The sequence below is a fragment of the Mesoplodon mirus genome (assembly GCF_964341445.2).
Source record: "Mesoplodon mirus genome assembly, chromosome: 16".
Classification (NCBI taxonomy): Eukaryota; Metazoa; Chordata; class Mammalia; order Artiodactyla; family Ziphiidae; genus Mesoplodon; species Mesoplodon mirus.
Window position 1 is genome coordinate 62,380,579 of NC_138992.1, and position 144,179 is coordinate 62,524,757.

General features: G+C 40.4%; 1 protein-coding gene across 2 annotated transcripts; it reads left to right on the top strand.

The window, feature by feature from the left end:
• Positions 1 to 65,787: 65,787 nt before the first annotated feature.
• MSC (musculin) lies at positions 65,788 to 68,454 on the top strand. Of its 2 annotated transcripts, XR_014291587.1 has the most exons (3): positions 65,788 to 66,402; positions 67,349 to 67,966; positions 68,178 to 68,454. XR_014291587.1 is itself a non-coding variant. In XM_082601164.1 (2 exons), the coding sequence occupies exons 1-2, from the start codon at positions 65,893 to 65,895 to the stop codon at positions 67,433 to 67,435; spliced, it is 597 nt and encodes a 198-aa protein (XP_082457290.1). In that variant the 5' UTR covers positions 65,788 to 65,892; the 3' UTR covers positions 67,436 to 68,454. The 2 variants fall into 2 exon arrangements, 1 of the variants encoding a protein (XP_082457290.1); XM_082601164.1 differs by having other exon boundaries at positions 67,349 to 68,454.
• The last annotated feature ends 75,725 nt before the right edge of the window (positions 68,455 to 144,179 follow it).

Below are 144,179 nucleotides of genomic sequence, written 5' to 3' on the forward strand. Positions count from 1 at the left end.
AAAATTACAACCAAGATTACTCTACCCAGCAAGGATCTCATTCAGATTCAATGGAGAAATTAAAACCTTTACAGACAAGCAAAAGCTAAGAGGATTCAGCACCATCAAACCAGCTTTACAACAAATGCTAAAGGAACTTCTCTAGGCAGGAAACACAAGAGAAGGAAGAGACCTACAATAACAAACCCAAAACAATTAAGAAAATGGTAATAGGAACATACATATTGATAATTACCTTAAATGTACATGGATTAAATGGTCCAACCAAAAAACATAGACTGGCTAAATGGATACAAAAACAAGAACCCGTATATATGTTGTCTACAAGAGACCCAATTCAGACCTAGGGACGCATACAGACTGAAAGTGAAGGGATGGAAAAAGATATTCCATGCAAATGGAAATCAAAAGGAAGCTGGAGTAGCAATTCTCATATGAGACAAAATAGACTTTAAAATAAAGACTGTTACAAGAAACAAAGAAGGACACTACATAATGATCAAAGGATCAATCCAAGAAGAAGATATAACAATTGTAAATATTTATGTACCCAACATAGGAGCATCTCAATACATAAGGCAAATTCTAACAGCCATAAAAGGGGAAATCGACAGTAACACTATCATAGTAGGGGACTCTAACACCCCACTTTCACCAATGATCAGATCATCCAAAATGAAAATAAATATGGAAACACAAGCTTTAAATGATACATTAAACAAGATAGACTTAATTGACATTTATAGGACAGTCCATGCAAAAACAACAGAATACACTTTATTCTCAAGTGCTCATGGAACATTCTCCAGGATAGATCATATCTTGGGTCACAAATCAAGCCTTGGTAACTTTAAGAAAATTGAAATCGTATCAAGTAACTTTTCCGACCACAACGCTATAAGACTAGATATCAATTACAGGAAAAAAACAGTAAAAAATACAAACAAATGGAGGCTAAACAATACACTACTAAATAACCAAGAAATCACTGAAGAAATCAAAGAGGAAGTCAAAAAATACCTAGAAACAAATGACAATGAAAACATGACGATCCAAAACTATGGGATGCAGCAAAAGCAGTTCTAAGAAGGAAGTTTATAGCAATACAATCCTACCTCAAGAAACAAGAATCAGCTCAAATAAACAACCTAACCTTACACCTAAAGCAATTAGAGAAAGAAGAACAAAAAACCCCCAAATTTAGCAGAAGGAAGGAAATCATAAAGATCAGATCAGAAATAAATGAAAAAGAAATGAAGGAAACAAGAGGAAATATCAATAGAACTAAAGGCTGGTTCTTTGAGAAGATAAACAAAATTGATAAACCATTAGCCAGACTCATCAAGAAAAAAAGGGAGAAGACTCAAATTAATAGAATTAGAAATGAAAAAGGAGAAGTAACAACTGACACTGCAGAAATACAAAGGATCATGAGAGATTACTACAAGCAACTCTATGCCAATAAAATGGACAACCTGGAAAAAATGGACAAATTCTTAGAAAAGCACAACCTTCCGAGACTGAACCAGGAAGAAATAGAAAATATGAACAGACCAATTACAAGCACTGAAATTGAAACTGCGATTAAAAATCTTCCAACAAACAAGCCCAGGACCAGATGGCTTCACAGGCGAATTCTATCAAACATTTAGAGAAGAGCTAACACCTATCCTTCTCAAACTCTTCCAAAATATAGCAGAAGGAGGAACACTCTGAAACTCATTCTATGAGGCCACCATCACCCTGATACCAAAAGCAGACAAAGATGTCACAAAAAAAGAAAACTACAGGCCAATATCACTGATGAACATAGATGCAAAAATCCTCAACAAAATACTAGCAAACAAAATCCAACAGCACATTAAAAGGATCATAGGGCTTCCCTGGTGGCTCAGTGGTTGAGAATCTGCCTGCCAATGCAGGGGACACGGGTTCGAGCCCTGGACAGGGAAGATCCCACATGCCGTGGAGCAAATGGGCCCGTGAGCCACAATTATTGAGCCTGCACGTCTGGAGCCTGTGCTCCACAACAAGAGAGGCCGCGATAGTGAGAGGCCCATGCACTGCGATGAAGAATGGCTCCCGCTTGCCACAACTAGAGAAAGCCCTCGCACAGAAACGAAGGCCCAACACAGCCATAAATAAATAAATAAATAAATAAATATTTAAAAAAGGATCCTACACCACGACAAGTGGGGTTTATTCCAGGAATGCAAGGATTCTTCAACATACATGCAAATCAATGTGATACACCATATTAACAAACTGAAGGATAAAAACCATATGATCATCTCAATAGATGCAGAAAAAGCTCTCAACAAAATTCAACACCGATTTATGATAAAAACCCTCCAGAAAGTAGGTTTAGAGGGAACTTTCCTCAACATAATAAAGGCCATATATGACAAACCCACAGCCAACATTGTTCTCAATGGTGAAACACTGAAACCATTTCCACTAAAATCAGGAACAAGACAAGGTTGCCCACTCTCACCACTATTACTCAACATAGTTTTGGAATTTTTAGCCACAGCAATCAGAGAAGAAAAAGAAATGAAAGGAATCCAAATAGGAAAAGAAGAAGTAAAGCTGTCACTGTTTGCAGACGACATGGTACTATACATAGAGAATCGTAAAGATGCTACCAGAAAAGTACTAGAGCTAATCAATGAATTTGGTGAAGTAGCAGGATACAAAATTAATGCACAGAAGTCTCTTGCATTCCTGTATACCAATGATGAAAATTCTGAAAGAGAAATTAAGGAAACATTCCTATTTACAATTGCAACAAAAAGAATAAAATACCTATGAATAAACCTACCTAAGGAGACAAAAGACCTGTATGCAGAAAACTATAAGACACTGATGAAAGAAATAAAGATGGAGAGAGATAAACAAACAGATGGAGAGAGATAACATGTTCTTGGATTGGAAGAATCAACATTGTGAAAATGACTCTACTACCCAAAGCAATCTACAGATTCAATGCAATCCCTATCAAACTACCAATGGCATTTTCCAGAGAACTAGAACAAAAAATTTCACAATTCGTATAGAAACACAAAAGACCCTGAATAGCCAAAGCAATCTTGAGAAAGAAAAATGGAGCTGGAGGAATCAGGCTCCCTGACTTCAGATTATGCTACATAGCTACAGTAATCAAGATAGTATGGTACTGGCACAAAAACAGAAATATAGATCAATGGAACAAGATAGAAAGCCCAGAGATAAACCCATGCACATATGGTCACCTTATCTTTGATAAAGGAGGCAAGAATATACAATGGACAAAAGACAGCCTCTTCAATAAGTGGTGCTGGGAAATCTGGACAGCTTCATGTAAAAGAATGAAATTAGAACACTACCTAACACCATACACAAAAATAAACTCAAAATGGATTAAAGACCTACATGTAAGGTCTGACACTATAAAATTCTTAGAGGAAAACATAGGCAGAACACTCTATGACATAAATCACAACAAGATCCTTTCTGACCCACCTCTTAGAAAAATGGAAATAAAAACAAAAATAAACAAATGGGACCTGATGAAACGTAAAAGCTTTTGCACAGCAAAGAAAACCATAAACTAGATGAAAAGACAGCCCTCAGAATGGGAGAAAATATTTGCAAATGAAGCAACTGATAAAGGATTAATCTCCAAAATTTACAAGCAGCTCATGCAGCTCAATATCAAAAAAACAAACATCGCAATCCAAAAATGGGCAGAAGACCTAAATAGACATTTCTCCAAGGAAGATATATAGATTGCCAACAAACATATGAAAGGACGCTCAACATCACTAATCATTAGAGAAATGCAAATCAAAACTACAATGAGGCATCACCTCACACCAGTCAGAATGGCCATCCTCAAAAAATCTACAAAGAATAAATGCTGGAGAGGGTGTAGAGAAAAATGAACCCTCTTGCACTGTTGGTGGGAATGTAAATTGATACAGCCACTATGGAGAACAGTATGGAGGTTCCTTAAAAAATTAAAATAGAACTACCATACGACCCAGCAATCCCCCTACTGGGCATATACCTGGAGAAAACCATAATTCAAAAAGAGTCATGTACCACAATGTTCACTGCAGCTCTATTTACAATAGCCAGGACATGGAAGCAACCTAAGTGTCCATCGACAGATGAATGGATAAAGAAGATGTGGCACATATATACAATGGAATATTACTCAGCCATAAAAAGAAACGAAATTGAGTTATTTGTAGTGAGGTGGTTGGACCTAGAGAGTGTCATGCAGAGTGAAGTAAGTCAGAAAGAGAAAAACAAAAACGTATGCTAACACATATATATGGAATCTAAAAAAAACACAAAATGGTTCCGAAGAACCTAGGGGCAGGACAGGAATAAAGATGCAGACATAGAGAATGGACTTGAGGACATAGGAAGGGGGAAGGGTAAGCTGGGACGAAGTGAGGGAGTGTCATGGAGTTATATATACTACTAAATGTAAAATAGATAGCTAGTGGGAAGCAGCTGCATAGTACAGGGAGATCACCCCACCTAGAGGGGTGGGATAGGGAGGGTGGGAGGGAGATGCAAGAGGGAGGAGATATAAGGATATATGTATATGTATAGCTGATTCACTTTGTTATGCAGCAGAAACTAACACACCATTGTAAAGCAATTATACTCCAATAAAGATGTTTAAAAAAAAAGAAATTATTTAGAATCCAAAAAATTTGAAAAAAGATAATAAAAAAATAAAAAGCATTATAGGTACATTAATTTGCTATTTCTTATCTTTGTATCTTCCATGGCTTTTAAAAACCATAAAGTAAATATGACATTATTTTCTTATAACTTTTTTTTTTTTTTTTTTTTTTGCGGTACGCGGGCCTCTCACTGTTGTGGCCTCTCCCATTGCGGAGCACAGGCTCTGGACGCGCAGGCTCAGCAGCCATGGCTCACGGGCCTAGCTGCTCCGCGGCACGTGGGATCTTCCCGGACTGGGGCACGAACCCGTGTCCCCTGCATCGGCAGGCGGACTCTCAACCACTGCGCCACCAGGGAAGCCCTCCTATAACTTTTTAATTTATAAAAATTTCATCTACCAAGATAAATGAGTTTATTGCTTTCACTGTTGCATTAACTAAATGCACTTATTTACAAATGTATTTGTATGCGAAAAGCTTCCTTTTTAGGGGAAGGATGGGAAAACTTTCATTTTTCAAAAATGGAGAGGTTGATTTTTCTCTGTTATAATTTTGAATCCATTACTTTTTTAAACTTGGCAAAGATATAGTCCAAGAGGAATTTGCTGGGACAACCCAAGCAAGTGATGATGGAGTTGGAGTGAATGTTTGGACTTCCAGTCCTATATATAACCATGACCAGTGTTTTTAAACCAACCTCAGCAGCACCGAGCGACACCTGCGATGCGTGTCCCTTTGGATGAAAGTTGTGGCTAACTTGTTTACTCGACTGAGTTTCCTGATCTGTATTTTAACATGAGCCTTGAAGGGAAAAAATGTTCCTTGCAAAAACATTTTATTGGAAATGCTGGGGAAAATTCTAAAGGCTGGTTTGACTCTTTCGTAACACTATAACTAGCTTTTAGCACTGAAACTTAGCACTTCCTCAAAAAATCTATGAAGAAGGCCAGAGACGTACACTTATCACAAGTAAAATCTTTTGTGACAAAACAGATCTTTGACTTTGGGAAGAATTCAGATGGTAAGAACTTCCTGTCCGTGATTCTATATTTTTATTTTGAGACCATGTGGAAAGCATGCACGGACCTTTCCAAAACAATAGCTACCTATCATTAGCCGTCAAGACTGCATAACGAGCCATGTTACAATCACACTCTGGGAATCATGGGAGCTAAAAAGAATATGACTTCCAAAGCTGTCATACCCCATTGCCTGCTTTTTAGGCTTTGGGCTCGGTATGTCTGATCCAGGATCCTTCTTAGATGGGTGATGAGAAATAGCTCAAGACAATAGCTCTTGGGCTAGCCTGGGTGAAAGGGATCTGGTGTAAAGAAATGCCTCTCTCCTTGTTCTCTTAGCCCTCAAATGTTTTAATTTTTATTTAAAAATTTTTTAATGTGCATCTAGTTTTATTTTGAATTAAATGCACAAATTTTGAGTGGACATTTGATAAGTTTTGTCAAATGTGTGTATTTGTGTAATGCAAACCTCTATCAAGAGACAAAATACCGTCACCACACAGAAAACTCTCTCACGCCCCCAATCGTTAATATCCACTCTCCCCACCCCCAGGTAACAGTGTTCAGATTTATTTTCTCCATAGAATAGTTTAGATTGTTCTAAAACTTTCCCAAGTGTTTTATATTAAGTGATACAGAAGTCTAGAATTCAACATCTGAAATATGTTCTCATTTAATCAGTAATTCACTGATCTACAAAAATGTTCTGCACAAAAGCATTTTTCTTTGACATCTTGGGAACAATTCAAGAGGTCCATTCAGTCATTTTCTAGGTTACTTGTGCATACCTCTGACACAATATTGATCTGACACAATTGTTTTTGTTTTTTCTATCTCTAGAATCCCACCAATTTCCCAGCAAATAATAGGTTCTTAGTAAATGTTTGATGAGCACATGCACAAATGAATAACATACAGTCCTCAGTGGTAAGAGGGGTTAGAGTACTGGACAGAGTTATAAGCTGATAATATCTAATAGAGTGGATCTGCTGAAGAAGACAAACCCAGTTCTCAGGAGGGAGCTACCTCACGGCATCACATGGACTGCAAAGCTCCAACTGTGCACAGCATCCTCCAGGCCAACTTGATTCCAATTTCCAAGGCTTCAGAACCACTACCGAAAACCAGCTCTGCACTCAGTTGGACCAGCCTGAAGGCTGCAGTGCATCCCGGCCAGCTCCACGGCCTACTCTGAAGCTTTATGGCTTTGGGCAACTCGTCTTTACTCACTCTGAGTTTTAAAATATTTACTAAATGTCTAATATTAAATGTGTAGTATGTGCCAGGTATTGAGTTTGCAACATAATTACTTAATTCATTTATGTCCATAAAACAAAGATAAGAATATCATGAAAGATTATTATAAAGTTAAATGAATTACAGTATGTAAACCCCCTAACATTTTATCTGGTGTACAGAAGTTCAGAAAATGATAGCTATTAATATTGAATATAATGAAATGGAATTTCATCTTAGTCAAAAACAAAACATGATTTGGGGACATTACAGTAGTTAAAAGCCAAACACTGAATATTTTAAAATTTGCAGTTTGAATATTTTCTGATCCTCTCTTTATAATAAAGTCCATTATAAAGATAATGGATTTTGTATTTGACCCAACTTCATACTTGCATAATCACATCGACAATTTGACTTCTATGGTATTCTGTGTTTTATAGACTGAATATATATCTAGAGACTGTTTATCATCGTTTTTCCTGCAAATATAACATCAATGAGCTGATAAGGACTTGTTAGATTAGAAATAACTATATCTTCAAATTGCAGATAGTTTATTAACTCATAGAAGAGAAGATCAATAGAAGTGAAAACCCTAAAATTCGCCACCACATCTTCCTCCTCTCAAAATCCTGACTTTAGGGCTTCCCTGGTGGCGCAGTGGTTGAGAGTCCGCCTGCCGATGCAGGGGACACGGGTTCGTGCTCCGGTCTGGGAGGATCCCACGTGCTGCGGAGCGGCTGGGCCCGTGAGCCATGGTCGCTGGGCCTGCGCGTCCGGAGCCTGTGTTCCGTGACAGGAGAGGCCACAACAGTGAGAGGCCCGCGTACCGCAAAAAAAAAAAAAAAAAAAAAAATCCTGTCTTTAGGGTAGGCCACTGGTGTTTCCCTGGGCAGTTCTGAGCCCCATCAAAGGTAGCATGAGCCGTCTCAACATGGTCATGACCCCTGGCCTACATGACACAGGTCAAGAAACCTGAAAAACAGTAAAACCGAGCACCTAAGAATCTAGCTCTTTACCTTCTTCCCGGCCACCCCTGATTCTAAAACCACCCCCTCTGAGCCAAATGCCAAATAGTCCTCAGAGAAGGCAAAATAAGAGTCCATCTTTAGGATAACAGAGGTGAGAGTCACTGGCGTTTGGTGGAACTACTCTCCCACCCTGCTCTCCACGACACACAATGCCCCCTCTGCCTCGCTCTCAGCCAGCTTCGCGGAGCTAAGTTAGTTACACTCAGTGAGTCTCTTACACAGGGTGTCAGTGACAGGTCAAAATCCCTAGCAAACAGGATATTTTCCAGTTTTCTAGGTAAGGAAGCCAAGGTTAGTTCTTCCCTTCTACACCTAGCTGGAATTGGAGCAATGTTTCTGGAAAGGGTATTGTATGTGAGTATATCATCTTCCAGGCATGTTGCCTAATCCAAGATCTACACACAAAAAGGTCTGTATCGACTCTAAATTAGGAAGTAGCTAAATTTAAAAATGAGATATGACTGGAGGACATACTGAAATGGCAAGATAGCTAAGAAGCTGTGGTGGGTTTTTTTTTTTTTTTAACTAGGATATGTTTAAAAAACTCTTTAAAAACATAGACAAAGTACCGAATGATTCAGCCATTGGCCACACGTCACCATTCCAAGAGCTCACAGAGGTGGCCTCTGATAAGCCTCTGCCAGTTTTCTTAACTACCAAACCAGGGTAACAATATGAGTTCCCCCTCAGAGTTCTCAGGAGACATAACTAATAACATCCCTGGGAAGCACTGTACAGACATAAAAGCCACATGAATGGAGCAAGGATACTAGAGAGTTTCAGAAAATCATTGCACGGACGTGAAAAAATATTATGTTTGAAATGTGAAGAGTTCTGATTTATTTGACTTTCAGGGAAAAAGACCAGAAATAATATAGCTTTATAAGACACTTCCAGTCAGCTTTAACTTTCAAACCTTATTCATGCTCAGCCCCTGCATCACGGCCCTTCACAATACCCCACAGAAAGGAGAACTCAGTTGCTAAGCCACTGCCAAATGTGACACAGGAGAGAACCACTACAGTTAAGCTGAGCTGAAAAACCTTTGCAGATTTCAGGCCTTCATGTGAAAGGCACCTGTCTCATTTTGTTTTCATCACACTTAGTAACATGTAAATTCAATGGATACCGCCCCTTTTCTAAAGGTTCAGATCATCCAACTTTATATCCCACACTTCTGCTTGAAAATAGACCCACAGGGGCTTCCCTGGTGGCGCAGTGGTTGGGAGTCTGCCTGCCGATGCAGGGGACACGGGTTCGTGCCCCGGTCTGGGAGGATCCCACATGCCGCGGAGCAGCTGGGCCTGTGGGCCATGGCCGCTGGGCCTGCGCGTCCGGAGCCTGTGCTCCGCAGCTGGAGAGGCCACCACAGTGAGAGGCCCGCGTACCGCAAAAAAAAAAAAAAAAAAAGAACAGAAAATAGACCCACAAAGCCCATAAGATTAGACATACTTTAGAATGTTTCTTATACTTTTTGAATAAGGGCAGGGGTGGGATGGAAGACAGGAGACGCACATTTCAGAAGAAAAGTTTCCCTTGGGGTAATTAAATTTTGGGCTTTGACCCTAAAATAAACCAAGAATAACAGAGATGCAATTGTTGTTTTGAAATTAATAATGCTATCTCATTTAAAACATTCCAGAAATATTAAGAGAACACATAATAAATAGAGCATATTCTTTGACCCCTGTTCCAACCATCCCACCACTGTTTCCCTCTCCTTCATATGGACTTTGTTCTCTATGTTCTTCTCTAAACCAAATGTCCCCCACTGACCTCATCTTAAAGGACCTGCCAGCTTCAATAGTACCAGGGGCACAGACTGTACCCAAACTGTAGGAATGGAAATAACCTTATAGTGGATGAATTATTATCAAATAACAATTCAAATTTTTTTTTTAATTTTATTTTATTTTATTTTTTTGCTTTATAACAAATTTAATCAGTTATACATATACATATGTTTCCATATCCCCTCCCTTTTGCGTCTCCCTCCCACCCTCCCTATCCCACCCCTCCAGGCGGTCACAAAGTACCGAGCTGATCTCCCTGTGCTATGCGGCTGCTTCCCACTAGCTATCTACCTCACGTTTGGTAGTGTATATATGTCCATGCCGCTCTTTCACTTTGTCACAGCTTACCCTTCCCCCTCCCCATATCCTCAAGTCCATTCTCTAGTAGGTCTGTGTCTTTATTCCTGTCTTACCCCTATGTTCTTCATGACATTTTTTTTTCTTAAATTCCATATATATGTGTTAGCATACAGTATTTGTCTTTCTCTTTCTGACTTACTTCACTCTGTATGACAGACTCTAGGTCTATCCACCTCATTACAAATAGCTCAATTTCATTTCTTTTTATGGCTGAGTAATATTCCATTGTATATATGTGCCACATCTTCTTTATCCATTCATCCGATGATGGACACTTAGGTTGTTTCCATCTCCGGGCTATTGTAAATAGGGCTGCTATGAACATTTTGGTACATGACTCTTTTTGAATTATGGTTTTCTCAGGGTATATGCCCAGTAGTGGGATTGCTGGGTCATATGGTAGTTCTATTTGTAGTTTTTTAAGGAACCTCCATACCGTTCTCCATAGCGGCTGTACCAATTCACATTCCCACCAGCAGTGCAAGAGTGTTCCCTTTTTTCCACACCCTCTCCAGCATTTATTGTTTCTAGAGTTTTTGATGATGGCCATTCTGACTGGTGTGAGATGATATCTCATTGTAGTTTTGATTTGCATTTCTCTAATGAGTAAAGATGTTGAGCATCCTTTCATGTGTTTGTTGGCAGTCTGTATATCTTCTGTGGAGAAATGTCTATTTAGGTCTTCTGCCCATTTTTGGATTGGGTTGTTTGTTTTTTTGTTATTGAGCTGCATGAGCTGCTTATAAATTTTGGAGATTAATCCTTTGTCAGTTGCTTCATTTGCAAATATTTTCTCCCATTCTGAGGGTTGTCTTTTGGTCTTGTTTATGGTTTCCTTTGCTGTGCAAAAGCTTTGAAGTTTCATTAGGTCCCATGTGTTTATTTTTGTCTTTATTTCCATTTCTCTAGGAGGTGGGTCAAAAAGGTTCTTGCTGTGATTTATGTCATAGAGTGTTCTGCCTATGTTTTCCTCTAAGAGTTTGATAGTGTCTGGCCTTACATTTAGGTCTTTAATCCATTTTGAGCTTATTTTTGTGTATGGTGTTAGGGAGTGATCTAATCTCATACTTTTACATGTCCCTATCCAGTTTTCCCAGCACCACTTATTGAAGAGACTGTCCTTTCTCCACTGTACATTCCTGCCTCCTTTATCAAAGATAAGGTGACCATATGTCCGTGGGTTTAACTCTGGGCTTTCTATCCTGTTCCATTGATCTATCTTTCTGTTTTTGTGCCAGTACCATACTGTCTTGATTACTGTAGCTTTGTAGTATAGTCTGAAGTCAGGGAGCCTGATTCCTCCAGCTCCATTTTTCGTTCTCAAGATTGCTTTGGCTATTCGGGGTCTTTTGTGTTTCCATACAAATTGTGAAATTTTTTGTTCTAGTTCTGTGAAAAATGCCAGTGGTAGTTTGATAGGGATTGCATTGAACCTGTAGATTGCTTTGGGTAGTAGAGTCATTTTCACAATGTTGATTCTTGCAATCCAAGAACATGGTACATCTCTCCATCTATTTGTATCATCTTTAATTTCTTTCATCAGTGTCTTATAATTTTCTGCATACAGGTCTTTTGTCTCCTTAGGTAGGTTTATTCCTAGATATTTTATTCTTTTTGTTGCAATGGTAAATGGGAGTGTTTCCTTGATTTCACTTTCAGATTTTTCATCATCAGTATATAGGAATGCCAGAGATTTCTGTGCATTAATTTTGTATCCTGCTACTTTACCAAATTCGTTGATTAACTCTAGTAGTTTTCTGGTAGCATCTTTAGGATTCTCTATGTATAGTATCATGTCATCTGCAAACAGTGACAGCTTTACTTCTTCTTTTCCAATTTGGATTCCTTTTATTTCCTTTTCTTCTCTGATTGCTGTGGCTAAAACTTCCAAAACTAGGTTGAATAAGAGTGGTGAAAGTGGGCAACCTTGTCTAGTTCCTGATCTTAGTTGAAATGGTTTCAGTTTTTCACCATTGAGGACGATGCTGGCTGTGGGTTTGTCATATATGGCCTTTATTATGTTGAGGAAAGTTCCCTCTATGCCTACTTTCTGCAGGGTTTTTATCATAAATGGGTGTTGAATTTTGTCAAAAGCTTTCTCTGCATCTATTGAGATGATCATATGGTTTTTCTCCTTCAACTTGTTAATATGGTGTATCACATTGATTGATTTGCGTATATTGAAGAATCCTTGCATTCCTGGAATAAACCCCACTTGATCATGGTGTATGATCCTTTTAATGTGCTGTTGGATTCTGTTTGCTAGTATTTTGTTGAGGATTTTTGCATCTATGTTCATCAGTGATATTGGCCTGTAGTTTTCTTTCTTTGTGACATCCTTGCCTGGTTTTGGTATCAAGGTGATGGTGGCCTCGTAGAATGAGTTTGGGAGTGTTCCTCCCTCTGCTATATTTTGGAAGAGTTTCAGAAGGATAGGTGTTAGCTCTTCTCTAAATGCTTGATAGAATTCGCCTGTGAAGCCATCTGGTCCTGGGCTTTTGTTTGTTGGAAGATTTTTTATCACAGTTTCAATTTCAGTGCTTGTGATTGGTCTGTTCATATTTTCTATTTCTTCCTGATTCAGTCTTGGCAGGTTGTGCATTTCTAAGAATTTGTCCATTTCTTCCAGGTTGTCCATTTTATTGGCATAGAGTTGCTTATAGTAATCTCTCATGATCTTTTGTATTTCTGTAGTGTCAGTTGTTACTTCTCCTTTTTCATTTCTAATTCTATTGATTTGAGTCTTCTCCCTTTTTTTCTTGATGAGTCTGGCTAATGGTTTATCAATTTTGTTTATCTTCTCAAAGAACCAGCTTTTAGTTTTATTGATCTTTGCTATCGTTTCCTTCATTTCTTTTTCATTTATTTCTGATCTGATTTTTATGATTTCTTTCCTTCTGCTAACTTTGGGATGTTTTTGTTCTTCTTTCTCTAATTGCTTTAGGTGCAAGGTTAGGTTGTTTATTCGAGATGTTTCCTGTTTCTTAAGGTGGGATTGTATTGCTATAAACTTCCCTCTTAGAACTGCTTTTGCTGCATCCCATAGGTTTTGGGTCGTCGTGTCTCCACTGTCATTTGTTTCTAGGTATTTTTTAATTTCCTCTTTGATTTCTTCAGTGATCACTTCATTATTAAGTAGTGTATTGTTTAGCCTCCATGTGTTTGTATTTTTTACAGATCTTTTCCTGTAATTGATATCTAGTCTCATAGCATTGTGGTCGGAAAAGATACTTGATACAATTTCAATTTTCTTAAATTTACCAAGGCTTGATTTGTGACCCAAGATATGATCTATCCTGGAGAATGTTCCATGAACACTTGAGAAAAATGTGTATTCTGTTGTTTTTGGATGGAATGTCCTATAAATATCAATTAAGTCCATCTTGTTTAATGTATCATTTAAAGCTTGTGTTTCCTTATTTATTTTCATTTTGGATGATCTGTCCATTGGTGAAAGTGGGGTGTTAAAGTCCCCTACTATGAGTGTGTTACTGTCGATTTCTCCTTTTATGGCTGTTAGTATTTGCCTTATGTATTGAGGTGCTCCTATGTTTGGTGCATAAATATTTACAATTGTTATATCTTCTTCCTGGATCGATCCCTTGATCATTATGTAGTGTCCTTCTTTGTCTCTTCTAGTAGTCCTTATTTTAAAGTCTATTTTGTCTGATATGAGAATTGCTACTCCAGCTTTCTTTTGGTTTCCATTTGCATGGAATATCTTTTTCCATCCCCTTACTTTCAGTCTGTATGTGTCTCTAGGTCTGAAGTGGGTCTCTTGTAGACAGCATATAGATGGGTCTTGTTTTTGTATCCATTCAGCCACTCTGTGTCTTTTGGTGGGAGCATTTAGTCCATTTACATTTAAGGTAATTATCGATATGTATGTTCCTATTCCCATTTTCTTAATTGTTTTGGGTTCATTATTGTAGGTCTTTTCCTTCTGTTGTGTTTCTTGCCTAGAGAAGTTCCTTTAGCATTTGTTGTAAAGCTGGTTTGGTGGTGCTGAACTCTCTCAGCTTTTGCTTGTCTGTAAACGTTTTAATTTCTCCATCAAATCTGAATGAGATCCTTGCTGGGTAGAGTAATCTTGGTTGCAGGTTTTTCTCCTTCATCACTTTAAGTATGTCCTGCCACTCCCTTCTGGCTTGTAGAGTTTCTGCTGAGAGATCAGCTGTTATCCTGATGGGGATTCCCTTGTGTGTTATTTGTTGTTTTTGCCTTGCTGCTTTTAATATGATTTCTTTGTGTTTAATTTTTGACAGTTTGATTAATATGTGTCTTGGCGTATTTCTCCTTGGATTTATTCTGTATGGGACTCTCTGTGCCTCCTGGACTTGATTAACTATTTCCTTTCCCATATTAGGGAAGTTTTCAACTATAATCTCTTCAAATATTTTCTCAGTCCCTTTCTTTTTCTCTTCTTCTTCTGGAACCCCTATAATTCGAATGTTGGTGCGTTTAATGTTGTCCCAGAGGTCTCTGAGACTGTCCTCTGTTCTTTTCATTCTTTTTTCTTTATTTTGCTCTGCAGCAGTTATTTCCACTATTTTATCTTCCACTTCACTTATCCGTTCTTCTGCCTCAGTTATTCTGCTATTGATCCCATCTAGAGTATTTTTTATTTCATGTATTGTGTTTTTAATCGATGCTTGATTCATCTTTAGTTCTTCTAGGTCCTTGTTAACTGTTTCTTGCATTTTGTCTATTCTATTTCCAAGATTTTGGATCTGGGAAATAGAATCTTGGATCATCTTTACCATCATTATTCTGAATTCTTTTTCAGGTAGAGTGCCTATTACCTCTTCATTTGTTAGGTCTGGTGGGTTTTTATCTTGCTCCTTCTCCTGCTGTGTGTTTTTCTGTCTTCTCATTTTGCTTATGTTACTGTGTTTGGGGTCTCCTTTTTGCAGGCTGCAGGTTCGTAGTTCCTGTTGTTTTTGGTGTCTGTCCCCAGTGGCTAAGGTTGGTTTAGTGGGTTGTGTAGGCTTCCTGGTGGAGGGGACTAGTGCCTGTGTTCTGGTGGATGAGGCTGGATCTTGTCTTTCTGGTGGGCAGGTCCACGTCTGGTGGTGTGTTTTGGGGTGTCTGTGGACTTTTTATGATTTTAGGCCACCTCTCTGCTAATGGGTGGCGTTGTGTTCCTGTCTTGCTAGTTGTTTGGCTTAGGGTGTCCAGCACTGTAGCCTGCTGGTCGTTGAGTGAAGCTGGGTGCTGGTGTTGAGATGGAGATCTCTGGAAGATTTTCGCCGTTTGATATTATGTGGAGCTGGGAGGTCTCTTGTGGACCAGTGTCCTGAAGTTGGCTCTCCCACCTCAGAGGCACAGCACTGACTCCGGGCTCCTCAATTTGGGATGATGTGTTGTCTATTCATGTATTCCACAGATGCAGGGTACATCAAGTTGATTGTGGAGCTTTAATCCACTGCTTCTGAGGCTGCTGGGAGAGGTTTCCCTTTCTCTTCTTTGTTCTCACAGCTCCTGGGTCTCAGCTTTGGATTTGGCCCCGCCTCTGCGTGTAGGTCGCCGGAGGGCGTCTGTTCTTCGCTCAGATAGGACAGGGTTAAAGGAGCAGCCTCTTCGGGGACTCTGGCTCACTCAGGCCGGGAGGGAGGGAGGGGCACGGAGTGCGGGGCGAGCCTGCAGCGGCAGAGGTCGGCGTGACGTTGCACCAGCCCGAGGCGCGCCGTGTGTTCTCCCAGGGAAGCCGCCCCTGGATCCCGGGACCCCGGCAGTGGCGGGCTGCACAGGCTCCCGGAAGGGCGGTGTGGGCAGTGACCTGCGCTCGCACACAGGCTTCTTGGCGGCGGCAGCAGCAGCCCCAGCGTCCCACGCCTGTCACTGGGCTCCGCGCTTTCAGTCGCGACTCGCGCCCGTCCGTAGAGCCCCTTTAAGCAGCGCTCTTAATCCCCTCTCCTCGCGCACCAGGAAACCAAGAGGGAAAAAAAAGTCTCTTGCCTCTTCGGCAGCTCCAGAGTTTTCCCGGACTCCCTCCCGGCTAGCTGTGGCACATTAGCCCCCTTCAGGCTGAGTTCTCGCCGCCAGCCCCAGTCCTCTCCCTGCGCTCTGACCGAAGCCCGAGCCTCAGCTTCCAGCGCTGCGCGCCCCGGCGGGCGAGCAGACAAGCCTCTCGGGCTGGTGAGTGCCGCTCGGCACCGATCCTCTGTGTGCGGATCTCTCCGCTTCGCCCTACCCAGGTATGTGGGGAGTTTCTTGCCTTTTGGGAGGTCTGGGGTCTTCTGCCAGCGTTCAGTAGGTGTTCTGTAGGAGTTGTTCCACGTGTAGCTGTATTTCTGGTGTATCCGTGGGGAGGAAGGTGATCTCCGCGTCTTACTCTTCCGCCATCTTACCCGGAAGTCCCAACAATTCAAATTTTTGATATTATTTGATAATAATTTATCAAATTATTGGAAAAATAATTCAGAAAAAATTGACAGTGAGCAAGTAAGTTCACTACTGGAGAATGTGCCATTACATCTGTAGCTCATCCATGCAAGTGATGTCTTATTAATTCTTCCAGGTGGTGTCACAGAATGTTGTCAGGAAGCTCTGCTGCCTTCCCTAGCTGACCCAGAAATCTCTGCAACACAGGACTACAACATTGACTGCATAGTTATACGAGAAGTTTTAACTGAGAGAAAACTCAGACGATATACATGTCATATAGTAAGGAACATTTCAAGAAGTAAGTATCAAAAAAGTTTTACTGTGGCCTCAACACACAGGGGTTGATTTCTCTCGTATCACAAGAATTCTGCAGGCAGGCAAGTGCTGGTGTTAGTTCAGCAGCTCGTGTCAGAGACTGTGATTCTGAAATCCTTTCTCTCCTTTATAAGATAGTTGCCCCCAGCTTCTGGCAACACATCCCCACTTAAAGACAGAAAGAAGGGAAGAAAGGGGAAGGAGCAAAGAAGCCAGACCTGTCTTTTTTATTAGGAAAGCAGAAGTTTTTCCAGAATCCCACCCCCCACTCCCCACCACATTCCCCACCCCGACTCCTTACCCCACAGCAGTTTTCTGCTTCTGCCTCACATCTGCCCCAGGCTGCAGGGGACACTGTGAAAATAAGCATTTAGCTCTCCCAGATGCTATAGCAGAAGCAGGCAATTGGGCATGGACGTTGGGTTAACCAACTCATGGTCTGTCCATGCATGAACTTTAAGTGAGAAGACAATTGTGGTTTGCATTACCCTTTCACCTTGGCTGTCCTCACTGGGGCTTATTACTTTTCCCCACTAGGCAGGTGAGATCTTGAGGGCACTGGGTCCTGTGTTCAGCTCTCCCAGTTGCTAAGACCTCACTCTGTGCACTGAATCTTGAGAGCAAACAAGAATTCTTGGAATTCCTTGCATCCTCAGCATCTGACACCCAGTCCTTGGTTGATCACTTCCCATCTTCTCTCGAGATGCACACCCCTAAGCAGCTAAACTTTATTTAATCTTTCCTTAACTGGAGGCACATGTGCCATTAAAACTTCTCTAGGGGGATATGATTTCCATTACTTGTTTTGTCATGGCCAACTTTTTCCTCTTTTCCCTCCTTGCTTTGCCAGAGTATCTGTGCCCATTAGGACCACCAGGGGCATAGAGGGGGAAAGACTTGGCAACTGTTTCCATGCAGTCTATGAAGTTATGCAAAATATTATGAAACATGTGCAAGTGGAGGAAAGGCAAAGGCAAAAGCTAGCTAGTCTCCACAACAGGCTGCGGGATTCATTAAGCAGAATTACTCAGCACTCATCATTAGCTGATTGATTTGTCTGTGGGTTATTTTATTAGCTTTTCGGGACTCGGGCATAGCCTCCAGCTGTTCTGGATGCCTCTTGAGTAGATTTAAGAATCACTCCTCCCCATAATTATTTAAAAATGTCTCCAACTTTTCTCTTTGGGAAATTTTTTACTTAATGTAGCAGCTAAAATAGCCACAAAAATATCAGAAGTCTTAGAGTTATCACAAAGGGAAAAAATAACACTAAGGAAGAAGTTTGGTCAATACAAAGATTATCACCTGGATTTTCCTGGCCTAGGGAATAGGTAATCAGCAAAAACATTCCCTCCACCTAGGTTTCATCACATGTGAAGCTCCACCCTGAGAAAGTTCTGCGAGCTCTTCCTCCTGGCTGTGCTATGGCATTCAGGTGGGTATTCTGGGAGGGGTGGCATAGTAAATCACTAGAGCTCTGTGTCCTTATCTCAACCTTGTCATTCAAAGCATAGGGCCTGGCTCAGTGTAGGATGATGGGAGGAGGGCTAAATTGTGACCAAGGTCCCAGTGCCTTCAGATACGTGCTTTGCCTGCCTAGCGACACCCCAGAGCAGACCCTCAGGCTTCAGTCTGGTTCAGCAGGCCTCCAGCAGCCAGGAAGCATCATCACTCCTGATCTGAGGGGACCCACTAAGACTCAGGGTTCTGTTGGACTTTTGTGAAATGATGCGTAAGAGAACTTTGCAAAATATAAAGCCCTGGATATTTAATTAAAAATAAAATCACTGATGATGACAAAAAAGAAAAAATATATATAAAGCCCTTTGTAAATGTCAGATATGTGTCTGGCATGGTGCTTAGTGAATGAATAAATGAATGAATGATAAATGAATGTTATTACTTAAATATTAATCTATATTAGACCTCAGAATGTCTATAAACTAAAATGTATTGGGTTTTTTTTCAGCCTTTGACTCACATTTAAATAAAGCTATTTCTTTAAAACATAAATATGAATACCCAAATAATATTTTTAAAAACCATAAGTTTTAAGAACTCAGATTCAACTGATGGAGAATACTCTGCACGGAGGGTCCTCCTATTAGGGATCAGCAGTTTTTAAAATAAGGGATTATAATAGGGGAGTTAAATGGCCAAAGGTGCTGTAAATTGCATTTAATCTGTGAATAGAGATGGAACTTTATGGATCTAAAAACTTCTTGACAAGTTCTAAATGGAAATTGTTTTTCCTTTTTTCAATCGCCAAACTGCTAACAGAGCCGGGACCAACAGTTGCTTGTCTTAACTCCTACCAGCCTCACTCCCCCTTTCCTGGATCTTAGGTACTGTTTTGCAAAATGCAATATTGTTACTGAAATGCTATAACATATCATTTTCCAGGCAACAGAAGGGCCGACCTGGCATTAGAATACATCTCTCTTTTTAAGCGGGATTAGGAAAACTTCCCCCAAATAGCCCTTCTCAAACTCCTGTAGAGGCTGTACCCTTCGGAGGCCCTGGTGATGCTATGGCTCAGGGTCCAGCTTCACCATCTCCCTTTCTCTGCCTCCCCTCCCCAACTAGTTTTGTTTGTGAACATTTTTGATGTTGGCAAGTGGCCAAAGAATTTGCCATAAATAAATTTGCTGTCCGTCTACAAGTGGATAACGGACTGCTTGGTCTCGCTAATTTGCTTCAGCATTGGGAATGGCTGAGGCCTGGGGATGCTGCAAACCTCAGAAGGATTGTGTGCATGGAAATTTAGAAATCCTACTCTCCTGAACCTTCCACATGCCAGCTAGAGGCACAAGTCATGGAGGACAAGTTCCTGTGCCCCTCAAGCCCCAAATTTACCACTAGTTCACCAGAAATGTATCTCAAGGATCTAGAAGTGAAGTGAAAGAAACAGAGTATTCTAATCTCTTCCTATCATTCTTCATTGAAGACAGTGGAAAAATCAAGGGATTACAGTTTTGTCCAAGTTTAAGTAGAAACAGCAGAAACACAACACTAGGAATCCCTTTAATATGCTGTAAACTTGAGCTCTGAAAGCCCCAAACCCACACATTCCATTTGCTTGCTGGGATTATTAAAATTTCTGTTGACTCAGATTAAAATCCAAAGTAGATTTTTTACCACTACAGGTTTGTACTTTTCATAGTTGACTGTTGATCTGGACAATTTAAGTCCCCCAGAGAGTCAATTAGGAATCTGATCTTCTGATTTCAGTTCACTTTTTAGTGTATACAGTTAGCATACAGCAGCTGTTTTTTTTGGTTTTTTTTGTTTTTTACTAAAAGAACTCATATATTAAAATGCCTAGAAATGGAAACTTCTGATTTCTTCTGAAGGTGTAATTTTTATTGACAGACTGAATAGATTCACTTTAATTTGCATTATCTGTATGAGCTTTACCATTGGGTTCCTGTTCAATTTTCTTTTATTAAAACCATGGAATACAATAAACCAGAAAATGTAAAAATCTGACAATACTCAATGTTAACAAAGCTGAAGAACAAAAGGAACACATAGGCTGCCGCTGTTGAGAGAGTAACTTAGTACAGATGAATGGAAATCAATTTGACACTAATAACGCTGAAAGTGTGCATATTTTGCCACCCAGCAATTCCATCCCTGGTGCGAGTGCAATACTTTAAAAGCTGCTGGTTGACTGATTATGAACCATTAGTAGCTCAAGAAATCAATACAGGGGACCATAGGCAGAATTTTTTTAAATAAAATGAAATGGAGTGGAATGGAATGGAATAGAAAATATCAAAAGGCATCCCTTGTAATCAAAGTATTGTTTTGTGAAAGATATAAATTGCAAAACCAATTTATATCCTCTGTAGGTCATGGTCAGAAAAGCTTATAAACTACTATTCTAGAGAAACTTGTATCTGAGCTCAGATTTATAATAGAAAACAGTCTTTATAAAGTATTTCATATTCTATGTGCTTACATCCACTAAGAGTAGGTCCTGAAATATATGTTCATTGCAATTAGAACGGATAAAAATATCTGTGGGACATTAATACAAATGAACACTACAGAGCAGTAAACATGAATAACTACAGCTCAGGCATCAACATGATGAAATCTTAAACTTAACACTGAGAAAAAAAAGGAACACACACAGTAGAGTTCATTTATATATGCTTCAGCAGTGTGAAAAATTTTAAGTATTTATTGTGTATGGATACATACATATGTAATAAAATCATTATGAAAGACAAGAGAATAATGAATACAAACTTCAGGCTCACGACCACCTCCAGGAGGGAGGCAGAGAAAGGGGCTCTAGAGGGAGTACGGAGATTGTAAAGACATTAGAAACATTCTGTTTCTTAAACTGAGTGCCAGGAATATGGCGATTTACTTTACTATTCTCTGAAGTGTGTATATATAGTTATTTATACTCTCTTATAGAGATGATATATGTCATAATAAAAAAATATGGGTTGTGATATATGTTTCCAGGATTTATCATCTTGTTTTGGGATTCACGTTGCTCATCTCAACAATGTCACAAATCAATTCCTTGATATAAGTTAGATAATACTTTTATCTATTAACTATATCTCAAATGTTACTTTCACCTCTCATATAACTTATGACTTGAGAATATGAGAAGATTTCATTGTTTCTAGAGCTAAGTGAAATACAATATTCAGTGAGGTCATAACATTCCACATAGGAATCCATTCTCTGGCTTCAGTAGTTATAACAAACACGCTAAACTATGTCTATAACACGTGACGAAGCTCTTTACAAGGTTACTTTATGCTCCTTTCATTGATATTGCTCCTTACCACCTGTAAGCATGGCTTAGGTGGGTAGGTCCCCTTGCAATTCCTGCCAGCATAATCAAATGTATACTTTAAAAACTCATATCTCCATCTTGTTTTGCAACTGGATAAAACTCAGTATGTTTTTAGGAAAAACTAAAAATAACAATCATCATCATAATCATAAAAACAAAACAAGACAAAAATCTGAGCACTGCCTTGTAAAGAAAGAACCTGGTACGGATATATCAGGTTGCACCCTCTTCCCCAGTCCTGACCATTTAGTTCCACCACAATCGCCATCACTCTCTTTCAGGGCAGACAGGGATACACTTACACCAATCTAAGGTAATCAGACTGTGTTAGAGCACAGGATCTGTCTTCTACCTATTTAGAATGGGTGAATATATAAGTAGTGAAAATGCAGAAAAGGTATTCAGTGGATATTATGTGGCCTATTTGGATGAATATAAAATCAAAATTTGCCAAATGGCTGTTCAACTTGGATTATAATTTGTCCAAATGCTATTTGCTTTTTAAGCCCTAACTCAAATTCTGTAACCTCCACGAACCTTTTCCTGGTTTCCTCTCCCTGTCTCCACTCAGGTAAATATAACAGTTCTCCCTCTGAACCTACATGATTTTTCTTAGCACTATTCCACATTATGTAATGGTTCTATGTGTTTATATCACTAAGAATAGACACTGAAATATATGTTAAATATTCTATGAATAATTAGTGAAAATTTACATTTTAAAAAAGCAAATGATTATCACCCAGGATTCTAAATTGTAAGTAACAGATATCTGGCTAAACGAAGCAAAGGTTAATTTGTGAAAAACATATTGAAGGTCTCTTAGAAAGATATTTGGAGAAACAAGCTTGGGAATAAAAAGCAACCGTGGGTCCTGAAAAGAAGGAGGCATAGCAGGAGAATGGTCAGCATCCCACTCTACAATAAAAGACCCCTGCTTTTCCCTCCTGAAAATGCCCTCACAGAAGACTGCACACAATGAGATAGGGGTAATTCTCAAGATGAAGAAAAGAAAGGAAGGTCAGAGGAAAGAAGGGAAAGAGAGAGGGAGAGAGGGAGTGAAATATCAGAATGGCCAAAATAAAAAAATAATGGAAATACTGAATGCTGACTGGGATTCAGAGAAATTGAACCACTCATGAATTGTTGATGGGAATGCAAGATGGTACAGCCACTCTGGAAAACAATTTGGCAAACAATTCTTATAAAACTAAACATGCAACTACCATATGACCCAGCATGTGCACTCTTGGTTATCTACCCCAGAGAAATTGAAATTTATGGTCACCTAAAAATCTGAACACGAATGTTCATAGCAGCTTTATTCATAATAGCCCCAAAATGGAATCAGCCCAGATGTCCTTCATCAGGTGAATGGTTAAAGAAAGCGTAGAGTAGACATGCTGTGGAATGCTACCAAGCAATAAAAGGAATGAACTATTAATATATGCAATAACTTGGATGAATCTTCAGGGATTTACACTGAGTTAAAATAGCCAGTCCTAAAAGATTACGTACTGCATGATTCCATTTATGTAACATTTTTAAAATGACAAAATTTTAGAAATGGAGGACAGATAAATCATTGCCAGAAGTTAAGGACGTGGTGGGAAATGGGCAAGGGATGGAAGGACATGGACGTGGTTATAAAAGGGCACAGGAGGGACCCCTGTGGTATTGGACCTGTTTGGTATTTTGATTGTGGTGGTGGATCCACAAACATACATGCGTGATCAATTTTATTTTATTATTTTTATTTATTTATTTATTTATTTATTTGTGGTACGCGGGTCTCTCACCGTTGTGGCCTCTCCCGTTGCGGAGCACAGGCTCCAGACGCGCAGGCTCAGCGGCCATGGCTCACGGGCCCAGCCGCTCCGCGGCATGTGGTATCTTCCCAGACCAGGGCATGAACCCGTGTCCCCTGCATCAGCAGGCGGACTCTCAACCACTGCACCACCAGGGAAGCCCACGTGATCAATTTTAATGTAATCTTAATACACACACAAATGAGTCTAGGTAAAACTGGGAAATTCTAACTAAACTCAGTGAATTGTATTACTATCAGTATCCTGGTTTTGATGTTATACTATAGTTTTACGAAACGTTAGCATTGGAGGAAAATGCGCAACACACAAGGGGTCTCTCCATTATTTCTTTCAACTGCACGTGAATGAAAATTTCCTTAATAGAAATTTCAAGTCAATGCACACACACACACACACACAAACCATTACTAAACACCAAGTAGGAGGCAAAAATCCTTCTCCCTGCTAGCAGCTGAAGGATAATAGTGTAACAGTATAGTATAAATAATAGTATAGTAAAAGGGGCAGATGAATTACTAATTTCCAAAGAGCATGAAAAGTGCTATAGTTACAAGTTTGTGCCACAGGCTATGGAAGATGGAGGGCCTGCAACAAGCGAGGAAGGAGTCACAGAGGGTTTGACGTCTTTGCCAGACTGCAAAACCAAAGCTGACGCTAACTAGATGGTTGGAAAAAGAACAGGGCTGAAGGACTAACGCGAGGAAAGGCAGGAAGCCTGGAAGATACGGAATGTTTAGGGAATGGCTCTGAGAGTGCTGAAGTTTCAGGTGGAGTCACAGGAGTCCCAACCATGAACAGGATTGTACTCTGTCCTGAGAAGTTGTCATTGGGTCCCTGGGCAACCTATGAGCCAACCAACAGAGTGAACTGGTTGTGTCACCTTAGCTGAGTGTCACGACCTGAGGGAAATCTCATTTAAGTCTTGATGCACGTCGGTAAACTAGGGATAACACTGTTGTGAAGATTAAGTAGACATAATTAACTGTTACTAATTATTAATTAATTAAGTGGACATACATCTAAAGAGTTTAACATTGTATTCAATAAATATGAACTCATAGTAGGAAGAAGAGGAGGAGCCATAGTAGTTACCGTGCTGAGACCTGCAGGAACCTGAAGGACCACAGGTGAGGCAGTGATGCTGGAGTGAATGGAAGGTTGCATAACAGACACGGTGAGGACACAGGGTAGCACCTCTGAGAGGCAGAAGGAGCGAGGGGAATGATCCTGTGGAGAGAAGCATAAGGTGTCACCAAGGAAGGAACACTAGAACGTATTAAGTGCCTACCATGTACTTTATGATATTAGCTCATTTATTCTTCACAACAGCTCTATTAAGACAGGTATTATTATTCCCACCATGTAGTAGAGGAAACTGAGACTCAAAGAGGTAAACTTGCCAAAGATTATATAGGTAGTAAGTGAAAGAACTGAGATTCAAAACCCGGTCTTCTGTACAATGTCCCTGCTCTTCCCACTACACCAGTTAAATCATTTCCAAGTCTTAGTAAATGGCCCATAAAAACAGTTCACCATCAGTAATAAGTAATTCTATACAACAACTAATTCTCTATGACTAATAGGGTTTTTATGCCTCTCAGCTCCCCATTCCCCCAAATCACTCTATTAGAAAAAGAATAGGAAAAAAGCCAACAGGAAAGGAACACGTAATTGATTATGATTATAGCTGGCATTCTAGATGCAGAGAAGATAAATGATTATCCAAGTTGAAGCTGAATGTTTGATAGCACCTTATACGGTCATCCAGTAACAATTACCCCTCAGCTCTCACCTTGCTCCAGTTAAAATCCCTTAATGGTTTAAACATAATCTCCCAAGCTACATACCAAATTAAAACACAAATATCCAGGAATTTGAAGGAGGAAATTCATTGGGAGTGAGGAAATAATGGTGGTCAGCTCCTTGGCTTTTACCCTAGCTGGGTTCAAACCTTTCATTTCATGTTAATTTACCATTTAGAGCCCAGGTAACAAATCTACTTAATCTCTAGGTAGTATATAGACCAGGAAAAAAAAATCCCAGCAATGATTCTCTTTAACTACTTTCTACTACAACAAATACTAAAATCTGTGATTTGCGATTTATCTATTTTGCTTTTTCTGAACTGCAGAGATATATGTTTAAGATACCTTATTCTCCTTGGTGTTTTATATAAAATACTTATATCTGGACATCCCTTCCCTCCTCTGGCTCATCCACCCCCCTTAAAGTGATTCTGATTTAATTGTCTGGGGTGGAGATCAGAAATTAAACTTTGTTTAAAGTTCTCTCCATGTGAAAGAGCGGCATGGACATATATACACTACCAAACGTAAGGTAGATAGCTAGTGGGAAGCAGCCGCATAGCACAGGGAGATCAGCTCGGTGCTTTGTGACCGCCTGGAGGGGTGGGATAGGGAGGGTGGGAGGGAGACGCAAAAGGGAGGGGATATGGGAACATATGTATATGTATAACTGATTAAATTTGTTATAAAGCAAAAAAATAAAAAAATTTAAAAAATTAAAAAAAAAAAGTTCTCTCCATGTGATTCTAATGTGCATGCAGGCTGAAAACCACTGCACTAGATCAGAATCTCCAAAAAGTGACTGAGTCAGCTTTATTTATCACACATCTCCAGTACTGTTCAGACAAGTGATAAAAACTCAGTAGGGGGACTTCCTTGGTGGTGCAGTGGTTAAGAATCCACCTGCCGATGCAGGGGACATGGTTCAAGCCCTGGTCTGGAAGATCCCACATGCCATGGAGCAACTAAGCCTGTGCGCCACAACTACTGAGCCCGTGAGCCACAGCTACTGAAGCCCGCGCACCTAGAGCCCATGCTCTGCAACAAGAGAAGCCACTTCAATGATAAGCCCATGCACCACAACAAAGAGTAGCTTCCGCTCGCCACAACTAGAGAAAGCCCGCGTGCAGCAACGAAGACCCAACACAGCCAAAAATAAATAAATAAATTAATTAATTAAAAAAAAAAAAACCTCAGTAAGACAAATTGTTGCTCTCAAGGGGCTTATCATCTAGAGCTTAGTTGTCTAATATGATAGTCACCAGCCACATGTGGCTACTTAAATTTATATTTAAATTAGTTAAATTAATTAAATTTCACCTTCTCAGTCATTCTAGCCACATTTCAAGTGTTTAATAGCCACATATGACTAGTGGCTACCAGATTGCACAGTACAGATACAGAACAGTTCCATCACTGTAAAAAGTTTTATTGGGTAGTGTAACCCTAGAGGTTGTATTATTAGAAGAAATAAAAAAAATAGATCTTAATTACATAGCTGTGGGATGTATAGAGCTACTTGTATGTATAGCATACAGTACACTGCACCAAAATTATTTTACTATCTTTTATGTTATATTTTATATAAAGATAGTATCTTTACACACTACTGCACCAGAATTATTTTATCACTCTACTATCTTTATATAAATGTCTATGGCTATGCCAATTTATGTTTCTTTGCACAGATCAAAGAACTGTCAAGTTGCCTCACTTATCAAAACCTTTTACTACCTGCCTTTAAAAATTTTTTTTTAATAATTTAAGACTTATAGAAGAATTGCACAGATAATACAGAATGTTCCTGAATACTCTTTACCCATCTTTCTCTCAGGTTAATGTCTACATAACTATAGTTTATCAAAACATTTCACCCGTTTTTCCACTAAAGTCCCTTTTCTCTTCCAGGATCCAATCCAGTGTACCAGGTTGCGTTTATTCATCATTTCTCCTAGTCTCCCCCAATCTGTGACTGTTTCAGTTTTTCCTTTTTATTTATTTTTTGTTTTGTTTTCTTTCATGACATTGACACTTTGGAAGAGTGCTGGTCAGGTATTTTTGTAGGCTGATCCTCAGTCTGTGTTTGCTGTTTTCTCATGATTAGATAGGGAATATGGACTGGGAGAAAGAATATCACAGAGTCAAGTATGCTTCTCATGTATCGTATCATTATATCAGCCTGACTTACTACTGGTTAATAAGGTTAGTGCAGTTAACTTGATCACTTAGTTTTTTGTTCACTGCACGTTTTTCCTCTGTAAAATTCACTATTTTCCCCCTTTCCATACTTTATTCATTAGAAGCAAGTTACTAAATCTATGCCTGACCCAAGAGGAGGGGGATTGAACTCCACCTCCTGCAAAGGCGAGTATCAGGAAATTGTGGAAATGTGTTAAAACCACAATAGTGATTAATAAATATCATAGGAAAGATACACTGAGGCTGTGTAAGTATCCTGTTTCTCTGTAAAGTTCTGCCCACTAATGTTAACATTCATCTGTGGATCACGCCTGTAACCATTATTACTAAGATGTTCTAATGGTCATTTTCTATTTCCCTCATCCTTTCTACATTTATTATTTGGAATTACTCTCTAAGGAAGATAAGCCCCTTTTCCTCCTTTTGTTTATTTATTCAATAATTTAATTGTATCAGTATGAACTCAGAGATATTGATTTAAGTTCTTAGGTTATAATCCAATATCATGTATTTTGTTGCTCAAATTTGTTCCAGGTTTAGCCGTTGGAAGCTCTTACAGATTAGCTTCTGTGTTTTATTAACATACCTTTATCTGTTTTGTGGGTTGTTTTTCGCACTTCCTTGCTTTCTGGTGCTACAAGATGCCACAGATTCCTCTTGCATTTTCCTGATATAGCCCTAGAGTCAACTGTTTCTCCAAAATTTTTTTTGGCAGATTGGTATTTAGAAACTAGGATCTGGACACTAGGTGTGCTCATGACTACTAGAGTGTCACTGCTTCTAGGCCCTCTCGGTGAAGTTAGGCTCTCCACCACTGCTTATTTTTAATTTCTTTCTCTGACAGAGAAACATGGTTCCCATCATCTACAATTAATTTAATTATTTGCTCAACCCTCCTACACATGTAAAGTAGTTTCAGAATTGCTAACCAAATGAGAAACTAAATTTACTGACTAGAATACAATTTCTATGTACAGTTCTTTTTTGTCTTTAGCCTGAGAGTATCCAATCAAACACTCTTCCAAAGTAATTTAGGTCTGTTTCCTTTTCCCTACTCCCTTCAGAGAAGTTATGTCATACATTTGTAATACAGTTATAATACAGTTTATCTCAGTCTTCTTCCTGTCCTAGAATCTTCCAATATCCTGATTAATTTTCTAAAAAATTGCACTTTGTAGCCAACCCCTACTCCCTCTACAACATATAACAACCACTCATCTGTTTTCAATTCCAATAGTTTTACCTTTTCCAGAATGCCATGTATTTGTAATCATGATATATGTAACCTTTTGGGTCTGGCCTTTTCACTTAGCAAAATGCAAGTAAGAGTCACCCATGTTGTTGTGTGAATCAACAGTTGAACAGCTGAATCAACAATTTCTTCCTTTTTTGCTGCTAGGTAGTATTCCATTTTATGTACACAGATTATTTATCTCTTTACGTGTTCTTGTTTCCAGTTTTTTGTGATTTATGAATAAAGCTGTTATAAATATTCATATACAAATTTCTGTGTGAACGTACGTTTTCTACTTACTTGGGTAGATTTCAAGGAGTACGATTGCTGGATAGTATGAAAAATAGACATATAACAATAAAAAAACTGAGACACAATTTTCCAAAGTCACTGTATTACTTTGCATCATTTCTCACCAGCAATGAATGAGAATTCCTGGTGCTCCTTGCTAGCATTTGTTATGGTCAGGTTTTTGTGTTCTTGTTGTTTTAACCAATTTGTTAAGTGTGCAGTGGCATTTCATTGTTTTAATTTGTATTTCCCCAATGACTAGTAATGTTAAGTTTTTTGCTGTCCATTTAACTTTGGAGAATATCTGCTCAGATCATACAGAATTTCTTCTATGTTTTCTTCTGGAATTTTTATATTTCTACATTTTACATTTACACCTATGATTTATTTTGAGTTAATTTTTGTGAAAATGTGAGGTTCATGCATCCAGGTTCATTTTTTGCATATGGATGTCCAATTGTTCCAACACCATTTGTTGAAAAAACTATTCTTTCTCCAGTGAACTGTCTTTGCATCTTTTTCAAAAAATCAGTTGACTACATTTATGTGGGTCTAATTTTGCATTTTCTATTCTGTTCCATTGATCTGTATCTATCCTTTCACTATACTACACTGTCTTAACATTTGTAGTTTTATATTGATTGAGATCAGGTAGTATAGTCTTCCAACTCTGTTCTTCTTTTGTTCAAAATTGTTTTGTCTATTCTACTACTTAGCCTTTTCACATGAATTTTAGAATCAGTTTGTTGACATCTATAGAATATTTGCTGGAATCTTTATTGAGACTGTGTTGACTTGATACACTGGGGATGAACCTGGTATATGTCCCCATTTATCTAGATTTTCTTTGATTTCTTTCATCACTATTTCATAGTTTTTCATCATACAGATCCTGCACATATTTTTTCTAGCTTTATGCATAAGTACTTCCTTTAGGGGAGGAGGTGCCATTGTAAATGCTATTCCAATTGTTCATTGCTAGTAAATAAGAATACAATTGACTGACCTTATATTTTGATACCTTACTAACTTCTGTAATTAGTTCCAGGAAAGTTAGTGTAGATTCTTGGGTTTTCTACATCAACAGTCATGATGTCTATGAAATGAAACAGTTTTATTTCTTCTTTTCTAATTTGTATCCCTGTTTTTATCTTTCCTGCCTTATTGCACTGGTTAGGATTTCCAAATAGTGTTGAATAGGACTGAGGAAAGAAAACATACTTGCCTCATTCTTGATCTTGAAAGAAAAATGTCATCTCTCACCATTCAACATAATATAGGCAGTAGGTTTGTTTCTGTTTGGGTTTTTTTTTGGGGGGGGGTGGTGTTTATCTTTTGGTTTTTTGGTAGATGCCCTTTACTAGGTTAAGGAAATTCCTTTATTCCACTAGTTTACGAAGTGTTTTTATTATGAAAGAATGCAGAGACATTTATTAAATGCTTTTCAGCATCTATTGAGATGATCATTTGGTGTTTCTCTTATAGCCTGTGAATGCATCAAATTATATTAATTGGTTATGAAATGTGAAACCAGCCTTGTATTTCTGGGATGAAATTCACTTGGTCATGATAGATTATAATTTTTATCCATTGCTGAATGCAATTTGCTCATATTTTATTGGGAAATTTTGGTCTGTATTCATAAGATATTGCTCTGTAGTCTTCTTTCTTTGGTTTTGGTATTAGAGTAATGTTGGCTTGTAGAATGAATTATTAAGTGTGCCCCTTCTATTCTCTGGAAGAAAATTTGAGGAAATGGCATTATTTCTTCCTTGAATATTTGGTAGAACTTGTCAGGGAAACTATCTGAGTCAAAAGTTTTCTTTTTTGAAAGGTTTTTCACTATAAATTCAATATTGTTCATTGATATGGGATTTTTCAGGTTATTTATGCTTCTTCAGTGAGTTTTAATAGTTTGTGTCTATGAAGGAATTGATTCATTTCATCTACACTGTTAAATTGATGAAATTAAAGTTGTCCGTGTACAGTATCTATCCTTTAATGTCTGTGAAACCAGTAGTGATATCTCCCATTTTCTTCCTGATATTACTTCTCTTCTCTTCTTGATCAGCCTGACTAGAAGTCTATCAATTTTATGATGTCTTCAAAGAATCAGCTTTAGATTCCTTTGATTTTCTCTGTCTTTTTCTGTTTCCAATTCATTGATGTCTCCTTTAACCTTTATTATTTCCTTAGTTTTGGGCTTAATCTTCTTTTTCTAATTTCTTAAGCCAGAAACTCAGACTGTTGATTGGAGATATTAAGTATTTAATGCTATAAATTTCCCTCTAAGCGCTGCTTTAGGGGCATCTCACAACTTTTGATACCTTGTATTTTCATTATCATTCAGTTCCAGATACATTTTAAAAAATAAACTTTTAATTTTACAATTTCAGGTTCACAGAAAATTATGAAAATAGTACAAACAGTTCTCATATACCCCACACCCAATTTCCCTTATTATTAACATCTTATATTAATGGTACATTTGTCTGGGGCAACTATGAATAAAGCTGTTATAAACATTCATGTGCAAGTTTTTGTGTGAACACGTTTTTAAATCAACTGGATAAATACCTAGGAGTTTGATCTCGAGGTTGTATAATAAGACTACATTTAGCTTTGTAAGAAGTTGCCAAACTGTCTCCTGAAGTATCTGTATCATTTTGCATTCCAACAAATAACGAGAGTTCTTGTTGTTACTCATCCTTGCCTGCAATTGGTATTGTCAGGGTTTTTTAAAAAAAATTAACCATTTGAATAGGCATGTAATGGTATCTTGTTTTAATGTGAAATTCCCCAATGACAAATGATGTTGAGCATCTTTTCATATGCTTATTTGCATCTGTATATTTTCTTTGGTGAGGTTTCTGTTAAGATCATTTGCCCTGTTTTAATTGGCTTGTTTATTTTCCTATTATTGAGAGTTCAAAATATTTTAAAATTTCCCATGAGACTTCCTTTTGGATTCGTCGTTTATTTAGAAATGTATTGTTTAATTTCCAAATATTTGGAAATATTCCACCTATCTTTTTATCTTTTGTATTGATTTCTAATATAATTCCATAATGATCTGAGAACATACTTGGTATCATGTCTGTTCTTTTAAATTTGTTAAAGTTCATTTTGTGACCCAGAATATGGTTCATGTTAGTGAATGTTCCATGTGCACCTAAGAAGAATGTGTATTCTGAAGTTCTTCGGTGGAGTGAAAATGTTATCTATGTCAAATTGGTTGATAGTGTTGCACAGGTCATTTATATCCCTATTAATTTTTTTTTTTTTTTGCCTAGTTGTTCTATCAATAACTATAAAGGAGGGTTGGAGTTACCAATGATAATTATAGATTTGTCTGTCTGTCCTCTCAGATTCATCAGTTTTTGCCTCATGTATTTTGAAGCTATGCTATGAGGTGTATATACCTTTAGGACTGATAGGTCCATTTGCAGAACTTACCACTTTATCGTTATGTAATGTTCTGTTTTATTTCTGATAATATTCTTTTTATGAGGTCTATTTTGACTGAATTTAATGTAGCTAGCCCAGTTTTGGCTTTTTTGGGGGGAGACAGGCCACAGGGTTTGACTGGTACAGGTATCCTCCCGTTTATACCACTTCCCTTTTATGAAAGCCCTACATTAGTACTTGTTTTTGCTAATTGAAGAAATCTGAAGAGGATTTTTGCTCTTCTGAAAAAAGGCAAAAGTCAAAAGGGGAGAGGGAAGAGATAAGGGGCAAGATGGGGGTAGGGGATTAAGATACACAAACTACTATGTATAAAATAAATAAGCAACAAGGATATATTGTAGAGCACAGGGAAATATAGCCATTATTTTGTAATAACTTTAAATGGAGTATTGTCTATAAAAATATTGAATAACTATGTTGTACACCCGAAACTAATATAACATTGCAAACCAACTATACTTTAATAAAAAATAAATAGCGTTCAGCATTATTTTGCAGCATAGGGGCAGTGCACCCCCAGCAGAGAGAGAGGCACCACCAAGCCCCTTCCCTAGGAACTACACTGAGCATCTCAGCCTCAAGCCACCATAGCTTTGAACTGTGTGACCATCTGTGCTTTATCTAGATTTATTTTTTGCATCTGTTAGCAAGATGTGTCCTAAGGTAATTATTTCTTTGCTTTAAGCCATTTTGGCTTATGAAAGGTTTCATAGGAACACTCTACTTTTGGATAGCTGGGGGTGGGGGGTGCCTGTACATGCTTTTACTTTTAACCTATCTATGTCTTTATATTTAAAGTGAGTCTCCTATGGACAACATATAACTGAGTCTTCTTTCTAAATTCAGTCTAGCAACCTGCCTTTTTACTGATGTATTTTAGACATTTAAAGTGATTATTGTTATGGTTGGCTTAAAATCTACTGTCTTGCTAGCTGTTTTCTATTTGTTCCATTTGGCCTTTCTTGCTTTTTTGTTCAGTTTCTGCCTTATCTGAATGACTAAGCATTCTATGATCTATTTTATCTCCTACAATTACTTATTATTTATACCTTTTTAAAATGATTAATAATCAATTTATTAAAATAGTTGATTTAAGCAACTACAATGGTGACCTCAATCTCTAATCCTGGCTCAATGATAGAAGTAATCTGCCTAACACTCTCAGGAGGACTGTCCAAGTCAATGAGTCGCTGTGAATCCTCACCTGGAAATGCTGCCAAGTCTTAGAACCTTCACTACAAAGAGTTTTTCTCACAGTGATTCTAAGTCCTGGTAGACATTTGAAACAGTCCTTTCACTTTAAGGTTCTTTTCCTTTGAGCCTGTGATCAAATCAGCACACACCTTCCCCAGGGATTTTAAATGGTGGACAGTTAGGGTTATTCTTACTCAGTGAACCACCCGTTCTGGGTCCACTGGTGTAGTTCCAGTAGCTTTAAAAGCCATGGCTGCCACATGGAAGGAGCATAACTTTCTGACTGACTTCTTCCTCAGCAAGAAGGAACTGTGGTGAGTCAGGAGCAGGGGCCACTGTATCTTCCTTACGGAGGCTTGATACATTTTTTAACACTTAACATTTTAATGGTTAATGAGTTTTTCTTCAAATAGTATTATGTCATTTCATATACAATGTAACAGGACATTCTCAAGTCCTCCCATTCCTTGTGTCACTGTGGTCATACATTTCACTTTTTTATGGAATAAACACATTATGACAAATTTTGCTTTAAATAGTTAGATTTTACAACAACGAAAAATTTTTAAAATATTCCATTTTAGCTTCATTCTTCATTCTTTTCATAAATCCAAGTTTCTGGTATCATATTTCTTCTACCTGAAAAACCTCCTTTAACATTTCTTTCAGAGTAGATCTGTGGTAACGAGTTACCTCAATTTTTGTTTGTCTGAGAAAGGCTTTGCTTCTGCCTCACGTTTGAAAGATATTTTTCACTGGATATAAGTCAGGTTTTTTTCCTCTTCCGAACTTTATAGACATCATTCCATTGCCTTCTTATTTACATGGTTTCTAGTGACAAGTCTGCTGTAATTCTCTTCCTTGTTCATTAATGTAACATTATTTTTTCCTCTGGTTGCCTTCAAGGTTTTCTCTCCGTCTTTGGCTTTTGGGAGTTAGAATATGATGTTCATAGGTGCTGAGTTTTTAAAAAATTCTTACTCATATTCAAATATTTTTTCTGCCCTCTTCTCTTTTTGTTCCCCTGGAGTTCCATTGATGCATGTTAGGTCATTTGGTATTGGCCTTTAGCCCTTGGATGCTCTCTTTTTTATCATTCTTTTTTTTTTCTCTTTATGTTTCACTTTGTGTAATTTCTGTTGATCTATCTCCATTTTCAAGCTCACTGGCTCTTCACCTACCTCAAGTCTACTGGTAAAATCTTTGAAAGCATTCTTCATCTCTGTTACTGAATTATTCTTTTCTAGGATTTTTATAGTTTCCATGTCTCTGCTCCAAGTATCTACTCAACCATGCATGTTGTCTACCTTTTCCATTAGAGCCTTTAACATATTAACCATAACTACTTTAAATTCCCCATTGGATACGTCTAACATCTAAGTCATATCTGAGTCTGGCTCTGCTGACTCCTTTGTCATTTTAAACTGTGGGGTTTCTTTCCCCTCTTTGTATGCCTAAAGTTTTTTGTTTAAAGTTGGATGTATTGTACAAGACAATAGATACTGAGATAAAGAATTGTTATACTTGGAGATGGGCACACCTTTCCTTCTGTTGGGCTGTTAATATAGGGCTTCATGCCCATCAAGCTAGGAGTTGGGCTGGGTTTGAAGCTTGCTTCCTGCTTGGCTCTGGGTCTCCCACTTGGTTTAGTTTTTTTTCCTTTGTGCAACAGACAGAGACTCTCTCTCTTGCAGCTCTCCCAGCTGAATTCCACTCTTAATTTTATTTGACAGTAATAGGGTAATGAAGGTGGAGGAGTGGGGAAAGGAGGTACTGTCTGATGTTCTTACTAAGCCTCAGATTTAGGCAGGCATTGTGAACCTGGGTCTTGGGTCTGTGACATTCTCAAGTATTCCTGTTCCTTCTCCAGGGGTAATACTGGGTCTATAGAGGCCCAGCCATCCCCCAGAGGTCTTAATCTATACATTTCTTTCCTTTTCCCTGCATATTCAGGCTTTTGTTCCTCTGAGGTGATACAGAAGATGAATCTGGCAGTGTTTTGGCAGTGGCTTCTGTTCTCGCCCCTGCTCCAGCCAGTATCAGAGGGGAAGTTTTCTTAGGCCTCTCCCCACTCTGCCCTGTGAGTTCCTAGAGGAAAATCCTTCATGAGATTGTGACCCCCTACACACACGTATGTCTGCAGCCCCAGGGACTTCACACTCCCACCCAGCCTTTAGAAATTCATTAAAAATTTCTAGCTGAATCTTCTCTTTGGCTTACATGGATTTGGCAACATCTTTCTTTGCAAGCACTTGTCTCTCCCCATATTTCAGGGTAGTTGTTTGCCTTGCAATCTCAGTTCTCTCACGGGTTCAAACATCATTAATTTCCAGCTTGTCAGCTTTTTCTCTTGCTGTTTGTGTAGAAGTGATAGTCTTTTCAGCATCTTAATTTCCAAATTGAAATAAGAAGTCTTATTCTACAAAGAGGCAATTTGACCCATCCCACATATCGCTAATAAAACAGGTAAAGGGCCTACAAGTTTCTAAAAGGAAAAAAACCTAGTCTCCAGTTCCTGCCATGTAATTAATTAACCAGGAGTGTGACTTCAAGCAAGAAAAATGGACTGGTAAGACTTAATTACACCCATCACTCCAAAAGGATCAAATGGTGTAACTATGTGAAAGTGATCTAAAAAGTATTAAAAAAAGATATGGGATGAATGCAAAGTATGAACTTCTATTTTATTCTTTAGTTGAAGACTGTATGATAAAAATAAAATAGGTGTTTTACGTCTGGCCACATAAAGATTCATATCAGTTCAGCAACATTTAATGAGTACCTACTATATGCTAAACTCTGTCCTAGTCATTTCTCCATCTGGGGAATGAAAAGGACACAGTCTGTGCCCTTAAAGAGTTTTTAGTCCAGCAGAGAAGACAAATTATGTTTAATCTGACTCAACCATTTAATTATAAATATCTGAAACTAACATCTGTCCACTTCATTTTTAGAAGAAAACTGAGTAACACAATATACACATATGAAAATAATTTTTTACAATTAAATTAGTCCACATTAGGATATTGTTTTAAATTACAAAAAAATGACAACTAATTTTCTCTCAAAATATTACCCTGATTAAAACTTCATTAAATATGAGAATTCTTCTTAAAACTAAAGGCATATTTTACTCTTTAAGCAATTAATTTCTATCTCAGATATTGTAGTAGCATGCATTAAAGAGTTAAAATTTGTCATCACCAGGGAAATTACATTAATAATACTTAGTTTTAAACAGAAACAATATTTTTTTGTATTACTTAGGTAGTTCCTTAAATGATTTACTCTTTTTTTCCATTAGGTCATTTATAATTGAGGGGTTCCTAAGCCGAACAGTTAGATGCAAAAACATGTGTTCAAAGTTGAGACAGAAATGGCAAATGGCCACATTCTTAAGATCGTGTAATTGAATGAAATAGGGAATTCAATACCTCAGCAGATGACAAGTTCAAGGATGACCCTGTTTTAGCAAAAGCTAAGTTGGAACACATGAAACCATCAGATTTTGAGTTTTCATGTGAATCATTTTGGAGCACAAGGATTTAATGAATCTATGAGAATGTGTCCTTGGATTAGAATGCATTCCTACAGAATGAGAATAAGAAATATGAGAAATATTAAACAGAAACAAATGCAGCATTGTTAATTTCTTACGATGTGACTAAAGGACTTGAAGTGAAGGATTCCTGTGACTTCAGAGGTGGGTTACTTTCCCACAATGCACCTGCATGTAAAAGACAACTGTAAACAGTATATGATTCTGTTCAGAGTCTGTTCACAAGCCACCATCAAACTTGGCTCAGTCCTCTTTACACAGTGCTAGGTTTGTCTTCTGGAACTAATTACATTAAAAATTCAAACCTGCTTATGCTTTGGGCTCAACAGTAGAATTACCTAAAGACAGATATATATCTATATCTATACATATATGGATATATAAAAATTATGAATTTGAGGACACAATTTGAGAGCATTTTTGATACTCAAAAATGTTTGAAATTAAATCCATTGTAATTTAAAACTCAGTTGGTATATGGAAAAATTCTATCTTCAGTTCATGTGAGTTATTTCATCAAACATAACAATAGATGATGAGCTAAATAGTTAACATAATTAATTCAGACCTTGCTCTGTTTATAACAAAGGCAAGTCAAATGCCTGCGAGAACCGTGAACTTCTCTATGGTTCAGGGTCAATGTGAACAAGGGTACCAGCTGTTCCATTAGATAATGTCTTGGATAAAGTCACTCTTGAATGAAAATTTTCACTTTGTAATAAGGCCTCACAACTGAAATGACAAAAAAAAAAAAAAGATGATGACAAATATCTGAGATAGTCCAGAAATGAATTCTTTTCCATGACCAAATTTATCTTCTAAGCCAAGAAAGAAATAATTAGCGTTTTGCCAGACTCTACACTTTTGCAATGGTTTAGAAATTAATAATACAGTATTAGTGCAATGAGAACATGTATTCAAAGTGAGAAAGCAGTTTACTGTGGTCTTACTTCCCACCTTCAAGAGAAATAAAAATGAACAGCTACTTTTAATTTACAGACCTATTTGACAACTCAAAAAATTAGGACATTCAATGCACAAATAATACTGGAATTGTTTCTTGTTCCTTCTAAAAGTGTCATTCTTTCATCTTCCAAACACCTATCAATTGGTTATGAGAGGAAAGGAAAAATATACTTGTCCGTAATAGAAACACAGGTGGGAATGTTAATAAACTTATTCTTTTATTTATTTATTTAATTTTTTATTTTTTGGCCGCACCGTGCATCTTGCGGAATCTTAGTTCCCCAACTAGGGATCAAACGTGGGCCTGGCAGTAAAAGTGCCAAGTCCTAAAGACTGGGCCACCAGCGAATTCCCTTGACAGATGTATTCTGATGGCAGCTGCTCTTGAGGTGGTAATGAGATTTAAAGAATATACTTCACTTGTACAGCCAAAACTTGCTTACCACTTGAAATGGTTAGCTATATAAATGAGAGGTTATTTTTAGATTTTCTTTTTATATTGCAGGTTTTCTTTTTAGATGGCAGAAAATCACGCAATAGTTTGCTAAATTTCCTTCACCCGAGTCATAATGATTGCTGGGAATTGAGTAGCAGTGTTGAAGATTTGCTAATAGTAAATCATGTTCTTTATTGCAACTGTGGCTTTACAATGATTTGAATTATGCTGGGATTCTGTTCTAGACAATTTGAAATCAAACAGGAGAATGTTAATTTCTTGCAACCAAGACATCTCATACCACAATATGATACGCATGGCTGCTGTACAGTAATAGCCGAGCAACATTTTTTAAGCAGAGAGCAGTTCGTGTTCTTTTTCAAGGCAGATGTTTTCCAGATTTGCTATTGTCACTCATTAAGAAAGTAAGAAGTCTGTGAGTTATGATAATGTGAGGTATGATATTGTACATGAAATCACATCCATAAAACACCACGGATTTTCTCTAATTCTTCCTTTGCTTGCTTTAATTGGTTCAGTGTGACTGTTCTTCTGTTAGTGTAGAAATACTTATGTTGTCTGTGTGATAAAATGTAACCAACCAGAGAAAATAGGTAGGTGGTGGGACTGCTGTTAAAGCAAGTAGGAAGGAGGGTAGATATTTTAGTTAATAGGACTCATATCTTCAAAAAGTGTGGTGTTTTAAAGTAATTATGAAGAAAAATTATTTGGGGTAGTTTATGAGACTTAGCACATACTGCATTTGGGGAACAATGGGCATACTTTGGAGGAATTCAAAGCACTGTACAAATACTATCCAATGAACGTTTCCATGTAATAGAACAGAGGAGGTCTTACTGTGGCCATAGTTTACTGGAACAAACACAGTTCAAACAGCTTGATAGTGACTACGAAGCACTTGATGAGGTAGAACAATGAGTAGAGCGAAGCCTGGAATTTTTTACGTCCTAGAGACTTAGTTTAATGCCTAAATCATCAGAAAAATAGTATGTTGATCTTCCAAGGAGTGGCTGTAATTTTCAACCTAAAGTATAACTCCTTAAAGCTATCTCCTTGCCTAAAGTGATCTCAAAATTCGAAATTGGATAGATGAGATATGTAATACCTTGGTTAATAATCTATTGTTGACCTGATTGACATTACCATCCATTTAAAAAGTTATGATAATTTACCATCTTTTTTCTCTTTCTTTCATTTCTTCTAAATGTTTGAGTAGAAATATCCTCATTTTAAAAGTTGAGATTTTAAAATAGCTGTTATTAAAAATATGTATCTTTTTAGGGACTTCCTTGGTGGTGTAGTGGTTAAGAATCTGCCTGCCAATGCAGGGGACACAGTTCAAGCTCTGGTCCGGGAAGATCCCACGTGCCACGGAGCAACTAAGCCCGTGAGCCACAACTGCTGAGCCTGTGTGCCACAACTACTGAAGCCCATGCGCCTAGAGTCCGTGCTCTGCAAAGAAGAGGAGCCACCGCAATGAGAAGCCCGCACACCGCAATGAAGAGTAGACCCCGCTCGCCTCAACTAGAGAAAGCCCACGCGCAGCAATGAAGACCCAGTGCAGCCATAAATAAATAAATAAATAAATAAATAAATAAATAAATAAATAAACATACACATCTTTTTAAAAAATTGATTGACTCTATAGGGGTCATTAGTGGTGAGAGAGGTTTCTATTTTCCCACAGCAGTGGCTCATGGTATCTGTGCAGGGCTCCCAGCTGGCCTGCTGCTCAGGACAGAATTTGCAAACCCACATTCCAGATTGCCTCAATGTTGCAACGTGAGATGCCTTACAGAAGTAAAAACACAATAGCTTAAGAGACAATCAGTGGAAATACAAGGATGGCTCTTTTACAAAACTTTCAATGAGAAGCCTTTAAAAGGTACTATTTTTCTCAAACAAGTGAAAAATGATGGCAAGACCCACATACTACTCATGACACTTGAACAATTTAATGCAAAGCACTGAACAAAATATTAAGCCTTCTAGTACAGATGACTCATAATTCAGTAACAACATCTCCTGCACAGAACTTCCAGGGGTAGCACTTAGGAATTCATATACCAAATGCAAACCCACAGACTCAGCTATGGGTATAACAATAATGGCTCCAAGTTTAGTAATTCCAAGTATGAGTATTATGCATGTTTCTTCTTTTTTCCCATTATACTAGAACCATAAAATTTATTTCCATCCAGGCAGCCAGAATGTAGAGCCAATTTATTATGATTATAATGACACAAAGAAGTGGGGGCTATGGGTCAAGAGGAAGGGACTTCACAAATATAGAATCACCTCTTTGCACTGATGTCAATACCAAGGGAATTCTGAGGCTGACTGGAGATCCCAGATGTCGTGGATGAGATTTCTATACAGATGAACTATTGAGCTCTTGACTGGATTTTCTAATGCCTTCAATGACACTCCTCGGCTAAACTCTACTCAGCTCTGATCTGAGTCGAGTTTGCGGCAAGGGCAATGGTGAACTGAGAAACCCCATGCTGAAAGGGAACTGCAGTCTGCAGAAGGATGCCGGACTTATTACCTTTTGATGACACAGTTCCTCTACAAAATAAATGATTCTGGCACCAGGTAGATTGATATTATTGGTAACAACCTGCAATTAGGTAAGCTCTGGAACCAAGAAGAGGCAGCTAGAGTTCATGAATTAGCTTCTGACCACCCAGAATGCCTCCACACAGTGAGAGGTAACAGATGGAGACAAAATCTCAGCACATTTAACAATCTGTCACAATTGAGAGAGACTGTACTCTTGGCCAAAAGAAAACTTCTATCAGCAAAAGATAAATCGCTCTAAAGCAATCCGACTACAACTCACTGAGTAACTACTATGTACCAGGCATTATCCTAGGGTACTTCAAACAAATTATTTCACTTGATTCTCAAAAGTCTCTGAGAGAGATTATATTATCCCCTATTTTACAAACTGAGGTAAGTAATTACAGCTAGGGAGTGATGAAGCCCTCTTAGACAGGTTTGTCCTAGCCCAAAGCTCAAGCTCTTCCCACCGATATCCCACCCTGTGGTAGATTAAAGGTGGTGGCAAATACCTTGCTACTCTTCTAATTGAAGGATGGAGTCTAATTGTCTTTCCCCCTTGAATCTGGGTTGGCCTTAGGAACTTGCTTGACCATTAGAATGAGGTAAGGCTTTAATAAGTCTTGCAGCTTACACCTGAGACCTCTTGAATGATCACTCATGAAGTCCTGAGCTGCCATGAGAGAACACGTAAAAAGGCCCCAAGACTAAATAGGAAGGGGCCCCAGCTGAACCCAGCCTTCCAGCCATCCCCATCAAGATGCCAGGCATAAGCCATCCTGGACCAGCCAGACCAGGCCAGCCATCAGTTTAACATCTCCAAGTGACCTCAGTTGATGCCATATGGAGAAGAAAAATCATCCACTGATCTCCAGCTAAATTCCTGACAGACAACATCATAAGATGATAAAATGACTGCTGCTATATGCACAAAGTTTTGGGGTAGATATAATAAGTAAATATTTATTTAGCAATAAATAACTGCAAAAAATTTTCTTCTGTGATATTACTATACTATGAATCTAAAGTCAGCCTAGGGAAAAAAATAGCTTAATATTGCTGAAAAATAGAACATTCTCCTAACATTTGATAAATGGGATATGATATTTTGTTTTATTATTCAAGTTAGGATATACTTTGGTGAATAAAGAGGAGAAAAGAAGAAGAGGAGAAAAGAAAAATGCTACTCACAGGTAACATGTTTGAAAGGTGCCAAAGAGAAAGAGAAAGTGTATTAGTCAGGATTCTTTTGACTTTGTGATGGAAACCATAATTAAACTGCTTTAAAAAAAATAAAGGAAAGCATGGAGGGTATTGGTCCACGTAACTGAAAATTGTATTGAGATGCTGACCTTGGACATGCCTGATTAAGCTGTTCAAAAATATCATTAAAAATATGTTTCTCTCCATCTTTCAGTTTCATTCTCCTCTGGGCTGGCTTTATTCTCAAGCCAACTTCCTCCTCCTGGTGACAAGATGCTTTATATTTAGGTTACATCATACCATCTCAGCGGCAGACCCTCCAGCAAAGGGAATTTTCAATTCCAAGAGGTCCAGGAAAGGGTGTCACTTGCCTGGATTGGGGCACACGCCCTTCCCTGAACCAGTTTCTGTGGTCAGGGAAATAAAATGTTCCTAGTGGCCAGGTCTGAGTCAGCAGACCACCCATTAGCCTTGGGAGTAGGTCAGCCCCATCTTGCCCATGTGGTAGGGAGTGGTAGTGCCCAAAGGAACCTCGTGTATTTTTCCATCATAAGGACTTGGAGGATAAATCCTACAGAGGGGAAAATGTACCTTCGAAGGGGAGTGAGAAGAAAATACCTATTCCTTCTTGACATAATTAAACTCACTTTATCTTGATTATCTAAATCATAGCTATGATTTAATATTTGAAGAAACCTGTTTTAAACAAAACTGGGATCTTCATCTCCTCCACATCCATTTTGCTCTCTCCTCTCCTGTTTGAGAACACACTCCCCTGCTCCCCTACTGGTCTCTCTGGTAGCCCAGGGACCCCACTAAAGTCCTACCCTCCCTGGTGAGTGTCCTGTTCTCTGGACCTAGTCTTTCTGAGAACTAGACAACTGACATCAACTAGTTGAGCCAGTCACCCACTTGCCCTTGGCCCCGTCTCCCTGTAAAACAAGGGGACTGTTTAAATAGTCTCTAATGTACCTTAATGAACAACTTCTTCAGACTTTTCACTGAGGCAAACTCTATAAAGGCGAATCCTAGTCCCTTTGTATGCCTCACTGCCATGGCTGAGTGACAGGAGGGGACTCTTGCTCTCCTTCACAAATCCATGGAGAGGCAAACTGCCAGTCTCTTCCTCCCTCTGGACAGTGATGAAGTCAACACTCCCTGTCTCCTTCCTCCTTTTCTTGTTCCTCCCCTCAGGATGGAGGAGTGCTAATATGTTTGGTGGGAGCCTGGCTTCCACGAGAGCCTGTTTCTCTGCTTGATGAGATGACAGGTCACTCCTCACCTGTGGCAGGGCGTCTAAGTTCTCTTTGACCACCCGGGCTCAGGCAATGGCAGCCCCCTCCTCCTCCTGTCTCTGAGCACTGACCTCTTTGGAAGGGCCTGCTCCACCCGCAGGGATACTTGCCATTCTCTCTGTGTTCCAGCTCCTCCCGCCCTACAGAAGCAGTCCTGGAACTGGCACTGAGTGGACTGGAGGCTGCCCAGCAGATTCAGCTCTCTTTGCAAATACAAAGGTTTTTACTTGGCTTGGGAGGCAGGGGACACAATTTTGGCCTCAGGTCTAAGCCACGTTCTCCAGTGTAGATTTCCCAGAGCTCTGAATTTTAAGATCTAAATCATGTCCTCCAGGGTAGATTTCCCAGAGCCCTGAATTTTGTTCTCTACCTCTCTGCCTAACAGGATGATGCTCTGAACCCCCGTTTGGCTAGTGATTCTTCCCTCTATAGGTGAGAACCTGGCAGGGAGGAGAGGTAATCCTGAGCTCTTATCTGCCTCTAACAGCCATTTCCAAACTACTTTCACATGCATTCTTATCATTTCATTCTCAAAACCACCTTGTGAGACTGCCAGGCAGGGATTATTCCTTTTAATTTACAGCCAAGAAAATGGCGATTTAGAAAAGTTAAGTGACTCATCCATGGTCTAGTGAGTTAGTGGTGGAATGGGACTAAGTCCAGGTCATCAGACAATGAGACTAGACTCTTCTAATTAGAGACACACTAACATTCTACAGCTTCAGAATTCTACACGAACATTCTACCAGAAGAACAACTCATCCAGCAGTTACTACCTGTCCTGCAGATCACAAAAATAACACACTGCAGATGTTTTATCCATGTAGATCTGAGTGAACGTTATGCAACTGGATGCCCTGGTGAAATTGTGTTACTGAGTTGTTTCTGTTGTTTTGAAGGACCTTATTGGCCAGGATATTGGATATCACTAGAGAGAATGCAAGCCTTAAAGCCTGTCATATCGAGGCAGGCTGTGCACCTGCATCCAGCCGTCCACCACCACAGCCGTTCTGGCAACTGCCAATGTTCCCACCCTCTCCCACACGACTGGGAGTATCAAGCCCCATGCAGACTATGCCTGCTTACGTACAAAGAGGAAACAAGGTGACACACAGGAAATTGGAAAATCTTGGCAATCTCATTAACTCTAAGATGGAACCAGCAAATTCTGAACTCTACACAGTAAACCGATGAAATATTTTCAAAAATGATACCTTCACGTATTGAATGTAGAGGTGGAAACTTTCAAGAGGAGAATTTCCCCCACCACCTCAAAATCTCAAATCAGTATCTGAACATATCTCTGGATATTGAGCAAGACCAGTGGAGAAAAAACTAACTGATGACCATTCTCTAATATGCCTTGTCTCATACTAAGAAGTGGTGTGAGCTTAAAACATTATTTGCACATAACATTCATTGGTTTTATAGGTAGTTTTTCTATTTCACTTTGTGTGTGTAGTGTGTGTGTGTGTGTGTGAAAGAGAAAGAGAGAGGGGGGGGGAAACAACACTGAATATTTTGTCTGACATCTAGATCATTTGGTTCTGTGTTTATGGATAAAGCAAGAGGAAGTAAAGAAGTCAGTCTCATAGTCCATAGTTTACAGCCAGGATATGGAAGGAATAGGAGAATGCTGGAAGAATGAGAGCAACAAATTTAATCACATGCCTAGTCCATAGTAGGTGCTCACCATGTCCTTGCTGAAAGAGTGAACTTAAATTAACTGGGTTCATTACAGTATTGACTGAATATATGCTAAAATGACTATTGCTACTTGTTAGTAACAGGAGACTTGTGCTTGTATGTGAAAGTATTAGGGAAATAAGAATAAAAGAAAGAAACTAAATATATTTTGTTTATTTTTATTAACCTAGGAACTGTTGTACAAAAGTATTAAATAATATTAACTTGACATCATCATAGATACAAATAGTTAAGAGCACCCCTTCGTCTAAGTAGCTTTCCCTCTTGGGTGTAGAGGGCAAGTCTTTAGAACACAGTGGTGAGTACACCAGACTCTCTCAAGGGAATGAGTCAGTCCTTGCCATGGAAAGTCTAGCCACAGAAAAGTTATTAAGGAAGATGGAGAGGCAAAAACACAAATGCACAAATGCACAGGAGTGTAGTTTACATGGGACAGTGTGGTAGACAAGCAATGTGAGAACAGTCTTGTTGAACTCCAGTAGCTAGCTGCTCCTTGATTTCCCTGATTCTTGCACCAAGGGAAGTTGAAAGAAGACTGAAAGTAAATTCCTCAACATATGTGAGGCCTCTCAACATTCTCTTTCCTACACATGAAAAGTATAACTGGCACTTCATTTATTGCCTTTCTAACTGGATCTCATGATATATATAATATACATCACAGTTCAGTGGGAAAGGGGATGATGTCAGCAGAAATGGCAGATTAAGGACCTCCAAAAATTCTCTCCTCCATATCCTCCATTAAAGCAATAAGAAAACTCACAAAAAATTGTCAGGATCAATATTGTAAGAATGCTAGAAATTAACCAAAAGATCCTGGAAATCTGGGTAGTGGCTTTTCAAGAAAAACAGCTTAATTTTGGTAAGAACAGTGTGCTCTGAGGCATTTTAAGTTGCCCTGTGCCCATTCCTCCTCTCCAGCTCCACAGTAGCCTTGAAAACTGACAGTCACAGTGAAAATCAGCAGACTGGCAGCCACTGAAGGGAGCAGCATGAGGTGGAACTCTGTCATTATGTGACCTGTTAGTTCCCTGGAAGACCCCACTTGAAGTGATATCTTTATTTAACCTGACTCAGAACTCACTCAGTGCAAAAAGTCTTTTCTCCAGGTGAAGTTATCAAAAATTACAGGCAACTACTTAACTTTGAAGCTGCCTAAGGTTTTAAATAATGTTTTGGGAAAATAATAGGCTAACCAAAAATGTTAAAAGGAAAAGCTTGGGAATGAGAATTCTACACAGGCTTTGAAAAGCTCTGACATGCTTCTGGGAATGGAGAAAGCCACAAACACAAGTAGGTCTGTGCACACTCTCAGAGCTGTGTATATGCTTAAGAAAGACCTGAAAGGCCCTAAACTCTCACTTCTGGATGATCTTGAGGCTCTATGCAAGCAGGAAGGGAAGGTTAAGGCAGAACTGTAAACTGTCTGCTAAGTGGTGAAGCTGTGCCCCAACACAGACAGAAAGCCACTTAGCAAAGACTGGATTTATTGGTTCCAGGCATTTAAGGAAATCTCTGTTGAATCATCAGCAGACCACTAAGCTAATCAAGTAGAAAAACAAACATGAATACAGACTTCATGTAATTAGTGCAGAAAAGTCATTAAACAAACAAAAACAACAACAAACAACAGCAAACCCAGGGGAGGAGGAAGTTCTAATTTCCAGAGTTGCCACATTACATTACTTTAAATGTCTGGTTATCTATAAAAATTATGAGGCATGTGAAGAAACAATAAAGCATGGCCCATACATGAGGGGGAAAAGCCACCAATAGAAAACTATATCTAAGGAAGCTGAGACATTGGACTTACCAGACAAATTTTTTAAGTTAGATTTTTAAATATCAACATATTCAAATAACTTTTAAAAGAAAAGCACGTCTAAAGACTAAAGGTAAGTCTGAGAATGATTTCTCACCGAATAAAGACTATCAACAGAGACAGAAGTTACAAAAAGAAATCAAATAGAAATTCTGGAAATTGAAAGTACATAAATTTAAATGAAAAATTCACCAGAGAGGTTTCAATAGATTTCAGCAGCCAGAAGTAAGAACTAGTGAACTAGAAGAAAGCTAAATTGAAAATATCTAAGAAACAGAAATAAAAATGAATAAAAAATACAGAAGAGACTAGAGACCTCTAGCACACAACATACTATATGAATTATGGGAGTCCCAAAGGAAAGGAGAGAGAGAAAAAAAGCATAAAAAAAATATTTGCAGGGCCTCCCTGGTGGCGCAGTGGTTGAGAGTCCGCCTGCCGATGCAGGGGATACGGGTTCGTGCCCCGGTCTGGGAGGATCCCATATGCCGCGGAGCGGCTGGGCCCGTGAGCCATGGCCGCTGGGCCTGCGCGTCCGGAGCCTGTGCTCCGCAACGGGAGAGGCCACAACAGTGAGAGGCCCGCATACCGCAAAAAAAAAAAAAAAAAAAAAAATTTGCAAAATAATGGCTGAAATTTTCACACATTTGATGACAGGCATGAATCTACACATTCCAGAAACTCAACAAATCATGACAGGATAAATTCAGATATCCACACTGAGACACATCAAAATCAAACTGTGAAAAAAACAAAGACAAAGAGGGAGTCTTGAAACAGCAAGAGAGAAGTGACTCATCACATAAAAGAGATCCCCAATAAGATTAATAGCTGATTTCTTCTCAGAAACCATGGAAACTACATGGCAAAGGAACGACAAACTCAAATTGCTGACAGAAAATATTCAATATCCAGCAAAGCTATTTTTCAAAAATTAAAGACAATTAAGACATTCTCAGATTTAAAAAAACAAACTGAGAAAATGTGTCACTATCTAACTTGCCCTATAAGATATAGTAAAGGGAGTTCTGCAGTCTGAAAAGAAAGAACACTAGATAGTAACTCAAATTCTTGAATATAGATAAAGAAAAACAGAGCATTGGTCAAGATAACCATGTAGGTACATATAAAAAGGTAAATATAAAAGACAGTATAAATGTTTTCTGTTGTTGGTAACTCTTCTATTTGATTTCAAAGACAGCTGCATAGGCAATAATTATAAATCTGTGGTGATGGACTTTCAATGCACAAAGATGTAATTTGTATGACAATAACAGAAAAAAGAAGGGGAAGAGAACTAAGCTCTATGGGAGCAAAGTTTTTGAATGGTACTGAAATTAAGTTGCTATTAATCTAAAATTGATTGTTATAAATTAAGATATTAATTGTAAACCTCAGGGCAACCAAAAAGAAAATGATTCCAAAAATATATAGTAAAAGAAATGACAAAAGAATTAAAATCATACACCATAAAATATCTATTTAACACACAAAATAGGCAGTAATGGAAGAACAGAGGAGTAAAGAAGACATAAGATATACAAAAAACAAACAGTAAAATGGTAGGCATAAACCCCACCTCACTGGTTATTGCAATATATATAAATGAATTAAACTCTCCAATTAAAAAGCAGAGATTGGCAGAATGGATAAAAAGAACATGGTCTAGCCATATGCTATTTGCAAAAGATATTCTCTAGATTCTAAGACACAAATAGGTTGAAAGTAAAAGGATGGAAAAGATATACCTTGCAAATAGTCACCAAAAGAGCTACAGTGGCCATGCCAATATCAGGCAAAACAGACTTTAATACATTTTATGAGATTAAATAATAATAATAATAAAAGGGTCAATTCACCAAGAAAATACAACAATTATAAACTTATATGCAGAGCTCCAAAATACATAAAGCAAAAACTGTCAGAATTAAAGGAATAATTATAAAAAATCAAAAATAATAGTTGGATCTTCAATATCCCATTTTCAATAATTGGTAGAACTAGAAAGATCAACAAAGAAACAGAATAGTTGAACAATACTATCAAACATGTAGCCCTTACAGACATCTATAGAACTCTCCACACAACAACAATAGAATACAAATTCTTCTCAAGTGCACATGGAACTTTCTCCATGATAGGCCACATGCTACATCATAAAGCAAGTCTCAGTAAATTAAAAGCCTGAAGTAATACAAAGTATTTCTCCAATTATAGAAAGATATTTGTGAATTCACAAATATGTAGAAATTAAACAACACACTCCTTAAAAAGCCAATGGGTCAAAGAAGAAATCACAAAGGAAATTAAAAAATACTTTGATGGAAGAAAATGAAGACACAACAAACCAAAACTTAAGAAATATAACTAAAGCAGTGCCTCAGGGAAATTTATATCTTTTATATTAGGGTTCTCCAGAGAAACAAAACCAATAGGATACATGTAAGAGGAGATTTATTATAGGAACTGGCTCACAGGATAATGGAGGCTGAGAAGTCCCACAATTTGCCATCTGCAAGCTGGAGAAGCAGGAAAGTTGGTAGTGTAATTCAGTCTGTGTCTGAAGGCCCAAGAACCAGGACAGCTGATGTCCAAGGGCAGGAGAAGATGGATATCTCAGCTCAAGCAGAGAGAGTGAACTTTCCCTTCTTCTACCTTTTTTTTTTTTTTTTTTTTTTGTGGCACATGGGCCTCTCACTGTTGTGGCCTCTCCCATTGTGGAGCACAGGCTCTGGACGCGCAGGCTCAGCGGCCATGGCTCACGGGCCCAGCCGCTCCGCGGCATGTGGGATCTTCCCGGACTGGGCCACAAACCCACGTCCCCTGCATCGGCAGGTGGACTCTCAACTACTGCACCACCAGGGAAGCCCCCCTCCACCTTTTTGTTCTATTCAGAACCTTCAACGGATTGGATAATGCCCATCCACATTGGTGAGGGTGATCATTTTTATGCAGTCTACTGATTCAAATGTCAATCTCTGCTGGAGACACCCACATAGATGCGTCCAGAAACAATGTTTTCCCAGATATCTGGGCATCCCTTAGCCCAAGCTGACACATAAAATTATCCATCACACCTGTAAATGCCTATAGTAAAAAAGAAAAAAAGACTTCAAATCAATAACCTAACCTTCTACCTTAAGAAACCAGAAGAAGAGTAAAGTAAACCAAATGCAAGCACAAAGAAGAAAACACTGCTTACTATGGAAATAAAATAGAGAACATAAAAATAAAAAATAATCAACAAAATCAAAAGTTCGCTCTTTGAAAAGATCAACAAAATCAAACCTTCAGTTAGACTGACCAACAAGAAGAGACTGGACTCAAGTTACTAAAATCAAGAATTAAAGAGGGAACATTCCTACCGACTTTACAAAAAATAAAAAGGATTTTAGGAGATATTATGAACAAGGAGATATTATGAACAATTGTATGCCAACAAATTAGATAATCTAGATTAAATGTACAAATTCAGATAAAGACACAAACTACCAAAACTGATTCAAGAAGAAATAAAATTTCTGAATAGACATATGACAAGAGATTAAATGAGTAATCACAAAATTTCCCAGAGAAAAGCCTACAAATGCACTGGTGAATTCTTCTAAACATTTAAAGAACAATTAACACCAATCCTTCACAAATTCTTTCAAAAAGCAGATGTGGAGAGAACACTTCCTAACTCATTCTATGATGCCAGTATTACTCTGATACCAAAAACAGAGAAAGATATAACAAGAAAAGAAAATCAATAGCTTATAAATATAGACATAAATATCCTTGATAAAATATTAACAAACCAAACCCAGTAACATATAAAAAGGATTACACATCAGGACCAATTGGGATTTATTCCAGGGATACAAAGTTGGTTTAACACCCAAAAGCCAATTAATTCAACATATCAATTGAATAAAGTACAAAAAAATCATATGATTATCTCAATAGATGTAGAGAAAGCATTTAAAAAAATCCAAACCCCTTCATGATAAAACAAACTGGGAATAGAATGATACTTCCTCAATATCACAAAGTACATCTATAAAAAATCTCTAGCTAACATCACACCTATTGGTGAAAGAATGAATGCTTTTCCCCTAAGATCAGGAATAAGAGAAGGATTTACACTCTTCCTCTTCTTTTCAACATTCTAGCTAAGACAATTAAACCAAAAAGGAAAGGCAAGAAAGCAAGAGAGAGGGAGGGAGGGAGGAAGGAAGGGAGGGAAGAAGAGAGAGAGAGAGAGAGAGAGACAGAGGGAGAAAGAGAGAGGGAGAGGAAGGAAGAAAGGAAGAGGCATCCAAATTGGAAAGAAAGAAGTAAAACTACATTTGAAGATGACATAACCTTATATATAGAAAATCCTAAGGAATCTACTAAAAACCACTGGAACTAATAAAAGAGGACAAAAAGGTTGCAGGGTGCAAGAATAATATGCAAAGAATTAATTGTATTTATATTCACTAGCAATGAACAATCCAAAACCGAAATTAAGAAAACAATTCCATTCACTATTGCATCAAAAAATAAAATATTTAGGACTAAATTTAACAAATGAAGTGTAAAAGCTATACCCTGAAAACTACAAAGCATGTTGAAAGATAGTAACACACATATAAATGAATGACAATCCCATGTTAATTGATCAGAAGATTTAATATTAAGATGGCAATACTCTCCCCAGTTAATCTACAGATTCAATGCCATTCCTATCAAAATTCTAGCTGGCTGAGAAATTGACAAGCTGATCATAAAACGCACATGGAAATTCAAGGGATGCAGAATAACCAGCACAATCTTGAAAAAGATCCCCAATTTCAAAACTTATTAGAAAGCTACAGTAATTAAGACTTTATGGTATTGGTATAAGAATGGACATATAGATCAGTGGAATAGAATCAAGAGTCCATAAATATTCCCTTATATTATGGTCAACTCATTTTTGTCAAAGATACCAAGACAATTCAATGCGGGAAAGAACAATCTTTTCAACAAATGGTGCTGGGACAAGTGGATATCCACATGCAAAAAAAAAGAAGAAGGATTTGGATCTCTACCTCATACCATACAGAGAAATTAACTAAAAATCAACCACAGAGCTAGACAAAATGACACTATAAAACTCTTATAAGAAAACAGAAGTAAATCTTTGTGACCATGGATTATATAATGGTTTCCCAAAACCTAAGCAATCAAAGAAAAAAAATAGACTTTGTTAAAATTAAGAATTTTGTGCTTTTTTTTAACATCTTTATTGGAGTGTAATTGCTTTACAGTGGTGTGCTAGTTTCTGCTTTATAACAAAGTGAATCAGCTATACATATACACACATCTCCATATCTCCTCCCTCTTGCGTCTCCCTCCCACCCTCCCTAACCCACCCCTCTAGGTGGTCACAAAGCAACAAGCTGATCTCCCTGTGCTATGTGGCTGCTTCCCACTAGCTATCTGTTTTACATTTGGTAGTGTATATATGTCCATGCTACTCTCTCACTTAGTCCCAGCTCACCCTTCCCCCTCTCCCTGTCCTCAAGTCCATTCTCTGTGTCTGCGCCTTTATTCCTGTCCTGTCCCTAGGTTCTTCAGAACCTTTTTTTTTTGATAGATTCCATATACATATGTGTTAGCATATGGTATTTGTTTTTCTCTTTCTGACTTACTTCACTCTGCATGACAGTGTCTAGGTCCATCCACCTCATTACAAATAACTCAATTTCGTTTCTTTTTATGGCTGAGTAATATTCCATTGTATATATGTGCCTCATCTTCTTTATCCATTCACCTGTTGATGGACACTTAGGTTGCTTCCATGTCCTGGCTATTGTAAATAGAGCTGCAATGAACATTGTGGTACATGACTCTTTTTGAATTATGGTTTTCTCAGGGTATATGCCCATAGTGGGATTGCTGGGTCGTATGGTATTTCTATAAAAATTTTGTGCTTTAAAGGACACTATCAAGTGAAAAGATGACCCACAGAATGGGAGAACATATTTGCAAATCATATATTTGATTAAGGTATAGTATCAAGAATAAACAAAGAATCCTTACAATTCAACAACAAAAAGACAAACAATCCAATTTAAAAATGGACAAAAGACTTGAAAAGACATTTCGTTAAAGAAGATATACAAATAGTCAACAAGCACATAAAAAGATGCCAAACATCATTAGTCATTAGGGAAATGCAAATCAAAACCACAATGAGACATCACGTGACACCCACTGGGATGCCTATAATCAGAACAAAGTACAGTAAAGAGTGTTGGTGAGGATGTAGAGAAATTGGGACCTTTCTACGTTGCTTCTGGAAATATAAAGTGGTACAGCCACTTTGGAAAACCATCTGATAGATTCTCAAAAAGTTAAACATAGTTACCATATAACTCAGCATTTCCACTCCTACATGTACACCCAAGAGACTTGAAACATATGTTCACACAAACCTTGTACAAAAATATTCATAACATCATTATCTATAATAGCCAAAAAATGGAAACCCAAATGCCCATCAATTGATGAATGGATAAACAAAATTTGGTATATACACACAATGGAATATTATCCATCCATGTAAAAATGAAGTACTAATATATGCTAAAATATGGATAAACCTTGTAAAAACACTATGCTTAGTGAAATAAACTAAGGCACAAAGGTCTGTAGCTTACCATATGTATGGCTTATAAATGGAATTAGATGATTCCATTTATGTAATGATGTCCAGAATAGACAAATACACAGAGACAGAAAGATTAGAGGTTTCCAGAAGCTGCAGAAGAGATCCCAGGAGGTGAGGAGTTAACTGCTAATCATTATGGGTTTTTTTTCTGGGATTATAAAAATGTTTGGAAAATACATAATGGTAATGGTTGTACAACCTTGTGAATATACTAAAAAACACTGAATTGCATATTTGTAAAGGGTGAATTTTATGGTATGAGAATTATATTTCTATTAAAGGAAAAGATTCAGTGGTTATATCCATCCAAACAATGATTGTAAAGAAAAATTTTTAATTAAGGTCAGTATTTTTCAACCAAGTAGCACAGTAATATCAAAAAAATATGAAAAGTCAATGTGTTGATACTTTATAGTTACTTGGGGCATTTTCCTCCCTGGCTAGACTAATTTTTCCATGACTTCTAAAATGAGGACCAAATATCAAGGACTATGAGATTCACTATCCCTTTATAATTTAAACACTCCCAATTTAGAAATGCCTGATATACATTATCCTGATTACAAATTCTCTAGGATTTAATAGTCTTTGTTTAAAAACATTATCTGCAGGGTAGGCCAGCAGACTGGACACAGAAGGAAGAGATGGAGTTCAAGTCTGAAAGCGGTCTCCTGGCAGAATCTCCTCTTTTTCTTCTAAGGAGGTCAGTCTTTTTCTATTAAGACAGTCAACTGATCAGATAAGGCCCACTCACATTAAGGAGGATAATCTGTTTCACTCTAAGTCTACTGTTTTAAATGTGAATCTCATCCAAAAAAAAAAAAAGAGAGAGAGAGAGAAAAAAGAAAAGAAATACCTCCACAAAAAACATTTAGAACAACGTTTGACCAAATATCTGGGAACTGTGGCCTATACCAAACCAACACACAAAATTAACCATCATGGGCACGATATGGTAACCAGAGTGCTAGACGCCTAGTCTGGAATTCTGTGTTCCCCCTTCAACTATCTCTCAGCAAGGAACTTCACCTCTCTTAACCTTGGTACCTTTATTGTAAAATGTGGATAAATAGTGAAATTTAGTGTGAAAAGTGAGAAGATAAGGGCAGTTGGGGACTAACCTGAACTTCTCTACCTTTTTCCCCCATTAAACTATATATCACATACCAGTGAGTGCCCTATGGCTAATATTAAGAAATCAGGGGGCCTAGCATTGATTTAAAATACCCAATATTTGCTGTGTTCTAAGTTGCTATGGGATATATTGAAAGAAATCTGCTAATACCTCCAGGTAGCCTATATTTCAAAGTATAGTTCGTGTGTATGTATGCACATATGCATGCATTTATGTATTTTGGATGTAAGGCCAAGGCACAACTGAAAAATATAAGAAATAGATAATAAAAAAATAAATAATATATAAATAATAATTAAATATATGGATTCTTCCACATTGTATTCTATGTCAATGTCTATGTCAAAACTTATCCAACACAGTGGTACTGTGTCTGCAAATCCTTTCCACTAACCCCAAAAGAAAAAAAATAAAATACGCCTTCATTTTTGCTTCCCTCCTTCATACCATGGGTCTCCAACTACTGAAGCCTCATCTAAATCTCTAAGAGTATCTCCCCTAAACTCCATATTCCTAAACTGCCTCTCTACCTCGTCAAAACCTTATGAACCCGGGCTTCCCTGGTGGCGCAGTGGTTGGGAGTTTGCCTGCTGATGCAGGGGACGCGGGTTCGTGCCCCGGTCCGGGAAGATCCCACATGCCACGGAGCGGCTGGGCCCGTGAGCCATGGCCGCTGAGCCTGCGCGTCCGGAGCCTGTGCTCCTCAACGGGAGAGGCCACAACAGTGAGAGGCCTGCGTACTCCACCCCCCACAAAAAACACCTAATGAACCCATTAGTGGCTTATTCTTGCAAGTTCTTGTTACCAGAGATGTAAACAGGGAATCTTATTATCAAGATTCAACTATTTCTAACTAATAACCATTACATATCAACCACTGTGCTAGAAAACTTCACATTTGTTAATGTGTGAAACTTATCAGGGCCCTTAACACTGCTTTGAAAGACTTTTCCTCACACCTACTCGGTCCTTTCTTCCATTCTCCAAAATGGCTGTTCCTCACATTTCCCACTTCTGTTAACCTGGATACCTCATGCCTATTCACCTGTCCTACACTGATAACCTTAAGGTATACTCCACTGAGCCAACAAAGCCCATCAGGGGCTAACCTCTTCCCATGAGAAACCTCTCCTGATCTACGGCAGCATCCTACATTATTTATTTTTGACTCATTTCAGGCAGAGATGTATCTTTTGTTCGTCAAAGCTACCCCCCCAATCTCCTTCCACCTCCCGTGGGAACTTGGCCCATCACTATTCCCTTCTGTTTCTCACATTTTTAATATCTTTAATTTCTTCCTCAAAATATAAGCATCCTTAAGCAACTCTCACCCTTAAAGACAAAACAAAAAGAAACTAGTTTCCTACTAAGGTGTAATTCCAAAGACTTCCACTTGTGGCCGAAATTGACTTCCAGAGATAAGACTCACCTTTCTGCCTGAAACAACCACACAACAGGCAAAATGTATGAAACAATGGTTCTCCAAACATGGGGCATGAAGCAGTAAAAGGCAGTGGATCCTAAGAGATGGGAAACAAACAAGAAAAGCCCTGTAATTGCTACAGCTGCCCCAGCTGTTGCCACCGAAGAAGTTTCCAGGCTGAGGAGCAGAAAGGGAGAATCCAGGCAGGGCCCCTGAGTGGAGAAGACAGAGCTGAGAGAGCGGAGAGAATGAGGCAGCTAGAATTCACAGGACAGAGGACCAGAGAGAAGGGAGCTGCGCAGAGAGAGAACTCCGGAGATCTGCAGAAGGTCCCTCCGGAGTTTTCAGCCGATCAGCACAAGCATAGAGGAAACTACCTGAGGCTGAAGGAATTCCCACCAAAAAAGATTAAAGTCAGGTGTGAGTCAGGTACTCACACAGGGCCAGGAATAATACCTGCTCCAGCCAGACTGGAAAATCTCATGATTCACGGGGCTTTAGGTTGACTGCTCAGAAGAGACTTGCCTCCGTAGAAGGAAAAATTAGCCTCAGAAGGAGCACCGCTGATTCCTTCTACCGATCTTAAAAGCAAGACTGGAAGGCTTCCCTGGTGGCGCAGTGGTTGAGAGTCCGCCGGCCGCCGCAGGGGACGCGGGTTCGTGCCCCGGTCCGGGAAGATCCCACATGCCGCGGAGCGCCTGGGCCCGTGAGCCATGGCTGCTGAGCCTGCGCGTCCGGAGCGGAGCCTGTGCTCCGCAACGAGAGGGGCCACAGCAGTGAGAGGCCCGCGTACCGGAAAAAAAAAAAAAAAAAAAAAGCAAGACTGGAAAGGATTACACTATTTCCAAGTAACTTAACTGCATCCCAGAACGAAGTTCGGTAATATTTATGAGGAAACACAGATATCCAACACCCAACAGGCAAAATTTACAATGTCTGGCCTCCAAACAAAAGTCACCAGGCGTGCAAAGAGGTGGGAAACGGTGACCCACAATTAAGAGAAAAAACAATTGAAAGTGATCCAGTCACAGAGCCAATACGCTGACCAGGCTTGCTTTCTTTTGTTTCCCTAGTGGCTGCATTCACTAAGGTGTAGCCCTGCTCCAGAATCCTAATTTAGGCAGTGACACAGGCCAGTCTCCCTCCTCGCATGGGACAGTTATGTCCCCCCTTTCTGCAAAGGAACTCAACTCCTGGACGCTCCTGCCTGGAGGGTCCCCCAAGGATCTGCCAGGAGCTTCGACCCCACTCAACCTTTGGTTTCTGTTCTACTCCTAGTCCACAGAGGTATTTTTCTTGCTTCTGAACATGGTTATGTCTTTTTAGGTTCCTATTTTTACACTTTAACTCTTATTGCCGTGTGTTTAGAGTACAAGAGAAGCTTCAAAATGTGACCTAACCATACCACCTCAGCTGGAAGTCCCCACCTATCATTTCCGGAAACTCCTCCCTTACTTTCAAAAACACTACTCTTGGTTTTCTCTCACCTCTCTGATGACTGTCTTTCTTTCTCTGAGTCCCCCCTCTCTACTCACCCATTAAATGGGTGGGCCTTTTAGGGCTCCATTCTCCCCTTACTCTATGATAAAGGTTTAATCTGAGGCTCTGTAGATCTGTGATCCCCTGAAATTGTATCAAAGTTCTGATTTCCTTCCAATCAGGAAGAGCAGTTACAGTTTTTAAAGCCAGGTTTCATTTTTATAAGGAGAACTCTTATTGCTGGGATGTTTACATTACACGTAATTCTTCAGTTATTTGGGATGAACTCTGGAGTTGTGGCAAGTATAGTGTAAGTACATAGACATCTCTTACATTATGATATAGATCATAGCTATATATTATCCATTCAGTTAATGAGAAATGGAACTGGATCTCTGTAAGGGTTGATAGGTGGGTACAGCACATTGGACTGAGTTGGTTAAATGAAGGGCAAATAATGGTTTCAGTGTGTGTCTCCCGTTAATTATGGGTGAATACTGGATTGTGCTCACGTGTTTGCAAATGATTTTCGTCACCGAATATTTAGGTAGTACCTTTCACAGGTAGTGCTAGGCTGGGAATACCCAGCTGAACAAGGCACAGTTTCCGCCTTTATTGAGTTGACCGTTTAGTCTTTTTGTCTTCTTATTGTTTATTTTAATTCCTCGACAGTCTTGCCGAAAGGAAGTTGCCTGAATGTGGCAATCTAAGGAGTAGGGGCAGGGTGATGAAACCGGCATGAGGATGTCTTATGCAATTCTGTTTCCAACCTCCTCAAGGAGTTCTCTTGGAGACTGAAACCTACAGAGAAACGTAGCAGCCTCCTCTGCAAGCTAATTGGCTCATTATCCTTGCTAATTGGGCAAAGCAGCACAAATAATCCAAAGGAAAAAAAAAACATCAAGAAAAAGTGAGCACATTGCCCCCAACACCTTCCTGTTCTCTGATCGTTATGAGAGCTCACTTCAGAATTGGAGGTTAAAAGGGCTTGGGGCTGGGGAAGCAAAGCTTGTATGTAAATAAGCCAGGCCCCCTTTTACAGAAGATTTTAAGGGACCGGTTGACAAAGTGCACAGAATCCCTTCTCTCTGACACCACAAAGTATCTATTACAGGAGAACTTCCTTCTGGCGCCAGGCGGCATTTTGTTTTCACTTGATGTTCTATAGGGGATGAGGCGCTGCAGGGAAAGGGGTAGAGAGGGTGGAGGGCTACTAAAACGAGAGTGACACTGCGCAGGGCCGACTACTGGGTGAGGGGGTAGGAGAAGAATGAGCCCCTAGGAGAGAGAATGAGGACAATAATGTAATAACTGACCTTGTACCATGGTCTACACTTTCCAGGGGAGCCTGCGCGCTGCCGGGCAATCTTGTTGACCCTCGTCACCGCCTGAGAGGTGGGCTACACACAGAGCAACAGCTCCAAGAAGGCCAGCAAGTGGCCCAAGGCCACGGAGCTGATAGGCAGAGATCTCCTAATGTCCACAGCAGAGGAGCCTTTTTCCAGTACGTGCCACATGGCAGAATGTCATTCTCTCCCAGGTTAACTCCACAATTAAATCCAAGGCTTGGGACCACATACTGGAGACCAGAGCTGTGTGCTACATGTCAAGGGATGTTTTGGTAATGCAGTATTTTCACACTTCCGAAGTACTGCTGATAAAAATCAACGGTAAAAGAAAAAACTTCTAAGACAGAGTTTCTTAGCTTTTGCCTAAGAATGAAAGGCTGTCTGGCGGGATTTTTAAAAATAAGATTGCTATCAGACCCATGAGCCACAGCCCAGCCCAGCTCGCCCTTCAGGATCCTCCAAATGAGTGCAGTCCAGGGATTCTGCAGACAAGCCTCCTCCGGAAGCTGTGCCCCGGGGCTTTTCTTCTTGAGAGTGGCGCTGCTTAACTCTGTTAATGGAGCATTCAAAGTCATTTGCAGAAGCCCCGCAGCTTTCTAGTCCTAATCTGGGGTTTGCAGAACAGTTACGCCTTGGCATTGGCTCCCACACAAATTGCTTTAAAAAAACAAAAATCTGTTTCAAAGTCACCTGCATTTTAGTTGACAAGACGATCAATGACGATTTTTTTCCTTCTGCCTTAAATGGCAGAGAAAATGAGGTCTCTGAGTCTTACCACCTTTCCTCTCTCCTTCATTTAAAAAAAATTTTAATTTTATATTAGAGTATAGTCGATTAACAATGTTGTGTGCTCCTTTTTCATTCTTAACTCGGGCCTTTCTACCTTCAGCCTCTGCAAACCTGATGTGTCCAGGCCCTGGCCTGTCTAAACGCTAAGGCCTCACGGGGCTCCAAAGAGGCAAAAATCTGGCCGCAAATCTTGGATAAATAAACGAGCGGGGGAGGACCGGTTGTGTCCTGGGTGACAGAGAACTCCCACGAGCCTCACTGTTCTCACAGGCACCTGACCATGTGGCTGGCGGGAAGCCAAGAGCCAGGAGTTCCTTTCCTTCCAGGTCAGGCAGCGTGGTGACAACCCCGGAAGAGAAGCCAGCTCTGGCTTCGCAAGACAAAGAAACGTGGCGGGCCTAAACCTACGCCCCCTACGTGACCCCTCCCCCTCTCCGTGAGACGGCATACCACGTGACCCATATACCACGTGACTTGCGCACCGCTTAACCCGGAACCTTCAGCTCCCGGGCGTGGGCGTAGTACTCAGTACCCAGGGTTGCTCTGAAAAGGGGGAGGAACCGAGCACTGGAGCCCTGGTCGGTGTCCGCGGGGTGGCCATCCTGCCTGGGGAATGGACGCCTCATTGTAAATTTTCCCAGTGCAATGAGCTGCAGAAATCCAAACCAACTGGAAGCGTTTCTCAGCGTGTTCTAGGGCTGGAGGGATTAGATGGGGTCGGGTACACGTGGAGAGATGCAGGCGAGATGACAGGGATTAGTGAGAGCAGACGTGCTGTAATGTGTGCTTCCCGCATTATGGTGCTTTTTCCCACGAGAATGTGCCTTCCGAGTGGGCGGGAGACTGGCTCACCAACACCTGCCACAGCAAACACTAGACACTCAGTGCACAATTGCCTCGTTAATCCCTGAATTATCCAATAGAAATATAATGCGAGCCACATCTGTAATTCCCAGTTTCTAGTAGCCACACTGTAAAAATACAAAGCAACGGTAAATTTTTTATTTTTAACGGTAAAAATTTATAATTTATTTTTAACAGTAAAATATACTTCCTTTAACCCAGTATATCAAAAATATTATCATCGTTTGACATATATTTTTAAAAAATATTAGTGAGATATTTTACATTCTTTGCTTCATATTGTCTTCAATATCCGGTCTGTATTTTACAATATTATACATGACTAGTCACATTCCAAGTGCTCAATCGCTTCATGTGGCTGGTGACATCCATATTGGACAGTGCTGGTCTAGACTCTTTATTTTTCTAGGTCAAAGGTGTGGGCAATTTCTTCAGCCAACTGGACAAACCCAGAACATCAGGAGGCTCTGGGGAGACACCACCAGGAAAGTCATATGGGAAATGCATTCCAACAACAAACATTTCTTAAACACCTACTTACCACATGCTTTGACTTGGCATCCACCTCCCACCCCCAAACAAACTCTAAACCCACTTTACCTGACCAACTTTACACTTCCTTACCCAGTATTTACTTCGGAGGAAGGGGAAGGTGGCATTAAATGGCCTTCTTTTCTATGGTCAGTAATTATAATCCACCTCATTCTCCCTTTTTAAAAACCAGAGTCTGCATTTTTTTATTTTAGCAAATTAAGCACCTTTTCTCTGTTACACTTAGTGTGCTGCTTCTCCACAATCTCATATAATCCTTTTCAGTTACTGATTTAGGAGTTTTATCCCAGTTTTCAAATAAGGGAAGTGAGGCTTGGAGAAGTGCTGTGACTTTATGGTGAGAAAACTTGGAGAAACAAAGTTTCTGACGCAGTCCCATCCATTTTCCCTCAGTGATGTCTCTTATGAGGCCTGTGGAAAATGTCCGGCAAGGGGACCATGCACTTCACACCCTAGAAGCCTGCAGTTAAAGCAAAGAAACATCTTGTGCTGTCTGAAATCCATATCAAGCCCTGGTGTACAAAACCTGGGTCAGTTCTGGGCCCTGACACTTCATTAGGTGTGTGATGTTGGGCAAGGCGGTTCATAGTAATAAAAATAACTAGGATTTATTGATTTTCTCCAGTGCATCAGGCTGTGGCCTGGGCAATTGCTCATATACTCCCCCTTCCTCACAACAAGTTAGATATTTCATATTATAGATCAGTAATCTGAGCCTCAGAAAAAGTAAATTCCCAAAGGTCATACAACTAATATGCAGGAGAACCAGGATTATTAATTTATTAATTATTATTAAATGTATTAATGTTTGAGACTGTAACTTTAACCCCACCTCCCATTGCATACTTAAAAAGAACATCTTAAAGAATTTCAAAATCATCAATATATACCACAGACAACTGTATACTTGTGTTACAAATATAAAAGGTTGTAAAGCATGGGCAGATAGGAATTGCTTTCAATGTGCTTTTTTAAAATACAAAAGTACTAACCTTCCAACACAAACTCCAACATTTGTGTTTGCTTCCTGCTAAGTAGGGGACATCCCCACCAGACAACTCCCCACCATTTCTTTATTTAGTAGTTGGAAGGTTAGTAATATGATTTCTGTGTGCTGTAAAACCACAGGGGTGGTAGGGACGTCAACAGTTTTGGCCCGTGATTTCAAGATGTCAAATCATCAATTACAGACTATCAAGGTTGATTATTACAATGGGATCCTGGAACAGAAAAAGGGCATTAGGTAAAAACAAAGGAAATCGGAGTAAAGTGTGGAATGTCATTAATCATAATGTAGCAATACTGGTTCATTAATTGTGACAAATATACCTTACTAATGTAAGATATTAATTATAGGGGAAACTGGGTGAGAAATATATGAGAACTCTCTGTACCACTATCTTTATGACTTTTCTGTAAATATAGAACTTTTCAAACATACGAGTTTATTTTATAAAACTTCGAGAAAAAAATAGAAAAGTAAAGATTTCATTATTCATTTTCAATGTTCATTTGCAATATTCACTTGGGAACTTGCCAAAACAATTAAAACGACTGGTTTTTCAAAAGAGATAGTTATATTTGCACTGTTCAGCTCACGGGGTTTTTGTAATCACTGAGAGAGAAGGAAAAGTAAAAGCATTTTGAAAGTCTAAAGAGGTGACGAATGTCAGATGTCATTACAAACCTGTTAAAACAAACTGCAGTTATATACTAACATGAAATTTATATGAAGATACATTTCTTAATCTCCATTAGGAGTCTGCAACTTGAAAAAAAGAGTGAAAGTATAAAAGTGTAACTAGAAAGAAATGGAGTGAAAGGGGAAATGAAAACAAGATAAAAGAAAAGAGAGAAAATAGCTGTCTTTCTTGAAAGAGATCAGAGGGAGAAAGGGAAGAAGAGAGGGGAGGGAGGGAGGGAGGGAGGAAGGAAGGAAGGAAGGAAGGAAGGAAGGAAAAAGAAAAAAGAAGGAAAAAGGAAAGAGCTATTAAAAAAAAAAAGAATCCTTGGGGTCAGGCAGTTCCTTCAAGGAGAAGAAACTGGCCATGACCCACTTCGCATTGAGTCTGGGTACAGTTTTTGCGACTGTTTAGAGAAAATCTAGCGCTCTCCCTGCCATTAATCTTTTCTAAAGAAAAGACTTTGTTCTGCACCTGTATAAACAATCCCGATTTTTAAAACCTATATGCCTGCCTCTAATGTGTGAGACTCTGTATTTATGCTGATAGCTTCAAGTCATCAATAGGCGATGCAAAAAGCTGCCTGAGATCTCCTCTTTACATCTTTTTGCTCCCCCTTCTCTCTCTCTCTACTTTTTTTTTTTTTTTTTTTTTTTTTTTTGCTTTTCTCCTTCGCCTGGCACACCTAGAGTCAAGTTCAAGTTCAAGCGTTTCAGGAAAGATGTCTACGCTCTGTCATGTATTCCCTGCGTTTTCCCAGACCAGAGAGAACTGAGAGCGAGCGATCTTTTTACTCAACTGATCCCAAAGGAGCCCCTCCCCCTACTCTCCACCCCCGCCCCCCAACCAAATGACAAAATATACCAGGAGAAAACCTCTGCAAACGGGGGCGAGCGGGAAGGGTTTGGCGAAACACCCCCACGGGGGAGGCCTGGCCTGGGAGACGAAGGTGGAACGATGATGCCTGAGTGATGAAGTCAGCCCGGGCCAGCCACCTGTTGCGGCCCTTCAGGAATGGAGCCGGGCGCATTTGTTCTGCTGGAGGAGCCGGCGGAGCGAGGCTGGCCCCGCGGCTTCTGGCCGCTCCGTCCCCAGCTAACTGCCCATCAGTCTCTCCTTAAGCTTCGCTCAGCTTGGGAAGCTGTGGGCTTGTAGGGAAAGGACAGTAAACATCTAATTCGGGTGTGAAGATTCAGTTTCCTCAGAACGGAGTAATTAACGCCAACCCAACCTCATAGGGTTTGAATTATTTTGTTGTTGTTTTAGTTTTGTGTGTTTGTTTTAATTACTCAGTGGGCAGGCACAGGGCGCCTAATTCAGTGCCTGGCACACAGCAGGCATTCAATAGCTGGCCATTGGTGTCCACTTCCAAAATGAAGTACATATCCCCAGACCACGTACTGCAAAGGCCCTTCGAGTGAGAAAACGATAAGACCGCAGTCATGGTTTGTCTCCTTTGAGGGGCATACTTCTGGGTGCCGTTTTGTCGGGGGTTTTTTGTTTTTGTTTTTTACTTTGGACGATTGTGTTGACTTACATTCTGCATCCAGGAGCGCGCTCTTCAACATACCATCTAAAATAGTCATCGAGTCCCTAGACTATAACTCAACCGCTGGGGCAGGATCCTCTATCTTACGCACGGTGGTGTTAAAAACAAAATTAACACGTGGAACTCTCAAGACAGCAAAAAAATAGCAGACATAAGCATCTGTGCTGTGCGGCGGGGAGGCGGGTAGCGACTGGAATACCGAGGGGCCATGGATTCTACTCACGGATTTTGAGTCCATATTCTACTTACCAGCCTGTTGATTTGGGGTCCTTTATTTAATATCTATCTCTGCGGCTTAGCTTCAAGTTCTGCAAAGTGGAGATAATAACATTTAAGTCACAGATGTCTGAAAATGAAAGGAACCAATGTAGATGAAAGCGCTCTGTAAATCATACGGCGAAGTTAAAGCAAAGGAGGGGAGGGACATGAGAGGTAACTCGCGGACTGTTTGGTGCTGCTTGTTTGTTTTGCTTTTACTCTTTTGTCGGGCCAGCCTTGAATAGGCAGTCAGACGTTATGAGTGATGAACTTGGAAAATACTGTTCTGCTGAAAAGACTCGGGAAAGAAGCAGAGGTCGCGATCCTGGGGTTTCCACGTGTCTGGCAACACTCGCCATCGCTAAGATCAGTCGCGGGTGGAAATGGGATGGGTACATGGGTACGAACAAGGTCCCCTCCTTCACTCACCCTGCGCACAGTCACCTCGCACTTGATGGGTCCGTCGGGGACAGGGGCCCAAATCCCGGCTCAACAGAGAGCCTGGATCCCTTCCCCGCCCCCACCAGCAGATCCTCTGCGCTCTGAAAATGGTCCCCACCCCTTCCACGCCCCCGCCCCACCTCTTGCCCCCCTTTCCAACCCCCTCTTCTTTGCCCTGGGTGGTTTCTTCCGAGGAGTACAGATAAATAGTCCTGTCAAAAGGCGCTGCGCGCCGTGGTGCGCGCCGAGCCTGGGCCCGGGCGCCGACTTCTCGGCCACGCTCTCCCGGGTCAGCGGCGGGGCTCGTTCTCTGGGCTCCGCGCTTCCCGACCCGGGTCTCTGGTCCTCACCGGAGTTCAGCCTGGCCCCCGCCTCCGCGAGGGAGCGGAAGGCGGAGGCCGCGAGACTGGCCTGGGGGCGGAAGGCGGGGGCGTGGGGGACACGGCGATGTCCACCGGCTCGGGGAGCGACGCCGAGGAGATGGAGCTGCGGGAGCTGCAGCGCGGGTACCCGGTCCCCGTCTCCAAGAGGCCGCCCCTCCGCGGCGCCGAGCGCAACTACATCTCGCCCAGTGACAACTCGTCCGCGGAGGAGGAAGACCCCGACGTCGAGGAGGAGCGCTGTGCGCTGGGCGCGGCCGGCGGCGCCGGAGGCTGCAAGAGGAAGCGGCCCGGGGTGGCGGGGGGCGGCGGTGGCAAGAAGCCCCTCCCGCCCAAGGGCTCGGCGGCCGAGTGCAAGCAGTCGCAGAGGAACGCGGCCAACGCCCGCGAGCGCGCCCGGATGCGCGTGCTGAGCAAAGCCTTCTCCAGGCTCAAGACCAGCCTGCCCTGGGTGCCCCCCGACACCAAGCTTTCCAAGCTGGACACGCTCCGGCTCGCTTCCAGTTACATCGCGCACCTGCGGCAGCTGCTGCAGGAGGACCGCTACGAGAACGGCTACGTGCACCCGGTGAACCTGGTAGGAGCGCGGCGCGCGAGGCCCGGGGCGGGCGGCCGAGAGATGCCCGGTGCGCTCCCGGGTGCCGGGCAGAGTCTGGCCGCTGGGGAAAACCGGGGGTAGGGGGGTTTTACTCAAGTAGCCAGAAACAGCCCAGATTTCTGAATTCACCACCTCCTCCGGTGGTGAGGAGGCCAGTTTAGTTTCCCCCAGATCACCGGAGGGGCCAGCCATTTTCCTGGAGGAGAACCATCCACCCTTCTGTGTTTGCATCATTCTGATCATAGTACGTGGTGCTTTGCCCAGTGACAGCTATTGTCTAATGTCCTGCTTCCGGGCTAAATCTAAGTTCCATCTGAGTCCTCCGTCCCGTTGTAGATTGATTGGCAAATCTCCCTTCCTAGCTTTTTCCAGCTAAGCGTCTGACAGGTTTGAATCAACAAGCCTTACTTTCTGAAAGGAAGGAGGGAAGGCCGATCTCTTTTCAAAAGCCTTTGAGTTTTTCAATTCTTGAAGAACAGCAGAGGTTTCCCCAAACGGGATTTGTCTGGAAAGTCCCTCTCCGACCTGCCAATTCTCCAGGCTTGAGAAAGATCATATCCCAGTTCCTACTTGGAGCGAATGGCTGATTGGTGTGTGTGTGTGTGTGTGTGTGTGTGTGTCTGTGTGTGTGTCTGTGTGTGTGTGTGTGTTGGGGGGAAGGGAACTAAGCGACAAAATTCCAAATTCATGCAAATTTCGCGGAATCAACGTGAGGGCAGCATGGACGGACACCTCCCGTCTCACGTGATCAAAATACAGTAAAGTTAAAAACTTAGTTTAGAGAGAAGACACGCAAATTCCCAGAATACTGATAAAATCTGAGCTACTCAAAGCCGGGGATATTCCAGGATTCCGTTTGGAGAGCGGTTTCGGTTTGAAACGGTCGTTTGTCCTCCAGTATCTGATGCTCTTTTTGATTTTACAGACATGGCCATTTGTGGTCTCGGGACGACCCGACTCCGACACCAAAGAAGTTTCCGCAGCCAACAGATTATGTGGAACCACCGCTTAGATCGAACTCGAACTCACTTGAAGGGATTATTGGTTAAGCGAGTGTGTTTGGGGGTCAGGGAGAGAAGGGAGAGAGCGTGAGAACCCCCGAGAATGGGAGGACAGTTCCATTGGATTCTCCTAGACTCCCACCCCGGGACTGTGAACTCGACAGGTGGCGGGCGTGGGGTGCAGAGCCCCAGGGTTCCGCGGCGCGGCCGTCATCGCAGGATGCGGTCGGCTAGGCTGCCGCGGGTTTGGGCGACGACACTTTACACGCGGACCCCGCTCCAACCTCGGGCTTGAGCCGTGTAGACTATCGCCGGCGCTGCAGTCTGAGCCCAGCGCGCAGCCGCCTAGGCGTTCGTTTCCAGGCTGAGCCAGATCTACGTGGGTGATGGCACTAGTCCGCGCAGCCCAGGCCTTCCTTTCGCGGTTAGGTAATTGTTAGAGCGCGCTCTCGACAATCGGCTTCGAAGACGGAGGTCTTCACGTGACACCTACCTGGGGCGCGTCTTTAAGTTGCAAAGAGAGTGTGGCACACCTGGGCCAGGTTTGTATCCCACGGGGCAGCGCCCTCCTGGCGGGCGCACGATGCCCTCTCCGCTCGGGGAGAGGTGGAGGCGCGCTTTCTGAGACCAACTCAGCTGGGTTGGCCAGGAGCGGCCCTGGCGGTTCGGCTTTCAGGTGCGGTCACGCCTCTCACTCCCCCCAGGCGCCCATCTCTCCGTAACCTGGCTTCCGTCTCCGCCCTCCCCTTCTAGGCTTGAGCCTCCCATCCGGGTCTCCCCACTGAAGCCAGCTCGGGTCTCCTTCGGCGCCTCCGTCTGCTCCCTCCTCCCACACCTACTTGCAGCTCCCCTCCCCCCACCCCTGACTGTCCCCAGCTGGCCTTCCCGCTCGGGGTGGCCCCCGCCTCCAACACTGCCTCTCGGCGTCCACGCTCTTCCTCCGGCGGGGCGGGCCGCCGAGGCCGTTCCGTACCTAGTGACCCTGCTCCGGGGGAACGCGCCGCTGCGCCAGGCCGCACTACCGCAGTAATTAGCAAATGTAAATAAATTTATTTTTGTATGAATAATAAAACGCGTTGTGAAAACCGAGTGCCCCTGGGGCGTCAGAATGTGGTCTTTGTTGCCCTTGACTGAGTTTGGTCTGGGAATTAATTGAAAGGTGCCCTCTTGGCTCTGGACGGGGATTAGGTCATTGTCGGCCGAGGGGGTTGATCACATTTGGGTCACCGCAGCTTCAAGCGTAACTCTCTTTCTATGATTCATCTTCTCAAGGCAAGGGTTACTGGAAGGCAGGAACTGGAGGCTTGTTAGGCCCTAAGAATCTTTTGGGGCCTGAGCCACGTTGAAAGGTATACACTCTTCAAAGTAATATATGTGCACTTTTTTCTTTTACACACACACATACACGACGATTTCTCCAGCCTAAAACACACTCCAGTGCTAACAACTGCAAGTAGTTCAAGAACCCCCTACAGCCCACATACCCGGAGTGGAGGATGGGTCTCAGGTCTAACTAGCAGAATAAAGCCACAATACGAGGCGCCAATTTGTACTTCAGTAGAGCTTTTCTTTTTTTCAAATATTGTTTATATAGACTTTTTGACGTAACTACCTGCAGTTTTCACAGGAAGTAATAACTTGGGAGACCCATCACATGGTTTTTTAAACACAGGTCTTTTTTAAAGGAGCATTCTCTTTGTAGAAGCTTTAGAAAATTTAGAAAAGTGTGAAGGATAGAACTACCTAAACAACTGCCTGATTTGGGGTGTGTCCATTATTTTATGAAATTGAAAGGCAGTTTTCTTGCCCAGACAGAGAAAATACAGCTGTAGTTTAGGAGGTGAGAGTGAAGTGAGGGAACATGGTTTCCTGTGTTGAACTAAACCGAACCCAAGCTCCGGAGAACTGCTTTCTGGCACCATTTTCTTGGGCTTTTGTTCATACCCGGTGGGGATCCAGTCTTCAGTGGCAGAAGTCAGCAGGGGGTTTCAGCAGGGCTCTCAGGTTAAAGGAGAACTTGGGAGTAACTAGTGACAGAAAACCTCATCACGGTGGTTAAAGGCATTTAGGCCTTTTGTAAGCACTGGAAGCCAAGCTTCTTGGGGTTGGGGTGTCTGCTTGAAGCCAGCTCTGAGTCGAGATCTTTTCCAAAGCTTCCAGGAAATGAGGTCCTTTTCGAGGAAAGGAGGCATTGTTGTATCTTGTTAGGGTGAACCTGAAGGTCTGCAGAACCAAGCTTGGAATCCAAGCTCTGCCACCCCCCAGACTAGTGACCTTGTGCAACCCCACTCCACCTCAGTTTCCCTGTCTACAAAATGGGGTAATAACAGTGGCCACCTTGGAAGATTGCCGTCAGGAATAAATGTGATAATATTTAAGCAACCCTTCTGAGGCAGTGAGCAATGCCCGTAAAGGCTGACTGCTAACTAAAGGAAAAGGGAGGGGAGGCTTCGGCAAATGGGGACACTTTAAACAGGTGGGACATTTCAGGAATCCAGTCTTTAAGACTAGGTCCTGTTTTGAAATGCCTGGATTAAAATAGTGAGAGAGAAGTGCCCCACCAGAGCAGAAACAGAAACAGAAAGAAAAGAAAAGAAAAAAAGACTATATTTGTGGTGAATACAGGTAAGAAAAAGCATTTGAATGAACAAGGAAATATTAGGGCACATTTTCATAAATAAAAACTATTTTGTTACTATACTTATATTCTTTCAGGACACTCAGGGGCAAACCCACAGATTTTCTGCCCCTACTCTGCTCCCACCCCAAATAAGGGGGTGCTTTCACTGACTCACATACCCAGAATGTTGTTCTCTGCAAACTCATTTTTTATTGCATCTGATAATCTGACAATTTATAGAGAAGAAAAAAAAACTTTCTCGAGAATTTTTTGCTCCATGGTTTCTGTAAAAAGTCCAATGTCAAGAATTATGTTATGAGGGCCTCCCTGGTGGCGCAGTGGTTGAGAGTCCGCCTGCCGATGCAGGGGATGCGGGTTCGTGCCCCGGTCTGGGAGGATCCCATATGCCGCGGAGCGGCTGGGCCCGTGAGCCATGGCCGCTGGGCCTGCGCGTCCGGAGCCTGTGCTCCGCAACGGGAGAGGCCACAACAGTGAGAGGCCCGCATACCGCAAAAAGAAAAAAAAAAAAAAAAAGAATTATGTTATGAAAAAAAGGAAGAAAGGGTCCAGTTTCTAGTAAGTCCCAATGAATCAGTTCAAATTGCTCAAGCTTCTGGGCGAGGGTTGCTGTTGGGAGAGTCCTGAAGCACCCTGAAGCAGTCCTTTCTTGATCTACTGTGACTATCCTGAGCTCTAAGTGGTAGAAAGGCCTCCCAAAACTGTCCTTATTTTTTCCCTTCATCATTTTCCTTTAGCGATTTGGGTTGGAGAAATAGGAGTTGGGGGCTGGGGTAATCAGCGAATTAAAAAAAGAGAGAGAAGTAAGTTTGTCCTTTGGGTTATTTCAATTTGATTATACTGCTGTGAGAGAAAAGTTGAAGGAAAAAAAAAGTTTAAGAAATGTAAAAAGTACTGAATAAACAAATCAAATGAGTAAATTGAAAAATACTCTTTGGGGGCTTTTTGAGGGACCAAAGCATTATTATTAGTGAGACTGACTCAATCAAAGAGAACAAAAATCCCCTTTCACAGGCTCTTCCTAAGATGAATATTTTAAAAGAAATGCTTTCGGCACTGTAATTTTGAAACATTTAGGCGTTTCTCTTGGTTGTGGATGTAAAATTGATTTGGGGCATAGTCTTTTGCACTGAGCTTCAAGTTACAACTTTATTTTAATAGTCTGATGGCTCCTTCAGCAGACAGTGACAATGACCATTACTTTACAAAGGAGATTTTTTTTTTTTTTTACAGACACAGCTTTTCCCCTGGTAATAAAAGCTTCATAAGTCAAAAATAAATAAGAAAGACATCCCCCTCCTCTATAAAAAGAACTAAATGGAACACATCCTATTTTAATAGATAATAGGTAGGTAGTTTGGCTGATACTTTTGAAGTAAGTTAAAATGATAACCAAGAAATTCATTTTAGTAATGTCTGGAAGGGCAAAAAACAGGTAAGTTCATAATTGACTTCTCACTGCCCAGCATCTAACTTCCGGTAGAATTCACTAGGAGGTGAGGATTGGTCGCCTTTGTAACTGGTCACCTGGCCACTCTCTTTTTCCTGGGCACTTCTGTTTATCCACCTGAGGACTGTCAGCGTGCTTGCATCTTTGCACTCACCATTCATCTCCTTTTCTATGCTGTTTTGCCCTTTGTATTCTCTTTTCTTCTCTCTCCCACAACAATGAAAAATGATCCAGAAAATTCCTTGGAATCCATGACTCTAAGAAGGTCTAGGAAGTAGTCAGAACCTGAAATCTACATGTAATGGTGTAAACATAATTAGCACTAAAGTACTAGTGCCTTGAATTTTCTCAGCCCTTGTGGCTCTGCTATCGCCAATATGGGTTATGGATCAACTTTGGGGTCCTTCATTGCTTGTGGTAAAGAAGCTTGTGGAACAGTTAAGAGCAGGGGCTTTCAGTTTGGTGAAAATATGGTATTTGTATTGACTATTACTCTCATCAGTAGAAATGAGGAGGAGTGGGGAGCAAAGAGCAAGAGGTTTTATCTTTTACTTTTCTTTGTTTGTTAAAAATTTTATATATTATTTTTGGGATTTTTAAAACTCATATTTCTTAAAAGATTGTGCTCAGCTGTGTCAGATGTAGCTGGTTTCAGTCTAGTCCCACCATTTCACAGCTCTGCATCCTCACGCACTTTCCCTTTTCCCTGTGAGACAAGAATAATACATCCTACATCACAGACAGTACTGAAAATGGATTAAATGAGATAATTCTATTAAGCACCTGGGCAATGTTCCATAAATGCTAATTTATAAAAAAAAATATGAAGTCTTGATTTCTTTCCTTTCCTCTAACAGTAGTTCAGATGTCCTTAGTTCTCCTGCAAATTTCTCCCATCATTCCCCATTACCACTTTTATCACCTTGCTCTTTTATGCCACCTCTAATTTTCCTGCACTGACCTTTCTTTTTGTTGCCACTAAGTAGAAACTTACATTTGGTTTTCTCTTAAAAAAATAAAGTTCATAATGCTCAATATCAAAAATTATCCACGGGACAAAAAAACCAAATTCATTTAGGAGCGTAAGATAGACCAATGGTTTTTAATGTAACAACACATAAAGTTCGTTGATATGATTTCAGATTTCACATTGCAGCCAACATTTCAGAAACTATACTTGTGGAGTCTTGGTGTAGTATCAAAAAATATCCACAATTACCTGAAGCAGTCATTAAAATACTTCTTCTCTTTACAACTACATATCCGTGTGAGGCTGGATTTTCTTCACATATGTCGATCAAAATAACATATCACAACAGATTGATGTAGAAAACAGAAATGAAAATCCAGCTACATTCTACAAAGTCAGATATTAAAGAGATGTGCATAAATATAAAACTTTGCCACTTTTCCTATTAAAATGTTTTGAAAAACATAGTTCTTTTTATTGAAAATATGTTATTTGCTTTCACATGTAATTAGTTCATTATGAATTAGCAAATGTTTTCTCTCAGTTTTGACTTCTAATCCAGTAAATATCAACAGATAGAAGCCACATAAACAAAAGCCTTTCAGGGTCTTTAAAATCTTTTAAAAGTGTAAAAAGAAAATCAGAGGCAAAAAAAAGTTTGAGAACCACGGGCCTAGATCATTCCTAAGGCCCTTTTCATTGGTAAGATTCATGTTTTCTTGATTTTGTGGCCATCTCAGTAGGTCAGGAGCCTATAGATCAAGTCTAGATTGGATATAGGAGCAAACACTTGATCAGAAAGATTCTCTAGAAAGGTTGGGATGACAGCTTAGATGGGAAGGGCTTTCTCCGTGCAATGCCACTGTAGTCTAGCAGGAAAATCAGCAGGATCAACGTGTGCACTCGTTCCATAAAGGCTGCTCTTAGAATCACTGTATGGCTTCCTGCTCTTTCTGCCTCACACCCATCTCTCCTGTCTCCAACAGGCTCTTAATTTTGAGCCTTTGTAGCTTCAGGGCTGGACCTGATTTTCAGATGAAAGGGAAAGTGATGCCCAAAGTTCAGGACTGCAAAATCCCATTTCTTTTGTCCATATATTAATATTCTCCGAGGGCTTTATTAGAATCATAGTCATTATATCATACTAATGAAGAAATTTATTTAAGGAAACATAGGAATCATTTTCACTATTCCTCAATAAAGAGTTTTTTATCTGTAGGCTTGCCAAGTAAGGAAAAATATGTTTATTCATGATAATATTGATTAACTTATACTGGGCACATTACTAAAGTAACTAAATGGCTTGACATGCATAATTTGAGTAGAAAAGAAATAAAAACAAACAACAACAAAACCCCAGAGAATCCTCAAATGCCTTGGAAGCAATCATCTTCAAATGCAAAGAAAGGATCCCATAAAATAAAAAGCTCAGTGACATGAGTCTAAGAGACTTGGATGATCCTTAAAGAAACTGTTCCAAGAGCCAGGCAGTGGGAGGGAGTTATCATCTGTGCAAAAGTAACAGCAGAAACTCCTCAGGCTAAATCCAATTAAGGAGCATCAAAATTGCATAGGGCAGTACTTGAAGGGGTGGAAGCCAAGGCTTCAGGAGCCTGAGGGGACAAGATGGGTAAACCGAATGTACACAGAGAAAAGGAGGGAACTGTAAGGGGTGGAAAGACCATAGTTCTAACGCTATCTCAGACCTCTGCCTTGCTGGATATAGGTTATATGTTATGTTCTAAACAGAACATCTTAGGTGTTTCTCACCAGGCCCTGTTCTGCTGGCTGTTCACATGCACAGAGCTCTCTGGCAATCCCTAACTTTTATGGGCTTTAATTATAGGCTTTCCCTCAAATAGTTGTGATGGAATAGGCCAAGCTATCCACCTTCTCTGCCTTGGTCCTCCTCTGACTAACACCATTTCTTTGGAGACTTGGGCTGGGATGGGTTTGATTCTACTAGATGATGGGGTATCTAATCACCAAAGATGGTCCCTGATGAACCAGGCGCCCCATTGCCCATGCCCTTGTGTAGGGCTGGCCCAGTGACCTGCTCTAACCAATAGAAGATGGTGGAAGTGACTCTCTGACAGTTCCAGGCCTGAGTCTTAAGGACCAGCCATTTCTGCTTGTACTTATTTGAGATCCTTGAGCTTCCACGTGAGAATTCCAACCACATTTCTGATGGGACCACATGGAGAGGCCACACAAGAGAGACAGAAACCCTGAGTCTACACCCGAGAATGGAGGACCCAGCTGACAGCAAGATCAGTGAGATGGATGATCCCAGCAGGGCCAACTGTGGAGCATCTTATGGAAAATGAAGGGGCCATGGAGGACAGATGGCAGAGGTGAGCCATCTCTACTGGGCCCTGTCCTAATTCCTGATCCACAGAATTGTGGGAGATAATAATAACAGAGTTGCTTTAAGCTACAAAATTGGGGGTGGTTTATGACTCAGTGATAGATAACTGAAACATATTGTCAATTTTCACATTAGCCAGTTATTCAAGAAACACTTATGGATCATCAGCTATGAGCCAGGACAGCATTGGATGAATGAAATGAATGACATAGTTGCCTCACCTCAAAGAGCCACAAAGGAACAGAGAAGTGGACGAATGGACTGATCCTTGAAGCATGGGGTGCTGTGTGCTATGAGGGGATATGGTCCTCCAGGAGGAAGGGTACAACACCCAACCTTGGATCTCCATGGAGGGCTTCCCAAAGAGCTGACAGGTGAGGCCAGGGGACAAGGCAGGGGAAGGGCTTCCCAGAAAGAACTGTAAGTCATGGAGGCCTTCCAATACTGGTCTAGTGACTGAAGTTAAGGCCTAGTATGGCGGTGAAGAGCATGGACTCTTACCAGTGACTTAAAATCACTGAATCTCAGTTTCCTCACTTGTAGAATGAAGATATAATAGAACCTACCTGATGGGGTTGTTTGTGAAGGTTCCAAGCAACAGTGAATGTCAAACACTTAGTGCCTGGCATCGTAGGTCATCAACAAATGTTCATCTATTCAGTATCAGTGTCAGCATCACCGTCATCTCCACTTTGAGATGACCATTTGGGAAAAGTCATCTTCTTAGCACGTAGGAGAAAGTGCAAAGGGTCCCTGACCATTCGGAGCCCCTTATTTTTCTTTAAATCTGACAGTTCTAAGCCTTTAACTGTGATTCTGTTTCAGCGCTCCTCTAAAGGGATTGGCCTTTTAGAATTCTGAAATCTTCAAGGTATTGATTTGCACGACAAGCAACACCTCTAGGTCATTTTGGGATGTGAGAATAGATTGTTAAAATATATCTGTAGGGTCAGGTCAGCCAGATAGAACAATGCATAGATGGATTATATGGCCATTATAACATACTGAGGTTATAAACAGCACCAACAATCTGCACAGATTCAGATGCACCCACAGGATGCACTTATGCTTTCCAACTCCCCTCTGATCTGACCCAGAACCTCTGCTCTGGAGGGAAATTTAAGACCCTGTGACCAGAACTGTCCAGGATTAGAATTCACAGACTCTGAGGTTCCCGTTGGCATTCAGCCCTCCTGATCTGAAGGACACCAGCAGATAAGAATTTGGCACCATGACAGCTATTTTCTGCAGCTGCTTTCGATATGCATCAGCCAAGCACTGGGGAGTCTGCCTAGGGTGACAATTGGGGCCATCTGAGAAACTGACTAGTTGGGTGGCCTGGGGCAATCGCTCCCTTTTCCAACTTTGGCTTCTCATCGAAACCGAGGGGCCTGGGCTAGCTGAAGCCTCCAGTCTCTGTCATTTCTAAAATGCTCTATTTCTTACGGGTCTTCTGAATGGCATCAGTGATGCAGTTCATTGGTACATTACAAACAGGGAGGCTGAACCCCTGAGCAGAAGGACAAAGTCCACCTTAAATGTTTTAGATGAGCTCAAACCCCTCAGGTGTCTTCTGACTTCTTCTACAGAACAACTGTGCTTTTTCCATGTGACTTTATTGTCAAGTATAAACTTCACTGCAGACTCTTCATTTCCATTATAAATGCTCAGTCTTACAAAGGTACTAAAGGCTTCTTCAGTGTGGTATAAAAATCAAATAAGTGCAGCAATTGTGGTATTTAAAGCTATTTCCTTCGAAAGGCATATTTTCATTAGTTTTAAAAAATGATAAGACAAGGAGATTGGTCAGACCTTTGAACAAGCATTTGAAAATTATATTTGATTTACCTCAGACTAACAATTATAGTGGAAAAACACTGATCTAAATAAAAGAAACTTCAGGAAAAAAAAAAGATGGCTTTCTTTAAACTCCTAGAGGCCTAGGAAATGTTGAAATCTGGTCTATTGTTCCAAGAATCTGGTGAATTTTCCCCCTCTTTAGGTTGGATATTTTCCCATTGCTTTCCTTTAGTACTTTTCACCTTTGTGATTTCTCAAACTCTTGATTGGTGCTTTAGCATTTTACACCTGTGAGGTTGTTTCACATCTGGAGATGAGATGTGATTCACCTGAGCCGGGGCTCTTGGAATGCTCCCTGGCTTGCCGCGTGCAGGATGGGCTGAAGGACACGTGAACTGCATAGACAAGGCAAGAGGAGCTGAGCCCTTAGGCTGAGGGTGGCAGTGGGAACACAAGGGGTGGATTCAAGAGACATTTTGCTGCTAGAATTGCATTGACTGGCTTGTGAACTGGGTGTGGGTCGAAAGACAGGGAGAAATGAATGATGACTACAAAGTTTCTAACTGGGGCCAGACAGTGAACAGTACATCATGAGTCACCATTTATCACTAAAATTTAAAAGGGTAAGTTTAAAAGAGTACAGAATTTAGAAACTCTTCCGTTCATTTAGAAACTCTACCATCCATTTGCCTAACAAGATTTTTATTCAATTTAGTCTTGTTCTAGGGGTTCTGATTCGAAGGGGGGTACTCTAACAACTAAAAGCTGAAAGAGAGACAAGGACTCCTCCGTTCAGAAACACAAATCTTGGAAACAATGACCCTGCCCTGGTTTTGCATGAGCTTGACTTTCTCCTGTCCTTAAATTGTAAATGTCTTCAGATCAGGGATCATGGTTTTTCATTTTGTGTTTTTATGAAATCATAACCCTGGAACAAAGCAAGTGCTCAGTAACTATTTAATGAATTAGTCCTAAAAGAGAACAGTTACTGCTACTCTTTGGTTTAAATTATTTTTCTGTTGTGAAATAATGGTGATTTGGGAAAGTCCATTCTTTAGAGCCACCTGAGATACATAATCATCACAGGCAACCAGGACACTGGCTTAATCACAGACAACCAGGACATGGCTTGACAAGTGACACTAGTTCCTGCCACACGTGCAGTGCATCAGCTCTGCACAGAATCTGATGGTTCTCGGGATCCCTCAGACAGAAAGGAAACTCATTGTATGAGTATAATATAGGACAAAAACTTTAAAATAGGAAGAGACACTAACATTGTCAACATGCTAAGTCTCATGCTATGTACTTTACAGATAGTATCTCATTTAAATCTCTCCTTAGACCATTAGGAAGTCTCTGATATTCTTCATTTACAGGCAGGAACACTGAGGGCCACAGAGCTTAAGTGACTTGCCGAGGGCCACACGGGGGATAGGTGATAGACTCAGAGTTTAAATTTGGTTCTCTTTAGCTCAGAATCTAAACCCTTAACCAGCCCCATCGCATTGCCTCCCCAAGGATGTCTGCCAGGTAGAAAGGAAGCTGGTGGGAAAATGGTGCCCACCAACCAGGCCACCTTAGCCTTGGGTGTGAACTTGGGACAATGGATACGTCACAGAGTTATACCTGGTTCTGAGTGCTTAAAACAGCCTGCATGTGGGGAAAGGAGCTGGGGTCTGTCTGCTTAGCGGGCAGTGTTAACCAGCGTCATCGGGGAAAGCCAGTTGTCATCTAGAAAGACATCTGTTTCTTTTTGGTTATGTTTTCCTATTTATCTCCTAATGAAGGTGATTTGAAAAATGCCTGATGTCTGTGTGCTGAGCTAAAAGAGGTAGATCTATCCTCAGGTGGGATATTTAGCTCACAGAATTACATCCTCTTGGAGAGTCCAGCAGTGGAGGCACCCCCCTACTCTGTCTAGATTAGCCAATCAGATTACATACGTGTAATAGAGAATTGTGTAAGTGAGTTGAGGAACAGACAACTTTCCACCAGCAACAGGTGATTCACTATTATCCATTTTCACAAGGACAGGACAAGGGATAATATGTCTGAACTGAGACATGTGAGAATTAGGGTAGACCTAAGGAAGTTATCTGGTAGAGAGGTTTTCTAACCATCTAGGATTAGGGATTAGGAATTGTGGGTAGGACCTGTGGTATCCATTTCATAGAATCGCGAAGTCACAGCATTTTAGAGCTAGAAGGTGTCTCATAGATAATCTACTTTGTCTTCATCATAGTATGCTAAAAATAATGAAAAATAAAGACTAATCTAAATGCCTACTGTGATCACCTAACCATGGGCTCTTCTACAACAATTAAAAATTATGGCCCCCAAATTGTGTAACTACATAGGAAAGCCTTATGATATGAGTAGATAAGAAATTATAATTGCAATAATGATAATCAAAACCAAAATAATCTATTCATTTTATAAATAAGGAAAGTGAATCTGGATCTTTGGAAATTGGATATGGCTTCTCAAGTATCTGGGATTAAAGAAAGTCTCCGCTTGAAGATTTGGCTTTCATTCCTGTATCATTTAAGGTCATTTCTTATCTGTTTTTTACTGGTTGGTTTGTCTTCCTCTTCCTTCTTTCCACTCATCCTTTTCACTATACCATCCTCCCTGATCTGCAGAATTAATTCTACATCTTCTATATTCTTGCAACACTTTATATATGTCTTCATTTTTTTTAAAGCTATTAAAATATATGCCCAGGACTGCAAGGGTGGTTTTAACATAAGCAAATCAATCAATGTAATATATCACATTGTGGAATGAAGGGAAAAACCCTACATGACCATCTCAGATGACACAGAAAAAGCCACTGACAAAACTCAACACCCTTTCATGATGAAAACATTCAGAAAACTAGAAAAAGAAGGAACTTCCTCAATATCATAAAGGGCATTTATGAAGAACCCACAGGTAACATCAAACTCAATGGTGAAAGACTGAAAGCTGTACCCCTAAGATCAGGAACAAGGCACAGATGCCCACTTTCACCTCTGCTATTCAATATTGCATTGGAATTTCTATGCAGAGCAATTAGATAAGAAAAATAAATAAAAGGCATCCAAATTTAAAAGGAAGAATTAAAACTGTCTCCTTTCTCAGATGACACGATCCTATACACACGAAAGAATCCACAAAAAGCTACAAGAGCTAATAAATGAATTCAGCAAAGTTGCAAGGTACAAGATCTGCACACACAAGTCAGCTGTTTCAATATACTAGCAATGGTCAATCTGAAAAGAATATTAAGAAAATTCCATTTACAATAGCATCCAAAAGTATAAAACAACTAGGAATAAATTCAACCAAGAAGGTGAAAGACTTGTACACTGAAAACCATAAAACATGGCTTAAAGAACTTGAACAACCAAATAAATGGAAAGGCATCCTGTGTTCATGGATTGAAAGACTAAATATTGTTAGGATGTCAGTAATACACGAAGTTATCTACAAACTCAGCACAATCTCTATCAAAATTCCAATGGCTTTTTACGCAGAAATGGAAAAGCTAATCCTCAAATTTGTATGAAATTGCAAGGAACCCCAACTAGTCAAAACAATCTCACAAAAGAAGGAATCGGGAGGACTCACATTTCCCAATTTCAAAACTTACTACAATGCTATACCAATCAAAACAATGTGGTACTAGCATACAGATAGACTTCAAGACCAATGGACTAGAGTTGAGAATCCAGAAATAAATCCATACTCTATGGCCAATTGATTTTCAAAAGAGTGCCAAGACCATCCAATGGAGAATAATGGTCTCTTCAAAAAATGGTATTGGGACAACGGGGTATCCACAGGCCAAAGAATGAAGCTGGACCTCTGTCTCACACCAAAAATTAATTCAAAATGCATAAATGACTTAAATATAACAGCTAAAACCATGAAACTATTAGAAGAAGATGTAGGGGTAAATATTCAAGACATTGGATTTGGCAGTGGATGTAATACCAAAAGCAGGAGCAACAATAAAAAATAGAGATATTTGACTTCAACAAAATTAAAAACTTTTGTGCATCCAAGAATATTGCCAAGAAAATGGAAAGATAACCTACAGAGTGAGAGAAAACATTTGCAAATTGTATTCTGATAAGGATCTAGGAACCAGAGTATATAAAGGATTCTTATAACCCAATAACAAAAGGGCAAACAATCCAAATTTTTTTTAAATGAGCAAAGGATTTAAATAGATATTTCTCCAAAGAAGATATACTCATGGTCAACAAACACATGAAAAATGCTTATTATCATTAGTCATTAGTGAAATTTAAGTCAAAACCACAATGAGGTACTACTTTACACCCACTAGGATGGTTATGCTAATAATAAAAAAAGGATGATAACAAGTATTGGTGAGGATATGGAGAAATTGTAACCCTCCTACATTGTTGGTGGAAATGTTAAATGGTTCAGCTGATGTGGAAAACAGTTTGGGAGTTCTTCTAAAAGTTAAACATAGAGTTGCCATGTGACCAACCAATTCCACTCCTAGGATTGAAAACAGTTCCTCACCAAGTATATGCATACGAATGTTTATAGCAGCACAATTCACGATAGTCTATAAATGGAAACAGCCCAAATGTCCTGAATAAATAAACTGTGGTATCACCATACAATAGAATATTATTAAGTCATAAAAATGAATAAATGCCACAGTGTGGATGAACCCTGAAAACATTATGCTAAGTGAAAGAGACCAGGCACAAAGGATCACATATTGTATGATTCAATTTATATGAAATGTTCTGAATAGATAAATCAATCTATCAGGACAAAAATGCAGATTGGGTTGTTGCCAGGGGCTGGGATGAGGGGAAACGGAGAGAGACTGCTTAAAAGGGGTTTTAGTATGTAATGATGGAAATGTTTTGGAACTGGATGGTGGTTGCACAACACTGTCAATGTAATAAATGTCACTAAATTATTCACACTAAAATGTGTCAGGTGAATTTCATCAAGTATGAGTCATTTGAAACCCACCTTCAAGGGCAGTAAATACATCTGTCGATAGACGTTTCCACGTTTCCACTATATTATTTGCTTACATAACCACTGTTTCTGCTATTTTGAGAACTCTGCAGCTCAAGCTCTTACCACAGGATTCAATCAGAAAAATAACTGAATTGAAAGAGTTTTTGAGCTCCATACAAGGGGCCATCATGAAAGGATGTGGTTAGCGCGCCATCTAGTGACCAATTTACAAGTTGCAGCAAACCCTTAGCCTGCATACATTAAACCCCGAGGTTGCTTTCTGCCTTTTCAAGCTCGAGTGGTTTAGGTCAGTGGTCATGAATACAAAGGCCGTGGTTACACGCCTTCTTGAAGACTTCACATTCTAAAATAACAAAACACTCTGTCTCATCCTGGATTCCCTAGGGGACAGAGCCTGAAGCAAAAGCGTCCGTGCTAACACCTTATTGGGGAACTGCGATCACAGGAGAGAGAAAGTGGAGGGAAATGGGAGCGAGGCAGGGAAGGAAGGAGAGCAAACATCAGGTGGTGCAGGGCGAAGCTGCTTACAGTTTGGGGACGAGCAGGACGTCCTCAGAGAGGCCGCAGGAATCTACCGGGTCCCCAAAGGGTGGTGGTGCGGGTGGAGGTCCTGCGGGAGGGATGGCAGTGAATTTCCTACCCGCTCCATCTCCCTTTCCTCGAGGTGCGCCCCACCCCGGAGTCTTCTCCAGAACTCCTGCCCTGGGCACCACGTGGTGCCAGGCCCCGTCCCCCTCCGACGTCACAGCCCCGCTTTGATGACGCCCCTACTCCCACCCCCAAAATCACGATTCCCTCCTGGCTACGTGGTCCGCCTCCTAAAGACGGCCATGGTGCTCAGCAAAATTTACTTCCCTGGAGGTGGAACTTCTTCCTCCGAAACCATCAAGAAAGCAGCCGGTTGGGCTTCCCTGGTGGCGCAGTGGTTGAGAGTCCGCCTGCCGATGCAGGGGACACAGGTTCGTGCCCCGGTCCGGGAAGATCCCACATGCCGCGGAGCGCCTGGGCCCGTGAGCCATGGCCGCTGAGCCTGCACATCCGGAGCCTGTGCTCCGCAACGGGAGAGGCCACAACAGTGAGAGGCCCGCGTACCGCAAAAAAAAAAAAAAAAAAAAAAGGAAGAAAAAAGAAAGCAGCCGGTGGAAGGGGTATCTCTGGAGACTTAACCCTGTTGGAGGGAATCCAAAGAGGCCTATAAACTGGTCTCTGCAAGTGTGTCAACATGTTAGGGGTGCCCACAACACAGCCACTATTTCTTTTGCCTGTGGGCCATCTGGAGGTTCTCAGGTCCCCTGTAGTAATTCTGCAAGGACACTCTTGCCATCAGAGCCCGTCTAGAAAATCGATTTAGGAAGTTACCCATAACTACTCTGTTTATTAATGAGATACAGATATAGAGCTAGCTCCTGTTGCCTTGTGATTTGGTCATATTTGCAAGCAATGCTACAGTTCTTAGAGGATTTTTATTTTTTGCGTTGGGAGGAGGGAGTAGTTATTCAAGGAAGGGCCAGAGATGATCATTTCATCTGAACCTCCAACGGTCCTGTGTGATGAGTTGAGTGGGGAAGATTATTATAATTATCGCCACTTTACACGTGTTAGACCCAGACCTTGTCTTTAAGAATAAATAGGAAGTGGTAGATTCACTTGGTGTATTTTTATGAAAATACTAGACTCATCCTGCTCCTTTTCATGGAAAATCTGCATCCCACATGTACAAACTCAACCAACGTCTGTGTTTTCAGATGAGAACACACATTCTAGAGCAGTACCGAGTTCTGTTCACTTTGCCCATTTTGGCTCTTCACTCCAGGAAAATAATATTATGGCTAAAAACAGAAGCATCGAAAAAACTGTTAACATAGATTTTTGCCCTTTGAACTGCTTTCATTAATCTAAGAATACGTAAAACTGGTCATTTAAAATGAACACATTAAAATATGGGTCTACACTTCTCCCTTGTGGTCGCTAGTGGTATCACAGGAATGAGCCTGTGCCAGTGAGAAAGAAATGCCGTGATTTGGGGAAACTGCTTGGACTGTGGTGGTTATTACTATGGTGCAGAATTAAATTCTTTCAGGGTCGGTTAACTTCTCCAAACTCTCAGTTTCCTCTTCTGTTAAATGGAATGAATACCTGAGAGAGTGGCTGAGAGCAGCTGAAACTGAAAAGACTTTGCTCTGTACCTGGCCCAGGTGAGCACAAAAGGGATGATGCCTTCCTCTGTCAAACTAGAATGACCTCACCTGAAACACTAAATGTGAACACTTGTAACTGGATTAGCCCACATCTCATTCTAATTTATTTGATTCTATATTAAAAATGCACCTTAAATGCATTTTAAAACCTTTCCAAAATATAAGTAACCTATCTAAACATCTTTTCCTTCCTTATTAATTTCATAGGAAAAAGCTCTTCAATGATAATTTTGAGATTCCTCCTTTGAATTTTAAAAAGTAATCTTATTTTTCCTTCTGTTGTATTCTGGAGCCCTGGATCTCAGATTTTTGGATTTGCGAGAAGAGGAAATTTTGCCCAAAAAAATCCACAAAAGGGACGGTCAAACTTTATGTTGCCAAAATCAGACACTTAAAAACTCAAGTTCCAACTATTATCACGATTTCAAAAATGACAGAGTATTTGCCACTCAGAAAAAAATGTAGGAAGGATGTTATTTCAAAATGAAGAGCAGCCCTTTCAACTGGAAAACTTACTACCTTGCTTTAATTTTTCCTCCAATAGCCTTCAGGAATTTTGCTCACAGGTGGTTGGCAGCAGTGAATTTTTTTTTTTTTCCAGATTAGCCAAAGTCAAGGACATATAGATACGTGACAAGACACAGAATGTGAATGTGAGAGTCTTCGAAGATTTCTCCCTTTCTGGAAAAGTCCTGTATCTCCTTCCTGGTCTTTCACTTTGCACGGCCATGGTGACTGGCAATCCGCACCGTGTCATGGGTCTCTTTCCACCCAAACATCACAAGGCCGGGAGCTGTCCCTTGGCTTCTATGTTACAGCACACTCTCGGTTCCCACACCGACCCCCCACCCTTCCCTGGCTATTTCTTGTTAATCCCTTGAAGGCCCAGCTGCCTCTACCTGCTTCTGCCCACTGGTACACAGAGTCCAATCTAATTCCTATGATGGTCCTTTGAAGGCAGTAAAACGGCATCACGTTCATTCTAAAGATTCTCTCCAAGCTGAGAATCATGAACTCTTTCATCTGCTGTTCACTGGTCATGACACCTACACTCTAGAGGCCTAGCTGCCCTCCCTTGGATGAGGAGTTCAAGTTTGCAGATGTTGCTCTCAGCATGGGATGGATTCCAGGAACGGCATCTGGCAGAGTAGACCCAGCCTACCGTCTCCTTTGCTCTATTCATTACATTCTTATTAATGCAGCCCAGAATTGTTGCTATTGACAAGCATGTCACTTTCAATTCTTTTTTTTTTTTTTTTACTTCAACAACAGTCATTTATTTTCTCTGGTTCTGGAGGTTCAAGATCAAGGTGTTGGCATGGCTGGTTTCTTCTAAGGGCCTCTCTCCTTGGCTTGTAGCTGCCCAGAAGTCTTCTGTGTCCTTATATGGTCTTCCCTCTGTGTCTCAGTTCCAGGTGATTTAGTTTCTTTTTCACACATTCTACCGCTAACCTATTTAATCTCTACTTGCACAGTTGTGTCTTTTTATCCCCAATTTATAACTTTGCATGTCTGCCCATTTAACATTAAGCTGGCAAACTAAAATTAGCCCGTAATTTTTTTATTTAGTCGTGGGCTCCAATTAAATGAACGATGGAGTCTCTAGCTATTTGCTGTGAGGTTTTATTCATTTCTCAGATTTGTTTCCCTATTTGGGAGACTGAAAGAGTCTTTCAGTCTCCACATACTTGTGGAAGATTCAGATAGCTCAGCAGGTCTGGAGTTTAACAGAGAACAGAGGAGGCCAGCTCTCTTTAAGTATTGGAAATGGTCTAATCAAAAAAAAAAAAACAAAAAAAAAACCAGCTTAGACAATGAGAATACGGTTCACTTTCTCCCGTTCTGTGTCTTCTGCTCTTTTGTTTCTTATAAGACACTTGTCATTGGATTTAGGCCCCAGCTGGATTATCCAGGATGATCCTGTCTTGAGATCTTTAACTTAATTATATCTGCAAAGACTGTTTTCCCAAATAAGGTCACATTTACAGGTTCCAGAGAGTAGAAAGTAGAACGTGGACATACCTTTTGGGGGGACACATTCAACACACTACAATGGGTCATCCTATGGACTCGGGCTCCATGATACCAAGGACTCTGGTTGTCACTTTAGTTGGCTTTTTAGTTTTACTTTTTAAGCTTCTTATATAAGCTCATCAGTCACCACCAATTACTCACCCTACCCCCAGTTTCTTTTTCTTTTCTTTTCTTTGGTATCATCTAGCTTGTCTAATTTAGCTGGGGTTGGATTTCTTGGCACAGACAACATATTTTCTGGGTGGTCTCCAAACCAACTGTCTGAACTTGATCTCGATTTCTGATCTGTTCTCATTACTGAGCAGCTGTAATATGACAGGAAGGCTTTGTGGGACCAGTTCTAATGACATTATCGTTTGGAGCATCGTGGGCTGCATTTGTCCAGCAGCCTGAAAAGTGAATGCTATAGATTCAAGTTTCAGCCTGACATAAATTGTCAGATTAGTTTCTGGGTGGTGATCATTAGTTATGAGTTTTACAAATATCTTCTCCCTCTCTGAGAATCATTCCTTCTGTCTCTGGTCTTCTGATGATCAGAAGTTTAAAAAATTAATATAAGAAAACTTATAAATCTTTTTCTTGATATGTAGCAAAAAATTGTAGAAACATATAGCAGAATTCTACTTACGTAAAGTGGAAACACAGGCAAAGTTATGCTATATGTTGCTTGAAGGTACACACCTATCTAGCAAAAGTAAAAGGAATGCATAGAAATAATAAACACCCAATTAACCATGGTGGTTATCCCTTGGAGAAAGAATGGAGTGGGATTCAGGAAAGAAACACAAAAGGCATTAAGTTTATTAGTAATATAAATATCATTTTAAGCTGAATGGCAGGCACAAAACCAAAGTAGTCTGGAACCCACCCTTTCTCCTCCTGCCAGACTTTTCTACCTGGAGAGAATGCCTTAACCTATAAAATTTTTAATGTCACTTTCAAGCTTAACATCAGTTTCACCATTAAGCATTCAGCAAGAGCTCTCTGTCTATATATTCTGGTTGGGTATGAAAACTGCACTGATGTAATCACTGTTCACCTATTCTATGTTACTAGGGAAGGTTGTGGGATATATAAGAAAGTTTTGCTCTTTTATTGATAATATACATTTTCTAAGAATTTTCCATTTATAAATATCATATACCATATTTCTAGAAGACAAGTTGAAGTGATTGGTGGCTAGAGAATTTTATAAATATATACCAATGATTTGTCTTTTTTAAACTTAACTTGTTTTTATTCATTTCCAGCAAACACACAATTTATGGTTCAGACATTCTCATTAGGATGGGCTCTTAGCCAATGCAGTACTCATGTGCCTTTTTTCCTGACTATAATCAGGGGAAGTGGAGCTTGGCAAATACAATTCCCTGTGAAGACAGAGCAGGAACAGGCACTACTATACTCTTGAAAGGTTGTGTTTCAATGTCACAGTAAATTCGACTCAATTCCATAGACTTTTATTGAGTACCTGCTGCCTGGGGCGCTTAGCACGAGATCTGCTCCCCATCCTCAGAAGCTTTAGCTCTAGTTGAGGAAGAAGGAGGAGAGAAGGGTAACATGTACAGCAATTTCTATTAAGGTGGAGATGCTGAATTTGAGCTTATTCCATTTTATGCTAGTTTTCTCAATACCTTCTCTCCTTAACCTAAGATTATTACTGAGAAGCCAATGCTGACTATTCTAGGAGCACAGTTGGATCATTCTCAAGTACAGTCAGATGCTTGCCAGTGAGTGACCTGCAATGTTTTCACTTCTAGGGTAGGAACCCAAACAATCTATCTCTAGCACTCTCTAGCAATTTCTACAGAGTAGCTTTCTCTCTTGAGACAGGGCTTGAATTGCTTACAAAGAAAATCAGACTCAGCTTAACTTGGTCAATTTGCTTGCTCCCTCAGAATAAAGAGGTGGATTTTTCCACCGATTGTAACCAAACTGAAAGATCCCCTAAGATGAAAACTATGCCGACCTGACATATCCATGCACCTGTGATGATCCCTAGAGTAGCAAGTTGACTTTGGGAATGAACGGACTACGGATGGACTTTGTCAATCTGTTTAGCATTTAAAATAGACATAGAAAACAAACTTATGGTTACTAAAGGGGAAGGGGGAGGAAGGGATAAATTAGGAGGATGGGATGAACAGATATACACCACTATATATAACATAAACAACAAGGATTTACTGTATAGCACAGGGAACTATATTCAATATCTTATAATAATGTATAATGGAAAAGAAACTGAAAAAGTGATAGACGAATCACTTTGCTGTACATCAGAAACTAACACAATATTGTAAATCAACTATGCTTCAATAAAAAATAAAAATTAAAATCAAATAGATGTATTATCATAGGGCATTGAGAATCTACCAGAAATATAATTTTGGTTAATTACAAATATATATATATATATATATATATGGCTAGCAAATGTTGAGTGCCAGCACCATGCCAAGGATGTTTCATAGATGTTTGCATTGAATCCCTACAGTAACTTTCTGAAGCGGAAATTATTTATCCACATTACTACAGTGAAAAAAACCCAAGATTCAGGGAGATTAAGTGCCAAGGTTGCCTGAGCAACAGAGCTGGGATCAAAGCCAGGGCTACCTCACTTCAAGCTCCTGCTTTGACCACATTCTATTGCTTCCTCCAAAGTTTTGTGTTTTTTTTTCCCCCAAGGAAGCACTGTTTGAGGGCATAGCCTTTAGTTCAAAGGGACACTTAGAAGAGAAAATGCTCCCTTTATTTGTTAAAAAAGTTGTTGGGAAATCTATAGGTCAAAGAGTAAAGGACGTAGATCACTCACTACGAGAAGAAGAAAATGAAGCCTGTGGGGCAGTACTCTCGTCCGGTTATAGGGGCGGAGCAAGCCCGCATCCGTTATCGCGAGACCCTCAGCGGCGTGAGAGAGCCTGCTCCGCCAAAAGGCCTCCTCGCAGTGGTGCTCGCGGCGGAGAATGTGGAGAGAGGTGGAGTGCGGCCTTCTCCCTGGAGCCCTCCAGGCCCTCCGGCCTTGGGGCCGGCAGGGGAGCTAGGGGACCCGGCGACAGGCTGAGGGCTGTGTCGTGCAGAGCTCCAGAGCCCTCACCACAGCTGCCGGCTTACCGCGCCCGCGTCTTGACCTAATGGTGGAGGCCGTCTCCACGGGTCGCGGTCCGTGGAGGCCTCAGCAGCTGGAGGATACAGACACTGCCATTCAGGTAAGAGCCTCAAGCAGCTTCAGTCTCTCCATTCATGTGTCAAAAATTGGTACAGGGGCTTCCCTGGTGGCGCAGTGGTTGAGGGTCCGCCTGCCGATGCAGGGGACACGGGTTTGTGCCCTGGTCCGGGAGGATCCCACGTGCCGTGGAGCGGCTGGGCCCGTGAGCCATGGCCGCTGAGCCTGCGCGTCCGGAGCCTGTGCTCCGCAACGGGAGGGGCCACAGCAGTGAGAGGCCCGCGTACCGCAAAAAAAAAAAAAAAAAAAAAAAAAATTGGTACAGCTTGGGTCAGTTGTCGACCCCTAGCAGGTGGCCAGAGGTCAGGGATAAGTTGCCAGGACTTCGCACATCACTACTTCACGTCCCCCTCCGAGGTTGGCACTGTTCCCAACGAAGGGCAATTATTGTGAGCTGGAGATTGGTGTTCGCTGCAACACGTCTTCCTGTTGATCCTATACTATGATTCTCTCCAGTTTAAATGAAAAGCCTGAGGGCCGGCTGGGTCCTGGGCGCCTGGCTCCCTCAGTGATGACTGCTGGGTTCGGGTCTGGGGACCTGGCCCTGAGGGCGCCACCAGCCGGGATCTGCCTCCTCAGCTGGGCCTGGGCACTGGCGGGAGGACCCAGACCGGGTGCTGGACGAACGCTCCCGGGCAGGGTAACCAAGCCAGGGCCTGGACCTCGGAGGGCGAAAGTTGAACCTTGGGACCTTGCCCTTTCTTGTCAGAACAGAGGATACCATTTGTTTTGGTGGAGGTTTACAGGAACATCGTGCCCTGACCTCAGGAACAAAGGATCTGGCACCAAGAAGTTTGCACCAACTAACCACGCCCCTCGCTCACCTTTCCTATAAAAGGGCTTTACTTTCGGGGAGTTTTGGGGTTAAGGCGTGAGCCACCCGTCTCCTTGCGTGGCCCTGCAGTAAACCTTTCTCTGCTCCAAACTCCGACGTTCTGGTATTGTTTGACCTCAGTGTGGGTCGGGCACACGGACTTGCGTTTAATAACATTCCCACTTGTCTTTGCATGCGTCCCTGCTCCTTGTAGGAGCCTGTTTCTTCTCACCCACCCTCCACCATGTTCCCTCTTTGTAGCTCTGAAGAAATCGTCATTAATTTAATTTTCTATAAGACTCAACACTTGTTAAGCATCCCTGCCTTGCAATTAAGAATTTCTATGAACATGAGTCTCTGGAGACCTGACGTGCTTGAGTTCAAAGACTACAGCCCATGTGTTTATGAGCCGTTTCCATAAAACAAGAAATAGCTTGTTTTTCCTGAACTGTTGCCCGAGAATCCATCTTCCTGCCAAAAATCACAGGGTGTGGAGTTGTGACCTGACTTACTAGATGGAGGACTATAGTTTTTGCTTTCTGATTCCAAATTTCAATGTGCTTTCAAGGAAAGACTCATAGACAATGGTCACATCCATGTACATAGCCCAGGAGTCACTTTTTTTCATAACAACACTGAAAGTTGGGCCTTGAACTCTGGAGAGAGGTTAAAAATCACTCCTCCCTTCCCATTCTGCAAGACCACTCATCTGCAAAAGGTTACAGTTTCCTTTTCTGTTTTATTAATAATATTAGCTAATATTCCTTGAGTGTTTATATTGTACCAGGTCCTAAGCTTTAGAGGAGTGAATTCTCAGAACTACCCTAGGAGATGGACAAACCTAGAATGATTGCTGTGTATGTTGTAGGAAGGGAGACCCCTTCCAGGGCCCGAGAGTGGGCTCTTGTCTAACACCAGGAAATGAATTGTCCAAGGAGACACGTGTACTGACAAAGCAAAAGGCTTTATTGGGAAAGGGCTCCCAGGTGGAGAGCAGCAGGTGAGGGAACCCAGGAGGACTGCTCTGCCACGTGGCTCGCAGACTCAGGGTCTATGGTAATGGGGTTAGTTTCTGGGTGGTTTCTGGCCAGTCATCTTGGTTGTGCCCATATTTGGTCTGACTCAGGGTCCTTCCTGGTGGTGTGCACATCTCTCAGCCAAGGTAGATTCTAGTGTGAGGGTTTCTGGGAAGTTGGCAGGACATATTATGGACTGGCGTCTCCTCCCTACTTTTGACCCTTCCCGAATTCTCCGGTTAATTTTTGGTGGCAGCACTGTGTTCTTATCGGTACCCCCTGTGGTGAGATAACTCATGCAAGTAATTATGATCCTGCCTGGCCAAGGTGGGTGGTTTTGGTCAGCGGTTCCCTAACAGGTGGAGATCTTGAGCATCTTTTCCAAAATGATGCAGCAGTAAGTAGCAGCACCGTTGAGTGGACTCAAGTGTGTCTGACTCCAGAGCCTTCACATCTGACCACTCCACACTGCTGCCCCATGGGTTGGCCCTTTACAGCTTTTCGTATTCGTACTTTACTCCTCGTCTGATTAATCCAGGAAAGTGCTGTTGTCAGGGAGTCTGGATTTTACAAGCTGCGTGGATGAAAAAGAGAAGGGGCTTGGCGAGGAAGGTGAGAGAGGAGTGGGAACAGCCACTGCAACCTGGGCAGCTGCAGTGGCAGTTCTGAGGAAGTGGACATCAAACAGCTCTGCTAGACTGACGTGCAAGGGACAAGGGACAGTCAGGGAAGTGGGTGGGAGGAGAGGATATGGGGCTGGACCGGGAGTAGTTCGTGTTGACTACCTCGGAGGACCTCCTTTCTCAACCTTAGAAAGTAGAGTTCTTACTATTTAATCTTTATTTCAAAAAACTTTTGCAATGATTCATTAATTTCCATTTATTCATTCAGCATGCATGTTAGCACAACAGTTAGATGCAGGGCACCGTGCTTTACAGTAGGACTACCAAAAGGAATCCATTGTGAGCCTGACATAAAGGAGTTCATCATCTAGTGGGGACGGTGAATAGAATGGCAGCGTAAGGTAGTGACAAATTGCGTGGCTTGCGAACTGAAAGAAAACAGGTTTACATCTGAGCTCCACACACCCAAGCTGTGTCATCACAGGCAAATCACTTAATTCCTCTAAGCCTCAGTTTCCACATCTGTACAATTTAGTAGGAAGAGTAGAAATAATATATGTAAAATATACAACAGTGTTCTTACCATATTATGTACTCGAAAAATGTTACCTATTATTATGTAAAGAAATAGTTGCCTTTCACTATAAGACGTGCTGTAAGAGAAGTATGTTCTATTAAAAAATGAATTCTGTAGTGATCATGAAGATGTTCCAAAGGGTCAGAAGATTTAATCTAAAATGTAAATGATTACAAGTTTGACAGGCAAACAGGATGGGGTTGGAGAGACGTTCTAGACAGAACGTCTTCGTCTTCTTTGCAACTTATGCAAAGGTATGGAGTTTGAAGAGAGTAATTACAGCATGCTTAGGGACCAGTGAGTTCGTTGGTCAGAGGGAAGAGGAGGTGAGGGTAGGTGTGTCTGGAAAGGGAGCCTGAAGCTGGATCCTCAAGAGCCTGGCTGGCCTGGCTGAGAAGTCTCATCCCTAGAAAGTCCCTCGAGATCCCTGAAAGAATGAAAGTATCAGTAAGTATCAGAAAGTATCCAAAGTATCAGCTGCACCTCAGGAAACTGATGGGAATAATTTTGGGTGGACAAAGAAGATTTTTAAAACCACAAAGATTTTTATTTTCTGAAAGGAAAGCACTCTATGGCAACAAGCTTTGACTACTTGTCAAAGGATGAAATATCTTCCACAGTAAGGGAAGAAAGAGGCCAGATGCCCATTGTTCCAAACATACAGCTTCACTGTCTTCTTCTCTGTATTAATTTGTTCTCTTTTCTTACTTGATTTCTTACCCCCAAAGCACAAGGAAAATTTAAACCTCAGCAGGCAAAATAGGAATGATGTTGATGTTTTGTCCCATTTTCCTGAGTTATTCTTTGAAAAGAAATGTGGTGTGGGCCCGGTGAAAGTTGATGTTCTGGCTGAAGCACTCATAAGAATGTTTTTTAAACTAAATCCACAAAGATCTTAGCATGTTCAGTGTTTCTGCTGTGGTTACTACCCTCTGCCAAATAGTGCCTTGGATCTTAAATGACTTGTGAATGAAACAGCAACTTGGGAGGCCAAAAAATTGTCCTGTGGGCACAACATAACGTTTATTTCCAGTACAAAGCAACCTCCCTCTAAGGACCAAGAGTTGCTTCGCTTCTATTGGAGTGCTGATGCCTACACGGCCAGGCTGACCACTCTGTAGTCGGTCAGCCCTAGAATCTATTCCAGCTTTAAGATGTGAGATGAAACCGCTGAAAAATTTTAAAAAGTGAAACTTGCGTTAATCAGATGGCTTTGAGGACTGGATTTTTCTTGTTGAATCTTCAACTTAAATTAAGATTTATCCAACCCCTTTTTATGTTAAATATAACTTGTTTTAGTCTTCATTGAAAATCTTCCTGAAATGTGGGAGGCCAGCCTGTGAATTCCATGCTAGAAGACCCAGGGGAATTGGACAATGCTTTGGGGTTATTTTATCACACCTGAGTGCTTATTTTACCTAGTTGCAGATCTAAATGACGGAAGGGCAGGCAACCAGCCTGTCTGTGCATCCCAAGATGTGCCCAGGAGATGTTTTTATTATCCTCCTTGTTATGGACCAAACCGTGTTCTCCCAAAGTTCACATGTCGAAGCCCCACCCTCAACATTACTATATTTGGAGACGGGCACTTTTACAGAGGTAATTAGGGTTAAGTGAGGTCATAAGGGTGGGACCTAGCCCAATGGGACTGATATCCTTACATGACGAAGAAGAGATACGAAAGCTTGCTCTCCTCACACATGCACAGGGGAAAAGCCACATGAAGACCCAGTGAGAAGGTGGCCGTCTGCAAGCCAGAAAGAGATGTCTCTCCAGAAACCAACCCCAATGGCGCCTGATCTTGGACTTGTACCCTCCAGAACTGGGAGAAAATAAATGTCTATTGTTTAAGCCACCCAGTCTGAGTATTTTGTTGTGGCAGTGCTAGCGAATGAATATACTGCTCTTAATATGAGTGTGATGAAGATAAAGATAATAAGGAAAACTTGTATTTGCTGAGCAATTACTGTGGGCCTGGCTTTGTGCTTGGGGGCTTTGTATAGTTCATTTAACCTGGACCATTATCCTGCGATGGGAACTTGGCACTTCCTTCTGACAGGAAAGTAAAAGAAGTGCTCTGGCTAGTGGCTCTGACCTCCCATGAAATAAGATTTGGTCATTTGGGGAATCATTGTAAAGTAAAAAGGTGATTTTTAAGGTGTGCCTGAAAATCATCTCGTTAACTGCATCCACGAATCTGAAGCTCAGATTCTGCCTCTCAGATCCAAGGCAATAAGATTTTCACATGATGAATGTAAGTGTTGCACTAGTACCCTACAATCTTTTATGCTGCACATCTGATATAAGAGTTCTGCTGTTGAATCAGATGAGGGTCTGTAAGAGCTTATTTCTTACAGCAGAGGGCAGGCTCAGCCTGTGAAAGGAATAAGATTGTGCTCCCTCGCAGATCTCAAACATATGCTGATCTTCCCTCACCTTCTGATACACTTTTCTGCCAACTCATTACCTAAATTAAAAATTGTGTTCCTAGATGAGTCTCAGTAGAAAATCATCTTAAAAAAGATTATTTTTGTAAAATAAAGCCTGCCAAGGAGCTTTTGACACGGCCCTTCCCTAGGGAATGATTCTCTAGTGTTAAAGAATAATAAATCCTATTTTATTTTGTTTTTTGTTTTTGGACATAGCCTTTTAATTAAAATTTTTTTCTTTTTTCTTTTTTCTTTTCTTTTTTTTTTTTTTTTTTTTTTTTTTTTTGCGGTACGTGGGCCTCTCACTGTTGTGGCCTCTCCCGTTGCAGAGCACAGGCTCTGGACGTGCAGGCTCAGCGGCCATGGCTCATGGGCCCAGCTGCTCCGTGGCATGTGGGATCTTCCCAGACCGGAGCACGAACCCATGTCCCCTGCGTCCGCAGGCAGACTCTCAACCACTGTGCCACCAGGGAAACCCAAAATTTTTTTCTTTTTTTAATTGAAGTATAGTTGATGTACAATATTATGTAAGTTATACAGTGATTCACAATTTTAAAGGTTATACTCCATTTATAGTTATTATAAAATATCAGCTGTTTAGCCTTCTTAATTTTATTTTTCTTTTTAATTTATTTTATTTTATTTTTTAAATGTTTGGCTGTGTTGGGTCTTCGTTGCTGCACGCAGGTTTTCTTCTAGTTGTGTCAAGCGGGGGCTACTCTTCGTTACAGTGTGCAGGCTTCTCATTGCAGTGCCTTCTCTTGTTGCGGAGCATGGGCTCTAAGCACAGGCTTCAGTAGTTGCAGCACACAGCCTCAGTTATTGTGGCTCGCGGGCTCTAGAGTGCAGGCTCAGTAGTTGTGGCACACGGGCTTAGTTGCTCCGCGGCATGTGGGATCTTCCCGTATCAGGGATCGAACCCGTGTCCCCTATGTTGGCAGGCGGATTCTTAACCACTGTGCCACCAGGGAAGCCCCTAGCCTTTTTTAATTATAGAAAATTTCAAACATATAGAAAAGCACAGCAGACATTACAACAGATAAAGAATACCCACCACCACTCATGGATATGAAGCAAATTGTATTCGATTTTAATTTGCATTTCCTAAGCACTTGCAAACTTGTGATATTTACTGGCCAAATCTGAATGAAAGTGATAAATGAAGAAGACATGGAACAGATGTTGGAAATTTCGAGTTGTCATCTCGTACCTACCTAACTTATTGAAAGATCTTGAAAACATTGCATTACCTGCGTAATAAAGAATATGTTTGAGCTAGACAATATATATTTCAACCCTGATTCTGCCTGCTCCTTGCTTTGTGTAACTTGGGCAAGTTATTCAACCTCTTCAAGCCTCAGCTTCCGTACCTATGAAATATGGACTCATAACTGTGCCCACTTCATTGGGTGATAAATATTCAAGGTGAATTGCATATAAAGCATTTAGCACAGCATCTGGCACATAGTATTGAATAAATGTACAAGGATGTTATTCACTTCCTTGGACTTCATTCAGCGTCTTCATGTTTGATATGAGGGATTTAGAAGAGATCTTTAAGTCCACTAGCAGTTGAAACTGCTAACTTATATGTGTGTTTAACTTTTTATTGCTAATATCTTGATTGGGCCAGAGGTATTAGAACAGAGGGAACCCTATACTGTCGGTGTCAGGCACACTGATAGTACATGGTAGAAATCTGCATTTTCTAGTTAGTAGTAAAATATCTCCAGGGCCCAAAACTGATAGCTTTCACTCTACTGTGTTCTTTCATGTCTTTTCTCCCTGATTCTTTTAAGGGTAAGGACTATATTGCATTTCCATGTTCAACTCAATTCAATGAGAATCGTTTATTGGGCACCTAAAATGTGTAAGGCATTTTTTAGACACTGTGGGGAAATGATAAATGAGACACACATTTTCCCCATCATGATACTGTAGTAGTGGAAGATAAAATATGGTTACAAATATCCAAAAGGTAAGAAAGAATGTGATGACTGCTCTAAGGAAAATTTACCCTGAGGAGATAGAGTAAACTACTAATTAAGACTCTGTATAAATAAGCCTTCAAAGTGAGTAGAATTTGGATAGGATGAGATGGGGTGGCCATGGGTGCACAGGCAGGAACATTCTAGAGAGAGAGAAAGATTCAGACACTGGCAAAGCCATTTTTGTAGCCTGGACTGGTTAAGGCAGGGATTTAATGGGGTGTAGCAAGAGTTGGGACTGAAAAGATAAATTGGAGCCCAGCTGTGGAGGGCTATGAATGCCAGCTTAAGGACTTTAAACTTCATGAGATGTAGTGAGATCAGAACCATGCTTGAAGGGGTGGTGCCGGGAATGGATGGTGGTGGAGAGAAAATAGAAGTGGAGATTGTGTTGGTAAGTGACTTCATGGTCTGCTCAGAGGGTTACAGACCTGAATTATGATCCTGGGGGTAGAGAGAGGATGTGGATGTGAGAGAAATTAGAGGATGAATCATTCATTCATTCCTTCCATTTTTATTAAACACCTACTCTGACCAGGTATCTTCTTTGTATGAGGGATTCAAAGAAAAATCAGAGGATCCTTGTTTGAGGCAGGGGGTAATTTAGCCAATACTTAGATTTTCAAGGATGCTTGTCATGGTGTTGGGAAAGGGGTGGTTAGTAAGGAAAAGAGGGACGTGGAGGACAAGATTGCCATTACGGAGATAGTCAACGTCGGAGAAGAGGATGATTTAAGGCAGGAGGATGAGATCGTTTTGGAGTGGAATTCAGGTTCTAAATCTCAGTAGGTGAATAAATACATGCATAAGAATGAAAGAATGCATCAGTGCATGAAGGTATGGGTGGAGGAATGGGAGTGTTGCCACCCTGCGTGAATCAGGTACCTAAATATTATGATTAAATCTCTCGGAGCAAAACAGTCTCTCAATATTCTAAAACACGTTTATAATGAAGGACAGATAATGAAGAAAAGCATAATTGGGAGCTTAGTTTTTAATTCTGCAGACTTATATGGCAAAGTTCAGAAGGATAGGATTGGCAGCCAAAATGTCAAAATTTGCGAACAGAAACATTGACTCTGTGTTTTTATAACATCTTCTAATATTTTTTTCAACTTCTGCATCACAATTCAGTTACTCTGGACTTGTCCTTTTTCCAGTGTTTTGGCTTTTTTAAAAAAATTTCTGGTGTTATGCCAATTCTCTGTACATTTGTGTGTGTGTGTGTGTGCATGTGTGTGTTGAGAGAGAGACTTCAAATCTCTTTCTACTACTTTATTTAACTGCTTGATTTATGTTACAGCAAGCTTCTCCCTGTTAAATATTTTTTAAATCTCATTTGTTTTATTTTGCCACTCTCTGATTTTTCTAATTATCAACGTGGGTTTTCCCTCATGAGAGACTTAGAGGTGAACAAGGAAGCTTCCGACCATGTCCTGTTACCCTGATCTTGTCTGAGTCAAATGTAAGAATTTGAGGATTCAAAGGATTGAGTTGAATGATGTCCACAGACAGAGGGTATCATTCACATTTGGGAGCTCAAGATACTGGGGCTCCACAGGTTGCCCCACTGTACCTTCAGAAGCCCTCTCCGTCAAAGAACAAGCCTGAGGGCTTCCCTGGTGGTGCAGTGGTGGAGAGTCCGCCTGCCGATGCAGGGGACGTGGGTTCGTGCTCCTGTCCAGGAAGATCCCACATGCCGTGGAGCGGCTGGGCCCGTGAGCCACGGCCGCTGAGCCTGCGCGTCCAGAACCTGTGCTCCGCAACAGGAGAGGCCACAACAGGGCCTCTGAGAGGCCCACGTACCGCAAAAAAAAGAAAAAAAAAAAGAACAAGCCTGAGCCCCCTATCATCGGTCTTCAAGCATAGTGTCCTTCCCTCACTGTGATTTTGAGGCCCTTTCCCACCGAATAGCTTAGACCGTGAAGTTGGGTGCTGCTGGAGTTAGGATCACCAACCTGGGGGGAAGCCACTTGTGACTGGGGAGCTTCAGAGAGTGGCCAAAAAACATTCAGAGATCATCTAAATCATGTCTAGACACCCTTGTCTAAAGAATATGGTGTTTTCCACCATAATTTGGGTTTAAGTAGAAGATCTGTAGAGTCATCTCATGGAAACATCCATCCCAGAGAGAAGCTGTTGATGAGGTTTCTGCACCGGATGATGGGTGGCCATGAGGACTGATCCTGTCATGGCTTGTTCCACCGGACCAGGATTCTCTGACCACCTCCATGGTAGGAGAAAAGGATGCAGGGCGAGAGGCTTCTGTGGACACTTGCTCTCATGGTTGCGCAGCTGAAGGGTTATTACCCTGCCCTTATCTGGTTCTGGATTGGGTCCGAGACTGAGTTAGAGAACATTATGGATCTGGGTCTTCTGTTTACGTGACATTGAGTGTGTGTGTAGGGTTGAAGCTGGGGCATCTGTATCTACACAGTCTATAGCCACATGGTAACTGCTTTTTTGGAAGAGGTTTGAGGTTCTTGGAGTCTCATCCATGGGAAGGTGCCTTCACATAAGATCAATTATCCTTATAAAAATGCACATAGCTTTGTCAGCATGGCTTTTATAGAGTGGAGATTTAGGTAAAATATCTTGAACCTTGTGGAGAAGCTCAAAATACTTAGAGGCCAATCTGAAATGTCAACAACCCTTCCTACATGTCTCAATTTTGATGCATGTGAAAGTGCAAGGATTTCCAGCATCCTAATGAAACATAGTTTGCAAGTATGCAATTCTCACCTCTTGCCTATTTTTTTTTTCGGGGTCTTTGAGGTTGCAAGAATGATGCACTAGAGGATATTTCTCCTTGTTTCGTAAAGATGAGGGACTTGATCATAAGAGCGAGATGTTCATTCTTGAATTCCCTCATGGGACTCTTTGATTAAGTTGCCTGTGACATTTAATACAACCCTAGTGATTGAAGAGAATGCAAAGGATCCTGGTGAGTAGCCATGCTCTGAAGACTATTTTCTTTTTAGTTAAGGCAAAAGCATGAATATGTGATTTTCTTAGATAAAGTATGGACCAAGCCAGTTTGATGAGTGGTGTCGGTGGGCTTGGAACTCACCAATTCCACCCTTCTGGGCAAGTGCTCCTGGCACAACACCAGCCCGTAGGGTCTATGAGTGACACACACATGCGAGCAGGAAATCACAGATCTGGGGAAATGCCCCTGTTAGTTTCACCAAATGTATGTGCTGTACCAATAACAACAGCGCCCACAGAATAGCAGTGTGTGAGCGAGAACGGGCATTTGTGGAGCACCCACTGCGAACCAGGACTGGAACGGAGCCTTTCATATATCTAACCTCGTATTTCCTTTCGTTTCCTTTCATTCCGTTTCGTTTCGTTTCGTTCCGTTCCGTTCCGTTCCATTCCATTCCATTTCATTTCATACTATTATTATTTCATTTGTACAAATAGAAAAGCTGAGATTTAGAGAAGTTAAGTAATATCCCAAATCACCAGCTATTATTGTGTGTGGAGGCAGAACTCAAACCCAGAGTTGGCTCTCTTAAAATAGTACAGGCAATAAACACGTGAAAAACTAACCTAAATCCCGTTATTCAGAAGGAACTATTTGTAACATCGCTCTTGTGTAGCTTTCCAGATTTTCCCCTATGAATATTACTTATAAAATTTATATATATATATACATACATACATATATATGCATACAGATATCTGCCCATCTTTTATAGCCTTTTTTTTTTTTTTCTTTTTGGTATGCGGGCCTCTCACTGTTGTGGCCTCTCCCGTTGCGGAGCACAGGCTCCAGACGTGCAGGCTCAGCGGCCATGGCTCACGGGCCTAGCCGCTCCGCGGCATGTGGGATCTTCCCGGACCGGGGCACGAACCCGTGTCCCCTGCATCGGCAGGCGGACTCTCAACCACTGTGCCACCAGGGAAGCCCTATAGCCTTTCTTTTCATATCACAATATAGAGCCTAGAACTATCTCCAGAAACAGAGTTTTTATGACAGACAGCCTGATAGTCTGGTCACTTCAGGTCCTCTGGGCTTTGGCTGCAGCCGACTGCTTATCCAGCATGATGCCCACAAAGCACACAAGATGAGGGTTCTATAAAATGCAGAGCTGGGCACCCAAGTAGATATCAAGACCACAAAGTCCAAGGGCTTTGAAACCTACTCCAGCACATTCTCACATTCCAGTATTTTACAGACAAGGGTAATGAGCCCAAGAATTAACCGCCCTCCAGCTTCAGGGGAGTGAAAAATGAAGGGTTGTTTTCCAAGTAATGTGATGCCAGACAGCTGGCTTAACAGTCAGTAGTGCCAGGCCCTCTCTGAAGGCCAGTGTCGGCCCCCACCTCCTCCTCACCACCAAATGTCACAGTGCACCCCGAACCAGGGAAATCTGTCCTTCTACAGGATGTAGAACTGCAAGAGGAAAGCAGGTTTTACTGGCTTGTGGTTTCCTAGGCTCTTAGAATGTTGAATGCAGCCTGTGCATTGGCAGCTGGAGAACTCAAACCACAGGGTTGGAATTGATTATTTCCTGTTGTCCCCCTCTTCCGCCAATATCAGTGCCTGTTTCTTGATAAATAGACACATGAACATACTCCAAACATAAGGTCCTAGACAGCAAGCAATAAAAACGTGCCTTGACCCACTGAAATAAATTGTACCAAATGGAGTTCTTGTCTCCGTTTATTATTTATTAGTCATATCCCATGGAGCAGCTAGTGGAATAAATTTTTTTTTCTAGTGGAAAATGAATGTATGACAATCAGAAGTAATAGCGATCACAGAACAACTGTTCTCCCCAGCTTGGGCCAAGTTTAATTGAGCAAAATTCCTCCTGCAGATTAATGACTCTCTTTCTCCACTTGATCGTCTTTCAGCTGGTACCTCAAGCTGTCTTTCTCCTGTTCCTTCTCTTTCTGACCACCATAACAAGTTTTCCAGTAGCCCCTTCCAGGTGCCACAGTTAAAGAAATACTAGTGAGGCTGATAGGTTTTAAAGGAGCCGAGTGGGCCAGGAATGGGTTTGGAATTGATTCAAAGGAATGGCTGCTTCAATAAAATATTTTATTTGGAATAAGAGGAAATTGGTCCCTTGGTAACATTAGCAATTTATTCAGAGTCACTGTCACATGAGGACATCTGAAGATCATATTGAGAATTTGATGAATTTGTCTCCCAAAGATAACCTAGAAGAAGATGGAATAATTTACTTTTATTATCACCTAGTATAAACTTGATAATTTGGTAGATAGAAATAGCAGTATTAAAGATAAATCAGGTGGTGAAAACAGTTACTAGACTCTTCTTTTAACCATAGACGTTAGTGCACAGAGGAAGCACTTAGTTTTCAAGCTTTTTTGTCATTAAAAATAACTCATGCAATACCATCTGCCTTATTCTATTTTATAATTATCAGAATTAAAAATGTAGGTCTTGGTTAAGTGGTGGCCTCCCCCTTGAGCCTGGTAGAATAATGCTGAGTTGCCTTGTAAGGTCCATAGTGCTTCTGTTGAACTCAAACTTCAATAATACCCTGTTTTTAGCCAGAGTAAGCTTTCTAAAATGACTGTCAACCCCCTGCTTAATCATGTCAATGGCCCCCTGTGGCCATGACGATGAAGTACAAACTCAGGGTCATGGCTTAAAGAATCGATCTCAGTCTGGCCCCAGGTCATCTCTTCTGCTGCTTCCTCTCTGCCTCTGCTCTGCAGCCGTACTGTGAACCACCAGGGGTTCCCCTATTTGCATGTTTGTAATCATATCCTAGGCCTGAGTACAGGCTGGCCCTTCCACCAAGACCCTACAGTTTCATACTCCATAGTACTTTTTCATGATACTTTGGTATCCAGGTGACATGCCCTAGGCTGTGTGCCGAGCCAGTGACAGAGTCAGAAATGCAGAACATAAATTCTCTGAACATTGACTATGGGTCCTTAAGAAATAAGCCTTTGGAATGTCTACTCTAAGGGAGATGGCTTCTGCTTGGAGACTTTCTTAATACTGTCCAATACTCCCAAAATATATGTTCTGTTTTGCTGGCTTGAAGTAGGAATCAAAAAGAGCAATTTTCATTTCTAAGACAAGATCAGGAATCTAAAACATGGATTTAATTATAGCATTGGCTATTCCTGGCACTGCTCATATTAGTGTTTTTTTTCTTTGACACATGCCATTCACGTTTAAGCGCTGTGGCTCTGAAAGGAGTTGACAAAACCTTTTGTGTGTGTCTCCTTGAAACACCCAAGCCAATAGAGGTGAATTACACTGTGTAGATTATCAGTGAGCTGGTGATTCTCCAGAGCATGCTTAGGTATGCAAGGCATTGTGATCCTAGGATTTTATTGGTCACTGAAAGTTTCCTATGTTCTCCAACTTGGATCAGTCATGGAAAATGATAACAAAAGCCTTCTCAATTGCTGTGAGTTCTTCAAAAATATTAGCTCTCTTTCTTCTGTATGAGTGCTAGGATGTATCCCAAGCTAACGTCTCTGTATATGTTGGTAGGAGCTTCGGAAGGGAGTAGGATGTGTAATTATGACAGGGAGGGTGAGAGATGGCACTGGAGCAAGTGTCAAGGAAATGGGAGAATAGAAGGAAAAGTCCTGAGATGCTGTCAGTCAAGTGCATAAGCTGATGAAATGGCTCCTGGAGGGGGGGTGGGGACAGCAAATCATTGGCTACAAAGACAAGGCCACTCACACCAACCATTCTTTTGATCATGCCATTGATTTTGCATCTACCATGAATTACTGCAGACTCACATATTGTGAGACTGCCATGAGTTTGCCATGTAGACATAGTCTGAACTGTTTTTACTTAATCCTGTAGTAACCTCTGATATACCTCCGAATCAAAATTAACCTTCATGGATATATTTGAATGCTTATAGTTGCCTTTTTAATGGAAAGTGGATTTTAAAATCTTGAATTAAATAGCTTAATGGAGCCTAGATATTCTTGTCATGTATTAATTATACCTCATGATAAATACGCATTGGAAAATCGCTTGCCAGATCACATACAGATACATGGAATGTCTCAAGGGGCCAACGGTAATTATTCTTCTGAAGATTCTTGGGCTCCATTTTATTTCTCAAGATAGATCTATAAATCTGATAGCAATTGAACTACATCAAGTATATGAAGCTGTTAAATAAATGTAAAGGAAAAGACAGGATACTTAAAATGTCATGTCAAAGTAAATAACTGGGTGCTTCCCAGAAAAGACAGCTTTACATCAGCATGGATACCAACACATGGAAGCAATTAATAGAAATATTTTCAGTGAGAAATATAAACATATCTATGGCCATTACTGAAATGCATTAAACAAGATGAACTTTTTGGAGAAAGTGAAAAAATAATATTTGCTAAAAAAATAAAAGCTTTTTGGCTGTCATACAGTAATGTGTAATACTAGTGTTTCTGAGGTTCCCAGTCCTTCAATCCTCTTTATTCATGAGTGCGTTGGAAACAGCAGATTCCGATTCAAATCACCTTAAATTCAAGGACTGCGTTAACGGCTGTTGGCCTCCTTGGAGGATTTTCCTAGGATGATTGTGCTGTCTGGAATTTTATTTGTTTTCAGAATGAAGAAAAAAATAATTCAGAGCTGGCTATGGATCACACAGTGTATATGCCTTTTAAGAAATTATTTGCCGAAAAATTATTCACATTCCCAAAACAGCAAAATTGCCCCCCCAAACCATTTCTTTTACTACTTAAGCCCCAAATGACCTAAGCTTAAAGATACTTGCAAAATAAAAGCCTCCAGAGGATATTCAACGTGTGGAATGAATTAACAGGAACCACAATGGCACTAGAGTTAATAATTATATAGTAAAAGAATGAAAAATTGGCATGCTTCTGAAGTTAACATAACAAATAGGGAACATGTAAGGAGCACCCTTTGCCAAGTTTAAGATGAACCCAAAACAGAAACTTTAGACTAGAACTATACCTATTTTCTATGTTAGTTTGCTCAGAGTTGGTTTTTGTTTTGTTTTGTTTTGTCTTTAAGGGAAGAAGGTTGAAAATTTTTGCAAGTGACAAAAAGCTGTTGGATTTTAAATGGCTCTTAGATAATAATATATTTATGGTTCAAGTGTAAATAAGTCAGAAACATATGGATTAGATTTCCCTTAAATCTGTTCAAATATTAAAAGGTGGGGGGGGGATGCACTTGGCAAATGTATTGGAAGTTTTTCAAAACTGTGATGTCTAAATGTATACTTTGAGACTGCTATGAAGTCTAGATTGTCCCTAGACTCAGTGATTGGCTTAAGCAGGTAGATCCTATGGTCATAGAAGGTTGACTTAAATCATTTCTTTAATGGTGTAAGCCTATACCTTCATGTAAGAATCATTTATCAACTGGCAACTCTGGAAATAGTTTCATCTGCAAAGCCAAAAATTAAAAATCTCATATCTAGGTGGACAAAGCAAGGCCAATTTTAAGACATCAGATTCTGAGTGTCTGATTTTGCATTGATCTTTTAAAATCTAATATGCTTTCAGACTTTTGACAGGTATGTTGTACAATCAGGTTACATTGTACCATGCAATCTTTCGGGGTGACATTCAAAATACTTACTAACCTGTAACTCGTGGACACCATATTCAGAGGAAATGCTGGAGTCCTGGTCCATGCCTGCTGAATGTCAGCCCTAACGGGAGCTATCTTTTTAGAAGTGTGAGTTCAATGAACGTTAATGAAACATCCTTTGTAACCCTGGAAATATTGTGTTGAAGCTGTCAGCTTCCTGTGGTAACTCATTTGCTTAGAGCTGCATGGCAGCATGGCCAGGACAAGGTTTGGACCAGAAAGCCATGCCCCTGATTCATGTTTTGGATTGCACTCAGATTCCACCTGTTACCCATAAATTCCTGACCCTCATCACAAGGTGGTCCAGACAAGACTGTGAAGGGGCTCGGTGCACATTCATCCCTATTGCCGGAAAAATGAATCAAGATTTATGGGCCACAACCACAATATGAGGACATACTATTATTTATAGAATAAGCCCATGATTATCTGTTTTGGCCCTCATTTCAATCCCAAATCTTTTAGCCTATTTCTTGATGATGCTGGCATTATTAGGAATTCTTTCCCAATCAGTTCACTTTTATTTTATCTGGCATGAAACAGTAAGGCTTCTAAGAGTTTCACTATATCACAGCTCCATATGCATTTATTTATTTTTTCTCATCACTGCAGAAACTGCCAGAGTTGAGAACTTGTCCAACCTTCAGGAAAATATGTCTGTCTCTGGATGTGTATAAATATGGGGATCCTAATATTTGCTTTTAAACACTTATGGATGTTTGGATTGTTCAGATTTATTTTTAGGCTTTTCCTTTTCACTGGAAGAAATTCTCCCCAAAGAAAGTTTGGTCTGTACTTTCCCCATGATAGGTGAAAAAGCGGTGAAATGCCCCCCAAAAAACAGAAAAAAAAAACTATAAAAAGTTTGGAGGTGAGACGACCAATTTTAGAGTAGCATCAAAACAACTTTTTAAAAGTAAAACTGCCGGGCTTCCCTGGTGGCGCAGTGGTTGAGTCTGCCTGCTGATGCAGGGGATTCGGGTTCATGCCCTGGTCCGGGAAGATCCCACATGCCGCAGAGCGGCTGGGCCCGTGAGCCATGGCCGCTGGGCCTGTGCGTCCGGAGCCTGTGCATCAGGAGCCTGTGCGTCAGGAGCCTGTGCCCTGCAACGGGAGAGGCCACAACAATGAGAGGCCCGCGTACCACACACACACAAAAAAAGTGAAACTGCCCCTTGATTTTTTTTTTTTAACATCTTTATTGGAGTATTGCTTTACAATGGTGTGTTAGTTTCGGCTTTATAACAAAGTGAATCAGCTATACATATACATATATCCCCATATCCCCTCCCTCTTGCATCTCCCTCCCAGCTTCCCTATCCCACCCCTCTAGGTGGTCACAGAGCACCGAGGTGATCTCCCTGTGCTATGTGGCTGCTTCCCACTATCTATCTATTACATTTGGTAGTGTATATATGTCCATGCCACTCTCTCACTTCATCCCAGCTTCCCCTTCCCCTTCCACCTCCCCCTGTCCTCAAGTCCATTCTCTATGTCTGCGTCTTTATTCCTGTCCTGCCCCTAGGTTCTTCGGAACCATTTTTTTTTCTTTTAGATTCCATATATATGTGTTAGCATATGGTTTTTGTTTTTCTGACTTACTTCACTCTGTATGACAGACTCTAGGTCCACCCACCTCATTACAAATAACTCAATTTCGTTTCTTTTTATGGCTGAGTAACATTCAGTTGTATGTATGTGCCACATCTTCTTTATCCATTCATCTGTCAATGGACATGTAGGTTGCTTCCACGTCCTGGCTATTGTAAATAGAGCCGCAGTGAACATTGTGGTACATGACTCTTTCTGAATTATGGTTTGCTCAGGATATATGCCCAGTAGTGGGATTGCTGGGTCGTATGGTAGTTCTATTTTTAGTTTTTTAAGGACCCTCCATACTGTTCTCCATAGTGGCTGTATCAATTTACATTCCCACCAACAGTGCGAAAGGGTTCCCTTTTCTCCACACCCCCTCCAGCATTCATTGTTTATAGATTTTTAATGATGGCCATTTTAACTGGTATGAGGTGATACCTCATTGTAGTTTTGATTTGCATTTCTCTAATAATTAGTGATGTTGAGCATCCTTTCATGTGTTTGTTGTCAATCTGTATATCTTCTTTGGAGAAATGTCTGTTTAGGTCTTCTGCCCATTTTTGGATTGGGTTGTTTGCTTTTTTTTTTTTTTTTTTTTTTTTTGTGGTACGTGGGCCTCTCACCGTCGTGGCCTCTCCCGTTGCGGAGCACAGGCTCCGGACGCGCAGGCTCAGCAGCCATGGCTCACGGGCCCAGCTGCTCCGCGGCATATGGGATCTTCCCGGACCGGGGCATGAACCTGTGTCCCCTGCATCGGCAGGCGGACTCTCAACCCCTGCGCCACCAGGGAAGCCCGGGTTGTTTGCTTTTTTGATATTGAGCTGCATGAGCTGCTTATAAATTTTGGAGATTAATCCTTTGACAGTTGCTTCATTTGCAAATATTTTCTCCCATTCTGAGGGCTGTCTTTTCGTCTTGTTTATGGTGTCCTTTGCTGTGCAATAGCTTTTACGTTTCATTAGGTCCCATTTGTTTATTTCTGTTTTTACTTCCATTTCTCTAGGAGGTGGGTCCAAAAGGATCTTGCTGTGATTTATGTCATAGAGTGTTCTGCCTATGTTTTCCTCTAAGAGTTTTATAGTGGCTGCCCTTACATTTAGGTCTTTAATCCATTTTGAGTTTATTTTGGGGTATGGTGTTAGGGAGTGTTCTAATTTCCTTCTTTTACGTGTAGCTCTCCAGTTTTCCCAGCACCACTTATTGAAGAGATTGTCTTTTCTCCATTGTATATTCTTGCCTCCTTTATCAAAAAGGAGGTGACATATGTGCGTGGGTTTATCTCTGGGCTTTCTGTCCCTTTCCATTGATCTATATTTCTGTTTTTGTGCTAGTACCATACTGTCTTGATTACTGTAGCTTTGTAGTAGAGTCTGAAGTCAGGGAGCCTGATTCCTCCTGCTCTGTTTTTCTTTCTCAAGATTGCTTTGGCTATTCGGAGTCTTTAGTGTTTCCATACAAATTGTGAAATTTTTTGTTCCAGTTCTGTGGAAAATGCCATTGGTAGTTTGATAGAGATTGCATTGAATCTGTAGATTGCTTTGGGCAATAGAGTCATTTTCACAATGTCACTTCTTCCAATCGAAGAACATGGTATATCTCTCCATCTGATTGTATCATCTTTAATTTCTTTCATCAGTGTCTTATAGTTTTCTGCATACAGGTCTTTTGTCTCCTTAGGTAGGTTTATTCCTAGGTATCTTATTCTTTTTTGTTGCCATGGTAAATAAGAGTGTTTCCTTAATTTCTCTTTCAGATTGTTCATCATTAGTGTATAGGAATGCAAGAGATTTCTGTGCATTAATTTTGTATCCTGCTACTTTACCAAATTCATTGATTAGCTCTAGTAGTTTTCTGGTAGCATCTTTAGGATTCTCTATGTATAGTATCATGTCATCTGCAAACAGTCACAGCTTTACTTCTTCTTTTCCTATTTGGATTCCTTTTATTTCTTTTTCTTCTGATTACTGTGGCTAGAACTTCCAAAACTATGTTGAATAATAGTGGTGAGAGTGGGCAACCTTGTCTTGCTCCTGATGTTAGTTGAAATGGTTTCAGTTTTTTACCATTGAGAATGATGTTGGCTGTGGGTTTGTCATATATGGACTTTATTATGTTGAGGAAAGTTCCCTCTATGCCCACTTTCTGGAGGGTTTTTTATCATAAACGGGTGTTGAATTTTGTTGAGAGCTTTTTCTGCATCTATTGAGATGATCATATGCTTTTTATCCTTCAGTCTGTTAATATGGTGTATCACATTGATTGATTTGCGTATATTGAAGAATCCTTGCATTCCTGGGATAAACCCCACTTGATCATGGTGTATGATCCTTTTCATGTGCTGTTGGAGTCTGTTTGCTCGTATTTTGTTGAGGATTTTTGCATCTGTGTTCATCAGTGATATTGGCCTGTAGTTTTCTTTCTTTGTGATATCTTTGTATGTTTTGGTATCAGAGTGATGGTGGCCTTGTAGAATGAGTTTGGGAGTGTTCCTCCCTCTGCTGTATTTTGGAAGAGTTTGAGAAGTATAGGTGTTAGCTCTCCTCTAAATGTTTGATAGAATTCGCCCGTGAAGCCATCTGGTCCTGGGCTTTTGTTTGTTGGAAGATTTTTAATCACAGTTTCAATTTCAGTGCTTGTGATTGGTCTGTTTATATTTTCTATTTCTTCCTGGTTCAGTCTCAGAAGGTTGTGCTTTTCTAAGAATTTGTCCATTCTTTCCAGGTTGTCCATTTTATTGGCATAGAGTTGCTTGTAGTAATCTCTCATGATCTTTTGTATTTCTGCAGTGTCAGTTTTTACTTCTCCTTTTTCATTTCTAATTCTATTGATTTGAGTCTTCTCCCTTTTTTCTTGATGAGTGTGGCTGAAGGTTTATCAATTTTGTTTATCTTCTCAAAGAAACAGGTTTTAGTTTTATTGACCTTTGCTGTTGTTTCCTTCATTTCTTTTTCATTTATTTCTTTTTTTTTTTTTGTCAGTTTCTTTTTTTTTATTTTTATTTTTATTTATTTATTTATTTTATTAGTTTCTGCTTTATAACAAAGTGAATCAGTCATACATATACATCTGTTCCCACATCCCTTCCCTCATGCATCTCCCTCCCTCCCACCCTCCCCATCCCACCCCTCCAGGCGGTCACAAAGCACCGAGCTGATCTCCCTTTGCTCTGCGGCTGCTTCCCACTATCTATCTACCTTACATTTGGTAGTGTATATATGTCCATGCCTCTCTTTCGCTTTGTCACAGCTTACCCTTCCCCCTCCCCATATCCACAAGTCCATTCTCAAGTAGGTCTGTGTCTTTATTCCCGTTTTACCCCTAGGTCCTTCATGACTTTTTTTTTTTTTTTTTAAATTCCGTATATATGTGTTAGCATACGGTATTTGTCTTTCTCTTTCTGACTTACTTCACTCTGTATGACAGACTCTAGGTCTATCCACCTCATTACAAATAGCTCAGTTTCGTTTCTTTTTATGGCTGAGTAATATTCCATTGTATATATGTGCCACATCTTCTTTATCCATTCATCCGATGATGGACACTTAGGTTGTTTCCAGCTCCGGGCTATTGTGAATAGAGCTGCAATGAACATTTTGGTACATGTCTCTTTTGGAATTATGGTTTTCTCAGGGTATATGCCTAGTAGTGGGATTGCTGGGTCATATGGTAGTTCTATTTTTAGTTTTTTAAGGAACCTCCATACTGTTCTCCATAGTGGCTGTACCAATTCACATTCCCACCAGCAGTGCAAGAGTGTTCCCTTTTCTCCACACCCTCTCCAGCATTTATTGTTTCTAGATTTCTTGATGATGGCCATTCTGACTGGTGTGAGATGATATCTCATTGTAGTTTTGATTTGCATTTCTCTAATGATTAATGATGTTGAGCATTCTTTCATGTGTTTGTTGGCAGCCTGTATATCTTCTTTGGAGAAATGCCTATTTAAGTCTTCTGCCCATTTTTGGATTGGGTTGTTTGTTTTTTTGCTATTGAGCTGCATGAGCTGTTTATAAATTTTGGAGATTAATCCTTTGTCAGTTGCTTCATTTGCAAATATTTTCTCCCATTCTGAGGGTTGTCTTTTGGTCTTGTTTATGGTTTCCTTTGCTGTGCAAAAGCTTTGAAGTTTCATTAGGTCCCATGTGTTTATCTTTGTTTTTATTTCCATTTCTCTAGGAGGTGGGTCCAAAAGGATCTTGCTGTGATTTATGTCATAGAGTGTTCTACCTATGTTTTCCTCTAAGAGTTTGATAGTTTCTGGCCTTACATTTAGGTCTTTAATCCATTTTGAGCTTATTTTTGTGTATGGTGTTAGGGAATGATCTAATCTCAAACTTTTACATGTCCCTGTCCAGTTTTCCCAGCACCACTTATTGAAGAGGCTGTCCTTTCTCCACTGTACATTCCTGCCTCCTTTATCAAAGATAAGTTGGCCATATGTGCGTGGGTTTATCTCTGGGCTTTCTATCCTGATCCACTGATCTATCTTTCTGTTTTTATGCCAGTACCACGCTGTCTTGATTACTGTAGCTTTGTAGTATAGTCTGAAGTCAGGGAGCCTGATTCCTCCAGCCCCGTTTTTCGTTCTCAAGATTGCTTTGGCTATTCGGGGTCTTTTGTTTTTCCAAACAAATTTTGAAATTTTTTGTTCTAGTTCTGTGAAAAATGCCAGTGGTAGTTTGATAGGGATTGCATTGAATCTGTAGATTGCTTTGGGTAGTAGAGTCATTTTCACAATATTGATTCTTCCAATCCAGGAGCATGGTATATCTCTCCATCTATTTGTATCATCTTTAATTTCTTTCATCAGTGTCTTATAATTTTCTGCAAACAGGTCTTTTGTCTCCTTAGGTAGGTTTATTCCTAGATATTTTATTCTTTTTGTTGCAATGGTAAATGGGAGTGTTTTCTTGATTTCATTTTCAGATTTTTCATCATTAGTGTACAGGAATGCCAGAGATTTCTGTACATTAATTTTGTATCCTGCTACTTTACCAAATTCATTGATTAGCTCTAGTAGTTTTTTGGTAGCATCTTTAGGATTCTCTATGTATAGTATCATGTCATCTGCAAACAGTCACAGCTTTACTTCTTCTTTTCCAATTTGGATTCCTTTTATTTCCTTTTTTTCTCTGATTGCTGTGGCTAAAACTTCCAAAACTATGTTGAATAAGAGTGGTGAGAGTGGGCAGCCTTGTCTTGTTCCTGATCTTAGTGGAAATGGTTTCAGTTTTTCACCATTGAGGACAATGTTGGCTGTGGGTTTGTCATATATGGCCTTTATTATGTTGAGGAAAGTTCCCTCTATGTCTACTTTCTGCAGGGTTTTTATCATAAATGGGTGTTGAATTTTGTCGAAAGCTTTCTCTGCATCTATTGAGATGATCATATGGTTTTTCTCCTTCAACTTGTTAATATGGTGTATCACATTGATTGATTTGCATATATTGAAGAATCCTTGCATTCCTGGAATAAACCCCACTTGATCATGGTGTATGATCCTTTTAATGTGCTGTTGGATTCTGTTTGCTAGTATTTTGTTGAGGATTTTTGCATCTATGTTCATCTGTGATATTGGCCTGTAGTTTTCTTTCTTTGTGACATCCTTGCCTGGTTTTGGTATCAAGGTGATGGTGGCCTCGTAGAATGAGTTTGGGAGTGTTCCTTCCTCTGATATTGTTTGGAAGAGTTTGAGAAGGATGGGTGTTAGCTCTTCTCTAAATGTTTGATAGAATTCGCCTGTGAAGCCATCTGGTCCTGGGCTTTTGTTTGATGGAAGATTTTTAATCACAGTTTCAATTTCAGTGCTTGTGATTGGTCTATTCATATTTTCTATTTCTTCCTGAGTCAGTCTTGGCAGGTTGTGCATTTCTAAGAATTTGTCCATCTCTTCCAGGTTGTCCATTTTATGGGCATAGAGTTGCTTATAGTAATCTCTCATGATCTTTTGTATTTCTGCAGTGTCAGTTGTTACTTCTCCTTTTTCATTTCTAATTCTATTGATTTGAGTCTTCTCCCTTCTTTTCTTGATGAGTCTGGCTAATGGTTTATCAATTTTGTTTATCTTCTCAAAGAACCAGCTTTTAGTTTTATTGATCTTTGCTATCGTTTCCTTCATTTCTTTTTCATTTATTTCTGATCTGATTTTTATGATTTCTTTCCTTCTGCTAACTTTGGGATGTTTTTGTTCTTCTTTCTCTAATTGCTTTAGGTGCAAGGTTAGGTTGTTTATTCGAGATGTTTCCTGTTTCTTAAGGTGGGATTGTATTGCTATAAACTTCCCTCTTAGAACTGCTTTTGCTGCATCCCATAGGTTTTGGGTTGTCGTGTCTCCATTGTCATTTGTTTCTAGGTATTTTTTAATTTCCTCTTTGATTTCTTCAGTTATCACTTCGTTATTAAGTAGTGTATTGTTTAGCCTCCATGTGTTTGTATTTTTTACAAATCTTTTCCTGTAATTGATATCTAGTCTCATAGCATTGTGGTCAGAAAAGATACTTGATACAATTTCAATTTTCTTAAATTTACCAAGGCTTGATTTGTGACCCAAGATGTGAACTATCCTGGAGAATGTTCCATGAGCACTTGAGAAAAATGTGTATTCTGTTGTTTTTGGATGGAATGTCCTATAAATATCAATTAAGTCCATCTTGTTTAATGTATCATTTAAAGCTTGTGTTTCCTTATTTATTTTCATTTTGGATGATCTGTCCATTGGTGAAAGTGGGGTGTTAAAGTCCCCTACTATGATTGTGTTACTGTCGATTTCTCCTTTTATGGCTGTTAGTATTTGCCTTATGTATTGAGGTGCTCCTATGTTGGGTGCATAAATATTTACAATTGTTATATCTTCTTCTTGGATCGATCCCTTGATCATTATGTAGTGTCCTTCTTTGTCTCTTCTAGTAGTCTTTATTTTAAAGTCTATTTTGTCTGATATGAGAATTGCTACTCCAGCTTTCTTTTGGTTTCCATTTGCATGGAATATCTTTTTCCATCCCCTTACTTTCAGTCTGTATGTGTCTCTAGGTCTGAAGTGGGTCTCTTGTAGACAGCATATATCTGGGTCTTGTTTTTGTATCCATTCAGCCAATCTGTGTCTTTTGGTGGGAGCATTTAGTCCATTTACATTTAAGGTAATTATCGATATGTATGTTCCTATTCCCATTTTCTTAATTGTTTTGGGTTCGTTATTGTAGGTCTTTTCCTTCTGTTGTGTTTCTTGCCTAGAGAAGTTCCTTTAGCATTTGTTGTAAAGCTGGTTTGGTGGTGCTGAACTCTCTCAGCTTTTGCTTGTCTGTAAACGTTTTAATTTCTCCATCAAATCTGAATGAGATCCTTGCTGGGTAGAGTAATCTTGGTTGCAGGTTTTTCTCCTTCATCACTTTAAGTATGTCCTGCCACTCCCTTCTGGCTTGTAGAGTTTCTGCTGAGAGATCAGCTGTTATCCTGATGGGGATTCCCTTGTGTGTTATTTGTTGTTTTTGCCTTGCTGCTTTTAATATGATTTCTTTGTGTTTAATTTTTGACAGTTTGATTAATATGTGTCTTGGCGTATTTCTCCTTGGATTTATTCTGTATGGGACTCTCTGTGCCTCCTGGACTTGATTAACTATTTCCTTTCCCATATTAGGGAAGTTTTCAACTATAATCTCTTCAAATATTTTCTCAGTCCCTTTCTTTTTCTCTTCTTCTTCTGGAACCCCTATAATTCGAATGTTGGTGCGTTTAATGTTGTCCCAGAGGTCTCTGAGACTGTCCTCTGTTCTTTTCATTCTTTTTTCTTTATTTTGCTCTGCAGCAGTTATTTCCACTATTTTATCTTCCACCTCACTTATCCGTTCTTCTGCCTCAGTGATTCTGCTATTGATCCCATCTAGAGTATTTTTCATTTCATTTATTGTGTTTTTAATCGATGCTTGATTCATCTTTAGTTCTTCTAGGTCCTTGTTAACTGTTTCTTGCATTTTGTCTATTCTATTTCCAAGATTTTGGATCTGGGAAATAGAATCTTGGATCATCTTTACCATCATTATTCTGAATTCTTTTTCAGGTAGACTGCCTATTATCTCTTCATTTGTTAGGTCTGGTGGGTTTTTATCTTGCTCCTTCTCCTGCTGTGTGTTTTTCTGTCTTCTCATTTTGCTTATGTTACTGTGTTTGGGGTCTCCTTTTTGCAGGCTGCAGGTTCGTAGTTCCCGTTGTTTTTGGTGTCTGTCCCCAGTGGCTAAGGTTGGTTTAGTGGGTTGTGTAGGCTTCCTGGTGGAGGGGACTAGTGCCTGTGCTCTGGTGGATGAGGCTGGATCTTGTCTTTCTGGTGGGCAGGTCCACGTCTGGTGGTGAGTTTTGGGGTGTCTGCGGCCTTTTTATGATTTTAGGCCACCTCTCTGCTAATGGGTGGCGTTGTGTTCCTGTCTTGCTAGTTGTTTGGCATAGGGTGTCCAGCACTGTAGCTTGCTGGTCGTTGAGTGAAGCTGGGTGCTGGTGTTGAGATGGAGATCTCTGGAAGATTTTTGCCGTTTGATATTATGTGGAGCTGAGAGGTCTCTTGTGGACCAGTGTCCTGAAGTTGGCTCTCCCACCTCAGAGGCACAGCACTGACTCCAGGCTCCTCAATTTGGGATGATTTGTTGTCTATTCATGTATTCCACAGATGCAGGGTACATCAAGTTGATTGTGGAGCTTTAATCCGCTGCTTCTGAGGCTGCTGGGAGAGGTTTCCCTTTCTCTTCTTTGTTCTCACAGCTCCTGGGTCTCAGCTTTGGATTTGGCCCCGCCTCTGCATGTAGGTCGCCGGAGGGCGTCTGTTCTTCGCTCAGACAGGACAGGGTTAAAGGAGCAGCCTCTTCGGGGACTCTGGCTCACTCAGGCCGGGCGGGAGGGAGGGGCACGGAGTGCGGGGCGAGCCTGCAGCGGCAGAGGTCGGCGTGACGTTGCACCAGCCCGAGGCGTGCCGTGCGTTCTCCCAGGGAAGCCGCCCCTGGATCCCGGGACTCCGGCAGTGGCGGGCTGCACAGGCTCCCGGAAGGGCGGTGTGGACAGTGACCTGCGCTCGCACACAGGCTTCTTGGCGGCGGTAGCAGCAGCCCCAGCGTCCCGCGCCCGTCACTGGGCTCCGCGCTTTCAGTCGTGACTCGCGCCCGTCTGTGGAGCCCCTTTAAGCAGCGCTCTTAATCCCCTCTCCTCGCGCACCAGGAAACCAAGAGGGAAGAAAAAGTCTCTTGCCTCTTCGGCAGCTCCAGAGTTTTCCCGGACTCCCTGCCGGCTAGCTGTGGCACATTAGCCCCCTTTAGGCTGAGTTCTCGCCGCCAGCCCCAGTCCTCTCCCTGCTCTGTGACCGAAGCCCGAGCCTCAGCTTCCAGCGCCACCCACCCTGGTGGGCGAGCAGACAAAGCCTCTCGGGCTGGTGAGTGCCGCTCGGCACCGATCCTCTGTGAGGGAATCTCTCCGCTTTGCCCTACCCAGGTATGTGGGGAGTTTCTTGCCTTTTGGGAGGTCTGGGGTCTTCTGCCAGCATTCAGTAGGGGTTCTGTAGGAGTTGTTCCACGTGTAGCTGTATTTCTGGTGTATCCGTGGGGAGGAAGGTGATCTCCGCCTTTCATTTATTTCTGATCTGACCTTTATGATTTCTTTCCGTCTGCCAACTTGGGTTTTTTTTTCGTCTTCTTTCTCTAATTGCTTTAGGTATAAAGTTAGTTTGTTTATATGAGATGTTTCTTGTTTCCTGAGGTAGGATTGTATTGCTATAAACTTCCCTCTTAGAACTGCTTTTGCTGCATTCCATAGGTTTTGGGTTGTTGTGTTTTCATTGTCATTTGTTTCTAGGTAGTTTTTGATTTCCTGAGTGATCTCTTGGTTATTAAGTAGTATATTGTTTAGCCTCCATGTGTTTGTATTTTTTACAGATTTTTTCCTGTAATTGATATATAGTCTCATAGCATTGTGGTCAGAAAAGATACTTGATACGATTTCAATTTTCTTCAATTTACCAAGGCTTGATTTGTGACCCAAGATATGATCTATCCTGGAGAATGTTCCATTAGTACTTGAGAAGAAAGTGTATTCTGTTGTTTTTGGATGGAATGTCCTATAAATATCAATTAAGTCCATCTTGTTTAATGTATCATTTAAAGTTTGTGTTTCCTTATTTATTTTCATTTTGGATGATCTGTCCATTGGTGAAAGTGGGGTGTTAAATTCCCCTACTATGATTGTATTACTGTCGATTTCCCCTCTTATGGCTGTTAACTTTTGCCTTATGTATTGAGGTGCTCCTATGTTTGGTGCATAAATATTTACAATTGTTATATCTTCTTCTTGGATCGATCCCCTGATCATTATGTAGTGTTCTTCCCCTTGACGTTTAATGGTGACTCTAGGTAGAGAAGAAGTAGCATAAGAACATCTTTCTTTTGAGGACCTATTGCTTATTTCTTGTAGTAGGGAAGACCAAATTCTGGGATTTAAAATTTGACATTTGAAAATGCGTATAAAGTTACAGTTATAAAAGAGGAGTAAGTTTCAAAGACCTGCTGTACAACACGGTGCCTATAGTTAATAATAAGGTATTATAATATAATAATTATAATAAGGTATTTATACTTAAAATTTTAAGAGGGATAGATCTAATGCTAAGTGTTCTTATCACTCACAAGAACACAAAACACCCAATGAAGGGACACAGGGAAACTTCTAAAGGTGATGAATATGTTTATTATCTGGATTCTGGTGATGATAACACAAGTATATGTTACTTATGTACCACAAGCATATATTCAAACTTACAAAATTGGATACATTAATTATTTGTGGCTTTTTGTATACCAATTACACCCCCAAAAAAACTGGGAAAAAAGAAAATGAGAAAGAAACTTTCTAAAAATGCATTTCAAAATGAAACACAAAATAATGATACATATTTTATCAACTATCCAGTCCCACCATAGGTATCATATATTAGTGCTAACATGTATCAGACACTGTAGTAACTGCTTAATCCACTGCTCAATTCTGCGAGGTAATTGGGCAACTTACTTAAACTATCTGTATGTCAGTTTCCTGATTTGTAATCAGACGGTAATAGCAGCTACCTTGTAAAGTTGTTTTGAGGATTAACTGAGGATAAAACCGTGTCTGTCATACAGGAACTGCTCAGCAAATGGGAACTATTGCTATCACTCTAATTTCCCTCTTAAGGGAAGATAATCAAGGTTTGGACATGTTAAGCTCACAGCCAGCCTCAGATCTATGTAATTCCAGAGTATGTGCTCTTAACCACTAAACTACACTGTCTCTCTATTGTGCATGCAAATGTATCAGTTCAGAAATTTTCTTTTTTTGTCTTCTACTTAATGTCTTCTGTGTCTTATTTACACAGAATCAAGAAAATCTTTTTTGGTCATATTTCTAAGAACATTTGTTTCTTCTGTCTCCTTGTTCCAAAGGTAAATATTCTAAAACTGGCAAGTCCTTATAAATATTTCACCCCAATATGATTCTATATAAGTTGAAAATATTTCCAGGTAAATGTTCAACTCCACGTTTTAAGGTTGTACCATGGAGATCACGTTCTCCACCAGTGCAGATTTCAGTGAAATGGACCATGCAATTTTATAATCATGCAAAGATCTGATTTACCTGAGACCTCATTTAGTCTCTGTGGATGCAGCAACTAACATCTGGCTTTACTCTGAAGGACCACAAAAGGGTCTTGTTTGTCTTGAGTCCACCATATAACGTCATCCTAGCCAGAACTGAGCATATGAGTGGAAACCTTAGAGTGTCTTTCCTTGAAAGTCTGAGCGGCTCTAATATTCACTTTGTGAAGATGCCTTCAGAGAAGGAGGGACACGTCTTGCAGTTTGGAAAAGCCATGTCAACTTCAGAAAGGCACAGTTTTGACTATATCCTCAATTTGCTCTAGTGATCGTAATTCTCCACTGGTTTGAGAACAGTGTTGGTATTTTATTGTTTGCTTCCATGGGATTCTGGCTGCTATGGGAACCACCACTTTGGTGTTCTGATGGTTAGCGTGTCTGACTCACTTGGGGGAAAGGTATAGTAACGCGATGGCACACTTTCAGGAAAAAGCGTGGAAAGCAAAACAGAATCCATGACCCCTTAAAAGAAAAGGAGACTGTCTCACATCCAGATCAGGCTAAACCTGAGGGCCTGGCTTGGCAGTGCCTAAAAGGAGCTCAAAGATGGTATGTCTGGGAGTCTGCACTCTCCTTTGAGTGGTGGTTTCTCAGCCACCAACCTCTTAACTACATTTTTAAACTCGTAATAACACAGGACATGACCCTAGACCGGAGTTCTCAACACTTCACTTATGTCATCCTGCACTGCATCTTGAAAATAGTTGAGAACAGAGTGTGAATTGTTCCACAACCGATTCAATTAAATTAACTCCAGTGGCTCTTTTGTGACCCACCTTGTCTCCATTGTTGGTCCTGCCCCAGCTCAACCTTGTACCTCTCTGGGAACAACACACAAGCCACTACATTGCCTTTTCCAGGAGACTTACAAGAAGATTTGCTCCATTTCAGTCCCTTTTGCATAACATCTCTGCATATTCAAGTCACTGGAAGCACAATTCTTAAATATGAGCTCTCCCATTTTTAGATGATAGGGAAAATAAGTGATATCTGAGATACTGTTAAAATTTCCTGGTTTCATAAGTAATGTTGTTCCATGAAAAGAGAAAACGTAGAAGGAGGATTTTCAAAGACTTTATGATGTAAGGGTAAAATAGAAGAATAGACAACACAGATTACATCAGTACAAACAAAGATGGTCTGTTGACTAAGAGAAAAAATAAATTATATGTATTTTAAATATATCAGTCAAAAAAATAATCACAACTCTGATTTGCCACTGCACTGTATCCAAATTAGCCTGGGGTCATAAATTAATTACTTGGAGTGTCAACTAAAAACCTCTTTAGCCACCAGGGGGCCCAAGGTAGCTAACCAGGCATTTTTTTGAATCCATCAGGTTAAGAGTCAAACTCAGTGATATTTCAAGAACCAAGAAAATGGTTCCAAGAGGAAGTTGTCTTCCTAATAAATGAGCAGAGATGGAGAAGTCATTGTGACTTAAAGTCAGAAAGAATGAACTCCTTAAATCCATGCTTAACAAGAAACTCTAGCCCAGGTGAACAGTCAGAGAGTCAGAGAATTTGTGTGTTGATAGTTGTCTGCAAACAGAAATGGAATACTTGGAGACTAAAGGTTGGAGATGTCTTTGTAGCATAAGTAATTCACAGAAATTGCTAAACAACTCTTATTTATTAATCTTGGAGAACTTGGAGCCTCCAGGAAAGACTGAATAAAAACAAGTATTGTCGCAAAACTTAAACAATGGTTTGGATGAGTTTCCAGAATGTCAAAACCTCATATTTCTCTCATATTCTCATGTACGAATTAGGCAATGTGTAAGGTTCAAAGAGGTCTGTTGGGTTTTATTGCTAGAGTAAAGGAGCTTTCTTTCTAACTTTGGATGAAAACTCAAAAATAAAACTGATAAAAAAAAATTTTGAAGAGATGATCCCTAGAGACTTCTCTGGTGGGGTAGTGGTTGAGAATCCGCCTGCCAGTGCACGGGACACGGGTTCAATCCCTGGTCCAGGAGGATCCCACATGCCGCGGAGCAACTAAGCCCGTGCGCCACAACTACTAAGCCTTTGCTTTAGAGCCCGCGAGCCCCAAGTACTGAAGCCCGCGCACCCTAGAGCCCGTGCTCCACAACAAGAGAAGCCACTGCAATGAGAAGCCCATGCACTGCAGTGAAGAGTAGCCTCTGCTCACCGCAACTAGAGAAAGCCTGCACGCAGCAACGAAGAACCAAAGCAGCCCCCCCCAAAAAAAACACAAAGAGATGATGCCTGCTTTATGTGGGATTCCTTACTTCCTCTCAACTGTTTTTGACTTGCCTGTTCCAGTTCCCACTGAAAAGGTTGGAAATACCCCATATGTTTCTCAAGAGCCCTTCCTTTTACTCGCCCCTTACAATGTTTGTTTCCATGGGCCATTTTCTCTGCCTGGAATTCCCTTCTGTAGGCCCACCTGCTAAAATTCTTCACACCTCAGAACTCGGGGACCCAGGCCCTAGATATGTGAAGGAGTAGAATGAGAAGAGGATGCCCTGTGATCTGGGAGGCGTTATAAGAACACAATAATCTCAGAGTCTTCAATAGCCTCAGGAGCTTGGTTCTTTTGATTTAAAAGTCCCTTTGCTGCTCTACACAAATGTAAGGAAAGGGGGCAGATTTCCAACTGAAGAACCAGGTCTTAAGAGACCACATCGTAGTAAGTGTTTACTGCATTTAATACGTCCCCGATATGACAGCTGTCCTCCCCTATGGAGAAGGATTTGGAGTTTGGGGTGATTCATCAAATGGGCTGAACAAATTCTCATATTATCAGGCCCCCAGAAAGTTTTTCCAAATGGAACTGATAACTACTGCTGCTTCTACTCCACACTGAGAAGATTCAAGAAGACCAGGTCACCTAACGTTTTATCTATTTTCCTTGAGTCCTGTTCAAAAAGATGTTCAAAGAAAAGAGATGGATTATATGCCCACAAGTAAGTGTGCACGTGCTGTGGAAACAATTTGGTGGTTCTGCAAAGGTTTAAACTTAGAATCACCATACGACCCAGCACGTCCACTCCTAGGTATACACCCCCAAGAATTGAAAACAGGTATTCAAATATTTACATGCAAATGTTCATAGCAGCACTAATCACAATAGCTTAAAGATGGAAACACCCCAAATGTCCATCAGTGAATAAACAGATAAATGTAGTCTGTCCATACAATGGAATATTATTCATCCATATAAAGGAATGAAGTACTAATATATGCTACAGCATGGATGCACCTTGAAAACATTATGCTGAGTGAAAGAAGCCAGGCATAAGAATTTACATATTGCATGACTCCATTTCTATGAAATATCCAAAATTGGCAAATCCATGAGGACAGCAAGTAGATTAGTAGTTACTTAAAGACGAGTGGGATGGGGAATGGGGAGTGACTGCTTAATGGGGATGGGATTTCTTTTGTGGATGATAATGTTTTGGAATTAGAGGTGATGGATGTACAGCGTTGTGAGTATATGAAAAAGCACTGAGTGGCACACTTTCAAAGGGTTAATTCTATGAGATGTGAATTTCACCTCAATTAAAATGCACAAATATACACACACAGACCCCTCAACACTGAAGGCTTACAGAGACCCTAAAACACAGAGGACCAACACAAGTGCATAGTGCTCCAGCAGTCCCAAAGGACTTCTTCTGTTTCAATTCAAAGCCAAGACACAAAACTAAAAAGCATCTTCACATTCAACTCCCAGTAACTCTGTTCTTGAGTGATACCTTGGATGGATCCCTTGGCTTTTTCTTTTGTTGCTCGGAAGCAAAGTATGTTGGACAGCTCATACAACAAGTTTTTTTGTTAATAATCTCTAGGCAATTTCTCACATAGTCTAAGTGAGAAGGAGGATTTTTAAAATGGAAAACAAGGTGAGGAAAAGTACTCTTCCCGAGCTTCCAACAGCTTTATTTAAATCAAAGTTGGTTCTCAGTGCTTTTGGATTGTTTCTCTCCTCCCAATTTTCTTTACAGGAAACTAGTTGAGGCCAACCCTCAAATTGAGTCTTTGGCTCTGTTTCTCTTGGTTTAGTTTTTTAAAAAATAGAACAGTTTAACCTCTATTTTTTTCTTCTAACAATTTTGCAGTCTTTACATGGAGGCAAATATGTTCACCTCCACCGATATTTAACACTATTTTTCTAATAGAGAGTGTTTTAAGTAGCCTGGTAATAGTTCTATAATTCCCATCAAAATATCAATCACAAACAAATTCACCTGCAAATAAATTTAAAGTGACTCAGCCCATCAGGAAAGCTTACGTGAATCCATAGCTCCTTGACAGTTTTCTGTAGGCTGAACAATAGAAATTAATCTGTAGTTGGCAAGTATCAAGGGGTGAGTAGCCCCTCAAGGTCATTGTGAAGAATATCGCTGGCTTGGAGCTTCAAAGAATTCAAAGGTTTCCTTCCTGACAAGAGTGGAGGTGGCAGAGGTGTCATTGAGGAAGATGATAGGGTTACCAGCCTGGAGGTAGGAAAGTCATTTGGAGCACAGTGTCTTTTTGTGTCTGAGCTGATGTTTGGAGAAGGTTAGGCTGAGGGCTACAGAATGACATGTCAACTTCTGGCCCAAAGGGCTTCCTCTCATGCCATCTGAAATCCAACAGCTTGTAAACTTGCAAAGGTTGGGTCCCTTCGCTGCAGAGTTTTTCATCATGGTAGCTTTTCCCGTTCTTTCAGACTGATGTGACTGTCACATATAAGTAAAAACAGGGCCTTTCATTGTACCCAAACACATTGAGAAGACAGCAATTAAGTCTTTGCTGTTGACATAATTTTGACCTACTAAATAAAAAATCTTACAAGTAGGGCTCAAAAATCACTTTTAGAAATCAAATCTCAGTGTTACGAAAGCCAAAGATCAGTGTTATTCTCATTCTGATTTAATATGCAAAGAGATTTAGTAGCATTTGAGAATAATAGCTTAATCATTTATTGTATCATGTGCATAATTTCTAATACCAATACAGAATCACTCTGTATAGTATTCACACTGAAATTTCTATAATGCCGACTTCTCCGCGGAGCTGGCTGGACGCCCAGAATGCAGTACTGCTTATCGTGTGGAAAACTGCAGAAAAGTTTTTCTTCTCCATCTAGAAGAATAATCATTCTAGGGACACAGTAGTTGTAAATCTCTTAAAGTCGAATTTCTCATCATAACGAAGTGGAAAGCTTCCAGAATTTTAAGCCTGGGGTTGCACCGTTATAAATGAAGCAATTGTAACATGCTTTCTCTGGCCACATTAAAATATGTTATGGAGGCAAACTAGCCTTGCCATTTTCATGTTACTATTAAGATATGCCAAATATAATGTCCATTAGGAGAGGCAAAGTATTTGAGTGGCTCAACACAGGAAACAGCCAACCTCAGTTCACATTTTATATACATTGTCACATACTTTATTTCACATGGTTCCTGCAACAGCTCCATGGGATAAATAGGGTGTATTTTTATTGTCCGCATCTCACAGATGTCGAATCTGAAGCTCTGAGATGAGCGGCCTCCCTCAAAGCATCCTGCACCAAACCCAGCATCCTTTCCACCTCACCACAGCGGTCCTGAGCTCAAGAGCAATGTTCTTAGAGGGCACAAAGGACAGTGGAGAACAGTGCTACCCTGCGTGGGCCTGCAGAGGAGCTTCCCAAATTTATGTGTTTTCTAAGAAAGAAGAGGGTGTCTTTACTCTTTCCTCCTCCCTTTTCATGATCAGTGTTAGACATTTTTTTTTTTTTTTTTTTTTTTTTGTGGTACGCGGGCCTCTCACTGTTGTGGCCTCTCCCATTGCAGAGCACAGGCTCTGTACGCACAGGCCCAGCGGCCATGGCTCATGGGCCCAGCTGCTCCGCAGCATGTGGGATCTTCCCAGATCGGGGCACGAACCCATGTCCCCTGCATCGGCAGGCAGACTCTCAGCCACTGCAACACCAAGGAAGCCCCAGTGTTAGACATTTTGCTTTCATGTTAAACAATGATACTGGGAAATGATTTGAAAATAACGTCAAGCTTTAGAAATTGTCAGTGTGCTTTCTACAAAGATAATGAGAATAAGCATGGTTGGGCGTTCTCTCAGTTGGCTTTGTTCCTTCATTTCAACCAACAGGGAAAGACAAGGGGACTGCCCCAGGCAGAGGCAGGGCGTCTCTTGCCTGTCTCAGATCTGTGGGTACCTGGATGTTCTGGAGAAACTGGGCCAAAACGGTGAAGGGCATCAGATCACTAAGTTTCCGACTTGTCAGCTCCAGAGTGCTGGTGTGACCACGGCAAGTGGCTGAATGAGGAGGCAGGAATAAGGGGAGGCCAGAAACTGAGGGTTGAGGCCAGGTGGTAGGAAACCTGCCTGTTTTATCACAGAAGGCACTGAACTGGGAGTTAACACTTTGATTATAGTTGCAGAGTCACCACCTACTCATTGCCTGGGGACTCTGGGAAGGTCACTCCTTCTTTTCCTGGACCCAGTGTCCTGTCTTTAACACCACAGGGTTGTATGAAGCCAGGATTTCTGCACTTTCAGTCATTTACAAACTAGATGTACAATCGTGTTCCTTTATTTGATGTATGATGGGCACAATTATTTATTGAATACTGCTTAATATTTGCCTCTCGGTCTACTATTTTACTTATCTTTTTATTTTAATTTTGAAATTTTATTGACGTTTACTATATATATATATAAATTATAATTATATGCTAGATGAGCTTTTACAAACAGAACACATCCATGCTACCAGATGAAGAAGCAGAATACTATCACCAGCACCCAGAAGCTCCTTCATGCCCCATGCAGTCACTATTCCATAAGGGTAACTATTATCCTGACTTTTAACCAAATAGGTTGATTTTGCTTGGTCTGGCTTCCTTCACTCAATATTTTGTTTGTGAGATTCACCTACATTGCTGTAGTCTTGGTTCATTCTTCTTCTTGCTGTGTAAGTTCCATTGTGTGAGCATCCATGGTTTATTGTGGATGGGCATCTGGATAATACCCAATTTGGGACTATTATAAACAGAATTGTTAGAACATTCTTCCCATGTCTTTTGGTGAATATAAATCCACGTTTCTGTGGGGTAAATACCTAGGAGTGGAATTGCTGAGTGATAGGTAAATGTTTTCCAATATGAGTACCAAATACATTAATTTTAAAAGAAACTTTTACATCAGTAGGGCAAATGGAGAACCAGTGCCTCTTATCATAAACAGAAGATAACCATACTAAATAAATACCATAAAAGGAAAACAATGTTACTAAATAGTATCTAGATAATGTCTGCTGAGGGCTGTGCACCTGAGGTCCCACTGGCTTTGGCAGCTACCATATGCAAACACTGGGGAGGTGTTGAAGAGGCACTACTACTAAACAGAGACTTTCTCCTTGATTGAAGAGAACACCTGAGAGAACTGCAAAGGTGATTACTCTTCACTGTGAGATTCAATGCCATTTAATGCTGCTTTCTACCTAAAATCATCAAGTATACCACAAGTGATAAATAAGCTACAATTTTGGGGAAAAAAGAATTATATGATATGAACATTTTTTTCTAATTCTGACATTCTATGACTCTATAGACTAGCAGTTCTCAACTGAGGGTGATTTTTCCTTCTAGGGAATATTTGGCAATGTCTGGAGATGTTCTTGATTGTCACCACTGGCATCTAAAGGGTAGAGGCCAGGATTGCTGTTAAACATCCTGCAATGTACAGGACAGCTTCCCACTCCCAAACAAAGAATTATCCACCCCCAAATGTCAATAGTGCCAAGTTTGAGAGGCCCTGCTCTAGACAGAGATGTCATCATTGTGAAGGTTCTTCCATGGGAGCGTAATAGAACTTTGCAGTGATTGAAGGGATTCTGCACTGAAAATCATTAGCTAGCAATTTCCCAGAGAGCAGAGGAAAAGACAAGGGGTCAGGGCTTCCCTGGTGGTGCAGTGGTTAAGAATCCACCTGCCAGTGCAGGGGACATGGGTTCAATCCCTAGTCCAGGAAGATCCCACATGCCGTGGAGCAACTAAGGCCATGCACCACAACTACTGAGTCTGCGCTCTGGAGCCCGTGAGCCATAATGACTGAAGCCTGCGTGCCTAGAGCCCATGCTCTGCAGCAAGAGAAGCCACTGCAGTGAGAGGCCCACTCACCACAACGAAGAGTAGCCCCCCACTCGCTGCAACTAGAGAAAGCCTGTGTGCAGCAGCGAAGATCCAACGCAGCCAAAAATAAATAAATTAATTAAATTTTAAAAAAAGTGGGCATTCAGATCTGAGACCTGCTCCCTGATCCTTTCACCTACCTTTGAAACCCATACCAGAATGAAGTTGATTTCACGGCAAGAACAGGTTCTACTTACTTCCCAGGCAACAGACAGGTTCCTCGGATTCCCTCCAAAAGAAATTAAGCTAATTACAACTTCCTACAAGTGAAAAAAGCATACTTCTAATCACCTTGTTTCTACTGCTATTGACTTGATTGACATTTGGGGAGAGAGTTGCTTCCAAAACCTTGTGCCCTCACTCAAGTGGAATGCATTTGGAAAAGCATTTATCTCTGCCTCACTCTTTAGTGATGCTAAAGGAAATGTACTCGGTAATCTTTACAACATCTCCATGAAATATTATAACAGTATACATTTTCCCAATTATGAAACTCCAGGGTTTGATAATAAAGGGGATATGGTGCCAGAGTTTGAACTCAGATTTTCCTGTGGTTAGTTCACTAGGCTCAATTTCATTTTCTTTCATCATGAATCAAGGCTCCTTGTCACTTCAGTCCAACAAGGAGGAAAAAAGATGAGATAACAGAGAAGAATAAAAAGAAGTACTTTTAAAAACTCAAGAGAAAAAAAAAATCAAGAGAAAAGCACCATGTAATGGAAAGCCAATTAAAGAGGGAGGCTGAGAGTTTAAAAAAAAAAAAAAAGCATTCTTCAGCACTACCAAAGTGCTTTGGAAGCAATTAATTAGCTGATCTATCATTTAATGCTATGGACTTTATACAGATTAAATGAACAGGATAATCCTATTTTACCATCTAATTGGTTTGGGAAAGAAAATATTCATTGATATTATCCTGAGTTGCAATTCTTTAAATGAAGCCTAAAAGTTCCTATTTAAAATTGAAAATTGAACTTTCAGTTTTGTAACTTATCCAGAAGTAATCCATCAAAGACATATAGTGTTGCAAAGGGAGCTATTGTTTGAGTTGGGAATTTTCCTCTCAGAGATGGCCAGGAGGCATTTTTTACACACCTACTGGAAGAGTTTACATCGATCAGTTCTTCTTCCTCACACCTTAAAATCATGTTTGAGGAATGAGCTTTTGGCTCAAGTCTCAGGATCTGACTTGAAAGCAATGGTGGGAAACCTAGGAAAGCCCAGGTAAAGACAAAACAGGGTAGAACATGACATTAGGGGATTGGTAATGGATAAGTGTGTCCTTATTAATGAGGTTTTCAACCAAGTACAAACTGTGTAAATGCTCTTAGGGCCTAAGGACGGTTTCATAGAACACCATCAATACCTATTTGGGTGATAATCCACACGGAAATTAATGTTTTACTCTGAATCATAGGAGGTCACAAGAAGGGTTCATAGGGCTGCATATGTATAAACTAGTAGCATAATAATTTTTTTAATGGAGGCACTTATAGAGGGTAACACTTTTTCTCTTACCAAGTAGGATCTTTTTAAAAGTATTTAAAATCTAACATCATCACCTTAAAAAAAGAAAAGACATTTTAACCCTAGCACAAGCAGCTCAGCAGTTTTCAAAGTTTTTGATCTTAAGACTCCTTGTAACTCCTCAAAACTATTGGGAGCCCTATTAGATTTTATGTGTTATGTTTATTGATATTTATAGTATTAAATATTTAAGACTAAAAATGATTTTAAAACACAAGGTTACATAAGCCCATTTTCAGATTGATGACATGATCACATGTCACGGAGCCTCTGGAAAACTCCACTGTCCACTGGTGAAAGCATGTGAGTGAAAAAGGAAAATAATACGTTTAGTGTCATCATGAAGATAGTTGACCATGAGGACTGCCTGAAAGGGTCTTGGGAACCCTCAGATGCTACCAGACCATTCTTTGAGAGTAGCAGATCTACTCCAACGCCTTTGTGGTATTGTTGGGACCGAGGCTTAAAAGGGCAAGTGATCTTTTCCAAGGTGGCAGGTGGGCAAAGGTCAAAACACACCTGCACACGTATGTGCACACGCATTTATGCACATAAACGTTGAATCCCGTGTAGTTAGGCTCCGGAACCTGCCCCACATGGGCAGGATGACAAGCTCCACTGCCATGTCTGGTCCACTCCTTGAGGGGAACAGAGAGTGAAATGGACAACCTGACCTTTAGAATATTCCATATACTTCTCCTGATCTCACTGTGAAAGAGAGATTTCTTGATGGTAGATTATAATAATAAAGATGACTCAGAGTAGAATTGCAAAACTTTTAGCTATCTAAGGAGGAATCTTTCCATATTAAAGGCTGTTCTGCTTAAAGCAGCAGCTTTCTCCTGGAATACCAATTTCTCTGACTTGGACAGAACAGAAGGATAATTTGAAAAGGGAGGTCTTAATTTGTAGTTTGTTGTTGTTTGAGTTTTAGCCAGACCCTGAAGGGAAGAATATAGTGCCATTTGAATGACATAAAAGAACCAGTTTCTCAGCAATGCCAATAATAGAGCTTGTACATGCTGTTTGAATGCATGGTAAGGAAAACAGTTCTCTTAAAGTCAGTGTTGTTTGTGAGGTTTTATTTATTTGTCTTATGGGTAGAAGAAATATATGGGTTTAGAACATTATTGCTTGCATTAAGCTACCTTAGCTTATGCTGACTAAAAAGGAGTTGTTTTGAGGCTGAAGATTCTCTTGAAAATTTATACTTCCAAATCAGTTATACCACAAAATTTCCTTAGCTCATCTTAGCTCTGTCATGGAACATTTCTTCTTATCAAGGGAGAGGTCATCTGCATTCCTAAACATTTTATACTAAATTAATAAAAACTGATAAGGTATTTGAATGGGACTGTAGCAGGTATTTAGTAGAAAGAGCAGTGGAGTTGAGTTCAGAAGTCTGAATTTAAATCCAGGCTTTCCATTTATCAGCTATGTGAGTTTGACAGATGACTACCTTCTCTCTTCTACAGAATGGGAACACTAGTGCCTGTCTCACAAAACTCTAGTATTAAGGGTGTAGCCTACTGCCTACGATCCCCAGCATGACCCAGAATGATCTATGTCCTTGTTAGCTCTGCTATTACAGAAACTTGGGCAAAGTGGTCCATCGTTACTCTGGACTTAGCAAAACGCTCATCCACAAAATGGGCACAGGGCTGTGAATGTCAAACTCTTAGTTCAGCTCCTGACATAATAACAGCTCGATAAATATGAGCATTCTTATTTTCATTATTAATAAAATGGAATTTCTAGTAGGGAAGAATTCACTGGGATGGTCTGAAATCTTATTTCTGGAGCTGAGATGTCTTAACTCCAGTGGAGCCCAGCGATTAGGAAAAGACTCTATTCCGCTAGATGCATTCTTGAGGTATTTCTTTCCATTATACTTAAGGAATGATTTATATAACACATATTTGCATGATTGGAAAATAACACTTTAAAGTAGTTGTTGCTTTCTGAACTATGCACCAGCTGAGAGCTAAGGCAATTAGTAGCCTACCAGGTGAGAACCTTACTCTGATTGCCACCCTGGTATCCATTAGGCCACAGAGCAACACTGACCTGTCGTTGCAGCTCCCTGGAAGATACCTAGCTATATTATTTTCAAGTATTTCAAAGCATAATTTTAAAAATGGATGGCCATTTAAAAAATATTTCAGAAAAATTCCGCTGTTTGTATGTTTCCAGTATTCAGACTCCTGGATCAAAGATCTTCTATTATATGTATATTAGTAGTTCATGTGTATAAGAATATCCTGGTGCTAGACACAAATGTGTTTAACATGATTGCTGGGTTGAAAGGAAGATTCCTTGTCACATACTCTTTATTTTCATAATTATTATTATAGATTTTATTAAAATCAGCTGTGGGAAAAGTATTATTAAAAAATCTGAGATATAAATTCAGGCAGTAAGGACCATTATAGGCCAGACTTTTTGATTGTCTTCTTAATTCTACTGAACATGCACAGCATTATAATTTGCAAGGGCACAAATCAAGGAATCAGGAAATGAAGCTTACAAATGCAAACTTACGTAAACTTATCATGAAATCTTGAATTGGCAGAAGTAATTCTGGGATGTGTATAGGAAAATGTGATGCTTGCATTTCTAAACAGATAAGACTGAAGTGCAATGAAATGTTTGTAAAGTTCTAAAAATTTGGCCCCAGTACTGCATCAAGTTAAATAAATATTAATTTGGAAAACTGATGAGTACAGCTGCATTTTGTGTTTGCCAAATCATCATAAAATCATGGAATCATAAAAATAGAAACAGTGGCTAACTTTTAAAAAAGGAACAAGCCCCCTCCCCCTTTTCTCTTTGTTGCCGTAATTCACTGTTAAATAAATAGCTTCCCCAAAGCTCACCTACCCTTGGGATTTTATGTTACAAGACCTATAAATTCCCTTTATTGTTTACACCTGTCTGAGTTAGGTTTTTCTACTGCTTACAACTAAAGCATTCTAACTCATAGAAGGACACACTTCTTCTTAGTTTCATTTTTTACCCTGTGGTGGATACTGTTCCGATGATGCATCAATTATTCCGAAGAAAAAAGGTTTTGTTCAGGTGTCCATCTCTTCCCCACACAGCCATGTGCCTCAAGGGAAACTGATCCCATTCCTAACCCCAGGGATGGCAATTCCCCAGCTGTAACCTTGGCTTTGCTTCTTCCATGGGTCAGCTTTTTGCATGGTAGCCAAATGAGTACCAACAATGTGGTGAGTTCTTACTTCTTGTTTACACCTAAGAGAGAGCAGGTACTTCTGATTCTGTGTTACAAACGAACAAATTAGGCTTTGTGTTACAAAGCCTAAATTCACTGTGACTTAGATCGCATGCCTACCAAATAACCAGTTACCTTGGCTAGGAGGATGAAAAGTGTTTATTAGCTTAAACCATGTAGAGCCTATCTGGGGGGTCAGGTGGAGTCAACTGTTGTAGGGGACGGTTCATTACCAGAATGAAAATCGACATGCTGTTAGAAAGGGATAAATAGGGAATAAATGCTGAGTAGGCAGACTTGCCAGATTTAGAAAATAAAAATGCCAGGTACTTAGCTAAATTTGAATTTCAAATAAGTAACAAATAATTTTTTAGTGTAAGTATGTTCTCCAAATTGCATAGGATATACTTTTTTTAACATCTTTATTGGAGTATAATCGCTTTACAATGGTGTGTTAGTTTCTGCTTTATTACAAAGTGAATCAGCTATACGTATACATATATCCTATATCCCCTTCCTCTTGCGTCTCCCTCCCTCTCACCCCTCTAGGTGGTCACAAGGCACCAAGCTGATCTCCCTGTGCTTTGTGGCTGCTTCCCACTAGCTATCTATTTTACATTTGGTAGTGTATATATGTCCATGACCCTCTCTCACTTCATCCCAGCTTACCCTTCCCACTCCCCGTATCCTCAAGTCCATTCTCTAAGTCTGCGTCTTTATTCCTGTCCTGCCCCTAGGTTTTTCAGAACCATTTTTTTTTTCTTTTAGATTCCATATATATGTGTTAGCATATGGTTTTTGCTTTTCTCTTTCTGACTTCACTCTGTATGACAGACTCTAGGTCCATCCACCTCACTACAAATAACTCAATTTCGTTTCTTTTTATGGCTAATATTCCATTGTATATATGTGCCACATCTTCTTTACCCATTCATCTGTCGATGGACACCTAGGTTGCTTCCATGTCCTGCCTGTTGTAAATAGTGCTGCAGTGAACATTGTGATACATGACTCTTTTTGAATTATGGTTTTCTCAGGGTATACGCCCAGTAGTGGGATTGCTGGGTCGTATGGTAGTTCTATTTTTAGTTTTTTAAGGAACCTCCATACTGTTCTCCGTAGTGGCTCTATCAATTTACATTCCCACCAACAGTGCAAGAGAGTTCCCTTTTCTCCACACCCTCTCCAGCATATATTATTGGTAGATTTTTTGAGGATGGCCATTCTGACTGGTGTGAGGTGATACCTCATTGTAGTTTTGATTTGCATTTCTCTAATGATTAGTGATGTTGAGCATCCTTTCATGTGTTTGTTGGCAATCTGTATATCTTCTGTGGAGAAATGTCTATTTAGGTCTTCTGCCCATTTTTGGATTGGGTTGTTTAATATTGAGCTGAATGAGCTGCTTGTAAATTTTGGAGATTAATCCTTTGTCAGTTGCTCCATTTGCAAATATTTTCTCCCATTCTGATGGTTGTCTTTTCGTCTTGTTTATGGTTTCCTTTGCTGTGCAAAAGCTTTTCAGTTTCATTAGGTCCCATTTGTTTATTTTGGTTTTTATTTCCATTTCTCTAGGAGGTGGGTCCAAAAGGATCTTGCTGTGATTTATGTCATAGAGTGTTCTGCCTATGTTTTCCTCTAAGAGTTTTATAGTGTCTGGCCTTACATTTAGGTCTTTATTCCATTTTGAGTTTATTTTTGTGTATGGTGTTAGGGAGTGTTCTAATTTCCTTCTTTTATGTGTAGCTCTCCAGTTGTCCCGGCACCACTTATTGAAGAGATTGTCTTTTCTCCATTGTATATTCTTGCCTCCTTTATCAAAGATAAGGTGATCATATGTGCATGGGTTTATCTCTGGGCTTTCTATTCCTGTTCCATTGATCTATATTTCTGTTTTTGTGCCAGTACCATACTATCTTGATTACTGTAGGTTTGTAGTGTAGTCTGAAGTCAGGGAGCCTGATTCCTCCTGCTCTGTTTTTCTTTCTCAAGATTGCTTTGGCTATTTGGGGTCTTTTGTGTTTCCATACAAATTGTGAAATTATTTGTTCTAGTTCTGTGAAAAAATGCCATTGGTAGTTTGATAGGGATTACATTGAATCTGTTGATTGCTTTGGGTAGTAGAGTCATTTTCACAATGTTGATTCTTCCAATCCAAGAACATGGTATATCTCTCCATCTGCTTGTATCATCTTTAATTTCTTTCATCAGTGTTTTATAGTTTTCTGCATACAGAGCTTTTGTCTTCTTAGGTAGGTTTATTCCTAGGTATCTTATTCTTTTTGTTGCCATGGTAAATGGGAGTGTTTCCTTAATTTCTCTTTCAGATTGTTCATCATTAGTGTTTAGGAATGCAAGAGATTTCTGTGCATTAATTTTGTATCCTGCTACTTTACCAGATTCATTGATTAGCTCTAGTAGTTTTCTGGTAGCATCTTTAGGATTCTGTATGTATAGTATCATGTCATCTGCAAACAGTCACAGCTTTACTTCTTCTTTTCCTATTTGGATTCCTTTTATTTCTTTTTCTTCTGACTGCTGTGGCTAGAACTTCCAAAACTATGTTGAATAATAGTGGTGAGAGTGGGCAACCTTGTCTTGCTCCTGACGTTAGTTGAAATGGTTTCAGTTTTTTACCATTGAGAATGATGTTGGCTGTGGGTTTGTCATATATGGACTTTATTATATTGAGGAAAGTTCCCTCTATGCCCACTTTCTGGAGGGTTTTTTTTTAATCATAAACGGGTGTTGAATTTTGTTGAGAGCTTTTTCTGCATCTATTGAGATAGATGATCATATGGTTTTTATCCTTCAGTCTGTTAATATGGTGTATCACATTGATTGATTTGCGTATATTGAAGAATCCTTGCATTCCTGGAATAAACCCCACTTGATCATAGTGTATGATCCTTTTCATGTGCTGTTGGAGTCTGTTTGCTCGTATTTTGTTGAGGATTTTTGCATCTGTGTTCATCAGTGATATTGGCCTGTAGTTTTCTTTCTTTGTGACATCTTTGGTTTTGGTATCAGGGTGATGGTGGCCTCGTAGAATGAGTTTGGGAGTGTTCCTCCCTCTGCTATATTTTGGAAGAGTTTGAAAAGGATAGGTGTTAGCTTTTCTGTAAATGTTTGATAGAATTCGCCTGTGCAGCCTTCTGGTCCTGGGCTTTTGCATAAGATATACTTATACTAAAAAGAATGTTATCATCTGAAATTTAAATTGCAGATCAGATTTAATTGGGTGCTTGTGTACCATGTTTACAGAGGTAAGCATCACAATATACAGTGCAATATGCTATAACATAACTCTGGGTGGAGAATGTGAAGGGCCTAATGTAACCATGAGTACAACTTGAGTACCAATGATATGTTAGGTGTTTATTTTAATCAGTGCTAATCCTATTAACATCACTGCACAGTAGATATCATCATCCCTATTTTATGTGTGATAAAAATGTTAGGCTCAGGAAGGTTAATTCAGGGTTGCAGAGCTAGTTAAGTCACTAATCTGGGGTCAAAAGTCACTAATCTGGTTGCCTGACCCCAACACTGCCATGCCTTCCTTTCTAGAAAAGCTCAACCTATCCCTTCGCAACCATCTCCAAGCCCCTTTCCTTTGACTCTAAAAGTTTCCTTTAACTTTAATTATGACCCTATTTTAAACATGGCTCCAGAGCTCAAGAGAGAAAATCTGGAAAATGAAGAAAACAAGATAATATTCTAGGCCAGATGACTCAGTGGCTCTGGATACTTGAGCTTTCTTTGAAGACTATTTTTTCCCTTAAAGTACACATGCTTCCGCAGAAGTTGAGGATAGTTCAAAATTCACATACCTTCATATACCTTTAGTGTAATTGATTTCGAATATTCCAAAATGCTGTGTCTCCTCTGTTTACAGTGAAGTTCATTATCTTTGTAAATGATTCATTTAGGCAGGTCTAAACGTCTAACTTCAATCTATCATGCTGCAGAGCAGGGCTCTTGAACCATTCTCAAGTGCACATAAACCAGCTGCTAACCATCACAAACAGAATCCCCTGAATCAAGTCCCCAGTCAGGATTCTCTTCTGTTCATTTAATATATACAGTACATTTTTCTTTTCCTCTCCAGTTTCCTGAACTCATAATAATACCATTAAAAAACAAAAAAACACTGTTTCTGAGTATTTTCCAAGTTGGTCCCCTACACACTGAAGTTGCAATTGAAACTCCAGTGACCTGTGTGTGTGTTCCAGGCACCTGTGTCCCAGCTCATTCCCTGCATGACCAGTCAGCTGCCATTTCTTACTAGTGATGACAGGCGGGAGGCCACAGTGACTAGGGGGTGTTGGCCATGATGCTGGAGGGAGCTGTGGGTGAGTGTGCTTTGGGGAGTAGCAGGGTAACTGTTCCAGCTGCGCAGGGTGGCCACTGATTTCCAGGTGTTGTTAGTGAAGCAGTCGGACCAGAGTTCCCCAGGTGGCTAAGAGCTGCTCTCCTCATGGGGCAGCTCCTTCTCACTACATATTTACTCTCACGTGACTGTGAGATTAGGAAGAGAATGCTCAAGACCAGTGGCCACCATTCCCTGGAGGAAGCGGGAACTATGGGAAAACCTATCTAGGAAAAGATGGCCTCACACTAGCAGATCTCAGCTACCTAATGGGGTGGGCTTGAGTGGAGAAGGCAGCTTGCTGTGGCGGGTTGACTTCAATCTCTGTTAATCTGAATTTTAAAAAAAACAGAGAAAACAACTCATATATGTCCTCCCTCCACCCCCATGTCCCTATTCATGTATGAATGATAAGAGCTGCTTTCATAAAAGCATATGACACTTTTTCCATTCCTGATTAGTATTTATTTTGCAGATCACTGTGACCATTAGATCTTTTTCTGTCCAGTTTGCACGGAATAGATCCTTCTTACCCCCTCTCCTACTCTTTCCTCCTTTTTTGATTCTTATCAAATCATAACTTAACTTTCCGTCCTGTCTTGTTCACATATGTCCTCCTCTTTGACAATTTAACAAGGTTGCTTTGCTATTCGTCATTTGGTTCTTTATAGCACCGTAGTAGCCTCATTTACTCATCCATGTGCTTGATGGCAACCTTTTCAATTAGATTTTATGTGTCATTGATTAAAAAGTTAAATAGTCTCAAGCTCAAGCCAGACCCCCATAGAATTCCAGTACACACATCTCCTCTGGCTGGCTGCCCTTGAACAGTAATGATAACTCAGGAACATTAGGTGGCTCATTGTATGTATTCAGAGCACATTTATATCTCAAGTTGCTTTGCCTGTATCATAGTAGCCTCTGGGGCCACTTTTTCTGTCCTCAACATGAATACTTGCAAACAACAAAGCTATGTTAATATTAACCTGATCAAAATAGGAAATTCAGTGTGCTGCAAAAGGATATCACATTGTGTACTCGAAATACTTTCAATCCTGATTTCCATAAGCAATCTTAATTTTGGAAACTTTTCCAAATAATTGATCAGAAATTTTGTCCTATATTCCATCACACATTTATAAAAGCATGTAACAAAGGGGAAAGGTGACCATCTGAGAAAAATATCTGTTTATAGCTTCTAATATTCTGTTATGCCTCTTGCTTTTTTCACTGCAAGTTAATAGATGCTTTGCATTAACTGAAGAGACTCATTTTTCAGTAGGAGCCTTGCTATACCACTCGTGGCATGGCCTGCTTGCTCCCAACTCGACTGAAACTCTCTGCAATGCGTTATCCTAGTATGTAGTCCTTTCCAAGAATTGTTTGCATCTGTACCTTTCAGCTTCATCTGACAGCAGTGAGCAACCTATTTCTCGTGACTCTTCCCACAGTTTTTCTCCTGGTTCTCATCTCTCCGTATTTTTCTCCGCCTCATTCACCAGCTCTGTGCGTTTCCCTTAGAGTACCTACTGCATTATAAGTAACGATCTAGGCTTTGGGACTTCAAAAATACAAACACCTGCTCTTAAAGAGCTTCCATATAGGGGTGGGGTCGGGAGGACAGATGCTAAATAAGTATAATGTCAAGTGGTGATAAAGACGAGCACGATGGTAGATATGTATCTGCCAATCATCTCTCTTGACCTTCTGCTTGCCCTTTTCTATGTTCCAAAACTTGGGAAATTTGTTTGCTCACCTAGATCCTCCCTAAGGCCAGTTTCTAAATTTATATCTATATCAATTCCTTTCTATTTCTGATTTAACACTGCTCTTGGGGTGATTCCATTCTTCTGGTTGGTTTTATCTAAAGTAGACCTTATTATAAAGTAGTGTCTCCATAGAAAATTCCAGTGGATCCTGAGAGCAATATTACAAGCAAGTTATTGTGTGTATACTTTTATGTACTTTTATGTATTTGGCTATCGGACAGACCAAATACCTAGGGTAATTTGCTGCATTTTTTTTTAGTTTTTATTCAGGTGTTTTCTGTTGTTTGACTCAGGGCAGTCACCAAATACCATTTCAGGTAACAGCCATGTTACTTCAATTCTTCACCATTCAAACAACCAGGGAAGGGATTGCCCGTGGTACTTCTCAACAGATTTATTAATCCCCAACCAGGCCAATTTGAGAAATAAATACCATAGTAGCTCTGAAGCTGTTATAAATTCCAGCTTTCAGGTTATCAGCCTTTTACAGTCAACCTGCGTATAAACATTTGGGCACATCCTGCCGCTCACTTTTGCCATATTGAATCATTTCCAGATCTGGAAGTGCTTGGCCTCTGGGAACAACTTGGATGAAATGGACAAAATTGTCATGAGTCAAAGGTGAAGCCATTTTGTTTCCATTTAAGGATGGAAACCATAAAGTAATTTATTTCCTTATTTACTGGTTATGAGTGTGGAAATTCACACTTCTGCTTTACCACAGCGCTTTCTCATTTACAAGATGGCTTAGAAGAAAAAGTTACGATGACCTGATTCTATTTTCGTTTTGCCATATGGCTCTAAAGGAGTGTGGAGAAAGGGCTCAGCCTGGCCTCTGAATGTAATCCTACAAATCAAGGCTAGAACATTGAACTAAACAGAGTCCTAAAACATTTTTCTGCCTGTGTGATAATTTTAAACATCAGCTGGGAAAAAAACCAAATGTCAGCTGTGAAATGAATATGCCTTGTGGAGGCCAGGGATTTTGCTGTTTCATTCCAGCTGGAGGTAATGGGAGTCCTGAGGGTTCTTGCTGGACTTCTGAGTGGAGGTGTTATTTTTGCAATTAAAGCACTGTGTGTGTCTCTGTAGGGATTTTATTTAATTGGCAAACATGCTATGACGTATGTCAAATTTGATCAATTCTTAGGCCTCTTTGTGAAAAATTGCCTTGAGTTTGCTAATGTTGAACATCTATATCCTAAGTCTCCCATTCCAAACACCATGGCAGATTGGTTTCCAGTGCTTCAGTCATTGGTCCACAGTCTTACCAATAGATTTATGAATGACACTCATTAAGTAAGAGCTTAGTAATCGTCAGAACAATTTCAGAACCATTTTTACTCTCCTTTTTCTGTTGATGCCAAAAGTTATATACTCACAAGTCTTGTCTGAATGAAAGCTATAAATGTACTCGAGCACATCTGGAAGTAGAATTCATTCAAACATTTTTTTACTCATTATTAACATTTCTCCTTGCACATTATCCCTGACTATTTATTCAAGGCGACACTTGACTAAACCTTGGTTACGTTAGAGAGAAGCAAAGGTTGATGTATGTAATAGCACCTCCATACGCCTCTTACAGAGCCTGGTGAGTCGAGGGGTTTGGGTTTGCAAATGTACAATGGGCCCCATTCTTCCCTGAGGCCACAAGGGGGCACTAGTTTGACGCTTTCCTGGATACACCACTGAGTGGGGTAAGCTTGCCCAAGACAGTATTCAAAACTACAAAACAAAAAACCTCCCACCAGCTGTTTTGAAGTTACCACAGGAAGGAATAAGCTGTATGAAGACTCATCACCACTAGAGAGAAAGAATGAAGTGCAGAGCCTTCTGGGATAATCACTCCAAAATCCAGTCCTTTGTCCCTCAGTGTCTTGGTTTCATGTCTTATCTCTGGCCTTGCCCTCTGACTCAGGGAAGAGAGGCCACTCCCCTTCCTTCAAGGCTAACCTCTCTTCCCATCTCCAGAGGGGCCATGTCCTCCCTCCCATCAACACCTACAATCTCCTCTTCCTCTGTGAATTCTTTGCCCCTGTATCTTAGATTCCCAAGTCTATCCCCATCTTTATTTTTTTCTAGTTTTTAAAAAATCAGTTTACTGGGCTTCCCTGGTGGCGCAGTGGTTGAGAGTCCGCCTGCCGATGCAGGGGACACGGGTTTGTGCCCCGGCCCGGGAAGATCCCACATGCTGTGGAGCGGCTGGGCCCGTGAGTCATGGCCGCTGAGCCTGCGCGTCCGGAGCCTGTGCTCTGCAACGGCAGAGGCCACAGCAGTGAGAGGCCCGCGTACTGCAAAAAAAAAAAAAAAAAATCAGTTTACTGTTTTTCTTTAATTAATTAATTAATTAATTAGGCTGTGTTAGGTCTTCATTGCTGCGCAAGGGCTTTCTCTAGTGGCGGCGAGCAGGGGCTACTCTTTGTTGCGGTGCGCGGGCTTCTCATGTGGTGGCTTCTCTTTGTTGCGGAGCATGGGCTCTAGGCGTGTGGGCTTCAGTAGTTGTGGCACGCGGGCTTCAGTAGTTGTGGCACGTGGGCTCTATCGCGCACGGGCTTAGTTGCTCCGCGGCATGTGGGATCTTCCTGTACCAGGGATCGAATCCGTGTCCCCTGCATTGGCCGGCGGATTCTTAACCACTGCGCCACCAGGGAAGTCCCTATCCCCATCTTTAAAACTTCGTCTCTTGAACCTGAAGCCTCATCTAGTAACTACCCTTGTCTTATCATTACCAGACCCCTTACAAGGGTAGTTAGTTAAATGTCAAACTAATGTGTTGCTGACCTAAGAAAGAATAAAGTAGTTGCTAAATGGGGTAACTCTTTTGCTCAAACTGCTGTTTCTAAAATCAACAATAACTTTTTTAACATTGACTATGTTTACCATCGTCTGCTTCTAGAAAGTCTCTTTTCCTTTCCCTCCCTGACTCTACATATTTTTGGTTTTCTTTCTACTTCTCTGAGGTTTTCTCTAGTTTTTACCCTTTTAATCTTTTCCTTTTAGCCACACCAGTTCAAACACCTTGATTTTTTTTTCTGTTTTACTTTTATTTTACTTGCTTAAAAAAAATGTACATGCAGGAAAATGAACTCTTTTTGGCTTACAGGTCTATAGGTTTAGACGTACAGTTTTGGTATGTAGTTGTGTAATAACCACCACAATCCAGATATAGAAATGTTCCATTACCTCCCCAGATTTTTTTGCATTACCCCTTTGTAATCCTGCTCCCACTCTAATCCCCTGGCAGCCACTGATCTATTTTCAGTTCGTAAAATTTTGCCCTTTCTAGAATGTCATTAAGTAGAATCATACAGTATGTAGCTTTTGAGTCTTACTTTTCCTTAGCATGCTACATTCATGTTATCTCTGTTGCTTCATCTATCAAAATTTTTTCATTTCTGTTGTTGAGTAATATCCAATTGTGTGGTGAACCTCAGTTTATCTGTTTACCAGTTGAAGGGTATTTGGGGTCATTCCAGTTTTTTTCTGTGTGTGGTTATGAACACAGACACTATAAACATTCATGTACAAGGTATTTGTATATACATGAGTTTTCATTTCTCTTACGCATGGAATTGCTGAATCATGTGGCAAGTATATGTTCAGTGGTTTAAGAAACTGCCAAGCTCTTTTCCAAAATGGCTGCACCACTTTGCATTCTAACCAGAAAAGTAGGAGAGTTCTAGTTGTTCTCTATGTTCTACATCACTTGGTATTCTCAGTCATTTTGATTTTAGTCATTCTCATAGGTTTTAACTTTGTATTTTTCTAATGGCTAATGATGTTGAGCATCTTTTCATGTGGTTCTGTGCCAACCTGTCATCTTCTTTTGTGAAATGTCAGTTCCAATCTTTTTCTCATTTAAAAAAATTAAGTTATTATTGTTTAGTTTTGAGAGTTCTTTATAGATATTTGATAAAGTCCTTTGTGAATATGTAATTTGCAAATATTTTCTTCTAGTCTGTGGCTTTTCTTTTTATTCTCTTAAGGGAATCTTTTACAGAAGTTTTAAATTTTGATGAAGTCTGAATTATTTTTTTCTTTTGTGGATTGTGCTTTTGGTGATGTATCTAAGAAATCTTTGCCTAACCAAGGCAATAAATATTTTCTTCTATGTTTTCATCTAGAAGTTTTAGTTTTATAGTTTTGGACTTTATGTATTTAAGTCCATAATCCATTTTAAATGAATTTTTGTATATATGCAAGGTATGAGTTGAAGTTCATATTTTTTACATGTGGAGATTCAATTGTCCCAGAACGATTTGTTGGAAAAGGCGCTTTTTTCTTTCCCACCAAGTTGTCTTTTTACTTTGGCAAAAACCACTTGACCAAGTTGACACTTTATATGTATATCTATTTCTGGGCTCTTTCTTTCTATGGCATTGATCTATGTGTCTGTCTTTTTGCCAGTACCACCTGTCATGATTACTGCAGCTTTATAGTACAGTAATCATGATTACTTCATGATTCTTGAAATCATGTAGTCCTTCAACTTTCTTTTTATTTTTCAAAATTATGCTGGTTATTCTAGTTTTCCGTGGGGTTTTTGCTTTTCAAAAATTTTTTTAAATCAGCTTTGTTACATCTACAAAAAATCCTGCTGGGATATTGATTGGGAATGCATCACATCTATAGATCAAGTTGGGGGAAACTGACATCGTAACAATATTGAGCCTTCCAGTAAATGAATATGGTTTATCTCTCCATTTATTTTGGTCTTTGATTTCTTTCATCAGTGTCTTGTAGTTTTCAGGATGTGGATCCTGCACATATTTTGTTAGATTATTTTTCCCTAAATATTTCATCTTTCTTGGTGTTATTGTAAATGGTGCTGCTTTCTGGGTTCCTTTTGGGGGTTCATCTCTTCAACCATGTATCCATTTTCATTATGCTTTCACTATTCTTTCCCTCCAGTTAATACCTGGATTATTTTAACAGTCTCTGTCATTGGCTTCTGTGTCTCTAGTCAGTGTACTCAACATACTATTCTCAGCCAGGTTTCCTCAACCACAACTTTCCTCCTGTTACTCAAAAATCTTTGCATTCCAACCTCAGCAGAATAGTATTCAAGACAGTCTTTACAAACAATTTTCTCCTATTTCATGACAGAAAATTCTGAGTGATCTGAATTTATCTACTCATTAAGTATCTTTTTTGAGTTCTGGAAGTTAGGGTATCATGGGAGGGGAAAAAGAACAATAGTGGATTAATAGCTAAACAAGAACAACAAGAAGTACAGAAGCTGAGGGCCTTGAAAAATACTATGTGCTTTGCCAAGTAGCTCTGAGGAAAACTTGAGCAACATTCCCAAATAAAAATAGAAGCTACACGACATTGAACATTGATTCTGTTCCAGCTGTGTGCTAACACTTTACATGCACTCTCTCATTCATTTTCATGAGAGCCTCTGAGAATGCGGTAGGTATATTTTTACCCATGTTTTGCTAATGGGGAAACTGAGACTTTGAAAACTCAAGTAATCAGCTGAAGTTCACTCAGCCAGTAAGTGGCAGAGTTGGAACTTGATTCATGGCCTGACTCCAGAGCCTGTGTTTAACTCTGCCATAGCACCATGTGGCAGCTATCAGGTGGCAAATGTTCACCAATGACGAGGCAAAATGGTCATGGAATCTAGGCATCATAAAGAGATGGGGCTTCAGTTGTTTTGGAGCATTCCAAATGCTACTGATTCGTGTTCAAAAAATTATTTTTACCCGTTTAATTTTCATCTCTTCCTTCACTGTATTTGAGCTTCTTAAGAGGCCAGAAGGTTTGGGTAGGTAAGGTATAGATTAACAGCAGCAGTTATTTTTTTCCAGTGCATGTAGTGAATCATGGGAGCTGTCCCTGCTAATGGGAACCTCTTCAAATTCCATAAGGTCGAGCATTCCTGTGAACTAGGAAACTGGTTTTCTGGGAACTGCATCCATGTAAAGGATGTCAAGCACATCATTCACTTTGGGGAGATTACCTATGACATTTGTCAGCACTAGTGGGAAAGCCACTGCAGTCCATGGAATACCCTTCCCAGCACCTGGTCCAGTGAGTGAAATACAGGAGGGGCTCAGAAACTATTAAGGTGAATTGATATGAATATTGTATTAACTATTGTATTAAGTTGAATTGATATGAACATTGACAATATCAGTGTCACAAATATACATGCAAATGGTGTTAAGTCCTTTCCTGAGCACACAATGCAGTTATAAATTACTCCTCAATTGAACAGGAAGTGTTGGTCACTTAAGGTAAAAACATGAATTTCCCTTCTCAACTAAGGGCAAAACCCCACTAAGAACTCAATAATTGCAATTAGAATTGGATTTGATAAATAGAAATCTTAATAACCATCATCATAGAGAACATTTAATGTTGAGAAAATTTTATTTTGTCCTGATAGTAAAACATCAGTTCCTTCCCAAGAATGGAAATTCTTTTCTCCATCTATTCACACATCATGGCTTTTTTCTTTGTACTGTACATGACTTTAGATAACCTCTTATTCAAAATATTTGATCAAACGATTTACCATGTACCAAAATAAGAGGGGGAGCTTTATCTGCCCATAAAGTACAAACTGTTTTTTCTTCCCTTCATTATTAGTAAAGGATCATTTTCTGTGGAGGCTTATGTACATTTGAAAGAAAATATATTAACACATATAGAAAATAAGAGCACTGAAAATCAGTTTGAAATGCCCATTT

Bases quoted from the DNA above. Each gene is read 5' to 3' on its own strand.
- MSC (XM_082601164.1), top strand. From the start codon at position 65,893: ATGTCCACCGGCTCGGGGAGCGACGCCGAGGAGATGGAGCTGCGGGAG. The intron at 66,403-67,348 runs GTAGGAGCGCGG...TTGATTTTACAG, and splicing joins ACGTGCACCCGGTGAACCTG to ACATGGCCATTTGTGGTCTC.